General features: G+C 41.8%; 1 protein-coding gene across 5 annotated transcripts; it reads left to right on the top strand.

Moving 5' to 3' along the window:
- The first annotated feature begins 2,003 nt into the window (after positions 1–2,003).
- Positions 2,004–111,911, top strand: ZNF704 (zinc finger protein 704). 5 transcript variants are annotated; one of them, XM_076329500.1, is made up of 9 exons: positions 2,004–2,285; positions 21,245–21,492; positions 72,029–72,132; positions 76,254–76,486; positions 79,975–80,075; positions 82,132–82,393; positions 87,454–87,558; positions 106,838–106,976; positions 110,568–111,911. In XM_076329500.1, exons 1-8 carry the CDS (start codon positions 2,004–2,006, stop codon positions 106,943–106,945), a joined length of 1,443 nt encoding a protein of 480 aa, XP_076185615.1. In that variant the 3' UTR covers positions 106,946–106,976; positions 110,568–111,911. The 5 variants fall into 5 exon arrangements, with proteins under 5 accessions (XP_076185615.1, XP_076185616.1, XP_076185614.1 ...); XM_076329501.1 differs by having other exon boundaries at positions 110,588–111,911; XM_076329498.1 differs by lacking the exons at positions 106,838–106,976; positions 110,568–111,911 and adding exons at positions 93,008–93,102; positions 94,574–95,192 and having other exon boundaries at positions 2,026–2,285.
- The last annotated feature ends 32,268 nt before the right edge of the window (positions 111,912–144,179 follow it).

The raw sequence follows: 144,179 nt of genomic DNA on the forward strand, positions 1-144,179 counted from the left end.
ACCTTCAGTAAAGTGATTATAATTCAGGTTACAATGAACGCAGACCACTACAGAGGGTCACAGTTAGATTTAGGTGGTATTCAAATGATAGGAAATATTTCCAATAATTTTAATACTGGGAGGTATTTGATTCCATTTCTATGCCCTTGAGGTATAAGTATGAAGGAACTGAAAATACCATTTAAATTCATGGTGGAATTCATTTTTAAGGTAAAACTGAAGCATAACTTTTTGTCAAATCTAAACCTTAATTCTAAACATTCAGTTTAGAAATAAAACTAAAAAGCTTTTTTTTTTTTCTTCCACAAATCTATCCTTTATGCAACATCAGCTTCAAAAAACCATGACTGATCTACTCAACCAAGTGTCAAGAAGCTAAATACCCATGCAGTGGCAGGAAAAAAGACGGGACATCTCGTGGCGGTGTGTACCAGGGGCTTCAGCTGCTGCTCTGCTGTGAGATGGGCTGACCCGTCATTGCAGTGCAGCTGATCAAAACTGCGGTAAAATGTCTGGGAACATCACTTTTAGATGCGGGGGGAGATCCTGCTGGAAGACCTGATACGCCAGAATTTGCCAGCAATTCTGTTGCGGATCTTGTCCAGAGATGCGGAGTCTCTGGAAACCTTGAAAGAATGAATGAAAACAACGGGTTTGTGGGGTTGGGGTAAGAAAATTGAAACAACTTCCGTAGTTAGTCATGAAAAGTAACTTCATTATTTTTGTAAGAATGGGTACTGTATTATCTATAATTTCTTGCATAGAAAGCGCTGCATGCTATATTGAAAAATTAGTAAATTGCATTACTTTTTGACAGGGACAAATTAACCTAGGGTTAGAGGTGAAGCTTTGCCTGGTGCTGACATATTATGTATACATTTGGCCTGTTGGCATGTCTCTAAAACAGAATGTGTGGGGAGAAAGGTACTGAACACTGGAAAGGGAATTACTGTAATTCACTTGTAAATGGAAAAGAATATACATATATGGCTCAAAAATAATGTAAATGCAGACAAAACTTATTGATAGAGGAAGAGGTTAGGAAAAGCATGTGGCAACTTTAAGTATAACTCAATCTCGGAGGCTGTAATAAATGGTATAGAAGCCTATAATAAATTTAAATGGTGACTGCAATAACTTAAAACTCTGTTTGGAAACTATTTTAATTTAAAAAACTTTTCAGAAAGGTATTTTAAAGCTTAAAGCGCAGAAGTACTACAATTTAAACTGGAAATTATTTCCCTAACCATCCTGCATAGTTTTCTCAACGGGCTGTAGAGAGCTCTGCTTCAATTTTTCATCTCAAAACCCCCGTCTCGTCTCAGCTTTTTTTTCCAAAAGTGCCATTTTTTCCGTTTATGTTTTTTGGGGAGAGGTGAAGTAATTTTATTTCACCCAGGCCCGAGACACCGGGCAGCCTGTCCCGCATGCCGAGGCTGCCGGGCACCCCCGTCCCTCCTGCCATTTAAACAGACTAAACGCCGGCGGGGGTGCGCCGGCAGGGACGGACCGGCACCCCGCTCCCCTCGGCGTACCCGGGGCGAAGCAGGTGGGCGGCGGGGGCCGGCGCCGCTCCGCAGGGAAACTCGCCCGCGCCTGCGGGCGGAGGCAGCGCGGCCCCGCGCAGCGCCTGGCGGAGCCGCGGTCGGCGGGAATCCAGTCCGGGTTTTGGTGCCGGGGACCAGCGGCGGCGAGGAAGGGCGAGCGGGAGCGGACCCCGCGCCGCGCCCGACAGCCGGGCCGGGCCGGGCGGGCAGGCCGGCGGAGGAGCAGGAGGGCGGCGGGAGCAGGTGGGCGAGCGGCGGGGCGGCCGCGCCCGCGGGCCCCCATGGCCGCGGCGCGCCCGCCGCACACACCCACCGCCGTCCCCCGGTGAGCGCCGCCGCCGCCCCTTGGGCTCGGCGCTGCCGCTGCGCGCCCGCGGCGGAGCCGCTGCCCGCAGCCGGGGCTGAGCGCGGCGGGAGGCGGGTCGGGCCGGGCCGGGCCGGGCGGGCGGAGGCACCATGCAGGCGCGGCGCTTGGCCAAGCGCTCCAGCATGGGCAGCCGGCGGCTGAGCGCGGGGCCGGCGGCCGCGCAGGCGGACGGGGTCCGGCCCCCCAAGACCGAGAGCGCCTGGAGGCCGCCTCGGCGGGAGGGCTCCGCCGCGGCGCTGGAGGAGGAGGACGAAGACGAGGACGTGGTGGTGGAGGTGGAGGAGGAAGAGGAGGAGGAGGAGGGCGGCCTGGGTAGCCCCCCCCCGGCGCTGACCGGCCACGGCAAGGGCCCCCTCCGGGGGAGCCTGAAGGTGCGTCCCGGGAGGGCGAGGGCGGGAGCGGGGCGGTGGCGGCAGCGCGCCCGACCCGGCTCGGTGCCGGCGGAGGGGCCCGAGGCGGGGGTGCCGGGCTGGCGGAGCGGAGCAGGCCGGGCCGGCCGGTGCACCGGGCCGGGCCGTGGGGGCGGCCACTGTGCTGCGCCCCGGCCGGGCGGCCCCCGGGGGCGGCTGGGGTGCTGCGGGGGGGCCGGGTGCGGACGGGCGCGGACGGGCCCGCGCTCAACAAGTCCCAGAGGAAGCGGGTACCCGCTGCGGCCCGCCGGGAAGGCGGCGGCGGGCTGGCTCCGGAGCTCTGGGGGCGGCCGGTGCGGGCAGCTGCGCGGCTAAAAGGGGGCGGGCGTGCGTGGGGAGTCGCCGGTGTCTGAAGTAGTTTGAGTATTGAGAATAAAGACTTTCCTGGGTAAAGTGCGGGGCAGCAGGGCTGCTAGGGGGGTGGTGAAGGATGTTCAACCTGGCCGTTTGCACAGAGGTTTTTTCAAGACTCGAGTCGTGCCTGCGGGTGTGTGGGTTACACGGTGCTGGGCAGGGCGCTGGGAGGGAAGGTGGCAGTGGTAAGGAGACCTGGATGGACGATTTGTGCAAAGTTTCTGAATACAGCAATACTGAGCAGAGGCCCGATTCAAATCCCATCGAAGTGTGGTCGGACAGTCCTCTGAATTCGGTGCATTTTGGAGCAACCTGCTGAATGCTCGCAGGCTGAGATCCCGCAGACTTAGGCTTACTTATTTTATCATGAGGGGTTTTCTGAATTATTTTTCTCTTGGGATAACCCAGATAGTAGGGTTAAGTCTGTGTGTAGGTCTATGGAGGATTCGTGTGATAGGAGTGCACTGGTTATGGAAAATAAGTGTGTATGAAAGTTTAAAGGGTATCCATTTGGATTGATTTTTTTTTTTTTTTTAAATCAAGATAATGATTCTTACTTAACAAGAGCTCAGGGTTGGGCTAGTAGTGGTGCTGTATTACCATTGGGGTCTTCCCTGTATCCATAGAAGAAAAAAAAAAAAACAAAACAACAAAAAAATCCCTCAAGGAAAGCAGCAGTAGAAATACAAGTTATCCCTATATTGTTTCAGAGCAAGTTTGATATAGCAGTGACAGGATAAATCTGACCCAGTTGGGTCACTGAACCCTGTCCTTGTAGCTGTTCAGATTAAATGTGAGAAAAGTGGGCATGAAATAAATGTAGAGGACCGACTGTAAAACTGCAGGAGGATAATAGGGCTGGCACAATCCGGCTATGGTTCGTCAAACAGGATTCCTGCCAAAGGGAGAACTGGCATGGGGTCAGCAGCATTTGACTCCCGGAGCTGGCCTTCCGAGTTGGGGTCCGGGAGCAAAGGGATTTGAAGGGGTGTCCACTGCTGAGACAGGGCATAAATTGTTGCAGTGTCCAATACCCTTCAGAACAAGAGATGTCCTGAAGAACTTCAAAATTTAATCAGACTTGAAAGCAAGATGGTCTGGGTGCTGGTTTTGCAGTATACGCTATCCAGATAATGCAATTAAAAAGCAGCACGCAATGTTTTCGTGTGTGGTACAGATACAGATGACACATACACTTGATGTCTGTGCCCTTGGGTGGAATGGCATTTTAAAGCTAGAGGTTTCACAGGCTCTTCACAGAGTCACTTCCATGGAATGGCTGTGATAAATGGATGAATGCATCATAGGGTCTGTGGTGGACTTAATATTTTTAAAAAGTGCCTGAGAATTTGGTCCACTAGTCAAGATGAAAAAAGTACCTGCACCATCAGGTCTCATAGCCATGTTGTCTCCACCAGAAAGTCCACTGTGTGGTTGCACCACTGGTGGTCCGTTTTTGACCCTCACTTTTAAGCGTGGGGGTAGGGAGACAGGAAGAAGTACTTTATAAAGACAAATCTTATTTCTCCAATTTCTAAAGTCTTGGAAGGAGATAACAGGTATGACAAAAAAGAGAGTGAGAGAGACTGTTGGTCATGGGGAAGATACAAAAATTGCTTCTTTATATTGCTGTAGACACATAGATGTCCGAGTGGAGGACACTGGAGAACAATTTTGTTGCTCTCTCCTCCCCCTGCTATTCTAACACAATGCTGGAAGAGGCATGGGCATGCTGTGTGTTGCTGGTGGGTAATGGCAGGATAGCCAGAAAGACTTTGAGACCCTGTAAAGCCTTGTTGAGAAGTACTGGGATTTCTTATTTTGTCAGAACTAGTTCATTCATCTGTATAGGAAAACAAATAACACCAAGGTGCTGATTATACAGACTCATTTTGCACGTGAAACTCTTTCTTTGCAACCCATACTTGCTGCTTTGGCTGCATCTAGATTTCCAGCCATTGGAAATTAGATGAAAAAGAATAAATAGCCAGTCCTGTTTATTTCATCTTTTGTATGGAACTTGGTTCAGATACCACAAGCAGCCACATTAGTACCGTACTGGGGTTAATTCATTCTGTGGAAACTGCTGGTTTTGGTGACAGGGAGAGAAGGTTATGAAGTAGGGTCCATCAGCGGTCTGCGATGCCGAGTTTATCTGGTAGTTGGTGAGCAAGCCTCACTGCAAGTCGCAGAGCTACGCTAATTTGCCTGTAAACCACTAAAGCACTATGATTGAGGATTTGGGCTGGTAATGAACATGGACTTGTGGTAACTTGCCAACATGGTGCAATGTTTTCTCCGCTGTTACAAATAGTAAAGGGTTTAGTGCTTTCTTCTGTTTAGCCCAGTTGAGCTGCCGCTTCATCTCCAGCCTGTTTTCTGTCCCCAGGCTCAGAATATGGACACAGGACATTTCTAACCCAGCTGAGTAGGGGGGCTGCTCCTGTTCCTCAAGCATTATGTTCCTGTGGTCTCTGCCCTTTACCTTACCATAAGCACCTGTGAAATTATCCATTCCAGATATTGTCTTCTGTGTGAGCACTTCTTGGTAGTTCAGAAGGACAAATTTCCCACGAATGGATTAGTTTCTGCAAATATGCAGCTCCCAAAATCATGGGATGAAGAAGGGATGAAGCAGGTGAAGAGTCTGAAAACTAAAGACCCGGAGAGCTGTGCTGTGACGCAGGAGGAATATGAAAGCCCAAGCTGCGTAAGCAAGACTTCAACTTCATGCACATTGGGCTCAGTTTTGCCCACCTTGCGAAGTGGAATTTGCAACAAGTACAAAGTACGGAGCACATGCAAGTCTGTGCTGGAGGTTTCAGAGCGGGGATGGCAGGTATTGGTAGGAGTCTAGGTTAATCCAGGAAAAAGTATGCTTTTGGACGTGATTTTTGTGGTGTGGTTTGCTTTGTTTTGGGTTTTTTTTTGCTTTTTTCTTAAAGATAGACACATCCGTGTGATATATGGGATGTAGAAGAATCTTCAGAGTTTGTCTGGAAGATACCAGTTGCCTGTTACTTAGGTGCGTTGTTTGGCTGGGTTGAATTTGCTCTCTGCTCCTTTTCTCCTTTTCTCTGCATTCTTTCTAAAGCCAGGTGTGAATTCATTGTCATCCTTTAAATCAAACTTTCAGCTTCAGCTTTACTGTTTGAATGGACTATAGGTTCATCTTGGGGAAAAAAAAAAACTTTTTTTTTTTTTTTTGCTTGATTAGTAAAATGCTATTTAATTTAGCTTTCATGTGTGTGCAAATATATTTTAACAGGCAATTAGCAAAATGCACACTTCAAATACCAGATTTTCTTAGTGGTGGAGAGATCTCTAAGACATTAGGAACTTGCATGCTAACCTAAGAGTAAACGGAAATGTTCCTTCCGAGACTAATAATGATAAAGATATTTTTATAAATACTGCTGGTTATTAGAACACCAGAACTCATGTTCTGATCTTGGAGCAGGATCCTGTCAGGCTAGGCTGTTTACAAACTCAGAACAAGCATGATCCTGCTCTACCCTCTTCTGCAAAGTAGAGGAGTAACACAAGAGATAATGAATGGATACTGATGGACTGTGGGGAACAACTAAAGGGTGAGACGAGAGGCAGATAAACACTAGCAGCTTAGCCACAGTTTTGTAAGTAGATAAACTTAATTCATTTTTAAATTTCAAACTTGATTCAACTGAAGTCTTATAGTCCTTGAGTGAAAACCTGGCTAGTGAAGTTGGTGTGGAAACTGCACGACTAGACTTGGATTTTTTTCTTCCTTATTAAAAATAAAAAAAATTTATACATAGTATGGATTACTGGAGGCAGAGCTGGAGGTGGTGAAATTGTAAGATGGTATTTTTTTTTCTCCGCTCTCCCATAGTAAAGGATGAATGGGAGTAATTTGCTGAGGATTTTTTATGTAATTTTTTTGTTGTTGTTGTTTGGACACAGACCAAGCATAACCACTTTGCCCTTAAAAGGAATTGTATTAGAAAACTGTAACTGTGAGAAAAAAGAGGTACAGTGGAGCCACTAACAGTTTTGATCCTTATTTGCTAGACTGTTTTCAGTCTAGAATGAGTTCAGTTGAGAATGATCAGTTGGCTGCCTTCAGGTATGCAGTATGTACTGGTGGATAGAGATGTGCTGCTCAGTCTTTATCACAGAATCACAGAATGGTTCAGGTAGGAAGGGACCTCTGGAGGTCATCTGGGCCACCCGCCCTGCTCAAGCAGGGACACCTAGAGCTGGTTGCCCAGGAGCATGTCCAGACGGTGTTTGAATGTCTCTGAGGATGGAGACTCCACAACCTCCCTGGGCAACTTGTGCCAGCGCTCGGTCACCCTCACTGTGAAAAAGTGTTTCCTGATGTTCAGAGGGAACCTCCTGTGTGCCCATTGCCTCTGGTCCTGTCACTGGGCACCACTGAAAAGAGCCTGGCTCTGTCCTCTTTACCCCTCCCTTTAGGTATTTATAGATATTTGTAAGATCCCCCTGAGCCTTCTCTTCTCCAGGCTGAACGGTCCCAGCTCTCTCAGCCCTTCCTCATAGGAGAGATGCTCCAATCCCTTAATCATCCTGGTGGCCCTTTGCTGGACTCTCCAGTATGTCCATGTCTCTCCTGGACTGGGGATCCCAGAACTGAGCCCAGCACTCCAGGTGTGGCCTCACCAGTGCTGAGCAGAGGGGCAGGATCACCTCCCTCCACCTGCTGGCAATGCTTTGTCTAATGCATCCCAGGACACCATTCACCTTCTTTGCTACAAGAGCAGATTGCTGGCTCATGTTTTACTTGGTGTTGACCAGGCCGCCAGAGCCTTTTCTGCAAAGCTGCTTCCCAGATGGGCAGCCCCCAGCATGTACTGGTGCCTGGGGTTGTTCCTCCCCAGGGGCCAGACTTCACATTTCCCCTTGTTGAACTTCATGAGGTTCCTGTTGGCTCATTTCTCTAGCCTGTGGAGGTCCCTTTGGGTGGCAGCATGACAGTCTGGTGTATCAGCCACTCCTCCCAGTTTTGTGTCATCTGCAAACTTGCTGAGGATGCACTCTGCCCCATCATCCAGATCAGTAATGAAGATCTTGATCAGGACTGGATCCAGTATTGACCTGAGGGGTACACCTCCACTTATTGGCCTCCAACTAGACTTTGTGCCACTCACCCACCCTCTGGGCCCGTCCGTTCAGCCAGTTTCCAACCCACCTCACTGCCTGCTCATTCAGCCCATACATCAACAGCTTGTCTATGAGAACGTTATGGGAGATGGCATCAAAAGCCTTCCTGAAGTCTAGATAGAGAATATCCACTGCTCTCCCCTCATCTACCAGGCCAGTCATTTTGTACTAGAGTTCATCAGGCTGGCCAAGCATGACTTCCCCTTGGTGAAGCCACGCTGACTACTCACAATGATTTTCTTGTCCTTCATATGCCTGGAAATGGTTTCCAGGATTAGCTACTCCATCATGTTCCTGGGCATCAAGGTGAGTTGATTCCAGCCTGTAGTTCCCTGGGTCCTTCTTCTTGAAGATAGAAGAGACATTTTTTTGCATCTGAAAAATAAATGTTGAGAAAGTGCTTTTCATGGTCTGGTAATTAACATTTGTAATGTGTCCTACGACAAGTGTAGATCCACGGACCATCAGTGCCTTTCCTGACCCTGCTCTTCCGACCTTGCTTCTGACCCAAGGTTTCAGAGAAGCCTAACAGTCCTGTAGATCCACTTTGAATCCTCGAGCCCTGCTCTTTGTTTTGCTAGCTGCTAGATTAGAAAGTCCAGTGATAGGAGAGCACCAGAGAGATCTTAGCAGACTGTGGGATAAGTCTGTGCCTCAAACTGTGCCACTTGGCCATCTCAAAGGCGGGAGCTTTGCTGCTTGGGCAGTAGGGATCATGCTGGTCCTGGCTTGTGTCTGCTCTGTAAATACTGCTGTGGATTGAGCAGTGATGCTTTTTTATTTTTTTTATTTTTTTGCTCAGAATGAGAGTGCCCATTGGCTTTGTAATACTTTCAAGGGATTTACTGAATTGCTCATTTCTAAAAATAGTGAGCAGCTTGACCATTCCTGCTGCTTGAGGCCAGCCAAAAGACTACAGAAGGACGGTAGGCTAAGAGAGAAACTTTTATTAGTGTTTTTGTTTATTTGTGAAAATTGAACAGGAAATTTAAAGTGAATAAAAAGAGCGTTCGTTAGCTCCTATGGTGATCAGCTTCAATTTCATGAACTTGTGTTGATGTTTTTCACTGTAGCATGTTGCCGAACAGAGCACGTAGGAATTTAATGTTCAGCAACAGCGGTAACAATCTGTGATGGGATCACTTTCACCACTCTGGCACCTTGCCAAACTTTCCAATCCCAAACGATGATTGCGGTGACATTTGTCTCATTGTATTAAAAAGTACATGTGTGGGTGGTATTTGTTGTTTGACACCAAAACTAATGAAGACAGGAAACTGAACAACTTCTGTTGTTTGAACTTTGGATAAAAATACAGATCTTTTTATTGGTGTTTTTGCAAAACATAAAGAATGAATTTTCCTTACAATCCTGACCCAGCTGAAGTTGATGGAAAACTCCTGCTAGTTTAAGCAGATTTGGGATTTCAGTCCCATTATGTAACCACAAGGGTGAATCCATTAGTCTCCTAAAACCTTTCCACAGCACTCCTAGTAATTTTTAAGTATTACTTCAGACTGTAGAAGACCGTTATGAGCACTGGACACAGAATCAGAGGGAAGGTAAAATGCTTCAATGATTAGATGCTGAAGTGTGAAATTATATAGCTCATTGTTTTACCATCTTTAATGTATTTTTTTTACATAGTGGATAAAGGTTACTTGAACTTTAGATAGGCAGCGCAATTACGACAAGAGTCGTAAGACTGGATGGTTACTTAAATTTTTTTTTCTGCTTCCGCAGATAAACTGGCTAATGCCTGCATCATACTGACATAGAGAACAAATTGTACAATCACCTGCTATAAACTGGACTTTGTAAAGTTGGCGAGCTAAACATTTGAGCCAACCCGATCTTTTATGTATACATGCACATCCCTTTGAAATGGCAGAAAGAACCCTCATTGGATCAAAAATACTTTTGACCTCCTATTTCTCAACAAGTCTCTTTTTTTTTTAATGTAATTGTGACAAATGTAAGTACTGCCAAAGGAAAAAAATCTGATTTTTCTACTTTAAAATACTCCTAAAGAGAACACTGTGATGCAGTTCTTGCTGCTCTTAGGTCTAGGTTAGTGGTGGTTCCTCTGTAGCTTGTGGTTCATAAGGCCATGGAAAGTGGTCCTCATCTGGCTTACAGACCTATATGGAAAAAGCGGAAAAATGAGTAAGGGTGAACTGGTGGTTGCTAAGGATTTACAGTGGTATTTTGCTTCAACATGTGTGGCCACCGCTGTTCTAGACAATTGTCCTTACTTTTTCAGGGAAGGAGAGAAGTGGTTGGTCTTGCAGGTGTTTCTCTTTCCATGCTGGTAGGTCCCTCTGCTGGAGCAGCAGCAGCAGCCTTTGCAGCACAGCATGCTTTGTGTCCGGGCACTGGGTAAAACCGGATGGTGTTTGTGGAGCCATGGTGAGATGATTTAATGTTTCATCAGTTCCAAAAAGGGTAAAACATTCTGCTCTCCGTCCTTCCTCCAGCTCCCAGCCATGCACTAGCTACCTTGGGTTTGCGCCAGAATTCGTTGTGTGCTTTTGTGGGCTACTGAAACAGCGGGAAATGTGCAGTGGAGAGTCTGTAGACTCCATAACTTCCATAAGTTATGGTGACTCAGGGAAGGGCTTATCAAGCATCTTGATAGTGAAGAGGAAAAGATGGGATATCACAGCTAGAGCATGCATAGGGAGGAAAAGGAAGGCAAGAAAGGGAGCAAGCCTTCCTCCTTTAGAGAACAGCAGCCGTTTGACTGTTTGGGCTGTGCTTGACTTTGGCCTTGATTGTTTTTCAGGTTCTTTGTGAAGGCGCTTCTCCCATGAGACATCATTGCATCCCTCTAGTGGTTTGATAGAGGGCTGGTTTCTGGAGTGGCTGAGGAAGAGAGAGTCACGTTTGGCCTCTGCAGGTTTCTACTAGTGTTATTCCATTGCTTCCAGGGGTAATGAGATGAAACTCTGCAATACTACTTCTCTGCGTAGTTACACCCAAAAATAAACTCCTTTTTTGGCACCTCTCCCACTCTGAACAGGAAGACTGCTAAATGTTTTTGTCTGGAGCTGAACATAGATCTGGGAGAATCTCTTAACTGGGGGCAACGCTCCTTGCTTGTTCATCTCTTCTGAAGGACCATGCCTTCTACTTCCAGGCTCGAGATCAGTTAGAGGAGATAAGGATGTGCGCTTAATTCTGATCTTGTAATATCTCCTTCAGGCTCTCAGCTTCAGGGATCAGCACTGGCCCTTGAAGCTTTCATTCACAGCGCCTATTTCATTCAGAAGTTACAACAGTTGGATACAGCTGTGAACTATGTTGGTTTAATTTCACTGAAATCCCATCATTTAAACAAACAAACAAAAAAGAGCAATGTCTTTTTATTCCCAGGATGTTAAGGCAAATAGATTACATTTCTATACCCTTTTAAGGGATCTGGGATCTGCAGCATCTCATCTCGGCTGGCTGCTTCCAAAATCAGACAATCGGTTCTGACCTTAGAAATCTCACACCTCTCTGTACCTTATTTGTAAGAGACCTTGAAAATAAAGCTAATCTGTTTTTTCTTTTCACTAGACATACTCCGCTATATATCTCTATCCAGACAGAGGAGGAAGTATTTCAAATGCAGATGAACTGATCAAGAGTTTCTTACTGAGGAGCAGTGAGGCAGCATTTCCAAAATCTTCTAAGTGTGGGGAGTTCCCCTCTTGCATGGTCTGATTTTTGGAGCTCTGCTTGCTTGAATGAGATGATAGAAGTAGTGACGGTATTTCTGCCTTCTGCTCTGAACTGCTGCCATCCTTACTGATCCCAAACCACCAGCAAATGAAATGAGAAACAAGTGGAGCTTCTCACACATGTTCAGCAACAGTCTTGAAATAGTTGAAATTAAAGATATTTTATTTGCACATGAAATTTGGGAAATACAGGCCAGATAGATATTTCTGTCCATAAGACAGTCCACACACAAGGCTGTGTTAAGCTACTTAAAACTTAAAGTTGTTGTGTACACCTTCTTAATATAGACAGAAACAAAATTAGGGGCAGCAAAGACAGCAGATACTTTCCCACTGGCTTGTAGGACCCTCTTTGCATCTCTTACAAGTAGGAAAAATTGCCATTTCAGAGAAAATAGGTGTATGTAGGCATAAGATAGAAAATACCCTGACATGAGGTTTCAAAGCTTCAGCCAGCGCAGTAAGAACACCTGATCTGATGGCGCTCACTAATTACAGCTTGTAATTACAACCTGTCATGTAATAGAAATAAGAACAAAAAAGTTTGTTTGAACTTCCCTGCTACCTCGCATTAGCATGCTCATTTTTATTTCCAATTCCAGTTTTTTTAAACTTCCCCAGAGGTGGCCAGCAAGACCTAGGTGTATCCTCCTCTTCTGTCCTTCAGCGCTCCATGGCCAGCCCAGGGCACACGTTTCCAGTTGCTCTTGTCCTGTGCATGGCCACAGCTTGCCCTGGTGGCACCAGGCACTGCTTACGCTGCTTTTGCCGCAGGAGAGGCGAGGGGAACCTACTGCCTTGGCAGCACCCTTCCCGCTTGCATGGCCAGGCACGTACGTTGCTGCAAGAAAATGTGATAATTGGTTTAGTTCATTTTAAACTCGCTGTTTGTGAAACCAATAATTGGGAAGGCAATTATGGCTGCCCATTCCTGGCCAGCCAAGTCCTTTTTAGCCTGGTGGAGTACCCATGCACTTGATGGTGAGCGTGTTTAGCAAAGCTTGAAGTGCAGCAACAGGATTGCTAAATGAAAAATGAACCTGTTTTTTGCAACTATGATCCTCCACTTCCCTTCTGTTTAAGGCTTTCCAAGCTAGCTTCTTAATTTTTAGCTGTTTAGAGGCAATGTGTTTCTCAGGGGATTGTTTTATTTAACAAAAGGAAAACAGGGCTGAAAGACCTCTGTTGAGATCCTTCCAGAGATGCCATGCCCGGGGACCATTGTCCAGTCGAACCCAGCTAGCCGGGTTCGCAGAGCGGTGAGTGCAAGGTATCCACTTCAGGTGTAGCATACAGAATACAGAGCACGGAGTTACTTCTTTGAGACTTAAAAATTGCAAGCAAATTTTGAAGATGCACGCATTCAGTAATTAGTATTAATATTTGGTAATTGTTACTAGTTGGTGTCTGATTATCTTAGAAGTCATGACATGCTTTTCTGTAAGGAACTTACTATGGCTGCTTATGGGATGGGAAAGGAAGCTGCCATACTTTCACATCTTCATCCCTTTTTTCATGTGGTAGAGAGAAAAAGGCTCAAATATTTCTGAATCATTTTTGTTTAGATCTGAAAATGGTGTATGGGAAGGGCCATGGATTCCCAGTGTTCCTCTCTGTCTCCCCCTGTAATCTTAGTAACACCTCTCTGTCCAGTTTTAATAACATCTGTGCTTCTTGTACTAGTTAGTGCAGAATTTCAGGTGTCACAAGTTGGTTGTTGTTTTATTTGGGGTACAACAGGTAACTGGATTGGTAGTGAATTTCAAATGTGGGAGTGAAAGTTTCTGTCACTGATCTGGATGGATGCTGTATAATTCAGAAACACCTTAGGCTGTACCGTGGAGTACACGGTTTTTGTAGATGAGTTATATTTAGCCAGATAAGCGCTGACATACACATGATGATGAAAGGGTAGAAACTTCTTGCTGACTCCAGTTCTTGCTGCCTAACACCATATTGTGAATCCAGGCAACATAAATGTTTAGATTTGTATTTTAATATCTAGAAAATACATTCTATGGATGGTTTTGTATTTTCAGTCAAATGGTGAAGATAGGGACTTTGTCCTAGTCTGGTTGAAAGTGAATACTACATTACTCTACATTAATGCATACTATATATTGTAAGAACACTTACAGTGACCTTAAAATGCATTATCTTCCATATTGTTAGAGAGCAGCAGTTTACAAATGCTTAGAGTGATTAGATTGACATGGTTTATGTGTAATGAGCAACCGCTGGTGAAGCAAGTAATTAAATGCAAAGTATACTTGAAAATGTAATAATACATTGAAATTCAGGGCAGATTATTTCCAAGAATCGTTACGAGAATCTGTCTTATCTCTTTGTATTCCAGTATGAATAGAGGTTTCTGGCAAAATGGAAATTCAACGCATTCTTTCCTGCCAGTGAGGACGCTGTTTTGGGATGGGAAAAATTAGAGCCTTTTCACGTAAAAAACTGTTGCGGGAGCTTGAACTGGAAATACTGTACGAAGTAGTACAAATAAACCAAAACCTTTGTCCTTCCGGGGATTTAATTTAAATATTTTTTACTTGTATGATGTTATCTTGGTAATAAGTTCGGTGTTGTCTCATTGCTGCTTGTTGTATTTTGCTGTGAACTTCACTCTTGACTTCTTTCGTGTTCAGAAAAGTGGCTTATCCCTGTCCCTAGAGCATAGCCTTGCTGTTCAGGCTGGCCTGGAAAGAGTTTTGCAGTTATTGAGCTCTTGTTTTGGCTCAACTTTTAAAATGTGTATCATGTTAAATAGATACATTTCATTATTGTTTTCCATTAATACGCTAGGCTGAAATATATTGATTCCTTCTTTCGCTTCCCCCATTGAATGCATATTTGTTCTGTAGTGGATCAATCAAAAATGTTGCTAAAGCCTTGTGTGTAAAAAAAAAAAAAAAAAAAAAAAAAAAAAGAAAAAAATCCTGTGACTTTTGTTTTCTGACCAGATGGAATTTTTATTGGCAGTCCCTAACACTTAGCATGCTTACATCTACTTCAGAAAACAGAAAGAGATGGTCACAAAGTCAGAATGAAAAAATTGTTTATAAAAAACAAGTTATATGGCAGGTTGGCTGGTGCTAAACCGTCTTGTAGCTATTGGTGGTTTTTTAATTGGTGTTTAATCAAGAGTTTTTTGATGGAATTAGACCAACTGATTACATAGTAAATCAGATGGAAATCAAAAATCCTCATCCTGAACTGTGTTTTCTTTAACAGCTGTATAGTGTTAATATTGTACATAGGCCTAAGACTCACAATTAATTTAAAATTACTTATCTATTGACAATGCAAATTTATCCTAGAATTGGAGCAGTGTGTTGGGTGACTGTTGTTGGGGTGGGTTTTTCTGTATGTGTTTTTTAATTAGCATGTTTCCCCACCCCACCCCCTGCCTCCCCCCAGTCTGGAAAGCAGCCACTGTGGCCTGTGAATGAAGTGACACTGAGGTTGAGTCCGGTTATGGTGGCCTGAAGTAAAGGAAGTATAGCTTTATGGGTTGAGGGAGAAAAGGAAGTTTGTACAAAAATGGAAACGTGGCAACGGCATCAGGATTATTAAGATAAGGTGTTTTTTTAAGCAGCTAGTTTCCCAAAACATATTCGCGCTAGCGTGGTTTTTTTTATAGGGAGTTTTGGATGCAGTCAACTTTTGTACAGATACTTCCTTCCACCCTTGTAAAATATTTTTAGTGTTTTTTAGAGGTACTTTTATTGCTGCTGTTGTAAAATGAGCTCTTTTATCTATATGAATAAAACATAATGGCACAAAATAGGCCACAGTTGCAAGATTATTTAATTTACCCTGGCCTCTAGGATTCAAACTGTGCACGGAGGGGACTTTCTCAGACATCGAAGTCCTTCCAGAATCCCAGTAGACAGCGTGAGGGGAAATAGGAGTTAGCCGGTGTCCCCCAGAAGATCAGGGGAGCCTGCCGGGCTCCCACTGCTGTCTTGCTGCCTGACAGTGTGACACAAGCCTTGCTCTGCCGAGCCTCTGTTTGCTGGCCTGCTTCTTGGCAGGCAGACGCAATCACACATGTGGCCACATCTTCAGCTGGCGTAAATCGGCATAGCTTCGCTGAAGACGCTTCATCGAGTCACAGGGTTGGAGGCAGTGCCGCTCAGGTGAGCGATGCTCTGCACTGGGCAGCTGTCTTCTGCTTGTGCACTTCCGTCACATCCACTGCCCGCTGCCCAACGCCCCATCGGTAAATCAGCCCCCGAGTTGTTTATAAAACTGTCAGCAAAGTAGGCATGGTATGTGGCATGGCAATTCTTTCAGTAGTTTTTTCTGTTGCCATCTGTCTGTGTAGACCATTACAAAGCCTGTTAAAAGAGAGATCTGTGTTCCTGGTGTGCCCACCTGGATCCACAGGTGCTGCACAAAAAAATAGGAAATTTGAAAGAACATAGGTGGGAGTCAGTTTTTACATTTCAAGACATATTTCTATACATTTGGGTCACATACAGGTAAATGATGCTAATATTCTTGGGAGTTTAATACTTTCCATTGTATAAGAAACACAGAGATCTTACTGCCTGTTAAATGCTAGCAAACTATTTGAAAATAACTAACTTCAGTTTTTAAGCAGCAATGCACCAGAAGCAAGGGAAGATGCTAAAGCCCAGTCAGGTTGTACTCAAGAGATGACTTAGTCTGTCAAATGTAAGTCTCTACATTTGCACATAAATATGATAGGTGTACTTATTCTAGTGTTTGCTGATCCTTTGACTAGGCGGTTCAATACTTGAGCTGTTTGATCAATAATTTTTTTGATGTTCAGGGTAAAATCCAAGATGAAATTTAACTGAAATTGGAGAAGACTGAAGTTTGACTGCAACGTGAGCACCTTATCAGGATGTGCTTTTGGCAAAACAAAAATTGACTGCAGATAAGTTAAGGCCTAAACTCTTGAGAAACTGCAGTCTGCACATTCTCTGTAAAGAATAAAGAAAAACTTCTCTAAATTTCTCAAAATTTGTGTCAATGTTGAGCATGCTTTAATTTGGGCAGGACTTCCATTGCAACGCATAGTCTTGATTGGGACATGTGGAGTTCAGGACTAGCAACTTGATTATGACAAGATACCACCAAATACAAGTTTCTATAGGCAGGTTAAGATGGCTTTTGCAATGAAAAGTTATTCATATACTGCTGAAAATATTAACTGTGGTAATCATTTAGCTGTTGCGTGGAGTATTAAACTTCGTCACTTAAATAATAATAATGAGTCAAGCAAGAACTTTACCTTAAAAGTAAAACCTTCAACCTAAATATATACTATTGTCTTGACAACATCAAAACAGAAGCTAAAACGCTTTCCTTTTTTTGTTCCATAAAGTTTCTGCTTAGAAACCAAAGGAAGAAATTACTTTCAGTTTTTGCAGAAAGATTACCAAACTCCCTGGTTGAAGCGGTGCCTGTCTCGGTCTGCCAGAGTAGGGCTGCCACAGCACTGTGCTGCTGCACTTGGCGAGCAAGAATGTTTCGAAAAGAGCAAGGGAAGACCACTCTGTGACCCAGCTCATGCCTTTCTTTGAAAGAAGTTCATGGTAATGGTCGTGCTATTAGGTGTTGAAAACTCAGAGGAGAGTGAGTGGGAAGGCCAGTACTTGCCGAGAAGCAGTGGAAGGAGTAAAGCCAGATCAGACCCCAAGCATGAGCTCCAGGGAGGAAGGTACAGGTAATACTGAGCTGTTGTTTTCAAGTGGCGGCATATCAAAAGTTTCCCTTGCCCAGCGGTGATGGGAGGGAAGTTGTAAAAGGCAGATGAGGGTAACTGCAGACAGAAGCAAAGCTAGTTTTTAGAATTTGCAGATGGTTTATAAATCCTGTTTCTGTGACTGAATTTCCAAGCGATATCGGTTGCCTGAGGCCAGGTTGCAAAGGACTCAGTTGAAAGTAAGCTGAAGGTTGCTAATGGCTTAAGGGTGAAAATAAGCAATGAATTGCATAAAAACAGTTAGCCTATCATAAAATGGCTTGTATGAATGATAATTAATCAAGTGTATGGAAAAAACTGTATAAGTTTTTATCAGCAGTTGATACTGGAGGCAATAAGGTGGCAAATACAGAGGTGTGATGACAAGAAAAGCCAAACCATTAGGGAACAGCATAATCATGGAGTTTGAGAACAACTAAGGAGAGAGAAGTGTGAAGTATTGGAAGTAAGCTGAAATAAATTGACGTTACGGTGTTAACATCTGGCTGTCTGCAAGACAGGCTGCATCTGCTTGGACTAGACCGTCCACAAAATTTTTGCTGAAACATGTTATGGACTTAGAGGAGCACCACAAGCCTCAAAGTGGTTAAAAGGACATGAAGGATCTATGAAAAAGAAAAAAAAGTTCCTGATAAGATATGACAGAACAGTTAACTTTTGTGGAAAGATATATTGGAAATTGTCGGTGTTATCTCCGAACTGTGAGTGATGGTGAAGCAGAGCTTGAAAGCAGAGGGGTCCTGCTGGTTAATCAAAGCCACAAAGCGAGGAACCTCATCTGTCATGTGACTGTGGCCCTTGGCGCTCCCCACACCAACGGCTGCTTGTGTAGGTGGTTGGATTTCCAGCAAAAGACCTCGTACTCTTCCAGACAGGGCAGGTGTCTCAAGTGGAAATGGCTCTTGTAGACATGGATGAATTAAAATAGAAAAACTGCTTGCAGAGCAGGAGAAAGCTACTAGAGAGGGAAACTCTTGGGTTTCTCTCATGATCACCTGCTTTTAAAGCAGAAAAGATTCTTTATCTCCAGTTGTTCTGAAGGGAAAGTTTAGAAAGAAGTTAATGTTTCCAAACATTTGTTGAAAACTGAGGGAGAGGGTTAGTATAAGCATTTGATTTGGCTATTTCTGGCCAGTTAGACAAAGGACCTGAACTGCTTGGCAGCAGCTCTGCAACCTTCTGAGCACTCGCTTCTGTGGTTTTTGTCATTCCTCACTTCCATTCGCTTGCAGGGGGCTAGCTATTAATTATGGCGCATTGACATATGAAAACCAAACCATTATTTGAAAATATTTGAACTAGGTTTGAATAATTTTGATAGATATTAATAGACTATCTGGTATCACAGTACAAATATTCTGCTCTTTACGGTTTAGGCTTTATTTGTACAACTGTAGTCTGAGTCTGCAACCTTTTGTCGTCACTATTTAGGTCTGTAAAGAAAACTTAATGATGTATGGCACAATATGTTTGCTGAAACTGAGTAAAATATTACAGTTCCATAAATGGAGGAATTTTTTTTTTCCCTTTGGTAAAATCATGGATTTATTAGGTTTAAAAAAAATAATCCCAATGAATACCACGTTCAGTCTGGCATTGGAGAGTAGGGAAGGAGGGGAGGCTGCCCCTCTCCCATGCTCTCGGTGCTTTCTCCACTAAGGGTTGTGCAGAGCAAGGATGAAACTGCTGGGTCCTGCCTCATACGTGTGCGCACCAGCACCCTACCACGCACAGTGAGTGTAGCAGCTTGTGCCCTGCGTAGTACCGTCCTCTGCACTGGGTAAGGTGGGAATCCTGGGGAGGGAGGAAAAGGTATGTGGTCATGCAGTGGAAGACCATATGGCAATGGAGGGGATGGAATTCAAGTCTTATACGAACCTTCGTTTGGCATTATATAATTTCTAGGGGCTGGATATTGGAACTTGGCTGTTTTCAGGCTTTTTTTTTTTTTTGCTTTAGTACATAACTTCTAAGTCAATTTTGATGAAAATTGAAGGCATCTCAGCATCTGTTAAGATCCTCAGACACTCAAAAAAGGGCTTACTGTAAATCAAAGAAGTTTTTTAAAAAATAATCATTAAATCAGAATTAAATTTATGTTATTTATATGTCTTCTCCTAATACTATGTGGTCACATGCTGACTGTTTTGTCTTCCAGGCAGATTTTCTTGGTAATGTGTCATCTGTTTGTGTGCGAAGAAGTGTAAAATGACTAATTCTTTCTACTATTTACATTCATAAAGTAACAATTCTAGTTTTGTTCTTGAAGCAACTACTAAAAGCCCTTCTGTGGAAACACTAGAATGCGACAATTAAATCATTGGTCCCAAGTATTTATGCATTAGCGATGTTATATACTTTACTGAACAAAACAAAATTACCTTGGCAAGATTGTCTTTCCTGTGAACTTAAAATTGCTTGCACCATTTTTATACCTGCCAAGGTTTGAAAGCTATAAACAGGGAGATTTGTGGGGAGAGGAATATATTTTTATATATTTTTATGCCTAAATATATACACGTATACATTGATTAATTTTTTTGGACAATTAAAAGGAGGAGGAGTAAGGGGGAAGAGTTTACAAGGAATTTCAGCTTATTGGTGCTGTTACTATCTGAGGGTGACACATCCTGGATTTTTCCACTGTAAAGATCAGCAATAATTTGCAAGTACCTAAAAATCCAGTTTGCAAGTCCTAGAAGGCATCTGTATTTCTCTGAGGTGGTGCATGTGGTGTGGAAGTACCTCTGCTGAAGGCGGGACAAGCAGCCATTTTGTTGGGCCGTGTTTTGCTTGGTGGTTTGGGTTGAGTGGAGGGGTTGCCTCCTTGGTGCATCTCCGGGACTTACGGCAAGTTAGCAGTTGAAGCTCCTGATCTTAAAAGCACAGCTATCTAGAAATAAGTCCATTAGCAGATGTTTCTGGTAGGCTCTGTGCTCACAGGGAAATGAGGAGGCTAGCAGGCTGAGGGGCTGGAGGAGCTTGGCTGATGTACGGCAGGATGAGAGGCTCGTGACAGCCTGCGAGATAGGTCTGCCCCTGTGAAGCTGAGGAAGCCTACCTGGCCAGGGAACGATATTGCAGAGGAAAATCGAGATCCTGGACTTGGTTTTGCTTGCTGGGAAGGCAGAGTGGCTTGGTTCTGCTGGCTTTCCGTGCTCTTCACTGCAACTCTGCAATAGTTCTCTTTATAAACACCAACATGTTGTATTCCAGTGAGGTGGTGTATTTGATAGCAAGATACCTACTTGCTTGGGAAGTCTTTGCTTATGGGAAGCAGCAGACCTGAAGATCTGGGAAGCGCTGGCAGCCAGAGACAACCTGACACTGCTTCTGTGTGTGTCCGTGCTCCTCAACGCTGGCTGTCGGTGGTGGAGCTGGCCGGGCTCCTCACGGAGATCCTGCTGGCATCACTTGCTCCCCTTTGCCTTCTGGCAGCTGAGTTGGATTGTAGCAAATTATTTTTCTGCTCCTAGAGAAACCCTCATTTACAAATACAGACAGTAAGTGGCTGTCAGAAGCACCTTAATTTCTTGGTTGTCTTTTATCTGGATAAATTCTGCCTTTTTTCCTGGAATTTTAGGAGGAGGGCAGCTAGGATTTCTTTTGCATAGTTATGCAGCACAAGTGTGTGTACGTTGAATATACGTTGTATATACTGTGGTTTCTGATATCCAATTCAAATACCTTTTTGATTTAGCATTAAGAGGTAACTGATTGCTTTATCAAATGGACAAGAATTGCTTATTTTCCTGGATAGTCTTCAACACTGTTGAGAAATTAATGGCAGTTTCAGAATTTATGAAGGACAAAGAAATGGTATGCTCTGATTGAAAGAGCTAATTAGAAGTAAATGCCTGTGGGTATTGGGGGTTTTCCCCCCTACATTTTAGGAGCATTAGACGAAAATTTAATAATTGCTTTTAATTTTACAGGCAGCCAGCATCAAGCGTGAAATGACCTTCCCTGCATTTCAACAGGAGGATGTAAAAAGTGACATCAGTCAAAAACTGCCAGACCAACAGTTTCTCCTGTTCACCACAAAGGAGGAAGATTTAAAAACAGCAGAGACCAAAAAAGCAAACAGAGCTCATGAGTATGAAAAAGAAAACACTCGTTCTGTTTGTCTTCTGGAACAGAAGCGCAAGGTTGTTTCTTCAAATATTGATGTGCCTCCAGCAAGGTAAGGAAAGTTGGAGGGTTTTTTGTTGTGTTTTGTTTTAAGCTTTTTTCCCCCTCTTTTTTTTTTTTTTAAATGGCATATTAGAGGCAAGTTTGGTAAGCAGTACAATGAACTGATAAGACTAGCATTCGTGTCCAAGCAGTACAATGAACTGATAAGACTAGCATTCATGTCCAAGCAGTCTAAAGTCAATCACAACTTCAGTACTTGAGAGATCTGCTAGAAAATTGAAAACACTAGTAGCAGAAACTGAGACCATCTGCAGTGTAGGACTTTGTATTGCTTTTGCAGTGTTTTTGCTTTTATAACGTGCTGCAGCTGAGGTACTCCCAGAAGAGGATGTGTCTTAACAGGAAGAGATTGTTGACCCAGCTTCAGCCCGAGAAGTAATCTTCTAAATTAGACACAGAATCATCTTACCTGCTAGCAATTTTTTAAATTATTATTATTATTTATTTTTTACTGTCATACTTGCAGCCACTTTATACTCATGGGAGCGTGCAGTGACTTACGCTGCATAATAAGGATGTAGTATCTTATGTTCTGTTATATCCCTGTGTAGGTAAACAGCTGGGTCATAATGTGGTCTATGAAATGAATTAATAGAAAAAAGTAGTGAGGAAAGGCCAATGTAGAGAAATCAAATTTGTACAAAATTGGGGATTTTGGGATTTTGGTATTGCTTTTTAATTTGTTATTCCTTGAAGATCTGTTGTGAATGCACATAAATGTGTCTTCAGCATTCACATCTGGGCAGTTACACTTTTAATTATAAACTCTTTATAGGGAATTATTTTGAGAAAAATAATTGTTCTTTAATCTGAGACTTGACATATATCACAGCAAGAAATTCAAGATTTGTCTTTTTTTTTTTCCTCCTCCTTCCTGATATTAAAGTGGAATAATAGGAAGAGAAGGAGAAACTGCGAATTTCATACTGGCTAGTGATTTAAAGAGAAGGGGCTCAAAAATACGGAGTCTAGAACCTTGAACTTTGGGGAAGGACTTCACTGCTTTGAGTGAGAAACGAAATGACTCCTCTAGGAAATGCTGAACGTTAGTATAAAAGAAACATATCCAGTAATGCTAAACAGACTCACTTGTATCAGTGGTGAAAAACTGGCAACAAATTGGGTTTTCTTTGTTGCAAGATGACAAGTGCTTTTTCTTTTTTCTTTTTGTTGTTTGTGATCTCGTGTTGGCATCAGTCTATCTGCAAAGAGTTTTTTCTTAACCTGCCTGATAAATTCACTTGCACGTAATACTCAGTGAAATGCCTTCCGAGTTTATAGTGCCACTTAAAAAATATGTAGTCAAACTGATGTTTTGTTGTTTTTTGGTTTGCTTTCTAAAATCCAACATAAACCAGCAGGTTCTGCCACATCATCCAGAATAGGATGACTGTCATTTTCCTCTGGCTCTCATAGATGACACTTGTGAAAACTGCAAAGTTCACGAGCATTTTGACAAGATTTTTTTTTTCCCACATATATCTAGTAAAAAGGTATGCATTAAAAACTTGAAAATGTTAGGATCCTTATTTGAGATTTTCACCAGTAATCAACCCCATAATGGCTGAGTGACCTTCTCATTCATGCTTATGTGTCTCAAAGCAAGTAGGATCATCAGAAAATTCAGGGTAGCAGGGACCTCAGGAAGTCACCTAGCCCAGCCTCCTGCTCAAACTATATGTTAGCATTTCCATTTTACAATTCAGGCAGCTAAGGTACAGGATTTAAGTGCCTTTTTGCGTGGCTTCATGCAGATAATCAATCTGAAGCTTCAGTTGAGCTCCCCTTTTCTGTAACTGCAAGATCATCGTTCCTTGGAGGGATGGATATTTTTTCCCCAACGAAGTGGAAAAGAGAATGAATAAACATTTTTAATGCCTTCTTAAGACTAATTGTGACATCATGAGATGATCTCATCTATCAGTTGTGAGCACAAGATACTTAAGATGATAGGAAATATGTTCATTTGCAAAGGTGCCTTCTAAAATTGTTCATTGTTCCTGTATTTTGTTGTGAAGAGATACATGATCATATTACATTGTTGCATGTTTTCAGACATGCAGGTTGAGCTGCTGCATTAGCAGCATTAGAGAATGAAGTAGAAAACGAACCTAGAGTCTAAATTTGATAGTATGATAAACAACTCGGTCACTATTGCTGCAGTTCTGAGGACAAGTTTAAGTTTCCCTTTTAATCTGAGGCGGTTTATTGGGCCATTTGTCCATATGGGACAGGAAGAGCGCTAAAACCTTTGCTTGGAGATCTTACTAAATATTTGTTGTTGTAATGAGGGGAATGCCCAGTCTCTCTTCCTCTTCAGCACAGTTTGATCTCTTAAGTCATATTCCCTGAGAAGTGAGAGTCCAGGCGTTTGACGTTCCCCTGCCTCTTTATAAGCCCCTTCCAGTCTTCTGTCTAGGACTGCGCTGATGGAGTTGCTTGTTCCCCAGAGGTGAATTCCTCCTCTGTTCTTCTCCTGGCAGGACTTGTTGGGTCAACTGTCTTCTCTGATGAGAACATCCATCTGCCTTTGCAGCTTGCTGATTGCCTTCACAGATTATTTGTTGTATCCAATTGTGAAAGGTCAACTTGAATTAATCAGATGATGTTTACAAAAGCATGGGAGAAATAAGGAGTTTAATATGATCTTCAGTTTCTTATTGCTACATACACCCTCTTTACAAAAAACTTTCAGCTGTTGTTTTGAAGTAGAAAAATGCTATGGAAATGAAGCTTGCTATTTATTTTGTTTTAAAACCTTAGTGGAGCTGAGAAGGTTACCCACTTTACTTCAGATGCCAAGGTAAAGGGTAACATTAAATTTTGCAGTATCCCACTAAACCCAGGACAACATGTAAGTGATTGTGAGACAGAAGTTTCTTATACTGCAGAATCCTTATTAACAGGGCATATGAGTATCTCCATAAGAGCTCTGAAAAAGTGTCTGCAAAAGAGCTGGTAACATGGATAAGTCTACTTCACTTTGACCACAAAATGAAACAACGCTTAACCCATCTTACCTGTTTTTAAGGATCTCAGTGAATAAGAATGAAAATCTTTGTGAGGCACTGTATCCAAAATAACTAAGATCAGAAAACACCAGCATAATAAATGTTGCTTCTGAGGCATTCAGCCGCAAGGCTTTTGTTATTGCTTATAGGCTCTGAAATTTTAGAAATGTGGAAATATCTTAACCGAGTCCCTGGTGTTTCAGGTGATTGGTACACAGATGTGCTGAAATTACAGTAGATGGAACTGTAAAGCAGGGACAGGCTGGTGGCCATCGCACGTGCAGGAAAATGGGAAAATGATGGAAATCATCAGGACTTTAGAGTTTTGTTTGTTAATGAAATCTGGAAAGAAGAGGTAGAGCTAATTAATTAATACAACAATCTAATAATAATACAATGCAATTAATAGCCCAACAGTTACACACTTGCCTGGAGCCTGGAAGGTGTGGGTTCAGGTTCTTTTGTTGTTGTATTTGGAACAAAGACCTGAACTGGGGTCTCCGGTGTACAAGGGAGGTGTCTTAACCATCAAAGTCCTGGCATATTCAAGGTGCTTCATAGGGCAGCTCTTTAAAGTAATAGTGACAGGCTAAATGTAGCAGACCTGAAATAAATATTTTATTACATGCAGGAGAATTTTAATACTGAAATTAAAATAAATTTTAAAGTTGATTGTTTACATTTCCTATTTCATCTTGCATAAATACTGCAGACCTTTCTCTGTATGTTATGTACTGTACTGGAAGTGTCTTTTGGATTAAAATAGGAGGAGACCGTGACTTTTTCTTACTGATTTTTATGTTTTGGAATGCAAAAATGAAATGAGAGGTTAACAGCGTTAAGTCTTTCTCTTTTCAGATTTCTTCATTTGGTCATTTTGAACAAAACTTACACGAGTTAAATAGCTTTCCTACTTCTGAAGCTCAGATGAGCATAAATGTTCAGCTTGAGTAGATGAATTATTTAAAATAATAAGGAAATTTTAATTCCTTACTTTCCCTTTAAATTTATTGGTAGCTTTGGTGCATGAAGGACCGGTGTCTTGGAGAATGAGGTCTGACCACTAGACTATAAACTGCAATTATCTCTGAGAATTGAGATGTTATCTGTACAACAGAGGAGAATATGCTTTACATTGACCTCCAGTTCAAACATGAGCGATCAAACACAGCCCAGATCCCTAGGATCTGAGTAGTGAAAGATCATTTTCTAAAAAGAGTGGTGTCACTGAGGGACTAATCGCCTTGTCTTGTGGGCAGAAGCAAGCACAGGTCTACCAGTGTTTCAGACAGCTACATCTGTAGATGTCAGATGTAATCAAGGATGATGTCCCTGGTAGGCAGCGGCATGGAAGTTAACAGAGCCTTTTTTCTCATTTGTATTTTCATCAGTTACTTACCGTAATGCACATTTACTCCCTAAGTAAGTCAACAAGAAAGATGAGAAAAGGCCTGGGCTGCTGATGCTGTGGGTGTGAGGGTGTGAGTCGTGATGTAGGGACCCAGTGCAGGTCAGGCACGTGGGGAATGGCTTCTGCCTCTCGGAGGATGAGGATGGAAGGGTGGGCGATGCAGAGCAAGGGATGAAGTTTCCTTTTTTTGAGTGAAGTGTGAGAATAAAGGTCTGGAGATGGTGATGGTGTTAAAGGTCCTTTTAGATGGAAGTGTTTTGACTAGCTGGAAACCCTTCAAAACTTACATGCATTAGTGTCGGAAGTGGTATCCTTTCTGGTGTCCGAGAAAGGAGTAACTGGAAACATCCGAAAGGTTAAGAGAATTAAAGAAGGAACTAGGCAGGCATCACTCCTACCCCTCTGATGGGTGGGAGTGTTTGAATAGTTTTGCTTTTGTTAACCTTTTGCTAGGTGACCTCAAAATATTGTGAAATTTGCATTATCCCCTTGCCACATCATTCTCCTTTTTCCCAGTCCTCCTGTACCCTGTCTTCTCTGAAAAAAAGAAAGGAATATAAACTTTCTAGCTGCCTAATTTTTTCTACGTTAATTTTGTGCTCTTAAAGGACAAGCCAAAGCTAAACCTCAGCTGCTTAAGCACTTCCTGTGGTGTGAAAATAGCTATTGTGCAATAAAACCTTCTAGTTCCTGTGCCCTTCTGGTTCACTGCTATTAAGCAGTGACATTTGCCATGACAATAATATATTGGATTTTGCTATCTTCTGTTTCTTTTATATAAAAAGTTGCTCAATTACTGCAAAATTAATTTTTATTCATGTACCTATACTTTAATTAGTTTATGATTTAATGGAAGAATATGTGAAATAATTGAAATAAAGTAAATTAAATGTCTCAAGGAATACTCTTCCCCGTTGCCTCTTTAGGTCCTTCTAAAATAGCTACAGAAAACTGGAGCAAAATGAATTGCAGCTGTATTTTCTGACCATCATTATAAAGAAACCGTATAGGCAGTGCTGCATTTTCATCCCTAACTGATTTTCTTGCTTGGTCTCTCTGGGCAGCCTTCTGATTAGAGAGCGTGTTGCTGATCTGTAAGGCCTGCTGGGCATGATTGATTATGCACCGTGCATTTCAATGGAAACATTTGCATATTTTTGTAGCCAAAACTCTCCAGGAGCCTGACTCCATGATCAAAAGCAGTATCTGCTTAACTGTGATTTCCCCACTAGGCGGACTTCCCAATCTACTTGCAGAGGGAAGAACCTGTCGATCAAGTTGTGCTTTTCTGTTTATCCAGAGATGTTGTTTATTCAGAGATTGTCTTCTGTGATGCTTCCCCATCTGTTTTAGAAGGCTCCTTAGTTCTCCATGGGGGAGCTCCTTTCCTGTATCCCTCACAATTTTGGCAGAGTGGATTGATGGGGCAACTTCAGAGGGCATCAACTATTTGTTGGCTGCTGAGGCTTTTCAGTCAAATGGGTGAAAACAAAAGGCCAAGAAATCAGGCTGTGCTTCAGGTTTACTGACTGCAGCTCTGCGAGCTTCTGAGCTCTCTAGCTTTCCTTCTAGCCCAAAAGCGCTTCATTGAGGTCTGAGTTTTTCTCCAAGTTTTTTCACCAGCCTATAGGTTGAGTGCTGCTGTTTCTTGAGTTTTATTTTCTGTGTATCCATGATAGTTAGAAACTTTGAAAATGGTTGTTTTTCATGTAATGAGAATTACTCTCAGAGTCATTCCCATGTTTCAGGGCTTCTGTAAAAATGTTGGTAGTTGGCAGTACCATGCGTTTAAAAGCAGCTTCTCCAAATATCCACACCAGCTAGTTATTGAAGTAGTAAATTGTTGCTTTGTTTTGCTAGACTTCTTTAGTTAAATATGTGTGCAGCTTGGTTGGATTTCACCCAAGCAGTCATTAGAGCTTGATTATGTTTAGTATTGATGGTAAACTGCTCGTCATGGTCTGCTGCAAAAAGGTGTGGTGCCTTCTCGGATCTGACTGTTAATGGGAAGAGGAGGCTTATCCAAAGAGCAATCAGAGAATCGTTCTGTTAGCACATTTTTGAAGTAAAAAACTATATATTTCTTGATGCTGTTTTCTAATACTAAATTTTCTTTGCGTTCTAGAAGGACTGTATATGTGCTTTAAGCTCTAGATGCCTTTGATCTGCCTGCAGCATGCAAAAGTGGTGTAGCAGAAGCTTCTTTGAAAAGTGTAGATTAAATTGCAAATAAAAACTCTGCGGGTAGCTACTGCAGAGCCAAACCAGAACTTCAAAAGTCACCTTGCTCATTTAACTGGAATGTCATTTTCCAGATTACCTGCCTGGGTGTGCGTAGTGTTTGTTGCCGTGATAGCTGAACCAGCTTCTCACAATACTGAGACAGATGACAGTGTTTGTGACAGCTTGCAAACTGTTGGAAACTCACCTTTCAAGTGGTGAAATGGATCAAGTCTCAAGAGTGCTGGGGAACAGAGGACACACTCAGTAGGACTGTCCCATTCAAAGAGTGGCTGAACGTAGGGATGGTTGAGCTTGTTATAAATAAGATTGGATTTCATAGCCGGCTGGTACAGACTTGGGCATTAGCATTCAGAAATCCCCACTGCCAAGAGAGCCACAGCGATCTGTTGGATAGGATCGTTTGTTGAAAAAGGTGTAACATCCCCTGCTGTAGAAAAATGTACTCTAAAAGTGTGCATAATGTATCTTTATTTTTCAGTGGCTTTTGTCAGTTACCCCATTTCTCTCCTTTGTGTTGTACTGTGCGCATATCTGAGTGTTTCAAGGTATCTCGTACTTAACTGTATTACTGACATTCCTACAAGCATCGTGTTCAATCAGTTGCAGCTTATAGAGGAACCAGTTATGTGACTAGCACAATTTATTCTTTCATCACCAGTCTTAGATACGCTGGCTGGCCTCTCCAGCAGGATTTTGCCAACATAATATTCTTGCTAAAGCGTGAATTTTGGATGAGTTAACATTACTCTTGAGGTATTTTTTCCCCAGTAATGTTCAAAGCAGAGGGAGTATTAATCTCATGAATAAAGCAAAGTGCTTTTTCTGTTCTGTACTCATAATGTTTTGCATTTGATAGTGATTTTCGCACAATTTGGTATAATGGCAACTACGTGTGGTTGTGGTCTTCGAGCCTAGTTTACTATACTTGATCCTGTGAGAGCAGGATATGATTTAAGACTGATGGACCTAGCAAGAATACAGATGAAGCTTACTTCTCATGAATAAGTGGCTTTCTGTTTGGTGGGGCTTTTTGTAGCAACTGGTCATCACACAGACCTCTTAGTTCATTGTTCCTGGGTTTCCATAATTTGCAACTTTGACCCTGTCTTCTGATGTGTGCAGTAGTATCAATATTAGGAGAGGGAACTTCTAACACCGGTTGGTGACTTTAGCCATCTGGATTTTTGGCCAATGTTATTGTCCATTTTTTTAAACTGTGGACTTGCAATGGTGTTCCCAGGGAATGAAATTCCAGTGAAAAATAAAAGCATGAGAATTTGATTGTGCAGTTAAATGTGGTAATGCTAAGTTATCCTACTGCCTGACATTGGAGTCTGTATTATTTTCGGTAATTATTATTTTCAAAAGAAGATTTTGCTTATGCATGTATACATATATACACACATACATATGTATATATGCACACATAAATGTTTCCCATTTCTCTAGAAAATCCCGTATTCAAAGCACTGCTGAGAAAGATTTGTCTTCATCTATAGAAGTATAACTACTTCTCTTTAAAATCTTCTCCCACTGGTAGCCAAGACAAAAGGCTAAATAATTTTATCTGTGTGATGGAAGTTGCCAATGGACAATGATCTCATTACCAAGCAAATTTCAATAAATTTCTCTAATGTGGCACAGAGGAAAAATGTGTCCTTAATCTGCAGTGACCATTGGGTGCTGATTCTTGAAGAGCTGCATTCAGTCAGCATTGCTGTTCTGTTAGTCATTGCTGTGAATGCACGGCTTGTTCTCAGCTCTTCAGTTCCCTTAAAAAATGGAGTGTAATTTCAAAATAGTCTTCAACAGCAGGCAATATTCAATAAGAGTAATTTCTTTGTGGTTTGTGTTAGCTGTGGCACAAAAAAAATTCCTCTTGAAATGCCATCTGTGCTGAGAAAAAGAAAAAAGTCAATGGGTACATGGTTTATAACTTGTGTATCTGTGAAATGTGCAAGAATGGGTTACCATGTATGTGGTTACATAGATTACATACATCATAGCTATGTTCATAGCTATAATTTTATTTAAATGTTATAAAAATAAAATATTCTAGTTTATGCAGTGGTATTCGACATTGTATCATTGAGGTCAGGAAAGACATGAAGCTTGCCTTTCTGAGAGAAGTTGTGTCACTGATTGTTATTTGTAAAATATTTTTAGAAATTTCTGTCTTAACTCCTTTAGCATCATCTCCGTGAAAACATTCATTTTACACATTTTAAAAAAGGAGGTAGAAAGTGTGACTTTTCTCCATTTATAGTAATATGCTTGCATTATGTGTACAAGGGTTTTTCAGTGTTTTGTTTGTATCCCTAAGACAAGTACACTACAATGAAACTCTTCTAACTCTATTGATTTTATGAGGTATGTAAAATGTAGAATTGGTTTGTATAGATGAAAGGTTATTTTTAAGGTGCCTTTTATTAATTTCTATAAGAAAGTTTTTCTAATCTCTATTATATTGGTTTATATGCATCAGATACCTGTTTTGTCTATTACTACTTCAGTTTTTGTGACAACAGGAGTGTTGTCAAAGGATGGAGGACTTAATCACTTTGAAATATCAATATCTAGATTAGGATATGTATGTAAATTAGATTTTTCTAACAGGTTATTTTTATTTGAAGCAGAACCACATCTTCTTGTGGTTTTAGTCATCTGCATGGTTTAGTATAAGCTCCAACTCTTCCCTTTTTGCTCCCTGATCGTTTTGGGAAAATGGTGGAACAGAATTGTTGCTAGATACACAAGGTCTGCATGAAGCAGCTACAATTTTTGGTAAGTTGTTGGTCTTTCCAAATAAAATATCCTTTGACTTTGTTACCGAAGCAGCACTCGATGGCGTTGTATTACACCAGACGTGTATTGCACTTGACCTGCAGCGTGGCTTTTGTTCCCTATAGAGAGCATAGTTCCATACCCGGCTGAATGGCTGTTTTTTGGAAGTCTGCAAGAGTTGTCACACACACAACACCTGTTGTGTTCAATGTATTTTTAATACATACTGAGTCACTAGTTCACAGTTTTCTTAAGCCAACAATAAAAAATAGTTTTTGTTCTTCAAGTAAACTAGTCAAGCTTGCTATGTAAGGAGTTTTGCGATTTTGCACGGGTCTGTATTTTAAATTCTGCCACAGGAATTCCCACAAGTGATCTGATACCGCATCTGCCAAGTAACCTTGGGCCATCTGTGCTTGGTACCCAGTGAACAGAACAGAGGTAGTAGCATCTTCAGTGGACCAGGAGGAAGTTGTGCGTGAAACGTGAACTTCTGCTATTAGTGGTCCTAGCAGAGAAAGTACGTCCCGAAGTACCTTGCTCTTCCATCCATAGAGTAAAAGATGAAATGAGATAAGACATTTTGCTAAAAATATTTAACATTCCCAAGCAAATGTATGTTTACACTTTGTATAGAACCAACGTTTAGAAACATAACTTCATTCTCATTTTGGGATAAAACATTCACTGTTAGTGCCTGTGTATGTGAAATGGTTTGTTTGATAACCACATCTTCAAAATAGCCTCCCTGGGGAACTGAGGGAAAAAGTATAGAATAACATTGCCAGAATACAGTAGCAGAGTGTTTCTTTTCTTTAATTATACATTATACTAAATTATAGGTATCTGAAAGTTGTCCTTGCTTCTCTCCAGGAGCATACCAGCAGCCCACATGTGGCTGGACACCTGAGCTGTGTCGTCCTATGGAAATAGTTGTCCTCTGCAGTGTCAACATTGGCATACTGCATTGAGGCTGCTACTGTGTTGACACATGGATGTTTTTAGTAACAGCAATATTCCAGATGGTAAATGGAGTCGATAGCCATTTGATGCTTTTAATAAGTTGTTCTTGTAATACTGTTGCTCCTCATTTGATTTGGTTTGTTACCCAAAACTTAATGTCTTTGAGGAGGGTCAGAGGGTGATACTTCCACCAGCAGCAGATGTACCGTCTTTATGGTCAGCTTTATAATGAGGTAAAGCCTGTGTTTAGGTAATGTTTTCCCCAGGAAAACCTCCATTAAAATACTTTGTAGTCTTTTACTTAATTTTGTATATGAAGGACATTCTTCATCCCATACTATGCTTCCAAACTTAAGCTCCCTGCTGTGTCTGTCTGCTTTTCCCCCTTTATCTTAATTTGTATCATCACTTTTGTTTTCACTGTGAATGTCCGATTCGTTCCTTCCTCGAAGCTGAGATAGGTAGTGAAGTAAGATTTTAAAAAAAGGATTTAGGGCTTTCCCATATGCACACACACAGTGCCACGTATTGTGTGGAGCGGGAAGCGCTGTGCGCCTGATGGCTTGGTGCGAGGTGATTCCTTACTGGGCAAGGAGGGAGAAGATGCCGAAGAGGATGTGCTGGGCCTATTTTGATATTTCTTTCTAATGAAAAGTGTCAGTGAAAAAAGGTTTGATGCCACTTCCTGATAAGTCTGTGCCGATGATATAGGAAGAATATTTTGGCTGCTTTTTCCTAGCTTGTTAACTCCTGAGAACCACATCCTGAAGTCATGGATCTTTGTTTTGTTAATGTCCTCTTTGATTAAATAATTTGGCCTTCTCTCTTCCCTCTTCTCTCCTCTCTAAATTGGCAATAGCGGGGCTATTAGTATGGGGCATGTTCATGCTATCTCTTGCTTCTTGATGTTGCTTAGTTTATTTTACATTGTGGTGGTTGCTTTTATAGGGTTCACTAGGCCCTTGGCTCCAAGATTACAGATGTGTAATTCTCATAGTAAGTGCAGAGTAGCTATTAAATACTATTTTTTATGTGTGTGTGTATATATATACATACATATATATATATATATATATAAAAAATCAGAGTGTAAGCATGTGTTTGTGTGACATACCTGTACACTCATCTCTGATATCCTGAGAAATATCTTGCTGATATTTAACCTTTCTAAACTAGTATTTCTACTTCTGGTACCTAGCTAGACTACTTTTAGATCACAGGAATAATAATAACAGCAATAGTAAAAATCTAATCAATGTTGAAAGCCCTTTAAAACATGTCACATAAAAAGGCTTGTGGTTACACTTATTTATATTTTGTGGTATATATTTTATGATGATGTTGACAAGTTCAAAGTATTACAAAGGAAGATACATTACTATCTTTTGCTAATCTGTGAAGCAAATATATGCGGGGGAATGCAGCAATTTTGTCATTTTTTTATGTTTTGATCTGAGTAAGCAGCTTGGGGAGAAATTCTACATTGAATGTATAATACGGGTCTTACCAAAATAAACTGGATATGTACTACACCTATAATAAATCATTAACGTTAAAGCAGTACAAAACCAAGCTTTCACATCTTAATTTAGGATATGATGTGTAACATTAATAAATACGGCTTGTATTGGTCCTACAGATAGAAGCTTTGAATTACATTATGCAGCAAATGTTCTTAGTTATCTTTGGGGTTTTTTTTCTTTTTTCTTGGGTTTTTTTTCTTTTTTTTTGGCAACCTGTTGTGCAGACGTCCAAACTGTTCACAGTATTAATTGAGTTGTCTGTCATTATTATGGCAGAGGAATTGGAGAGGCAGCATATCTGTCGTGGGGAGCTGGGAAAAATGTAGTCGCTGTGAAAGGAACCATGAGGGGTTAGTAGATGTCCCACAAGCCAGGGAAAAATGTAGTTGCTGTGAAAGGAACCATGAGGAGTCAGTAGATGTCCCACGTACCAGCACTGCCCAGCACAGCTGAGGTTTCCTTCTGCAAGACAAGGATTGAGGTCTCAGCAGCTGCCGCCCCTCAGCATCGTGGTTGCAGCTGAGCCTCCACAGCAGTAGATGCTGTCCTCATTTCATCTGTGAAATCCCCCCTGAGATGGAGGGGACTGCTTGGGTACAGCTGAGGAGACCCTGGCTCCCAGGTAGTTTTTATTGTATGTGTCTGGTAAAATACAACCCTCGTAAAGGAGCTCCAATTCATCACGGTCCTTCAGTGCCGTCTGTGCCTTTTAAAGTACTGTTGGCTCTATTGTTATTTGCCTCTCTGTGGTCCTAGAAGTATGGCTTATTTACCTGCTATCAAATATGTCAGAAACAGGAAATACAGAAGATAAAATCTTTAGTCAGACTTCAAAACTGAAAACAACCTGTCCTGTCCATCCCTACATCAAGAGGCAAATATTAAGCCATTCTATGTGTTTCTGCTTTTCTTACCTACTTTTTTAAATTAAAGCTTGTCCGAGCTAAATGTGTCCCTTGATGTCATGGGAACTTACAAAGCATCTGGCCTAGATTGCCCTCCTGCTTTGTAAAATCTCCTGTTGACTCACTGTGCTATACAGCCTCCCACCTACCCATTTATTGCTGTATATTCTCTTCCTCCCACTTGTTCTCCCCATGCTGTTCCTTCTGTGGGTATGCCTCTGCTCCAGCTATCCCTTAAAATCACCAGCGACTCTCCAAACCTCACCTTCTTTCAAATACTTTACATTTTTCACAGTTGGACTTCTAAAACCTTCCCTTCAGTTCCAATGAGGAATAAATTTTTCTTCCTCTCCAAAAGATATACTTCCAAATACTCTGAAATGACTCTCTCCTCATGCTTCTATGGTGTATTCTATAAACAATGTTTGGGATAAATTGTATTGTACTGAATTAAGGAATTACATGGTTAAAAGCTCCTGTTCTCATATTATGCACTGAGTGTATTTGTGTGCCTGGAAAATATCCAGGTAACCTTTGCCTGCCCTACTGCATTGGGAGGGAAGACTCCTGAGAGCAGTGCAAGCTTGTGGAGGGAAGGAAGTAGCTGGGAGAAAGCAAATCTGGCTAACTAAATATGTGAACCCAATCGTCATTTTTTCACTACTATTTTTGTGAAGTTATCAGCATTTGTTATATAAGCTGATTATATCCAGTTTTTGCTGGGGGGACACACACAGTGAACAATAGACTGAAGTTCAAAATCTGCTTTGCTTGGTGGTAAGTATCTTCATTTCTGTGATCTAGCCAAAAGTAACAAACTTTCATAAGCAAGGGCAGATGTGTATACATGCTAGGATATGTTTCTATACAACACTAAATCACCAACAGGATAATTACAATTTGCTGAGTAACGCCTGTGGTGAGGCCACAAACAACATGCACGTTATTTTCTTTATATAAGCAGTGACAGACAAATTGTTACAGATTTCTGTAAACAGCACAACCTAAAGAAAACACTAGACTTTTGAAGAAGCTTATCTTTCTAGTTTAAAAAAACAACAAACAGAACAAGAAAACCTAAAAAAACCCAAACAAAACCAACCAAACAAAAAACCCCAAACCAAAAACCCACAAGCCAAGTGAAGGGTAGACAACAAAAGGCCCGGAGAACAACCATTATGAATAGATGGCTAATTTCCTCTGTTCCTAAACCAGTTTTGTCAGTATATATTGCTAAGTCTAATGAGTTGTTTTCTGTTTACACTATACTTGAGCCCAAAACATGCGTAGTTATCTTTAGACCATTACAGGAGCCCATTCATGGGAGTATGGGGACCCCATTCTGCTGGTTCTGCACAAACATGAATGGGTACCTGTTACGGAAATTATGTTTTACGGGGTTGAGGGCACCTTGGTTTCTCCCTGCATACAAAACCAGGCCCTTCTTAGGCTATCAGAAAGCTGTGTTCATTACCCAGTAGAGCACCTACCTCTAGAGGACAAGAACTGGAGGTGGAGTGAGCAATGCCAAGCTGCACATGCAATGGGCTGCTCTTGCAACTAGTGTAGTTCCACTGAAGCAAATTGGCTCTGCTACCATACATCTTCCCTAATTGATTTCAATGAAAACAAGGTCTGACCATCATCTGCAGTACCCGACATGCATAGAAAAAAGTTGTGGGATTTATGAAAGACGTTACAGAAAGCTACACTGTGATTGGTAAAGACTTACTTATTTCCTTGAAACATCTGTGTATGTATGTACATAGAGTAAATTCTTATTTTATGTTAGAGTTTATCTTGATGGGAAAACTGGATATGCTGTCATTACCTCAGAGCCTTGTCTTGTTGATAGAGAGAATTGCTGTTGTTTTAATGGAAAATATTTGAACAGATTTTAACAACCTTAAACTCGTACCATGTTCTGTTTAAAAAAATATGCTGAATACTTTCCCAAACTCTAGGGAAATTTTAGGAGATGCGTGACTGCATGTTTTATTTCTGGTGTATTGCCAGATTTCCAGTATCATCATCTATGCCAAATAATTGCTCACTTATTATACTGGTAGCTTAAATACTGTTGCCTCAGAGATGTGTTTAGAAGATATGATAGATATTGGCATATTTTGATTTATAGCATTGGAACAGCAAAAATACAGGTGGAAGGTCCTCCATGGGTCATATAGGTCTTCACTTGCCCCTTAGCAAGACCAGTTGTATGTATCCCTTTTGATAACTGTCTAATCTGTTCTTAAAAGTTGGTACCTATTGACAGGTCGTCAATCAGGACAGTCAGTTCCAGGGTTTAAATATTTTTACTGCTAGAATTTTTTTCCAATTACAGCTAAAACATCCCTCATTGCTTTTTACATCCATTGCTTCTTCCCCATACCCCAATGGGCATGGAGAACAATATAGCCCCTTCCTTTTTTTTTTTATTTTCCCCTCCATCATTTTACATAGTGGAAGACAGTCTCTTTTTGGTGAATGGAAGGGACACCTTTTATCCAATCGCTATTTAATGTGGGTTGCATGAATAAAGTTGAAAATGAACATCCCATGGGTGAATATCCCATTTCATGGTGGCACAGATGTTCGGGCCCTGGCCTTTTGCCGAGGGCAAGGGATTGAGGCACCCTCCAGGGAACTGGGGGGTCAGGTTGGGGATGGGATGGGAAAGGAAGGGGACTGACGCCAGTCAGCAGAAACGCACAGTGGCAGAAACCCTCGAGCACATCACAAGCAGGAACCGAAGATGCCTGTGGCTTCTGTGTTGCTCATGAGGAATTTGTGGATCGTGCCCTTTAAGCATCAGCATTTTCTGAGGCTTTATTGTTATTTTTCCCCCTCTGCCTCTATTCTCCAGTTTTAATATAGAAGGTGGAATAGTGGTGAAGAAGATTAGAGGAGCTCCACAGCTGATCAAGTTGGGTACCTCTGTCAGAGTAGAATAACCAGGTGAGACTGCTGGCATTTTCATGTGGTAATAGAAGTAACAGGTTCTGAAAACTGAATCCAGCATTTGTTTTCTGGGAAAGGGAGCGTAATATTTTCTACGTTAATGCATTGTATGGGCTCAGTGTTGTGCCCGACCCAATCTGCTGTAGTTCATGCATGGCTGGAAGCTGAGAAATGCCACTTTTGTCCACTGAAGGATGGCAGTAAAACTAGTTTAGAGAAGGCGTTTCTGTTGTTCATTTGTAAAAGCAATAGTCTTATCGCCGCTGCTAGCTCTGCAATTTAAACTGAGTCGTCTCTTTTTTATAATGCTTAATATACTCCAGCTGCTCTTTCTGCCCGTATCTCCTTCTCTCTGTGCTCCCCAAAATGTACATAGGCTCCCGACAGCAGAGTGCCGCTGGAGGTAGGGAGGCTTGGTTTGAGGATTCAGTGCTTTGGATGTGGTTTGTTTACAGCAGGTATAAAGCAGACGCATTGTTTTATGCTCAAAAGGAAGGGGGGGGTTGGCAATCGTCCATCCATGCAGCTTTGAAACTTGATTACTGTTTGTTTGAATAGTGATGCACTAGATAGGTTTTGACAAACTCCAGATTGCAAAACAGTGGTGATTCATTTTGTATAAGTGTATATATATGTATAGTATATATAATATGTATGTGTATCTGTAGAGCCTTGTGAACATGAACTCAAAAAGTCTGTGTGTAGATGAGTCTCAGAGGTCATTTCTATTTTCCCTTCCTCTCCCAAGGATACTTTAATTGTTTTCTGTGGGAATTGGGTTGAAGTTAGACCTGGGGATGGTTGAACAGGCGACCGTCTGTTAAAAGTGAAGGAGTGTTTCCTACTAAGTATTTTCAGGTGCATCATCCAGTTGAAACACATGGCATCCAAAAATTAATCACTCTCAGAATGGCTGCTTTGCTAACTACATTTGGTACAAATGGTTTCTTATGTACTTTCCCTTGGCCGTGTGTGTGCGCACTGTTACGTACTTATGTACTGCAATGCATCTTATTAGTGTGCTGTATAATTTAGAAGAGAAGATGCCTTCTGCTTTATAACTGAACTTCATGCATGCACAGGGAGATGACAATTTATTTTGGGGAATAAAAAGAATTACTCAGATGGTGATACCTTCACACCTACCAAGTCTGCTTCAATGTGTGCAGGGTAGCAACTGTGCTGACAATAAAAATAATAATGCTTAGTACAGCATTTTTGTGATTCAGTGCTGTACAGACACTAACATGTTCTAAAATAACAGAGAACAGTAAGCAAAACCACTTTAAAGATGTTCAAGAAGTGATACAGCAGGAGGAAGTGGCTGCGCAGCAAGGCAGGGGCTGTACCAGGACTAGAAGTGGAGACTTCCTGACCGCCAGCCCTGCCCTCCTTCTTCTTCTGGCTCCCAACAGCCAGCTTCTGTTTCTAACTTTTATGGCCCATTTGTATTTCCCATCTGAGGTCCCTCGTTCGGAATCCTGCCTCAAGGTCGAGTTGAAAAATAGGGAAAAACCTCTGATCCAAACCCAAAGCAAAATACCTTCTACTCCATATAAAAGCTTACGCCCCCTCTTATAAAAAAGTCTGTCGTTCCTGCCTTGTATGCCTAATGGCCTAAAAAAAACCCCACAAACCACGGTTTCTCCTAGCTGTTAAAACGCTTTTTCTGTTCTCATATTTGGATTCAAAGGATGGTCAAAAGCATGCATTCTTAAAATGTCATTTATTTAAAACCTTTTATCTTTGGGTGGTTAACTCAAGTCCTGTAAAGCATAGCTTTTAAAGGTGCTGACCACCCAAACTTGCAGTTGTCCGGGACGTTTTGTGGTGAGACCTGTTCATGAATTTGTCAAACTGGGCATCATCCACTTTCTGAAAACGTTGGGGTAAGTGAATTGTCTAGATGGACACAATGGAGTTGTTAGCCTTGGTAGTGGATTCCGACTATCCGTCCTGCTGCATGTAGCAGTTTTAGGTTATTGCTGGTCTCTGATCAGTGCAGGTGAGGTGTTAAACAGCGAATTTTAATAGCGGTCTGGGGATGAAAAATTGAGATTTTTATTTTTTCATCTGGTTTAAAGCCGATTTTGCAGTCAGGGTGGTCTTCGAACAGAAGAGTGTTTCACAGCAGTAGAGATTTAAAAGAAGAATAAAAGCATCAGTCATTATTTTTTTGTAGTTTACCTTATGAAGAGCTTAGCGTCTGTGGTACCAACCCTTATACCTCACTTACCCCAAATGTAAAAGTGAACAGCAGAAGAAGGATATATTTTTTGGGGTAAGAAAACACATGTTCATGAGTTTGATGTTCTCTACAGCTCAGGCCACAGAATGAGCTGGGTGACTCCTCTGCTGCTAGGAGGCGGGGGGGGGTTCAAAGCACCTGTACTGTGTTTTCAGCAGTTACATGCTTATCAACCTAAGCCTTGTGAAGAATTACTAAAAATGGGACTTAGGCTCTCAAGTCAGTCTGGCTCCTGAGGAAAACCTCAAGGGAAGTGGACTCCACATAATCTCTTAGCTCCAGTGATTAACTACATCTAGTTTGTTTGCTTTCAATTAAATAAAAAATAACAAAGGAAACACCTGTGGACATTGATAATCTTTGGAGTCTGGCGGTGCTTGCAGCAGAGGTTACAGCTGCCAGAGACTATTTCAGCTAAGTTAGCACTGTATATTGTAACTGAAATGCTGTAATCAGAAATGAGGTGCAAGCAGCCTTGCTGGGGGAACGTGCATCTGGTCACCTCCGAGGAGCACGAGGGGTTGGGCACTTTCTACAGCTGACACTCCGTAGCCTTTGAAAATCCTTCTTGCGTGTTCATAGGAGGAAGGTGGGATCTCAGACTTCACTAGTTTCTTTCAAACATGTTTATTCTTAATGAGATCTTGAAGACAGAGTAAGTCACATTTAGTCATTGCAGATTTTATATGCACATAAAATTTTTTAGTATAACATACGGCAAAAAATGGTTTGTTTTTATAGATGTAGAGCTCAAACTGCTGAACAGATTTAGCTAAAACGCTCCAGATAAACAACCTGCCAGTCCGTCTGGGTCAAACCCAGACCCACAAATGTTTGGGCTGAAGTGAATTTGTTTGAGACGGTTTTTAGAGGAGCTTAAAAAGGCGGGGTTCCATTTAAACTTTGAGATGAGTTTGTGGTTCACAAATAATTGTTACCACTCACCTATTAAGTAAATTGTGGTTCTAGGAGTGTTGTCACTGAGGGATAGGTGATACCTGGGAAGGAGGAGGCAGTGCCCACAGTGAGCAGTCTGGCTTAGCCATTAGCCATGCAGCCATTGCGCCCAGTTGGATAAAAGCCTGAAAGGTGTGGAGGTACTAACCCCCCACTCATTGATCTTCTTTAAAAATCAGCGTAACTGATTTGGAAGCAGGAATTGATTTGGAAGTGTTTTTGGAAGGTGGTTGCAAGGCCTTGTTGTGCGGCTCCACGCAGGTCGCTCTGCCCTGCCAGCCACAGCGCGAGGTGCACGAGTGTGCTGGAGGTCCGAGGTGGTTGGGTAGTTGAAGCTAAACGAAGGGCTAGATAATTGAGATCCACTGCATCACATCATGTATATTTTTTCTCTTACTGTGCACCCTTATCTTAAGGCTAGAGATGTAAGAGAGAAGGTGAAGAAGAATTTCTTCTCAAAGCTGTATGGGCAATATAATTTTTTGTTCATCAGGCCATTTCTCAACTATATAATAATTTCAAAACTCTTGTTCTAATTTTCCCATTTTACTTTGGGCTTATTCAGATCTTCCTTTGTTTGCTGCATCTCCAGTTGTGATACAGCTGCAAATTTGGTCATGCTTTAAATGTTCACCAAAAAAGCATCTAAGAGAATGCTTTGTAGAGAATGTTTTTTAGGTTAATTTCCTGAAAAATAGCTTCTGTGAGACTTAAAATAGGCTATACAGCGTGTGTGCATATTTTAAATGTATATCTAAATAAATGAAACAGCACTACAGAAAATACATGTCAATCACAGTCACAGTGGTAAAAGTGGCTCTGTACAGCATCAGTGGTTCCTACGCCTTATGTTGCCAGTCTCTCACAGTGCTTCGCTTTTGTTCAGCAAGACTCTCCAAACAAAGCATCCCATCGCAAGGATCGAATAGTGTGGAAATGCTTAAAAGACTCTAATCTCAGTCTGATAAACTCCTCTTTCTTGTTCCACATAGTGGAAACCTCTGAGTCCAAAGAAGACAAAATTGTATTTGAAATGTGACTGTCTGCTGTTAGTCGAAGGAAGCAGAGCTAAATAAGTGATTATTTAAGTGCATGGTTCAGCAGAAGAAAACGTCCTATTTAATGACTGATGTGATGATCTGAAATAGCGCATTGGTGTCCTGCAGTTCTTGTCTGTTGTTTATCTAGGAGCAAATATTAGATGAAGTTCAGAGTAACGGAGCTCCCCAAAATACAGGATTGCCTTATCTTACTGAAACTGGAAAAGCTGTGTTTAACCAAAGTAAACCTCTCTTTTTACAGCAGATGTTAGGGACAGGAGGAGCTTAGAAGAGCAGAGTCAGCATTCTGATTATGCCAGTGCTATTTATCTTTAACTGGAGAGTAAGCATTTTTAGAACAGACAGTAACTTGGCTCTATTTTAAAACCCTTTTTTTAAAATATTGACTAGAGCTGTGCTTTGTTGAATTGGTGATTTTCCCTGTTTAACCAGGCCAGCACAAGACCTGGGCTGATTTTCTTTCTCCTCTTTTATTAGTAATATTTTATAATGCTTCACTGGCACATCGAAGAGAAACTGTACAAGTAGAGAAATGAGGTAGCCGGTGAGGAAACACGATTTCGTCTTCTCTGATGGTTTCTGAAATCCTGCACTAGCCAGGGAGTGCTTCCACTCTGCCCACTGGCATTTCAGCACCTCTGCTGGTGCCTTTGCATCTCTCCGAGCTTTGTCCTACAGATGGCCCGTTTTGTTCCCTGGCTATCTGTTCCCTCCTGTTTTCACCTCTGGATGTGTTTTCTGGTCCACTGGGACCTAGATCAGCAGTGAAGGCTCTGTTCTCTGCCGTGATTTTACTTCCAACTCTCACCTGGCACGTAGTCCTCTCTTTGCTGGTTATCTCTCTGTGTTGTCCAACTCTGATTACCTCTGACCATCTTAGCTCCTGAAGCGTTTCTGGTTATTTCATCCAGAAGTCCCGTTGTTGCTTATTCTCCATATACTTTCCTTGTGCCGGGCTGCATGTTTCCTGTGGCTTGCACAACCTGATTTGTTCCACAGGTCTTTAGATATTCCTTAAAGTGCCACTTATGCCCGATGTTACACAGCAGATTGAGTACTACCTCCGTCCCTTTTCGGGCATGCACCTTCTTTTGCAGCTGGTGATGGTGCACCTGCCCATCTTGCATCTCACGGTTTACATTCCTGCCTGCGAGAAACTGGCAGCAGTCCTTGGCTCTGATCTTGTGTTATGCTGATCAAAGAAATGTAAATTAATACATACCATTATGAAAAAGCCACATAAGCAAGTCTTGCATGCAATTATGGTACTTCTATGAGGTTTTTTAAACCACCCTTTAAAAAGTTGTAAATAAGTTACACATGTTGTCTATAGATATATATATTGTAGCAGTACGATTGAAACAGTCCCCAGAAAGGATGTTTTATAGTCCATAGATTTTCAGAATAACTTTTACAGAATTAGATTATTTTAAAAAAACATTAATAATAATCAAAGTGTGCCTATCACTTTGACTATCCAAGTGGGAATCGTTCTGTTCATCTTTTGAAAGCAGCAGAAATACAGGTCTTCTATGTCAATAGTTTTTCCATGTTGTAACTCTTTAATTTACATATTTTCTGCTTGGAGAGGCTTATCGAGCACTAAAGACTAAAATTCTGTGCCATTAGTCACTAAATTGCATTAAATCTTTCTGCTGCTGTGTGCAGATGGAAAGAAGGTGGGGAAGAGCTTGGGTAAAAAGTTTTTTTTTTTTTTTCTAAATTACAAATCTAAAATTACTTTTTTTAAGTGGAAGCATTACTGACGCATTTTGTTAGCATCTTCTGGAGCAAAGTAATAGCGTAGAGAGATGAAATGACCTGTTGTTTCATCTAAACTTTCTCTTTCTGCTTAGCCTTTGTCCACATTAATTTGAAGCATCCCATTTTGTGGGGGGAGGAGAGGTTCAAGCTGTTTGACATTATAAGAAGAGTCAATATTGAAGGGTACGTATGTATCCTCAAACTGTGGTAGAATGAAGCCACAGAATTGGATCAGAGGGCTAATTGCCAAAGACTTTGATGCTAAGATGGGAAATTTCCAAACAATTCTTCATAATACAGTGTCTGTTTACAAGATTCAAAATCTGCACTTGGATCAGAAAGGATGTTTTGGCTTGTCTTCCTCTTATTTTCTGAAATCTTGAGCATATCACCGTGCAAATGTTTATGTGAGAAGGCTAGGCAGGATTCCTTGGAGTGGAAGGAGATTCACGGACGAGCCGAAGCATTTGTGTAGGCGTTGCTTTACTGCATCCTCTAGTAAAGACAATCCCTCGTCTGTGTTTGAGTTCTTCTCACTTTCTGTTTTTCCTGTGCATCTAAAAAGCTATAATAATTTTCTTCAGACACCTGTTTTAATTCTCCTGTATGTTGCTGTCTGCAAAGCTCTTCATACGTTACCAAGAATCCACTGTGTGCCTTTTTTTTTTTCCTCCACACTGTGGATTTTTGGATAGCATAGTTCAACAGGCAACATGAAGCCTAGAAAATCCAGCAGTTTGGAATTATGACTGGCAAGCCTGTAAACCTCCTGCAGCCATATTCTGTCACTCTCACATGGAGCAGAAACCTACCTGGTCTCTCGGTTTTGAGCAGGACTACAACGCAAGAGGGGATACTGTACATTAAAACTATATTACTTAGCTTTGGGTATGCTAACTTAGGTTGTTTTTTATAAAGGCTTTTACAAGTGGACAGAAAAAAGTATCTAAAATTTCAAAATTGCAGAAAGCATATTTTTTTTGTGTCTTATGAGGAATATATAGTGATAAGGTTTAAAACTTTTCTTAGATTATATTTCTTCCCCGTTACATTCACATATGGGGGTTTGTATAGTAGGCCCTTACTCAATACGAAGAAAGAAACCTGATCTTTGCGTGGGCTGTTTACCAGACCAGTAGATGCTATGAGACTGAGAGTTGTTTCCAATTTTGTTTCATTGAGTGGTATGCTGACTGCATCGGACAACTGAGCTGTGCTTTCTACTGCAATCAGTAATTTTATGAACTTCTCCAGTAAAATAATAACTTTAATTATTGAAGAGCATGAAATAGACTTAAATGAGCTTGTTAATATTAAGGCTTACTGTACTTGCTGAAGTTACTAAGCTTGTAATGGACCTGGGCTAGCATATTCATAAGAGTAAACAAATGCAGCTGCCCTTTCTGTTCATGGACAATTAGGAAAACACCTTGGATTTCTGCAGGTTAGTATCAAAATTGTTCTCTGAGCATTTCTTTCCCATACGTTATTTCTGTCTATGGGCTTTTTATTAACTGTTTAGTTTGTCTGTTAAGTTACTCATTATTAACAGGTTCTGACCATTCACCTATGTTGCCTATTTTTGTATCTGTGCCTTAAGTGTCTGATGGCTAACTAAAACAGGATTAGAGAAATGAGAGATTTCAACAGCATAGCCATATGAATGCTTTATTTTTCAAACATATCTGTTTGAGACCTGATTTTGAGGGCATTTTTGTGAGCAAAAGGTCACGAAGTTGCATGCTCGCTGAAAATCAGCTAAAAGCATTGAGCAGTCCTTTGAAAAGTACTTGTGGATCTTACTCAAAGGCATGTGTCTCAATACTTTTTTTTTCTTTAAGTATTTTTTGAGCTGAACTGATAAATATGCAGTTCATTCTTTTCCAGATAGAAAGATGTATTCTTTTGTGTCTGTGCTGAAGCTGTGGCAGACCTAATGAGACAAAACCCATGGATGTAGCGGCAGGTCCTCCAGCTTCTGTTCCTTCTACCTAGGCATAGCAGTACATAATGATCTTTTTTGGAAAAAGCTATGTGAAAAGCAGCAGAAATCCTGTGTGGGGAGGAGGAGACAGGGAGGGAGGGAGGGAGTGTGAGCGTGCGCATGGCTTTGCAAGCATGATGTCATTCTAATTTGCACTGCTAGGGGATGAGCTCATCGGGGAGGGGTCTTGCAGATTTACAGCTGTGCCAATTCATCTCTGGTTTGATTAACATTCTCCAAGCTCCCTCCTTGAACTAAACAACAGGCGCTGCATTATGAATTATTTAAAGACCTATGAGAGCTTCTGCTAAATAAAATCAAGCATCAGTGCAAAACAAAAAAGAGTGAACTCTATTTTGCTTCCACAATGTTGTTAGAAAATGGCATGTCTACCATTCCCAAAAGGATAAACAGATATTTTTTTCTCTGCCCATTCCTGCTCCTTAACATTTTTGTGCTACTAGTTTTCAACAACAATCTGAGTTGCCTTTTTGTGGAAGGTGGGAATGTAGACCTAATATGTATATGTATATATGTTTCTTGTTTAGATACAGTGTAGCATTGACAAGGCTGTATTACTCCGCTCTGTAACTGGGTTTTAATTTCTAATAGGAATTTAAATATAAAACTTGGACTGTTAGAAAAACCCAAGCATATTCTTATATTTCTAGAGGCCATGTTTAGACTCATTATTTATTAATTTTTTAAAAATAATCCATGAGAAAATATCTGAGAACTAAAGAGGTTTGCCCATCACTGTTTTCAGGAATCTGACTGCATTAAATATAAGATAGTTAGGATTTTCCTTACACAAATTTATGAATTTAAAAATTCTGCTTCCACTGTGAAGGAAGTCAGTCTCCTAAAACGGCTGAAGATCCGGTCTGGTTTTTTTTAAAGAAATTATGCCATTTTGCAAACAGGTCAGAGCAGCCATCTGAAAATCAGATAAAGTACCTGGGAACTGCTGCTGCTGTACTCTGCCTCTTGCATAGCCACGGGCTAGAGGTGTTAGCAGATTTGTATACTTATATTCAGTGAAATTCTCCTCAGAAACACGTTTAACAGATTTTTCCAAAGACTAAGTTACCAGGTTGGGATGTCGGGTGCAAATGGTGAGAGCAGAAATGTGCCTAGCATCTGGAAAACACTTTGGGACCGCTCCAAAAAGCAGAATGCAGGATAAATGTTCAACAGTATTTTGGTTTCTCATCGATACTTGGTAACTTCTCCTTCAGTACAACACCTACATCTGAGATGCGGACAGGGTGAACTTCTCTGTTTCTAAAGCCTTAATTATCACTACTATCTGTAACAGCTTTATAGCTTTATTCATTCCTGATATAAGGTACTTTAGCCGCTTTCTTTAGATGCGTGTGTCTTAGTAACTGTAGTACAGCAAGCAATACAAATACAGGGAAATCTGAAGTTAAGTAGAGGAAGAGGTTGAGTTATGATGCCTGGTTATTCTAATACCACTGTGTCCCCCTTTCAGCTTTGGATTTGGGGTCTAGGGGGAGAGTCTGGCTGAATACCCCAAAAGTGAACAAACAGCTGAATATTTTGCTGGGGACTAATACTAAAAGAGCGTGTTGTTGGGGGAAGTAATTCAATTCAAAGACCAAGCTGGTTTTATCAGTAAGTTCACCAAAAAGTTGCCAAATTAGAAAATCATCATTTTCTAAAAACCACAGGGGCCAATTAGAGTATGGAAATGCTGCACTATCCATTCTCTTCCCTGAAGGGAAAGGAAGAATATTCTGTGTACTGTAGTACAGGTAGGTTTTTAATAGAAAAACCCTGCTACTGAAGATGTAGAAGGACTTAGTGTAATTCTTGTAGTATCTATAACTCAAACAGATGAAGAAATAGGGTTTTTTTAATCTTCATTAAAATATTCTAGAAGCATGGGCAGGACGTAGCAGCTCTTCAGAGCCAATGAAATGCTTCAGCTGGGAGCCTGCTAGTGCTCCCTGTCCTCCTCCCACTCCTGGAGCATTAGGAAGATCTGGAGTAAAGCAAACAGACTTGCAGTTTAAGCACCTGCTTCCTTATAAGCAGCTTTATCTGCAACAGACAAATTGTGTACCGTGCTAGCTTGTATACTTTCAAAATAGTAATCTTTTAATTTCACACTGTGGATGGGAGCGGTGCCAAAATACGCTTATTCAGAGGTGAACTCAAAATGCCTTCAGCATTACCAACCCAGCATGTCCCTCTGAACGAAACCTGTAATGTTGAATAAACACCGTTTAGTTTCCAGTATTTTACAGCACTTTATGTACAGATGTGCTCAAGGATGAACTTAATCTTCAAGACAGCAAGTGGTTTTCATTCAGAGACAAAAGCAAAGATAAGTCTGCTACCCAAATTTAGAAGTGTTGAGACAAACCCACACCTTGGTTTTGCTGAGGTAAAGCTTAATTGTTTTGGAAAGTTGCCTTGAAATGCTGTTGGGGATGCTGCTGGTTCCAGGATTAACGATGGAGAGGGATCTGCTCTGGGTTTCACTGCTGAATCGGTAGCACCAACTGATAGTGATGGTGTAGCTGATGCTGGGCAAACTCCTTCCCTCTTTTGCCGCTGTCTTTCCCTATGTAAAATTAGGACTATTATACTTTTACTGTACTTTCGGGGGGTCTTCCGGAAAGAACTAAATATTAAAGGATAGTAGGGTATATTTTAATTTTAGGAATGTAGTTATGATTAAGCTTGTCAGTCAACAGCAAGTACTTTGATAATAGGTGTGAATTAAATGCAGGACATTTCTTATTCTGAAAAACTTAAGAATGGGGTTTTCCTTTCAGATGGTGGAACTTAAGCATCTTATGTATGGTGTCGTTGTGGTCAGGAGATTTCCTCAATACAGAGGCCAGTTGACCTAGAGGTCAGTTCATCTTACCCCAAAGGAAGCACCAAGTGGGAGATGCAGTTGGCTAGACATAAGCATCCAGTGCTGTGTTACATGCCGTCAGGTATTTGAGGTGCCTGTGCGGAGCTCTGGATGTGACCCAGGAACTGCCTGAGACCTTGCTCTGGGAGCAGCAGCTAATGGCTAGGGGGATATGCTAGGGCATCTCAAAGATGCTGGATACCTAAATTTAGGCAAACCCAATCTTAGTCCTCCCATAATGGTTGGTCAGCTGAGTCACTGTCTGTGCTCCGCTAATTATTGTGACCAGGTTTCTGTTGACGGTGGTAGGAGTGCAGGCACATAGTTCACTTGTGTACCTAAGTATAGATGTCCTAAACTGGAGCTGAATCCCATCCTGCGTCAGCCAGCTTTGCATGTATTTCTAACCAGTCCTTTAACTGAAGCTAATGTAGTGTATCCAAGTTTCTGGTTTCAAATCCTCAGAAGGAGCTCTCTGTATTTTAACAATGCATTTTATTGCTTATGGCAGTGATTTGTAGAACTTATATATGCTTTAAACACCGTTTGTTTTAAAACACAGAAAGACTTCTCTCACGTGCTTCTTGATTGGAAACTGGTCCTTCTCTTTGCAGATCCTGCAGAAGGAGCAGCACTGGGTGTTGCACTAACAAGTACACAGTTCTAGGCATTGAGGTTAAAATTCAGGTTTTTGAGCACAGGGACTTGGAGGCAGATGTACTGCTGCTTTCCTGCTGGTCCTGATAAGGATACAAAATTGGTTTCAGAGCTGTGAGCAAAAAGCATCTCAATTATGGTCGTTAAGGAAGTGTATGGAAACTACAAATCGAGTATGATTGCAAGTGGCTTGCGGTAGAGTGAGAATAATCAGTGCTCTCAACTATACCCTTTCTGTTCCTGGGAAACTGAATTAATCTAGCTGGAGGCAATATTTTACTACATTTAAAAACTTAAATACAGGCTTGGGTGTCCTAGATTTGTTACCAAAGCCTTCTGAATATTTTTTATTTTCTATTGCTTGCTGTATTTTTTAAGATACTGCTGACTATAGGTGTGGTGGAAGAAGATGGGTCTGAAGGTGGAGGAAGGGAAATCACCACTTGGTTTCATATATTAACAAACTCAACAGAATGCGGTTTTTCAATTAGGAGCCGGGATTTGATTTCCTGAAGTGCAGCTGAGATTTCCAGGTTCCTGCAGATGTAAGAGCTTTGCCTGGGAGATGGGGGATGCAGATTTTAACTTCCTCAGCCGGCATCACGCCTGGTGGGTCCATTGCCTGGGCCTAATGCTGAGCCATCGCACAGTGAGCAGCAGCACCGTTCTGCTGCCTTCTCCCTAGCATGCAACGTCTTACCTGTTGGGACCTGTGCTAGCTAATTTGGAGCTGACTTGTGTGTCTGTGTATATGTTTGTGTGTATATATATGTGTGTGTGTGTATACATAATATACATACATATATATTATATGTAATATATATTGCAAACTATTATAAACTCTGTTGTGTTGTGCCATACACATGTATTTTAACTCGTGTTCCTGTTTAGTTATTGAGTATTTCAGGAGCTCTCATTTTGAAAACGATTATTTAGAAGTGACCCGACATGTACATTTTTATGTGGCCATTTCCAGTACCTACTTTCCAGAACAGAGTTTTAAATCAATGGGGACATATTTGCCTGGTTTGAAAATGTACGGCAATTTATCCACTTAGCTATTGCTTAATCCTGCATTTCATTTTCCAAACTAAGCAAATAAATAAATAAATAAAATTAAAGCAATTTATCATACTCCCTTTTATAGGGCTGAAGTCATAATACAGATGCATTTTAATCCTATAATAAATGCCAAACAGCCATTTTCTCGGTGGATTGAGGTTTTCTTCTAGAGAAAAAAACATGATGAGTTTTGGTAAGATTCTTGGCACAAACTGAATTTTACATGATTAGACCCTTGATATTTATGGCAAGTCTAATTAAAAGTAAAATACTTGAAAAAAATACATAGTGTCATATTAGTTGACCATTTGATTTTTCTAATCTGAGGACTTCTCAAAGCATTTCATGCAGTGCACTGGTGGTACCCTGCTTTTTGGTTGTTTCCACAAGGCTTGGAATAGCCAGTCGTGCACAAAACCATTGATTTTAGCACATTTGGCTTAAAAACAGCACAGGGAAAAGGATCATTTGGCTAAAGGAGCCAAGTATTTGCAGAAACTTCTTGTTGAGTCTTTTGTGTTCCCTGCTGGGAGTTTCTCCAGTGGAAAATTAATGGAAATTAAATCAAGTAGCAACTCACCAGGCCTGTCAGCTGATTTCTGAGTAGAGCAGGTATTTATTTTCTCTTTCCACCAATAACTATATTCTTGTCACCGCTATAAATGAATTTTAAAAAGTGTTACATAATCAATTGCTATTGCACATTAACAAGCTATGGTTCAACTTGTTAAACTTCCCTTGTCAAATTATATCTTAACTAAGAGAAGAAAAAGGCAGCATATAGCTTCATGAAATATTTCTGGAGTGCAAATATAGGGGGGGAAGAGGGTACCCCTTTTATCATGTCTGCTTTTTGTTTAGTACAGAGGACTGTGGGCTACTGAAACAAAATTTCAGCTAATGAATTCTCCCAGCAGTCGTAACATGGGAAAATGCAGTCTGTAAATGTGCTGAAATCCTCCGGTCTATACATACAGCTTTGCTATGTCATGTCCTAAGGCACAGCTTGAAGATGCACAATTTTCATGTGATAAAGTAGTAAAAATCACAACTTCGTGAGAAAAAAAGTGGAAAATGGATACTCAGTCTAAAGCTTGATTTAAGAGTACAGTTAAAATTCTGGCTGCAAAAAAGCTTCTCAAAATACTCATTTTTTACAAACTTCTGTTCATAGAAGTTGAAGCTGAAGTGAGGCTTGAGTTAACAACAACAAATATTGACCCCACAGATTTTGTCCCTGTGATTTAGTTTTGGGAACAGACCTTATTCAGATTACTGCCAGAAATCATTAGAGAAAGTCTCTCGCTCTCATAGCTGTCTTTCTTCTCCCAGTTTTTGAAGCAAATACTCCTTTTCAGAACTGACATTGTAAAAACCCCCAACCCACTCATAACGACTCAGAAATATTGGATATTACTATTGCAAACATTTTGCAGTGTTAGAGAACATACTACATATACTGTAGAAATATTGTTCCATGTTGTATTTGGTGAGATCACAGCCCTTGCTTGCTACATTATACTCTAAACTGTAAGTTACTTGTGAAAATTTTTGTGAAGGCAACTTTTAAAACATCACATGCTTCTCTGACTCTAGTGAGTCTTCTGAGATTTTTTCAATAATGGTAGTTAAAAAAAAAAATCAACTGAGAAATCAACTGCCTATTCTTGAGGAATAAAAAATGAGAAGATGAATCAAAAAAATGAAGGCTGCGCTTACTTTTTTGATTACTGCATTTGGATTATCCAAAATCTTGACTGTTCACCATGGCAATAATACCTCAGCAAAGTTGCGCTAGACATTTGGGCTTCCTTGTATAACTCAGATGCCCCCTAGGCTAAAATGTGAAATCAGTTTTACTTCTGCGCATCCCTGATGATGCGTGAGGCTGTGTTGATCACATCATCTGATTGCAACAACTTTTTTATTTTACTATTTTTTTGAAAATTGCCACTGTAACATTTTCTGAAAAACTGGTCCTTCCAAGTTGCTAGGTTGTGTGCTTCGAATTACTGGTTATTCCAGAAAAAGCATGACTGTGAACACACATGCAACAACATAGTTTTATTTTGCTTTAGATTTTAATGAAATATTTTGGAAAGGTGATATTTTTGACAGGTCTTCCACCATCAAGTGATTAAGGTGGTTCAGATATGCTCCTCTGAGTCTGGATACCAAAATAACATCTGTCTGCTGGAGTTGACAGCGCGTGAATATGTTTAAACAGCCCTAACACATAGCTTTATGCTACAATTGTCTGTTCTCACATCAATAGGTAAATGTTTAAATTTGTCTCAAATATGTTGCTTGGAAGTGAGGTATGCTGAAGGAAGGTGTGAATTACAGAAGTTGGCCAAAGCCTTTTTCTTTCTTTTTTTTTAATGTATTTGACTGTGTGTTTGCACCCAGCACTATCCAGTTGAAAAACTGTGTTTTCTAATTATTCATCTTTGGCTAAGGTGTAGGTGTTACTTAGGCGTGTGTTTATCTAAGCACTGTTAAAGTGGGGACAAGCCTCTGTGGTTACCAACAGTTCCATTATCCAGGCAGAAGCACAGAAACCAGACCAGTTCAAAGCAGTGGGAGTCTTGTACCTCCCAGTGCCAGGGCGCTCGGGTGCTGACGGACCAGTGGGAGCTGGAGGGAGCAGCTTTCTCTTCTACTCCTGGGCTGGAGTCTCTGCTGTACAGCTCAACCACAAACATGCTTGGTCATCAGATGTCAGCCTGGATGGAGAGTCAGGCAAAATAAAATGGTTGAGGACGAAGCCTTTGCTTTTTCACCTCCCATTCTGTTGGGGTTTTTTTGCTGGGTTTCTGCTTTGGAAAGGTGGGATTTTGCCAGTTCCTGGTACTGCAGTCCTAGAGGCAACGCAATCGGTGTTGTACTGCCAGGACTCCATGCGCTGCTCTTCATGAGCCAGGTACAGCAGTGAGGAGTCACACAAATGTCATTCTTAGAGTTATTTAAAGAACAAGAAGAGCCTTTTAAATACAAAGCGAGGATGCCGACATGCTTGGCTTTCCTAAGGCGAGCAGTCAAATCCAGCAGAGGAACCACAGATGGACGCATTGTGTAACAGCCTTGCTGGTCGGCCGGTTGATGTATCCCTTGTGACAGAGCATCCCCTCAGCATGGCAGTGAGCAGGGAGGGCAAGGAGGAGAGCAGGTGGACGGAAACCATCACAGTCTGAGTCTGCCCTTGAGTTCATTTTCAATTCTTCAAAACATGGCCCTGGTTGCAAACCGAGACCAAAAAAAATCAGTCCTAAAGCACGTGTTATTGTTTTAATAATATTTTTTGCTTATGAAATGTTTTTTAGAGGCTGTGACATTGTAGATGCCTGCTTCAAAGTGATTTATCATGCTCTGCATATTGCTGTTTATAGCTGAATACCTTTTCTTAGCAAATCCCGTTTGTGGATCATGTACAGACACAAACGTGTGACTGTGATATTTTCTGGCATTATAAGTTAATGATTCTCTTTTTAAATAGTCCTTTAAAGTGAAGGACAAATACGCATCTGGTGCATGGTTCTTTATCTTACTTTATATGAAATTAATGAATCAAAAATTCAACTCAGAGATCCTATGCAGGAGGATGGAAGATGAGATGTAGAACAAAAAAAAATAATTTTGAATGGCAAAATGATGCTTTTCTAATTTTCTGTGCACATGCACACTTGCTCTTTTTCTCTCTTCCTAATTTACCCCAATTTAATTGTATCCATTATCAAAACATTAGTAAAACTTCCAGCCATTGCAGGCTGCAACAGGCTCTGCCCTGTATTTCTTCACTATTAGCAGTCATCCCTGAAGCACTTTCCTCTCCAAACTGTTTGTCATGAATATTGTTTTAATCTGGTTTTAGTTGGCCAAGTTATGAGTTCCACGGTTCTCAAGGTCCCGAGTCAAGCAGTTCAGGGTCCTTTCTTTCCTTTCTTCCCTATGGAGTAGTGCCTGAAGCACAATGACACTTTTTGGGGTGGTCTCTGTGTGCTGTCAGTGATCAACACCTTTCTGATAATGCAAACCAAGGAGTGAGTTGAACCTACTACTGAAGCTGCAGCCGCAATGATCAGGGCTGTAAGAGTAGCATCTTCTTTCTCTGAAAAAAGGGAGAGTTTTGGATAATTTACAAAACTTTTGACATCATCACCAACAGGACGGTAGGTTGCAGTGGTCTGGGGTCATGCTTTTCATCAGCAAGCCATTGTTACACTAGTGCTGTAATGGGCTTCAGCTCACATGGTTCGCTACCAGAGCTTGTTCCTGCCAGGATGAGAACCCGACTCGACTGTTTGAGCCAAGTGCTCTGGCATTAGCGAAAGGAAGAACTTCACAAACTGAAGATGGCACAGCCTGCTAAGATAAACTTGTGATTCCTTACTCACAGCATGCTGTAAAGAAAGATGCTGGCCTAGATTTGCTCATCTGCTAAGATTTGCTGTGCAAACAGCAAAAACCTGTCACGTAGAGGATAGAGAGCAATTCCTGCTGCCCAGGGGAGCTCTTTGCTGGGCAAGTTGTCAGATGCGCCTCCATAGTCACTCGTGTCAGCTAGACCACGCTGGTGGGGTTTGGGAGGCTGAAGGGGAGCTTTTAAAGGTAGGAGGAGGTGGGATGGGTCGTGCATCCAGGAAAACTTCCCTACCTACATCTTTTCCTTAATGTCAAATTATATAAGGACTTTGCCCTGGAGGTGAAATAAGGCAAAGATTACCCTAAGCAACCCGGGGGAATCGGTGACCTGCTGAGTTGTGCTGAGAAGGGGAAGAGAATCAAGGTTCTGTGTGTGTAAGAAGAGATTGTTGAAGGGAAGTAAGAGAGAAATAACATGATTCATCTATTTTGAAAAGCCAAAAGGTGATGGTAGAGAAGAGGCTGTAGTTAGGCTGTGCTGTCAGCTCCACTGGGGACTTGCAGCTGCATTGCAGTTTTTATGTCCGTATTGAGATGTGTAAAGGAGAAAGAATAAATTCAGTTGTCTTAATTTTTCTGGGGGAAAAATAACTCAGAAATTATGAATATTCTAAAGACAGCTTATTCCTTAAATAAAAATGGTAAATTTTCAAAACACAGTAAAGTTCTGCAAAGATAGTGTTCAGCTGCAGTGCTCCAGGTTGCACAAAACATAGTGTATCTGCAGGATAGCAATGTAATCTGCCTCTGGAAGTGGTCATGTTTGTATCATATTAAAAACTGCTGTCAGGTGAATGCTGCTTTCAGACAGTGACTCATGGAGAAGTAACTCATTCTCTATGAAGGCCACATCTCTTTTGTCCAAAGTAGCTAACATCCTAACTGGGGGCTCCCAGGAGAGCAGCGAGGAGGAGGCTGTGGTTGCCCAGTACTGCAGAGAGGACTGGATGAAAGTGGATGTTAAGCAGGCACCAAACCTTGACTGCCAGCTTCTCAGAGGCTGAAGCCACTCCTTTTCACCACTTTTAATAAAAGATGTATTTATTTGTTAATGGCTATATTTATCTTCACCTTGGAATTTTCATTAAATCATAGCAGGATTTTTTTTCTCCCAGAAATTCTCTGATGGCTGTAGAAAAAGGCAGGCATGCTAGGGGAAGTCCAGCGTCAAGAAAAAAGGGGAGTATAGGAAAACCGGAGCAGAGTATCACAAGACAGAGGGACTAAGATGATAGGGGAAAAGTTGAGGAGGAGAGGATGTTTGAATTTATGGAAATTATGGACCGTCTGCCTGGCAGTATGCAAAGCGGGATGTTTTGCATTTGCAGTTCCCTTCGGTTCTCCAAGACTATGTTTCTAGTGGGTATGATTTTAAGACTAAACTAGTAACAGTGCTCCTCTGAGACTTCCGTCCATTCTGAAGAAGGAGGTGCCATTCTCTGTGTTGTGTGTGAAAATAATTATTTAAATAATTTTAGCAAAAATTTTAAATGTCAATGCCTCTGTGACTGTAAATACTCTCATTTCTTATCATGGAGCATTGCACATGCTCAGCCGCTTCTAGGTTTGTTAAATGAAGACAAAGAAACTAAACCGTTAGGCCAGTGTTAATAGTATGGAAACAGAAAAAAGATGGAAAATGTTGTGCATTGTTGACTAACAGTGGAAAAAAAAATCTACTTCTCTATATGGGAATAGGAAGAGAATTGAATTCTGTAATGGAAAATGATGCCATCTGGTCTGTGTTACCTTTGGTAGACCAAAGTAGAAATAAGGTTAGCTGTAACATGGACATTTGTCCTGATTTCTGCAGGGATAGAGTTAATTTCCTTCCTAGTAGCTGGTACAGTGCTGTGTTTTGGATTTAGGAGGAGAATAATGTTGATAACACACCGATGTTTTAGTTGTTGCTAAGCAGTGCTTACACTAGGCAAGGACTTTTCAGCTTCCCATGCTCTACCGACTGAGAAGGCTGGAGGTGCACAAGAAGCTGGGAGGGGGCACAGCCAGGACAGCTGACCCAAACTGGCCAAAGGGACATTCCATACCATATGACATCATGCTCAGTACATAAACTGGGGAAAGCTGGCCAGGGGGGCCGCTGCTCGGGGACTGGCTGGGCATCGGTCGGCGGGTGGTGAGCAATTGCATTGTGCATCACTTGTTTTGGATATTATTATTATTATTATTATTAGTAGTAGTAGTAGTAGTAGTAGTATTTTATTTCAAGTATTAAACTGTTTTTATCTCAACCCACGAGTTTTCTCACTTCTACTCTTCCAATTCTCTCCCCCATCCCACCGGGGAGGGGGGGAGTGAGCGAGCGGCTGTGTGGTGCTCAGTTGCCGACTGAGGTTAAACCACGACAGCATTTTATAACTATTCAGTAAGACCTTGGTAAACATTTACAATGAGCATCTGTGCTTTAATACAGAATACAGCTTCCAGGGAACCGTATGGAAGGTGGTGAAGATGGTATCTTCAAGATGAAGAAGGTATCTTCATCACAGTTAAATTTTTGCTGTGATTTCTTCAGGTGATTGTTACTGTTGTTCATGTACCTCTCAGTATCAGGAGTAACTTTATGGACGTGTAAGATTGGGTAACATGAGCATAATACCAGACCCACGATAAGTGACTGGGTGTTTTATGTCATGGTAATTATTGCTTGTAATATTTGTTACAGCAGCATTTTCCCAGACAAAAAAAAAAAGCAAAAGCATGCTCTGCTATGTTATTTAAAAATCTACAAGAACAAATTTCAAGTAACTGAGTCTGTACAACAGTGTTATGGCTTCATAAACAGTTACTAACACAAATACATGTATTACCAAAGAGAGTGTTTCCATCTAACAGAAGAAACTGGAGAACAAGCTGAACCTAGTACTAGCCAGAGGTTGGGCAGTGTATTCTCAATTTCCCTTTGATACCTGCAGGCAACAGTTCAGTTAGTTTCTTGTAATGAAAAAAAAAGGTTGAATTTTGGACAAGAACGCTAAAGATTAGTTAAGCCAGATGCATTCTTCTGCTACCATGTATTATGTCAGTGGTTTCATTCTTTTAAATGCAAAACATTTGAGTAATTAAAAATAAACAAAAAACAACAAAAAACCCACCCCTGGACTCATAGAGCAAACATATTATAGCACAATGAATGTTTAATGTTAAAAGCATCTTGGAAAAACATTTATATCGGGAGTACTTATAAATATTCCTGATACCTCCCTTCAGTTTTAATCCATCTAAACTGACCATCTTGTATGCTGACAGTGGTTTATCAAAAAACAAGTTTCATAAGACTTCCTAATCCATTTTTATTTTCATAATATCCCCACACATTTATAAAGTTTTGTCTTTATTTCATTCAAAATATAAGTATCTAGTTTGGTTACCTTTTCCTATAATGATGTTACAGATCATAGGTAAACTACTTGGAAACAAATGACAAAGTAAAAATTTGCAGATTGGGTTTACCCAAATTTCCCACCGTCCCGACAGGACCATAGGTGGTAATTGCTGCCCCCAGCTTTTTCTGGGTCCTCTACCACTTGGAAGGTGTTTTATGTATTGCCACTTGCAGATTATTAAATATAAGTTTTCCCCACTCTCAAATGGTGTGTTATCCCCCCACTTGCTTGACTGTGCAACCTGTATTTTTTTATGACTTGATACTACCGTGTTGCAGTCATCTCAGTTACAGGGTCAGATTCCAGCTTCAGGTCCAATTGCATGAGTTCCAAAGCTTGCATGACTTCCCAGTGGCTTTAGAGAGAAACCGTTGTGTATCCGTAGTTGTCACGAATCACTGCTTGTTTGCTGCTGGTTTTTAAATGCTAGGACTGTTTATAAATGATTAAGTCTACAGTAATTGGTGGTGAAGGGGTCCAAAGTAAAATGCTTATTTACTTTAAGGTAGATCTGAAGATCTAATATAGATACAATAATGTTGCCTAGTATAAGTGAACTGTGGCAACTTGCTTCATGATCTTTAATGTAGTGTAATGCAAAGTAGTGGTGCATAGCATTCCCTACCATGGCCAAGCTTTTCACTTTATGCCATTTCAGCAAGCATGATCATTCTCAACAGCAACATTGCCAGATTTGTGCATGAAATGTCAAGTTCACTTTGACATGTGCCTGTGGTATGTTTTGAAAGCACAGCTCTGGATCCGGTTTTGTGATTTTTAACTCATAATTTGGGATGCAGGACTTTGAACATGCTAACATGAATGAAACAAAATAATGACTCATCTGCCATCACTGCTCATTGCAAATATTTATCAGTTAGAAAATTGTAACCTAAGAGAACGTCCTGAGATGGGAGATATAAGGAAACAATTTTAATTGCTTATGGACTAAAGAGGGGCCTTCCACAGGAGATTATTTTAAAATCATCATCATCATCAGTGGGATTGTTGAGGAGGAGCATCTACAATAGAGTAGTTAGTGTTGAATAATGAAATACGTATAATAAGGGGGCCTAGCATCTGACATCAGTGAACGCTGGCTGCCATCTAGCATAGACAGTCTGGATGGTCTAGACTTTCTCATTTTCTTGTTGAAATCATTCTACTTTACGTAGACACCTAAATATTCTTGTGGAGAATTGCGGAGAGTGCAGTTATTCCTGCCTGGGATCTCCAGGGCAGTCACATGCACACGCTGTACAGCGTATGTGCAGGGGTTGATGCTTTTAGGAAGCCCTGACCTTTCCACATGCTGACTGCCGCAGGAAGCGGCAGCCCCGGGGAGACTTTGGCGTGGCTGTGCGGTGTCAGTCATCCTTGGCTTGTGCCCAGTAGGTCCTACTCTGCCCAGAGGCTTCAGACACATTTCCTTACTGCACATGCATCTTCTTGAATGGTCTGGCAGATTTTAGTTGTTTTGTAGTGTCTGTTTTCATATTCACAATTTTTAAGATCTCTTCAGTTCATACCAGTGCAGCAAATGTTTAAATCATGGGATGAGAAGTATGATCTCTTGTCAGCTCTAGTGAGAAGGTGGCCATCCATGAGGTTGTATTTGGTTCCTGTGGAAGAAAATAAGTTGTTAGGGAGATCTAACTTCAGACAGAGAAGATTCAGCTTCATCGGGGGCCCAACTTAAATGCCTCTATGCAAACGCACGTAGCATGGGGAATAAACAAGAGGAGTTAGAGACGTGCACACACCTACAGGGCTACGACCTTATTGGCATCACAGAGACGTGGTGGGATGGCTCCTATGATTGGAGTGTTGGGATGGAGGGATACAAGCTCTTTAGGAAGGACAGGCAGGGGAGACGAGGAGAGGGCATTGCCCTCTATGTCAATGACCAGCTGGAGTGCATGGAGCTCTGCCTGGGGATGGATGAGGAGCCGACCGAGAGCTTATGGGTCAGAATTAAAGGACAAGCAGGGACAGGTGACATTACAGTGGGGGTCTGCTACAGGCCACCTGACCAGGAAGACCGAGTGGATGAGGCCTTCTATAGACAGATAGGAGCAGCCTCATGCTCACAAGCCCTGGTCCTCATGGGGGACTTCAACCACCCCGTCATCTGTTGGAGGGACAACACGGCAGGGCATAAGTGATCTGGGAGGTTCCTGGGATGCGTCGATGATAACTTCCTTCTCCAAGTGGTAGAGGAGCCAACGAGGAGAGGTGCTATGCTGGACCTTGTTCTCACCAACAAGGAGGGGCTGGTGGGGAATGGGAAGCTCAAGGGCAGCCTGGGCTGCAGTGACCCCGAAATGGTAGAGTTCAAGATCCTGAGGGCACTGAGGAGGGCACACAGCAAGCTCACTACCCTGGAGTTCAGGAGAGCAGACTTTGGCCTCTTCAGGGATCTGCTTGGTAGAGGGCCATGGGACAAAGCCCTGGAGGGAAGAGGGGCCCAAGACAGCTGGGTAATAGTCAAGGATCACCTCCTTCAAGCTCAGGAGCGATGCATCCCAACAAAGAGGAAGTCAGGCAAAAACGCCAGGAGGCCTGCATGGGTGAACAAGGAGCTCCTGGACAAACTCAAACACAGAAAGGAAGCCTACAGAGGGTGGAAGCAAGGACAGGTAGCCTGGGAGGAATTCAGAGACATTGTCCCAGCAGCCAGGGATCAGGCTAGGAAAGCTAAAGCCCTGATAGAATTAAATCTGGCCAGGGACATCAAGGGCAACAAGAAAAGATTTTATAGGTACGTCGGGGATAAAAGGAAGACTAGGCAAAATGTGGGCCCTCTCCGGAAGAAAACAGGAGACCTGGTTACCCGGGATACAGAGAAGATGGAGGTACTCAATGACTTTTTTGCCTTGGTCTTCGCTGGCAAGTGCTCGAGCCTTACCGCCCAAGCTGCAGAAGGCAAAGGCGGGGACTGGGAGAATGAAGAACTGCCCACTGTGGGAGAAGATCAGGTTCGAGACCATCTAAGGCACCTGAAGGTGCACAAGTCCATGGGACCCGATGAGATCCATCCGCGGGTCCTGAAGGAACTGATGGATGAAGTTGCTAAGCCACTATCCATTGTATTTGAGAAGTCGTGGCAGTCCGGTGAAGATCCCACTGACTGGGAAAGGGGAAACATAACGCCTGTTTTTAAAAAGGGAAAAAAGGAAGACCTGGGGAACTACAGGCCAGTCAGTCTCACGTCTGTGCCTGGGAAGATCATGGAACAGATCCTCCTGGAAGCTATGCTAAGGCCCATGGAGGACAGGGAGGTGATTCGAGACAGCCAGCATGGCTTCACCAAGGGCAAGTCCTGCCTCACTAACCTGGTGGCCTTCTATGATGGAGCAACTACATCAGTGGGCATGGGAAGGGCTACAGCTGTCATCTGTCTGGACCTCTGTAAGGCCTTTGACACGGTCCCCCACAACATCCTTCTCTCTCAACTGGACAGGTATGGATTTGATGGGTGGACTGTCCGGTGGGTGAGGAATTGGTTAGATGGTCACATCCAGAGGGTAGTGGTCAACGGCTCAACGTCCAGATGGAGATTGGTGACGAGTGGCATCCCTCAGGGGTCCGTATTGGGACTGATACTGTTTAATATCTTCATCAATGACATAGTGGGATCGAGTGCACCCTCAGCAAGTTTGCAGATGACACCAAGCTGAGTGGTGCAGTCGACACGCCACAGGGATGGGATGCCATCCAGAGGGACCTGGACAAGCTGGAGAAGTGGGCCTGTGTGAACCTCATGAGGTTTAACAAGGCCAAGTGCAAGGTCCTGCACCTGGGTCGGGGCAACCCCCGGTATCAATACAGGCTGGGGGATGAAGGGATTGAGAGCAGCCCTGCCGAGAAGGGCTTGGGGGTGCTGGTGGATGAAAAGCCGGACATGAGCCAGCAATGTGCGCTCGCAGCCCAGAAGGCCAATCGTATCCTGGGCTGCATCAAAAGAAGTGTGGCCAGCAGGTCGAGGGAGGTGATTCTGCCCCTCTACTCCTTTCTGGTGAGACCCCACCTGGCGTACTGTGTCCAGCTCTGGAGCCCTCAGCATAAGAAAGACACGGACCTGTTGGAGCAGGTCCAGAGGAAGGTCACGAAAATGATCAGGGGGATGGCACACCTCTCCTATGAAGAAAGGCTGAGAGAGTTGGGGTTGTTCAGCCTGGAGAAGAGAAGGCTTCGGGGAGACCTTTTTGCAGCCTATCAGTACTTTGAGGGGGCTTATAAAAAAGATGGTGGCAAACTTTTTAGCAGGGCCTGTTGCGACAGGACAAGGGGGAATGGCTTTAACCTAAAGGGGAGCAGATATAGACTAGATGTAAGGAAGACATTTTTTACACTGAGGGTGGTGAAGCACTGGCACAGGTTGCCCAGAGAGGTGGTGGATGCCCCATCCCTGGAAACATTCCAGGTCAGGTTGGACGGGGCTTTGAGCAACCTGACCTAGTTGAAGATGTCCCTGCCCACGGCAGGGGGGTTGGACTAGGTGACCTTTAGAGGTCCCTTCCAACCCAAACTATTCTATGATTCTATGATCTTTGAAAGGGTTGAACAATTGTTTTAAAGGTAAGAAGAAAAGATTGGTGTTTGGGTTAAATATATTTCATCTTTATAAGAGATGGTTCAGAGAACAGACGGCTTTGTGCCCTATTTGTTTCTTGAAAGACCAAAGACAAGGTGCCCTTACTGAGACACTTTGTGTTGGTTAGGCCTGGAGATCTTCTGGTGGTGGTACTTCTACATTTCATAATGTCAAGTTTGAATTTCAGGTGCATTTTGACCAAACAACGGAAACCTCTTATCTATAAATGTGAGATTAAAAAAAACCCAGAAAACCTGCCTGAAAAATCAGAAAGACCTGATAGCAAACTACAAACTACACGTGACCTGAAATGAGATTATACAGTGGAAGGGGATTATACGGTGCAGAGTATGTGCAATATGGTTTTACTTACTGCAGAATGTATTTTTAATGTAGCGGTATCTATTTCAGTCTGGAATCTAGCACGCTTTTTCCTAAAACAGAAGGACCCAATCCTTCTTTAGCTCTTCAGCACATCACCTGTCAGTCAGAACATCAGCTTGTCTCCTGAATCAACGTGGCATAGAATCAGTGAAGTCAGTTTCTTGCCACTGGAATAGCCTCTGGGGCTTTGGTTTATATTATTCACATTTAATTTGGAGGAACCGGGGGTTGCTATAAATTATATCAAACAGTGACCAGGTCTTTGGCTCACTGTGACATTTTCTTTCAGAAATTCCCATTACCTTTTCTTCCTTGGCAATGGGGCGTATCCTGAACTGTGGCTTGATAAACATAGAAAGAGCATGGTGTAAAGGAATACTGAAGTCACTGTGTATGTTCACGTCAAAAAGGAAATTTTTAGGAGGGATTGTCACATCAAATAAAGCAATGATGAGCAAAAGTTGTGCTTAGAGCTTCTGTTCTCCATGTCTGGTAGTGTGAAAACAACAGAACAATCAGAAAAGTAACTAAATCAAACCTGATAAAAGGTAATATTCATCTCCTGAATAACATAACTAGGTTGCAGTGCTCCTTGCCATCAAACATGACTGAAGCCCAGACATGAGGACAGTGTACAGAGGAGGGAGATACTGTGGAAGAGTATCCAGAGCCATAGCTGACAGAAGATGTGTGGGAAGATCTAGAGCATTTTGTTTTTGGTTTTTTAATCTGGTCACAGAGTGTAAGGAAATCCGTAATTCCTGGGAATGGGATGGTATATTGGTCATGGGAATGTCCCTATTGCATCTTCCTTTGAAACAGTCAGTGCTGGCCACAGAGTACTGGACCAAATGGTCTGCAAAGCCCCACATGAAAAGTGTGAGAGTTTATGCTTTACCGATATTTGCGTTATATCCCCTACTGCCCTACCTGAAAAGTATCTAGAAGTGTTGTGCTGTTATTTCAGTAATGATCTTTCTTGAGAAAATGAAAACCGAGAAAGGAAAATAATGAAAATCTGGCCTGTAATCAGGTTGGATGTAAAGATAAATGTCAGTCGTGTTTGTTCCTTTTATTTTAAAGGAAACATTTTTGTCACCCTTCCAAAAAAAAAAAAAATGTTCATTAGCAGCAATTAATTCCAACTTCATTAGCTGTAAACAAGTGATGAAGAGAACGGCAGTGGGGTTGTATTGTTCATTACAGGTGACTGAGCTATCCTTGTACGTCAAATCATAGAGATTTCAGCAGAGACAGGAAAGTACTACAGTCCTTGTAGAAGACATGGGCAAGACCATATCGAGAACACTTGGAGCAGCTCTGTTCATGATGGATGTGCTCACATCAACAAGAGACGAAGACAGACTTGTAGGATGATCAGGGAAATGGAAAGAGAACCCATCTGAAGAGCCGTACCTGGATGCTCTCCAATGGAGTGTGTGTGCATAGACAAAATAGCTGTGACCTAGCTATCACAGGTACTGTTGTCAATGTAACCCTGCAAAATTGGTCCAAGGACATGGTGATGAAGGGAAGGTGGGAGTGGAGAGGACAAGATGAGCTAGCTCTGTGCCTTCCCTGTTTTGAAACAGGTTTCTAATGGATTGAGAAGGATGAAAACCAGTTATGAGGTGAACCATGATGTTTATCTCCTGGATCGATGCGATAGCAAGGAGGACCCTGGAAGATGTTTTACATTGCTGTGACCTGTTGGGTCATGTATGCCATAGAAACTGTGGTTTAATGTTTGGAAATTCCACTCTTTGGGATATAATATCTCACCTTGGCAGGAAGCAGAGGGTCATCGCAGAGGTGGTTCTGCCTCTAGTCTCCAGATCTCTTTCAACAGTACTGGTGGCTGTGGACAGCCTTGTCCAGAATCGGTGGCTTTTTTCTTCCCAATTTCTAGCTTCTAGCTTGAAAAAGTGAGGAATCAGAAAGCTCAAAAAGACTGACATGTAAATATTAACAATAAACAGAAACAGACCCTGTGGGTCATTTTTGAGACTGATTTGATTTCAGCAAAGTGCTCACCATCTTGTTTGTTTTAGTAGTTATAGGTAGCAGCAGGACAGCAAGCCTGTGGCTCTTTGGTGAGAAGAAAAGGGGATAAATGTAGCGTAGACTTGCAGGCTTTTTAAAGTGTTTCATCAATGTATATTTTATTAGAAAAAAATGCATATTTTAATGTGCGGAGGGGAAAAAAGCAGTTAAATATTATTTGAAAATTGACTTACAGCACCTTTTATAGATAAATTGTGCTAAACGTTACCCATATAGATGTGTTAGGACTGTATAGAAGCATTGATACTATAAAATGTATTTTGAGAATGTTAGAATTAAATTCATTCAACGTGGGAATCATACTGTTTGCAATGGATAAGGGGGGAAGAAGGAGGAAGAGCAAAACATTTCTGGCCTTGCATTTTGTATTTTACTTTGGGAAGGACAAAATTCCTGTAGCATCTGCCATAAGGACATCTTCAGCTAATCACTGGTAAAATAATTATTCTCAAAGGTTAAGGAAGATTTACCAAAAAACCTGTTTTGCAAAAGGCTCTGTGAGAAAGCATTGTGAAAAAGCGACGTCAGCCATAGTAGTATTTGGGTGGCTCTGAGTGCGGGGCCGGGTGAGGGTCACAAACAGCGCTGCTCTTCAGCAGCAAGCTTTGTAGAGGGAACGCCAGCTACCTGGAGAGGCAAGGTATCTTACCCTCCCTCTGTGTTATCAGGTGGCATCAGCTGTCCCCTTAGCACATCACAGCACTTCTTGGCACAGTTCTACATTTGATGAGCTGGGACCTTCAGGGGTTTTTTTAGTTTCCATCTTTTTCAGTTTTCAGCATGATAATTTGCATTGCGTTGAGCAGCATCGCTTAGGCATTGTAGCAAGCGGTCCAGCCCCTTTCCACAAAGAACGCATCAGTGTTCAGAAGTGTGAAATTTTCTTTCTGTAAACAGTACCCCATTGAAGCAATCCCATTTATGAAAGGAGATGTGCCTGTGAACAAGCTAGAACAGTAGTGTAAGTTAAAGGCAAGAAAGGGATGAACATTAATATATTGGATAATATTTGGAATTATTGGTCTGTTGCTTCAGGGTGCTATTGGGACTTGGTTTGTAGAGACTGATTTGTTTATTGCATCAGCAAGTGGCCTTTAAAGTAGAGATGATGGAACAGAAAATCTTCCCAGAAAATCCTCAAGGTTTGTGAGTGACTGTAAGGGATAACCATTCTCTGCAGGGTTCTGTTATTCCTTTCTGAATTTAATTTTTGCTTTGCACTCATAATCTATCAAGTGATTAGCATTTATTTGATTGCTCTGTTTTGAAGCAGTTTATTTCTATGTCATATTCCTACTTCAGCTTTTGTCATTGCCCCGAGGGCTCTGCGCCAGATAAGTTCTCCTGATATGTCGCAGCTGTTTGAAAAGTAAAAATTATTCATTGGATCAACTTTTTCAATACATAGAATAAATTGTTCCTGTAAACTGCAGCTTATCTCCCAGTGTTGAATTTGGCTTGCTTAACTGTTCCCATTTATGCAGAGCATTTAAAAACTGTTGATCTTATCACTGGCCTATAATGAGAGCGGTGTTTTACTACCCATCCTCTCCCTCCCCACCACCAGCACACCATATCCTGTGTTTTGTAAATCAGAGAGCAAGACCTAGAGTTCAGTCCTGTTACCATTTGGAGAGGTTTGAAATTTCAGTTGCCTTTAAGGAAGGCAGACAAGTTGCTTAAGAAGCGGTGATAAAAAGGCTTCGTTGAAAAAGGCATTTTCCATCTGTTTTGCAGGCTTTGCCTTCAGCAGACTTTTCTGGGGAGTCTTAGAGGGCAAAGCAGCTATTCCTGCCACTGGGCTGCAGAGGGGACGGCAGCAGCAGAGCCTGTCTGTGGGATGTGTTTGCACCAGACAACAGAAATCGCAGTAATTCGGCATCCTTTTTGTTGCTGGTGCAGCTCAGCCAGCGCTCCCCGAAGAGGTCTGGTGCGGTGGTAGCCTACAGAGCAGAGCAGCCAGGGTAGCATCACTGGGTTGTACCACCGTAGGGAGGACAGGAGCACTGGGAAAGGGTGCTCCAGGTGCTCCCTGGGGATGCGCCTGGCTCGGGAAGCCATCTGCCATCTGGGGGCTTGAGGAGGAGGCAGGGGCGGCAGAGGGAGAGACAGGTGAGATCGCTGTGTACAGGAGAGTACGTCAGCTAGCCTTTACAACGTGGATATTGCATTTTCTTGGCTATCTAAATCTATAAAATGGTTGTAAAAATGAATGGATTATTTTCTGTCAAGTTTTAGTGCTTTTAATGATAATGGCTAGAGAAATACCTGTTTTTAGAGTCCTGTTTTTGTGGAGCAGTGGAAGGTGATGCATGATCTGATGTGAGGAAAAATAAAAGACTGAGAAACACGCCGGCATTACACACTGCTTTCTCTTCAGTTCTTCTGTTAAACATATTTTCTTCTCCAGGATGCTGAGAACCACTCTGTGAATGTCTCCCATCTGATATGACTAATTTGCAGAGACTTTTTATTGTCTTTAAACCATTACAGTCCAAATAGAAAGTCTGTATCTGCATTACTGATGACTCTGTCAACTCTCCTCGGCCTCGAACAGACCAGCCAGACTTCCAAAGGTCCTTTGAATAATTGAATCACAAAACCTTTCAGCTTGGCTGAGGGTGGTGGAGAGCTTTGTGGTTGCCTTTGAAACACTTTTGTTTTTTCCTTGAGAAGTTTAGGTATATATGTTTTTTAGAAGGAAAGTTTCTATATTAGTATAACAAAGATTTTGACCATAATTAATTTCTAGTCGCTGTTGGTATCCTGTTGCTGGTGTATAACCAGAACAGCAGAGTTCCCCCCCCCAGAAAGGGCAATTATTCTGTATATGAACTAGTCTGCAAATACCACAAATTTAAGAGTGGAAAAGGTTAATTCTATGTGTGGCCATGATAAGCAAAGGCAGAAATCCCTAGCTTCTAATTAGTGCATTGTGCTTCGGATATCAAACACCAGTTCTCTTTTTAGATGTGTAAATAGTAATGCTTCCTTAAGTTTTAAGATGTATCATTATAGTAGTGTAATGATTTAATATAATCTTTGAAAATATTTCCCTTTGCTTTTTGCTTTATTGTGAAAAGTTACAGCTTTTACCAAAGAGTGCTCAGGACCTTGGACTGGTTATATGGATCATTCTCTCTGTAATTTTTCCTTTTGTCTGTGGCAAGCAGGTTAATTTTTAACCTTCATAATCAACAACCAAACCTAACAGCAACTAGCAAGATCATTTATTTATCTGTACTGTCAGTATTTTGAGTTATTAGATAGTAACCAAATATTATTGTAAATGTAAGGTATTTTATGGATTAAATGTCAGGAAGACATCCCCTTGCCAGAAGGTTGCTAGTAGGGAGGAATCGCACCAAGACCTTAAACGGTGGATTCAGTCCCATAAGAAAACATGGGTCCTAGGGGCAGTCAGCTACTGGGTAAGGAAATGGGACAGTAGGAGATCGGCTGTTGTGTTGGTTTGGGACACTTGCGTATACTTGGACTTGTCTTGGACCCTCTTTTGCTGATCTTTTGGAGCTTAAACCCAGCCTTTCCGTGCAGAGAGCTCTGACTGAGGGAGATGTGATAGTTTCTTAACACCGTTAAATGATTATCAAAAAAGCAGTAAATTCATCAGCAAAACCAAGGAAAGGATTGAGCAAGACTGAGGGTAGTAGCTAAGTTTAATTTGAGCTTGGCTATTAAAGACAAGGACAATTTTAAATACCAGGCTGGCTAGGTTAGGGTATTGGAAGGATCAAGTGAAACCATTCTCCCTGCTGAGGAAGCAGGGAGACATGAAGCTGAGAGACATGGGGCAGTGGTAAAAGATCTGTCCTCAAGGTCCTCTAACTTCTGCTGCTTATGTCTCAGCTGGTTCATTATAATTCAGCTATTGGCATGGGTTTGGATTTACAAAGACTTGGAAATAAAGGATCCAAAATTGCTTGGTCTCAAATACAGACTGGGCTGACACAAATATATCCGTCCAGAAGTTGGGAGATGGCATCTGGAGACTGGGAGTGGGATTAGAGGAAAGAAGAAATCTTCATAGCTAATGTAGTAGATGATCTTACAACTGATTTAGATTTTGTTACACCTAATAACAGTATAAGCAACATCAGGGATTATAACTTCAGTCTGCAGAAAATCACCTTAGCAATGGTGGAATAAATGGTTTGTGAACAATCAATGTGTAACAAACAAGTTATTCTCCCTCTGAGTGCAAATACTGTTGAACAGCTGTGTGCAGGTTCAACTTTCCAGCAGAGAAAGCTGGAAAAGACTGGGGCAGTCTTAAGGTATCGATTCAAATGTGATGCTGACTAAATGCAGATGGCTTAAGTGGTTCCTGTCTGCAGTTTTATGCTTTGCCTCTCTCTCAAAGGCTGCTGTTGCTGCAGCGGTGCTGGCTGAGTGATATATGAAATATGTATGTTTACATTTATGAGCCAAACTGTAAAAATGTGTTTGGGAGCAGAGTCACATAAGCCAACACTTGTAGCTGCTAAAATTCTTGTGGCTGGGAAGTACAAGCGGAGCATTCCTTGTTTGCTGGATGCAGCTGAGGAGCAGTAAGTAGTAAAAATGACTGTGATTCAAAATGGGCAGAGAAGTTGTTCAAAGTTTTGTTTATTTGGGCTTTCCATGTTGAAAACCTGTTAAATTGGATCAGGTAGAAAAAAGCATTCCAGTAATTGCAAAAGTGTGGTTTAGCATGGCTAGAAATGGCAGGGGGGTCTCATGACCATTCCTGTCCTTTGCCTACCTATGAAAACTTTCATCTTAGGCACAGATGCCAATGCTGACAATTTCGGAGCATTATTGACAAAATTATTTGGAGCAAAGGTTAGTTTTTCAGAGCAGTAGTCTGAGTCATTGTAGAAGGGAAAAAAAAATCAATACAGAAGAGCTAGAAGAAGTTAAAATTACAGACTATTTGGAGGAACTTTGGGATTAGCTCTGGGTCTAGACTCTGACATCTTGACACCAACTTGGCAAACGCTTGCAACAACTGCTGTAGTGTGATTTTGCAGTTCTGCAGAGGCCTGGACGGGAGCGCGTTAGTCCTGTTGCCATACACACAGAAGAACCTTGCTGGAAGGCTGTTGGCGAACACTAGGGATCAGCTTCTCCAGTGTATCAGGAACCTGTGGTCATTTTGTCCTCCGGTGCTGCAGAAGTGCAAATATTAGTGGTTCATCTGCAGCTGGATAAAGGAGTAGGGACAGTCGGTGTAGTTGTGCAGGAGTGGACTACAGAGCAGCTGAATGCTTCTCAGAGAGTGGATTTTCATACTGGGATATTAGGTAATTGGAAAATCATCTGGCAGGGTTGGTGTCCAGAAAATGTAGCATCTCCATGTCATCCCTGAGGAAAGGTCTTCTGGACCCAGAGGAATTTGGCATTCTGAGTGAAATATTCCTCTGACAGCGAGAGGACCTGATGCGTGATGGGTTTAGGTATTAGCTGATTATAGCAAATATCCAAGACCTTTCCAGTACTCAGTGATGACTATATGGCTGCTGTGCTCTTTGCAAAAACCTTGGCTTAAGGAAAGGAGGATTTCTATGGATATAATCAGAGCACAGTAGGAACCATCATCAGCATTTCGGTTCCAGGCACTGATGTGTTGCAAAAGACAGTCATGAGAGCTAAGCTGTTGTGTGGCATGGGAGAGTCTTCATCGGCATCTGCATGGGTCCTTGCATCAGCCAGAAAGCAGCTGTGAACTGTTTCATGGACAAGTTTGAGGTTTGCTCACTAAAATATCAAGAGGCTTTGACTGTAGCGTAGTTTTCAGTTAATGAGCGTCTAACCTGATGGGTCAAATGGGATTCTAGGAAGGGGACCGCAAGCAGCATGGTGATTTGGATCAACAGTTGACAGAAAACATCAGGTGGCTGAACACTTCTTATATTGGGCTTTAAATAAAGACTCAACCTGATGGTTAAGTAGAGCTCCTGGCAAGGCACAGAGGAAATTCTAGAAACCCCACAATGTAGAATAGAGGGGGAAATGTGTCCCTTTGTAAGAACAAATTTAACCTGATCTCTAGTAAATGAGAAGATGGTCTTGGATGATCAATTGTATCGTTGGAAGCAGACGATTACAAGAAGCTGTCTGCTTTGGTTCCACTGTCCCACAAGGATGGAAAGCTAAAGTCTGCTAAACCTAGTGAGTTTAGTAGTTTTGTTTTGGTACGTTCACTCTTCAGAAATTGTACATTGTACTGCTGACCTGTCAGGAAAAGTTACTTTTGGGGAAAAAAAGTGATAGTGTGTACATTTTTACAGCCAATGAAAATTCTGCATTGTCTAAAAAAAAATCTCTCCTTGAGCAGTGGGTCACTGAAGCCTGGTTTCTGGAGGCATCCGTTGCCTCCAGATCCTCTCCTCCCTCCCCTAGAAAGCTGGCTGCCCTGCTCTCCCTTATTACCCCTTCCCTATGCCCTCTCCTCTGCTTCTCTCCTGATTTTATAGGGTTTTTTTCCCCAGAACTCATTGGTCTTGACTGCATGAATCGAAGCAGCAACTTGGGGCCGGTTCGCAGCGAGGCTGAACTAAGGCAGTGAAAGGTCCCTCTCTTTCCGCTGTGCTGTCCTGCTGGCTCGGGCACCCATCACACCTGCAGAAAACTCCCCCCTGCCCCCCCCACTGGTTTTCTGCCAATTTACTAATTAGTTTAAATAATTAGTTGATAATCTGACTAGGAAAAATTTAGGATCAGTCTTTCGGAGAGAGTACAGGAAGGTTAATAGTGTTAAGCGGAAGCAACAAAGAAGAAAATCCAGTTCATAGTTCTTCCTCATCCTACAGAGACTAGTGTATGTTATTAATGTTACTGGTAATCTTACCTGCTTTTGCATCTCTATGTCTTCACCCAAGAAAAAAAGCTTAGACACTTAACTTTAAGGATATGAATACCTGAAATTCTGAAAAAAGGAAATAGGGTCAAACTAATGGAGGGTCACAATAATCCTGACAGTTTTATACAAAGATGTATTCTCTTTTCGCACTGCTTTTCCTATTTATCCTGAGCTGTTTTGCTTAAAGTAGCCACTTGGTATGCTCAGGTTGCCAGAAGACAAAAGCTTTGAGAACTCTGCTTGATGGTGTGCTTCGGTTACTGGCTTAGTGTTTGGTCTGTTATTTTTTTTTAAAAAAAAGCACTAAAAAAAGGCAAGTATTTGCTGATGTGTTTCCTGCCTCCCATTCACTGTGTTTCAGAAAATCTTCAGAAGAACTGGACATGGATAAAGTAACGGCAGCCATGGTACTCACCAGTTTATCCACCAGCCCTTTGGTCCGCAGCCCTCCTGTCCGACCCAACGGTAAGCCTTCAGAGCAGCGCCTGGATGGGGGCTGCAGGGAGGGGTGCCAGGGCCGTGTATGTGGGGGTTGTTTCCAGGAGTTGTGGCCGTGGTGGAGGACAAAGGATGAGTGGCTGTCTTCTGACAGTGGCCCATGCGTGCTGGGGATCATACTGAGTGAGCTTTGCTCCAACATAGTCGAGGTTTTTGGTGCAGCGTTGGCAAAAATGAGAAGAAACCTCTTCGTAACCATAGAGTGGCTTCAGTTTATGAAACAGGAGATGCCCCATTTCATAAATGGGAGATGAGCACTGCGGAAGGTCTCTTGACCTCACTGAAATGCTAATTTTCCAAACAGCTTATTTGCATTTGCACATATGTGGTAAACATGACAGCAGTTGTTCTTGTCCCCAACCTATGGAAATCAGATCGGATTTTACTCAGCACTACGATGAGGCAAAGCACTTCCAGATCACAGCCCTCGGCTGAGAGGCCGTCCACTAGTGGTCTGCATGGCGACAGGTCTATTTCTGCCGATGCAGGATTAGAACCTCAATTCCTGTGCCTTTTGTAACTCTCTGATGGTCTACCATCAAATCCATAATCCCTTAAAAGACTACTCCGTTCATGGTATAGCAGAAGACACACAAATAAAAGTAAATCTAAAAAGTTAGTGGTAACAATGAGATTGCTAATGAAATACAATTAATCTATGCAAGCTTGACTGGAGTTACAAGAAATTTTAAAAAGTGTTACATTTTAAAGAATAATTTAAAGTAGGACACCGTTGTTAGGATGTCTCGGCATTGTTTGTATGACTGGCTTTTCTTACTCATAACTGTTAAATCGACACTAAATGCCCTTCCACTGTAAACAATTGGAGTACTTTGAGGAATACTGATTGCAAATTAATAGGGAAATAGTCTTTGCAGTTCTTCATGGAAGCAGGGGCAGTCCACTGAATGATGTACTTAAAAGGAACCTGTACCATGAGGAATATCCCAGCTTTCAAGATTTTTGAACAGATAGTGTGGGGTTTTTTCATTTCTTTCCAGAAAACTTAAATTTTATCCATGTAGGTGGAAGTCTAGCCATGAACACCCATGGCTCCTGCCTGTGTGCTTTCCACATGCTTACCAAATGTTAAAACCAGAAGTATTTATGGAGTATCACTGCTCTGAGGAACCCTGGGAAACCTCCAGTGGTGACATCCCCAGTGACTGTCCCACCTCAGGGCTGGAGGTTGCCAGCCCCCAGGGAAGGCCAATGGAAGGGAGAAAACATACCTGCTCTCCAGCTGGTCCAGCTCACAGCCAAAACAACAGGTGAAGGTGGATCTGTGCTGATGTGCCAAGCAGGCATTTGGAGTGGCTGAGGCACGCCCGTGTCCCACGTTGCATCCCTGGTCACAGGGAGCTGCTCTCGTGTGGGGCAAGGCAGTATCTGCCACCTTAAACAGTTTGAGCAGATGACAGTTGTCAGGACCGGCAGTGCACACTAGCTAGCAGCTGTCGATTGGAAAGATCTTCCAAACAAGCCTTTTTGAATTGCTAATAGGTAAATGGTAGCTGTTAACTGCCTTTGATATTTCTTCATGCAGCCTGAGTGCTCTTTGATATTTCTTCACATAGCTTGTCTGTTTGTTTCCTGAAATCTGGGAAGACAAGCCTGAAAAAGTAATTCACGTGTTTTCACTAGTCACAGACAAGATTTTGAAGCTGTTGTTGGGCACCTTCTCCCTGAATATCTTAGTTTTGCCTGAGTGAAGACTTACTAAAGACTTCGATAAAAGTGTAAAGATTTGATAATTTAAAGCTCAATTGGTGTTGCAAGGCTAGGCTCTGATCTTAGTAATACGAGCTGCAAATGTACTAATGATGAATTCTTTCTACATCCTTTTCCAAAAAAGGGCAGTAAGTACCAGTGTAATTAAAGGAACATTTATTTAAACAAATGGAATTTTGCCTAGAAGTAAAAAAAATAACATTAGCATTAATATTAAAGTCTGATCTGTGCTGGAATTACTGGGGATGATCACCCACATAAACTGGATCAGAGTTTGGCCTTTGTTTCTCTGCAGCTGAGTAATATTTGGTCTGGTTCTCTTTCGTGCAACTCCAACAATGTGAAAAGAGCCCCAAAATAAGAGTAAGTTGCATGTATTTATATTTTAGACTTCTTTACATTGACAGATTTGTTAGTATTAATGAGAACCAGTGTTTGTTTTTTCCCTGTTGTCAGCCTCGTTCAGTCTTTTCCATACTACTTTAAAAGTGTTCTTGATTTACATCTCTTTCTCAGCAAGGCGAGGAGAAGCTGTAAACCCCAAAAATACAAAGTACCACCATAAATGTGTCAGAAAGTAGTAGTTGAAAGAGTGCTGTTTCCTTTGTTTTTCTGAAGAAATGGAAATTTTAAGCTATGCTAAGGTCAGAAGTTGATACCAGATGTATTTCTTGGCTTTGGCACGAGACTCAAGTACAAATACTTAAAAGAAACAAACCCCACCTCCACTACAGTCACATGAAGTCACAGTAATCATGAACCAAAACATGACATTTTCATATGTTAACTTACTAGCTACCGGAAATGTATATGTCCTTTTCCAAAGAGGAATTTCGGGGGAGGAAGGGAGGGTTGATCCCATTTATGATCTGTGGCCCTGACCAGTAAGTGCAGGGAGTTGGCTGCTGCCTACGGAAGGGGGTATTTTTATGCATGTGCTTACATGATGGAGCACTGTATTCTGTTTTGTGAGCAGCTGATGTTAATGATTAAGGGTTTTGTCCAAACCCAAATGAATTAGGAGAAAAAAAATAAAAATTCATTGGTTTTGGGTTAAGCTTTTGGTAGCAGGTGGTAGACATTATTTTCTTGCTGATGTCATTAGTTAAATTTGTCTGTAAGAAATTGAGAAGGAATGAAGGAGTGACTTCCGCAGAACTCTTAAAGGCAGGTACTGGCTTGAAAAGACTCCTGTCTCACACTTAAATAGCGTTTCACGAACAGGTAAGATGTTATTTGCTTGCCAGCTCCAAAGTTGGGTATTGCACAATACTCAGGCACATACAGTGTCATTGGGAAAAGCTTCCAATGCAGAGTTAGGGAGAAACTGCACCTAAACCATCCCTGCACATGTGCCCAAGCAAGCCCTATGAGAACCTGAAGCTTCAGGCAGAGCCGCCCGTGAACATGCTCGGGACATACCTTTGCTGAGCTGATGGCCTACATACTCCTCTCCTGCCAAAAGCCCTTTAGGGATTGGGAGGAGTGACATGCCAATGTCTAACACCTGAGGACCTCAGCATGTGAAGCATGGCTCAAGCCATGCCTCAGACTGCGAAAGCAGTGCTGTTACTCCCACCCACCGTGTTGTAGAGTAACGTGTTAGTCTGAGCATCTGCTTACCACCTAATGTCAGGGGAACTGCTGCAGTGAGGAGGGGGTTCCTCCAGCGAGTAGGTGTGGAGGTGATCCAGCATCTATGTGTCCCACTTCTGAAACCAGATGTCTAACGATACACATGTATGAAGAAAAAGGGATATCCTTCCAAGGGTATGTACCACCTCAATTAGAGATTCAAATTAGGCAGAGGTGTGTACACTGGGAGATTATGAGAAGACAGTTAGAGTGTAATTATGGTTTTCTTTGGTGTTTTAGTACTGGGATGACGATCATGTTTTTGCAGATCTAGTTAGTGTCCTGGGGCTCAGAGTGTATGTCCCCTTCCCAGGGGATCTCCTGTTGGCCGTGTGGTAGCTTGGAGCTTGCTCTGACGCCCCACCACAGTCGTGTGTTCCTGTTGAAAGTTGCAGATGTGTTGGAATGTTTTCCCTTAATCATGCATGTAATATCTGACTGCTTATTGTGGTTTATGCTCCAGAACAGGTTATTTTTCCAAACCCAGCATTTCTTTTTAGAAAAATACTTGTTTTTTAAAAACACCTGAAAAATCACGTGTGGAATATGAAATTTATATGCAGTGGGATAGATGTGGTTGTCCTCTGTACATCCAATACTTCCGCTTTCCTTTATCGAACGTACAGTTAATTACTAACATGGCATCTAAGCCTTAGATAAAAGAGCTGCTTAGCCCTAACACATGATACTGTTGTAACGATGGCTGTTATTGTTCTTGACAGAATCCCTAAATGGATCTTGGAAAGAAGGAGGATTTGTGCCTTCTAGTACCAGCAGCAGTGGATACTGGAGCTGGAATGCTCCCAGTGACCAGTCCAACCCATCCACCCCATCTCCACCTCTGTCAGCTGATAGCTTCAAAGCTTTTCGGACACCTTCCCAGCCAGACGATGGTATTGACGAAGCTGAAACAAGCAACCTTCTCTTTGATGAACCCATTCCTAGGAAGAGAAAGGTTAGCCTTATGTTGAATTCCATACCCATGGGCAGATAGGATGTTGGTAGACTTACTTTGCTGTGAGAAAGGAACAGGTCACCCAAACAGCTCTGTATGTGTATCCCTCCTTGGCATCCAATTAAAGTAGGTACTTACCCTAGTCACTGTGTCTCGTTCAACCTAGTCACCTACTGCACACACGTGCTGCCATCAGCACCACATATTTGCTGGCAGATGGTGAGATTCTACAGAGCCTCCTGCTCAGAAAACACTAGAGTGATTTCCAGAAGGTGTTGCCTCTGGCCATTCAAGGGATTTCTATCCTACTTCGGCAAATTCTTTGTATGCAGGATGCAACAGGCAGCCTTTACATGTCATCACAAAAACTGGATATGGCCTTAATACTTCTTGTTCCCTGAAAGTGCTGTTTGTCTGACAGCATGTCAGATACCTTAATACTGTGAAGCTTTCTCTGCACAAACATATGGTGTGAAAAGAGGAGAGAGAGATCAAACCTGATGGCTTTTGATACAGTATTAGCAGTGGCCAAATTTATCCTCAGTAGGAGTGCAAAAGCAGACTAAATAAAACACAGTGTAAAAAAAAAAGTCCAAAACTGACCCCAAAAAATCACCATTATGCTAGCAAGCAAGGTCCTCTTGAAGAAAAAGAAAACAAAGAGATGGCACTAGTCCAAGTTTCCTTCTCTCCCAACACAACAGGACAGATTTTACATAGCAAGATGAAAAAGGGCTTTTTGTAAGAAGGAGGAAAAACAGAGAATTTATTCTCCTTAGTGACTTTGTTTCTGGCTCAGTCTGAGACAGTTAATTGCTTCATCACCAGCAGGAAGAAGTTTTAATGATCATTTAAACCTGTTCAGATTTATCCTTTTGCTCCAGAAGTTGCTTATTTGCCGACCCACACTGTTCTGCCCTTGTTTGTGGGAGAAGGGTGTAAAATGTTTGTGATTCTTGCTAAAAAGGAAAAAAAATATTTTGGAGGACACCTTTGTTATAATAAATTAGAAGTTAGAACTGACTGTTAAAGACAGAGATGATTGTGGAGGGTGTGGGACAGGAGGAGTAGGAATGCAGAAGTGTGCTGGTTTGCCTTTTACTTCTCAGTTAAAGTTCAGCTTATTAGCATCACTCTTACTGCTCAGCTGTGATGAGACAGATGGATTTGCAGCTGCTATCTTTATTGTTATCTAAAGTTGTCTTAGAATGTTTCTATTTATGTACCCACCACAGATCTATTACACTATCTGTTCTGGTTCACAGGGATTTTGCTTTGTATGGCAAATGTTTAATGTAGATAAATAATAACATTACCTGCCAAACTTTGTTTTATAAATTAACTGCGTTTCCTGCAGTTTTTTTGATACTGGTCCCAGCATGGTACTTTATCTGAGTACAGCTTCGCACCTTTAGAAGCCAAAATAAAAATGTTCAGGTTATATCATCTTCAGGGCTGCAAAAATCAGAAGGAATAAACCTGGAAATAGAGTGATCGGTAACCTTACTTTTACTCATTAAAGTTTCTTCCATTTCATGTTTGGAAAATGTCACGTTAGCGACCACTTCTACTATTAAGAAAGTTGCTTGCTTAAAAGTTTCCACTAATGTAGTTATTCTTCACCAAACCATTTATGTTCCATTATTTTCTTAAATAAAACATTAAGCCTGATTAGGCAATTTTTTGACTAGTCAGAAATGGAAGCGTGGTTTATGTTCTGTATTTCTACTGAGTGAGATTTTATTTGGTTACATTAAAATGCATGGGTTTTTGCAGAGTCCTAGCACTGACAATAAAGCTAAAAATGCAGCGGAGCTAGGAGATTGGTTTTACCATCAAACTGGAGATTGATGTTAAACCATTTTGTGTTCATAAAGATGCATATGGTGTTCATGATGTCATATCAGAATTCCTAAGACGTAAATGATAAGCATGGTCTTCATCTTGCCACCATGGTTGGTTGTGGGTTTTTGAGCTGATGATAGTATTTACTATTATATTATAAAAGTAAGAAATGTATCTATCAGAATTGCTAGATAGATTACATTTAATTTTAGGAAAAAAGAGTTCTCTATCTATTTGAATGGTAGTTGTATTATCAGATCAAAAAATTATAGAGGGAATTTATGTGCAATTTATTCCAAACTAGAAGGTTTTCATGCAAACAGTATGATCAGGTACCTCAAATCTTAAAGCCCTTAGCATCCATACTTTCAAACAGGAGATGTTAGACTACCAAGTAACTATGAGAACATGCTACTACAATCAACTTGGATTTTAAAAAGCCCATCAGCTGACATTTTTAAAAATCATATTCTAATCGTCTTTCTAGCAAATGCTGAAACTTACCATCTACTGGCATGCAGTCCCAAAGGGTCCAAATTGAAGAAAGCACCAAGTCAGCTTTTGTTCAAGACACAGTGAAGCATGTACTTAACTCTAAGGATGTGCTTGTTCCCTTTTTTTTTTAATCGAGCTTTATATGAATATATTCATTTAATCTTACATGTAACTAAAATGATAGGGTAATAATACAGTATTTTGAAGCTCTTCCTCATGTTTTCTTTAATTATGTGTTCTGTAATAATAGAGAAAATGATTTTTGAGAAGTACAAATTACTTAGATTTTTTTTTAATTTAAAATCTATAAAGTAGGTTTCATTTTGGGGTAAAATTAGCTTTTAAAAAAATCTGTACAGTTCTGCAACATCTGTGTTGTTTGTTACCACATACTGTGCTTTAAATTAAGACTAGTTTTCTCCAGAGTCTTCAAAGTATTGAAGATTGGGCTGGTTATAGCCTTGTTGGCTGTCCTCTAAATCAATGATAACTTAGTTTAGGCCAATGAAGTTATATTAAAGAATATAACAAGAATATTAAAATGCAATTGTACACACATTCTTTTAAAAATGTTGAACACAGCCGGATGGCTTCTCATTCCCTTGTCCAAATAAGGGTCACAGCAGCTTCTGAATGAAATAAAAGCAGGTTTTGCCAGCTCATGGTGAGTATTGTCATTGCAGAAGCTACAGTTTTCTGGCACAGTATTTTTTCTGTGTTTCAAAATTCATGAGCAGAAGTATTCGTAAGAGCTTGCTTTAGGAAGATCTTAATTTAGGAAGATGCCTTGCATTAAGTGAGAAGGCCTCATCAGTTATTCTTTGAAAGGCTCCAAAGAAGTGTAGGAAGTTTTTATATTGTCTACCTCCTTTAGTGGGGAGACAGAAACTGGAACTTGCAAATGAAAAAGCCATGCCAAAAAGCAGAGAGAGGTAAAGTTTTGGCACAAGCTGCTCCTGTGGCTTTTCACGGGGATTCTCTTGAGTTCAGTAGGATGACACTGTTGACAGAGACTTTTACATCATTACAAATTCAGAGTTGGAGGCTCTGAACCTTCACAGTGTTTTGTAGCTATATATCTGTTTTGGGTGGTTTGATTTTCTTTCTGTCTTCCACGCACCTAATGTTGCTTTACTCATAATTTCCAGAACTCCATGAAGGTGATGTTCAAATGCCTGTGGAAAAACTGTGGGAAGGTACTGAGCACAGCTGCAGGGATTCAGAAACACATACGGACCATTCACCTTGGGTAAGAGAGCAGTCTCTTCAGAAGTCTAAAGGATTTGGTATGGAAGGGGAGCAGTCGCACCTGGCTGGGGAGGTGAACTGGCTTGTCCTTGGCTTTTCTGTCTCAGATCCCTAGGTTTCTGAGGAAATCGCGGAGTGGTGCATCAAGGTGAACGGGAACTTATTCAAACAGCGAGGCACTTTCTTTCCTGAACTTTTGTGAACTTTACTAGAAGGTCAAATACAGCTCTAGGTCATACTGCACTTCCCTAAATGGCAGCGCAACTCAGTGGTATTTACTTTGTATGTGCTATCTGCGTGTCACATCCATGCTGACACTGTGCAAAAGACAGCAGGTTTCAGGGTCTTGCATGAATACTTTCCAGCTTTGTTTCACATCAGATCAGGTGCTTGTGCTAGTTCTGAAAACCCCTGAAAACCTAAGAAACCTAAGAGAAAGAAAATGAGCTGCAATTCCATGTGTATGTTACTTGGACTAGAAGCAAAAGTGAATGAATCTTGTATGACACAAGCTTGTTTCAGAGCTTTAGTTTGCAACTGAAATCTCCTGTGCAATTTGCTGAGTGACCTAGCTGTCTCATATATAGTTACAGTGGGGACTCCTGGCCTTCACCTGTTAGGTATGTGGAAATACATCTCTGTTGTGTAAGTCTGTGTTACCCAGTGCTTAAAAATTAAAGTGACCATGAGGAAGTAGTCTGGTGTGGAGCTAAGGAGAGTCTTGCAAAGGTCATAGTAATTGCTGTTGGGCTTAGGCTCTGAAGAGTGAGGCTGTCAGAAACAGAGAAAATCTCCCTCAAATTGAATTACGAATGTTGTTTTGTCCTGTATATTACGGGGACATCCTTTTCGTGGCACGGGAGAGGGAGAAATAAACAGCCGAACTTCCCTGGAATTTGGAGTTTGTAACTTTGCCGGAGAGAGGAGTTTTGGTGAGTGACTGGCTGTGGTCTGACGGATGGTACTTCTGGTAGAGCCTTTCAAACCTGCTGAACCCATGCTCTCTCAACGAGTTCTATTGAGTAGGGTGGTGAGAGGACCACAGGTAGAAGTATACGGGCAAGCAGGCTGAAGAACTGGCTAGGGGCTGGTTTTGGGGTGCATGCCTGGAAAAGAAGAGGCCCAGTGTTCAGCCCTGATATGGACATGCAGGCAGGAGGACACTTAGGGCTCTCAGATTTCCTATATGGAAGATTCAGGAGAAAATACGCATGTATGAGCTGTGAGTTACATCTGTATAGCATGTGGACTATGAACGTGCTAAAATAGTGGTTTGTTTTGGACTTCAAGATAACATGTACCCTACTGGGAACTACTGCTTTGATTGGGCTGCTTCGCTCCTAGCATTTGCACTCAAACATGCAGCGGATAGTGCCAGGGATGCAGGGGCAATTAAAACTTTTACACCTCCTCCTTCAGTAAGTCTGCTTCTGGAGAATAGGACCAGAAAGTCCTGCGCTGGCAAACCAGCCCATATGTCCTTTTTCTACCGTGTTTGAGTGAGTTGCATGGTGAGACTGTTTTCTAGCAGCTTTTTCTGTTATGCCAAGGAAAGTTGCGGTGAACCGCAGCCATGACTATATTTGGTTTAATTAAGTAACCTATGATAAGATTACATATTGTTTGCCGTAACATTAGTGAAGTATATCTTGCCCGTGTTTGTTATATTTACCCGTCCTTCTGTGGCTGCTCTGTCATTTCTGAAGTCAAAGTGCGTTGAGATTCTTGTTAACTTTAATAGTTAGGAATGAGAAGCTGATATTTAAGCTGAAGCATAGAAGTTAAACATCTACTCCAAGGTCAAAGAATTAGGCAAGAATAACACACAGAGAAAAAAAAAAATCTAATTCCTGCTTCTTTTCCCTTCAGGCTAGATGATTTTCTTTTCCTCTCCCCTTCCCTGCAGCCAGAATGCTGATAAAGTAGGTAGGGTTGAAACTGGGAATATTAATTTATTGACAGTGTGAATGTGTTTGCTCATGCATCTACAACTTAAAGTTCACCTTGGGGTTCTTGCTTTCATTTAATCAGTCCTTCATTCTTTTGTCTTCATACAGACGTGTAGGAGAGTCTGACTACAGTGATGGAGAGGAGGATTTTTACTATACAGAAATCAGGCTCAACACGGACTCAGTAGCTGATGGCTTAAGCAGTCTTTCCCCAGTCTCTCCATCTTTAGCATCTCCTCCTTCCTTTCCCACCCAAGACGCAATCCATCTTGAAACTTCCTGTGCCAAAACTGAGACTAAATTGATGACACCTCTGAGCCGCTCAGCTCCTACCAACCTCTACCTCGTACACACGGACCATGCTTACCAGGTAACGCTAGTGAGAGTGAACATTGATTACACTGATGTCATTAATGTGTAAAGAAATGTCAGATCACAATGTTTGGGTTTTAAAAAGCCAAGTCTGGTTTTAATGGGTGAAAAGTTTTCAGGGCAGCCCAAGGGGTTCCTCTCATTTAAATTTAGATGTCTGCTTCTGAAGTAGTTGTTTGTTTGTTTGTGCTCCCACCATAGCTCGTGGATTTTGGGGTGCTATTTATCCAGCCACACATAGGTGCATACTTCAGGTTGAGAAGAGTTGCTCTGTGTATCCCGCTGCCTACATCAGTTAATTCTCCACGAACCATAAGGAGGGCCCAAGGTGATATGCTCAGATGCGGTCTCCTGCATTGTAAAAATTCTCATTCAGTCAGCTGAATCCCTCCCAGAGTCTTCATTTCAGCTCTGCTTGTACTGGATGTGTTTGTAGGCAAGTACCCAAGGGATGCCAGGAACAATTCATTTCCTTTATTTGTACAGCGTGAGATGTCAGTTTGCATATGTGAAGTAGAGCAGGAAGAATGAAAAGGCATATATGGTATCCTCCTACTCTTAGAGGTAATGCTTTGCAAATGGCAAAAATCCAATTAGATCCAAAACCTGTTGTTCCAAAAACTTCCAACTAAGTTCAGACAGAAAGCATTAATTGTAAAAGTGCACTAAAATGTGACATGTTCTGGTCTGGATACCATATGAGAAAAGAAGAATAGATGCTTTGAAGTAGTGTGGTCCATGACCTGCGTATGCACCAGAGAATAGAACTCTGTTAAATTTATGAGCTGCAATAACTTTCGTATACAGCATTGTGCAGATGAAACCTTTTTGTTGTGTGTCTGGAGCAGACCCACTAAAAGGGCAGAGGGAACCGCACAGAATTCACAGGCTTGTTTTAGACTGTCGTGCACGGTGGAAAGGATGGGTGGAAGTTTGGCATCTCAGGTGCGAGCTGCATCGGGTAGCACACCAACCTGGGGACTGATTAAGCCAGCTAGGAGAAAGACTTTCTTCTCAGTCTAGCTTAAGCCCTGCCTCTCACAGAGTGAGGCACCAAGTCTAGGCTGCTGAGAAGAGTCTCACTTCATTTGGGATTTGCAGTCGTGACAGTCTTCCCTGCAATTTGGAGAATCACTTGATCCTTTTTTATAAGCAGCCTTTGAGTAAAGCACTTGTCTAAGGAAATCCTAGTTCAAATGTTTAAGCCATTTGAATTGGATTTGAACTGAGGTATTCCACAACACGAGACTGTAAGTGTCTGAGCCCTGCCTCCTTTTCAAGTTGCTCTGGTTTCAATACTTCTTTTCATCAGCGAGAAGTGACACAGTCCACAGTGTTCAAGGCATTCCTGTTGGAAGCAGGGGTCCCTGCTCAAGCATTCAGGTTGTCCTTGCAAAGGAGGCAGCTTCTGCAGAGCAGGTCAGTGGCATCCTGTGTCTAGGATATCTAGTCCCTCTAGCCCAGCAAGAGCAGCACTCTCCAGGAGGCGAGGTGGAGATTCAACTCTCACCAGCAAGAGGAGGAATTGAGCCCAGCTTTCACTCATAGCATTTAAGCATTCTTGTGACTAATCTGTTGTGTAAAAGGGAATAGAAGGGAAGGTGACGACAGCATCTTTAATACCACCATATTTCCTGCAGTTTGCTTGCTGGAGTGAGCCATATACAGAGTTTCAAAACTTTTTTTACTTCTGATAAAAATATTATCTGTATCAAAACTGAAACGAAGTATTGAACGGGAATGTAGTGATGAAAACAATCTCTCATATGAATGAGAGCATGGAAGTGGAAATTACTTCATTGGGAGTGAAGAGGCAAAATTCATAGCTCAAGGAACTCAGATAAGGGAGGCTGAATAATGTTCATCCCAGGATTCCTGTTAAAAAAAGGAAAAAAATATGGAACCCAAAGCTGGGGTACAAGAATCTTAAACAGATCTGTTAACTGCCATTTCCCATATGACTGGAAAATGGCAAATATAATAGTAGTAAAAAAGGAGTAAAGGGGAAGCGATCAGGCAAGTCCTGACTCTCTTCTCTGACCCAGTCCTATGGATGAGGAAAGAGTTAGAAAAATAATTGAAGAAATTGTGGAAAGTACAGCAAATGAGGTGAACTGCAATGGAGGAACCCCAAAGAAAGACTATCGTAGAACAGTCTAACATCTTTCTTGGAGAAGGTAGCTTTGTAAACAACAAAGAAGCAGTACAGAAGAACAAATCCCTCTGGATTCAAGGAAAGCATTTGATCTTAAAACATATAGGCAGTATTTGTTAGGCTAGAGATTAAACTTAGTGTAGGAAAGAGAGCTGGGGAGTCGGGGAGAACAGCAGTGAGTTATTCTGAAAGGGCTATTGAATGTTATTAGTGGAGTTGAATGAAAAGCTGTATTTGGGTCTGATCTTATTTTCATTAAATCATTTTGGTACTAGACAAATATAATAAACTTTGCTGGTAATGAACTCAGGAGATGTCAGCAGTACAGGAATTTGTATGTCATGCTTACATGACTGGGTGATCTTAAGAATAATAGATTTTGGATGCAATTTAATGGCGGAACATGCGAAGTCCTACACCTTAGGAACTAATGAGATTTTTCTGCTATAAACTGGAGTAGTTAGAAAATTACGTGAGGAGGAAACCTATGTTCATTATCAAGCACTGAATGACCGTGAGCCAACAACAACAGGTCTGTGAAGGGAAAAAAAGTTGTCAGCTTTCTTGGGTAAGAAATACCTAGGAGAGACAGGGATTTTTAACGCTGTTGTACAAGACCGCTGGATAACTTCAACTGAGATCCTGAGTAGAGTTCTGGTCAACCAATTTCAAGGATGATGGGCTCCGATTAGAAGAGGTAGAAGGAAGGTGATCTGAAGGAAGAGGGAAGGCAGGGAGGACACGGAGGGCCTCTCCAGCCCAGGGACTGACAGCTCAGGCAAAGCAGGGGTGTGGAGAGGGTGGGATTGCTGCCTGGAAGGAAGGTGAGAGGACAAACATGAGAGGGGAAGAGGACAAGCACATGCTGTTTCAGATATAAGGGCAATGTTGGCACAAATAAATAATTATAAATTAACCGTGAATATATTTTGATTGGAAATTAGATGGACGTCTCTAAGCAAAGTGAGATCAGGGTATAGAAACTCTTCAGTTCATTGTAATGTTATGGTTGCTTACCTTATGGAAGAGAGCGTCTAAAATGTTAGCCTGAAAAAGGTGACTGTGCTTGATGAGCAAAGATGCACATCTGGGAAACAAATGAACAAGGTGATTGACTGTCTAAATCTGATCATGTCTGAGGTAGATATTTAGGCACTGAGAAAAAAGAATTGAGCACCACGGTATTTTAGGCAACTGCAAATTACAGCAATTTTAAACTTCTCATACTTCACGTTTCATTATGAAACTAGTGCTTGTACCTGTTAAATTTAGCTACAGAGGAACTACAGGTGGGCTCTTTCAGCATCTAGGATTTCCCTTGCGGGTCTTACTCAAATATCTGAGGAAGTTGCTGTGCTGACCCGGCTTTGAGCTGATATCCCGGTGGGATGCTGAGTGGAGGCAGTGCCGCCTTGCTGCCCACCCAGATGCCTCCAGTTCTTTCTGGCAGGAGTGTGGTGGTCATTCACCCCTTCCCATTTGAACAGGGTTGTGATGAAGCACTACTGGTACCATCTGGAGTTGCCAAATTTTTCTTGATGCCTTTCAGCGAGGTTTTTATATTTTATGGAGCTCAGTGGACGTTTGCTCCACGTGTCTGTGTGGATTCTCTTGGAGCTGTCAGCGGGCTCAGCAGCCCGCAGAGCATTGCTGCCGTAGACGGACGTATCCAGTGGTCTCGGTTTCTTTTCCTTGGAGAGACTCTAGGGGATTGCTTCAGCACTTGTTTACTCTGAAGATTATCTTTAATGGGGACTATCAGGTTGTAGTTTGTCATCACTCCTCTCTGCCTGGCGGCTCAGGGAAGTGCTCTCTTCCCCGAAGCGGTGAGACAACTTTAGCAGCCTCAAACACAAACACTGCTTAAATACGTGTATTGTGTTATTGTCAGGCTCAGGCAACTGGAAGGCAGAAGTAAAAACTCATTTTTAATAGCAAGTTCTTTATAAGTTTAAACCAAGGAGCCTATTTTGTGGTGAAAGCTTGGAATTCAAGAGTCAAAGGGAGCCTGTGTTCATGGTGGCTGCTTGTGCTCCTGCTAGGCATGGTAACTGCAAACATATGAATTTCCTGACTCTGTAAATTAAATGGGCTTCAAAAAGGGGCAGGGAAGAATTCCTGAGGGCTCATAGCCCAGTGAGAAAACCAGAGGGAAGGCACAAGATGCTCGATGGTCTGAGCTCAGATTATCGGGTATTGCACCCCAGGGCAGCGCTGGGTATTACAGCCCACATGGGAAGAACATAAGAGTTCAAGGGGCCCAGGGGTCCTTCAAATATTTGCTTTAGCTTAGTCTTTTAAAAGCTGTTTTTTGAATCCCAAGGATGATTTTCTGCTCCTTGTTTTTAATAGGAAAGACTGTTTTAATTGGGATGATTCTTAACAACATTTATCTGATAAACAAGAAATGGCCAACCCTTACTGTTGAGCATTAACCCTGTTGTCCAAGAAGTCTCGCCAACCGGTCTTCAGTTGTTTAAACCAGCTGCCGTCAGTTTAAATACTGCTTTGTTTATCACTGTGGAACAGGTTATCATTTGTAATACATTTTGCTGCTTGCTGGCATTATTTTAGAAGTTATTTTTATATGATGTTTGATTTCGTGTGGTTTTTTATCAGATCTAGCTTTTAAGGGTTTTGTGTGAATTCTCTTGTGAGAGCTACCATCTTTCTCTAAACAAGGTTTTAAGAACAGTGATATAAATATGTCCCTTCCTTGCTGGCTTATCCATGATTATCCCTCTCATAAGGGTAAAATGCTTGTTACCGTCAGCACTATGAAGTTTTTTTCCACCTTGGAAAGTCTCTTGTAGATTTACAGTTTCAAGGAGTGAAAGATCCCTTGAAATGGTTTGGAAGAGGAATGGTTCTTCTTACTGGAATAATATTTTCTTTTCACACAGGCCACTCCTCCGGTGAACATTCCAGGGTCAGCAAAATTCACTCCCAATGGCAGTAGCTTTAGCATCTCTTGGCAGTCGCCTCCAGTTACCTTCACCGGCATTCCAGTAAGTGAACGACAGAAAAAGAAAGAAAGGGAAAAAAAAAAAGTTTTTAGAACTTTTTGTTTTGTTTCACAGTGTCTCATGATAGAAGTAACTTTGACATAACAGATACCGAAAAGAAACAAATTAAATATATGCCTCAGTTTGCCAGCACGGCTGATTTTAACACTTTTGCCAGTCTCTTTAATTCAGTACAGTTACTTTTTTTTGCATCAGTGTCTACAGGCAGAGGATTGGATCTATAGTATGTATTTTTTAAACTATACGCTTACAAAAGAACATTCTGGTAGGTGCAGAGCCTGGCAGTATCTGCTCCTTTTTGTGCCACTAAGAGATTTCTTACAAAACTAGATGGAAAATCAGCGAGGTGATGGTTATGCTAACAGACTAATTGGATTCAAGCAGCAGGGCTGTTACCTAAATGAACTCTGAAGATGAAGTATATTTGAAAGGCGACTGAAAGAAACAATAAGATGAAATGCAAAGTCTGGTTCTAGTAGGCTACATATATGTAGTCCCTATTGATACCAGAAAATTCTGTACATTTATACAGAAAATATGTTCAATACATATTGCATTTTGATATTAATACATGTTGCAGTTTGGCACATTTTTAATGAAGATGTATTAGATGTATGTATTAGATGTAAAGTCAACTCTGACCCTTTCTTCAAAAAGCTGGTGTATGAGGCCTAATTTCATGAACAGGGCTGCAGAAATGGGATGTTTGCTTAAACATAGAATTCCAGTAGTCCTGAATGTAACGCAATATAGGTGTGGATACTGTAGGGGGAGTTAAAAACCTTTATGAAGCGTTCAAAGGGATTAGGCTTCTAGTGCCTAGCATGGTGAATACTAAAAGTAAATGTAAATCCCTATTTATGAGTAGTGGAAAGTCTTCTGTGTAATAAATAGAAATAAATATTAATGTAATGTATCCTAATTTTTATTGGAAAGCATTTTTCAGTATAAATTGATATTCTCTAATCATAAAACTTTTTTGTATCATAACATTTCATTTAATATTACACTTTATGAATTTATGAATTCTTAAAGTGTATTATGTAAGGCACATTGCTCATCCAAAGAACCATATAGCTTTTCTTCTCCTGACAGTGAATATTAGACATGGCGATAAGAGATACTATTTCCCTCCCTTCTCTTCACCAAGTGAATTTCCAAAGCTTCTTACTGTCAACCTTTGGCAAATCTTGGGAGATTTTCTGCAGAGGCTGTGGCATCCTGCAGGGATGATAAAAAATGAAAGTGGCTGAATCAATTACACTGCACTCTGCCAATGAATATTTATTAAATTCCATCAAGGAACAAGTAACAGTGAAAGACATCATGCTGGCAGCAATTTCAACAAGAGTGCCTTGACAGAGTGTGCTATCCATAAAGTTCCTCGCGAATTTGATTTCCCAACAATGGGGTTGATACAGAGTAATTATGAAACTGGCTCCTTTTGTGGAGTAGCAGAAATTGGTGCCAGGAGTGTTGGGACTCTAAAAATGCAATTAGCCACATTGTAAATCAGACACTTAAGAGAACAGGATTAGACACATATGCATTGAGTTTACTTGTTCAAGCAGCAACGTTGATCTGTGGCTGTAGAGTTTAGAGTTCTCAAAAGAATTTAAGAAATGCCAAATCACTTTCTGAGAATTGTATGGAGATGTCAGTGCTTTAAGTACAATCTAAAAATAATCCCAATACAAAAACCTGGGGAAGCAGTGATGATAGCAGAATTATAAACCACTCAGGGAACCATATGAACTGCCTTTGTATCTCTGTTTCACAACATTTATAAGGTTGTTTAGCAAGAAAAAAAAACCTTCTAGGTTTGCACACATTTGACTATTCTATCATCAGTGAGATCATTTATGAATTACAAAGGCTTGCCTGCAGTGGAAAATTATGTGCAGCAAGTGAGGGTGCAAATGCAAAGTGATGTTAAATAACTGTATATTAAATGAAAGTTTCATTTCTCCTGTTTCAAAGTAAATTAGATATTGCCTTATAAAAACAGGGCTCTGTCAATTCTCAGCATTACACAGAGTGTAACTACTTTAGGAAACCTATAGTATAGGGGACTTTCTCCTTCTCTTATGAGGTTTATTTAAGCCCAGACTATGTGACAGAGCCAGCATACTATCAACTCATGCAATTGTATATGTACATGGTCCCTGAGATTAGATGCATGTCTGTAGCACCCAAGGGAACTTCACAGAGTAAGTCCAAACCATTACTTTTTGCCTGACCTTAATATTTATTCAAGCAGTTTTCTAAAATGGCTTTGGGATACTTTTTTGGCCCGGACAAACCACTGAGCAGTAAATGGTTAGGTACAGATTTGCAAAAGTGTGTAGGTCTACACATTTCTTCACGTTACTAGTGATGTTGGAATGGGGCCATTCTGTCCTTGACCCATTAGAGGGCTGTTGAATCCTGGTTTTGAACAGGCTTCTTTCTAGACCTGTATGTCAGCAGTTGAGTCCACGAGAGAGACGAAATTTCAAAATAGTCATCTTTTGTGGGTTTTTTTGACACCTACCTTAGGTGTTTCCCCATTCATTCCTGTGGACAATGAATTTCGGTGACACTGAGCACTCTCTGCTTGCTGTCCCAGGAACTGGGGTGTTCAGACAGACATCATGACTTACATTAAGTCCTCGCTTTCAGACAGTCTTTAGCAGAGCAGCACCAAAAGGCCTTTGTGAACGTGAGGGTGCTTATCGGCAAGTTCTTAAGTGCCTCAAAACAAGCCATACGTACAGCTGGATCAGTCGGGGTTCTGTATGCGGCTGCTTTAGGCTCAGGGGTATTCACAGCATCTAACCATAGGCATTTATCTAGAAGTCTTGTAGTCATAAAGGAGGAGAATTAGGGGAACCTCCAAAGTCCTTATACTTTGTGCTCTGAATCATGCATAAGTTACATTCCCAAGGCAGATGGGAAATACACTTTTTCTTATCATTTTCCCAAGATAACTTTGCAGGTGCAAGAGCAGGTTGAGTGTTGGCACAGCCGTCAGTCATTGCTAGGTGCAATTCCCTGCATGAAGCAGAAAGGACAAGTTCATGTTTGCTCTACCACTTGAGACTGAACTAGGAGAAAAAATAAGGCACAGCATGGGGACGTATGAGGAGGATGAATTAAATGATGCAAGTGGGATGAGCAACGGTGGAGTCTGTATCTCTTGGTACTGGAGGACTTAACATAATGACCATATAGTTCCACTTTTGTGTAATGTAGGATAAAAGTCTTGAATGCCAGCGTGATTTCCTTTATGTGATACTGATTTTTACCTGCCTGCTCATAAGACCCAAAAAAGTTGAACAGGAGAGAAGATCTTTAAGTTTGATAATCTGATGTTTACAGATTCTTCTCTGTAACCACAGTTTCCCCCAGGAGATGTAACTGGAAACTCCAGGTCCTTGCTTCAAACACACACTATCATTTCACATTAATTCTCTGCATTAGACACCACTTCAAATGTGAAAAGCCTCTGAGGGCAAGGATTGCCTTCTCACGCCTTCCTCTTAATCTGCTCTTAGTGTCGCCTACTAAGGAATACAGCTAACTGGTATTGTTTAGACCTGCTGCAAAGCGTATCAAAATACACTAAAGCTCAACTTCAAGTGCAGTTTAGCTGCCTTGGTATGCCAATCCGTGGAAACTATCGTGCAGAGACCCCCTCTGGAGAATGTGAGGGGAGACGCAGTCTGCACGCTGCAATTACTGCTCAAGCCTGTACTGTGTTTGGAAGCAATCAGGATAATTGCTTATAACATAGGAGGCCATCAAAGTACTTTTTTGTTCAATGATAACCAAGGAATATGTTGAGTATCAGTTAGTAGTGGTAGATACAAAAATTTTCTGGTTTTTAAAATGTTTAAGAACCCTAGCAGCATTGACTGGAGATCTCTGGTTGCTGGTAATGACTGGAAAACCATGCAGTGTGTGGTAAATGCCAAAGACTAGAAAAGTGTTGCTGCTTTGCATTTTATCTTCAGTGTTTCAATCATTCTTAGGTAAAACAAGAGAAGTGGTTGATAAAAGATAGGAAAAAAAGTAGTAGACAACAAGCTGCCCTCAATATTGTGGAGTGATAGGACAGAAGGAGCTAGTGTGGTCTCTGGATATATAAAACATGACTTACGGTAAGCAGGCAGAGAGAGAGGAAATTTCTTTCAACTTTTGGAGTTATATTTCATACATCAGTAATGGTCTAAACTTGTTCAGAGTGTGAGCTGCAGATGCAGTTAAATCAGAAATTTTTGTAGTTACCAGTCAAGAGTAAAAGTTGAAAGACTGTCTGCACTCCATTACAAGTATTAGTTATTTTTTTGCTACTGTCGAGTAGCTATAAAATAGATTTTATATCAAAAATTAAAGCACACTCAGTAACTCTCCTGAAGTCAGGTCAGTTCCCATATCTTCCAGATATTATGAGACTTCAGAAGGGCAGCAGTGAAAAGTCATAGCAATGCAAGGAACTATGACAATATCTGCAGTTCCTGGCTGCAGGAGGTAGTGACTCCCTGCACCAGATGCCCAAAGCTTGCTACGTTCTGTACATAACAAAAAATGAGTGTTTGTAAGTTTTTTTCTAGTTTTTTTAGATGTAAAGTGGTTGTGGCCTTCACCCAGTAGCAAAATAATACCCTAGCAGTAAATAATTTAGGAATTATTTAAGGCCAAGCTTTATGCCATGGGATTACTCGAATAATGTTGCCAACCCACACACTCCTGTAGGCAGTTTATTTGGAAAGTCTCAGAAGACCAAACTACGCCCTTCACTCGGGAACATTGACAAAGGAGGACACCTGCTGAGAAGGTTTACAGTGCAGAATAAAGGAAATAATCCAGTACATCTTGTTAGCAGCCTTGATCAGAAGGGCTGCCTTGCACTCCCATTAAAACCTTGAGGGCTGCATTGTAACTGCTGTGCGGCAAACCCCCTTCTCCAAGGCTGTCTCTCCACAAAGAGTGCCAAGTCACAGACAAGAGCAACTCGTGAAATCCCTTTATTTCATAGGGGTTTATCGGTATTGATCTCAGCACAGGCTGGAGTTTATTTTTCCAGTTACTTTCTTTGCTTAAATTGGAGAACGTTTTCATAAGAGCTATTTAGAGTTCTTAAATAAGAATGAATGCATTTTCTGTTGTTTCCCAGAACCTGAAACGATGCTCATCTGTATTCTGGTTTGCTCTGTTGGGATGACTGGAAGTACAGGGAAACAAAATGGAGCTAATATAGTGTACCTCACGCTCAGTGGACATCTTTCTAAATAGACCTGCAACTTCCCTATGTGTGTATGTTTTATAATAACCTTTCCTGGGTATCCTTGCCACCATGCATCATGAATTGCATTTTCTGGGAGAAGTGTTTATACTGCATTCATATGTGTATGTTCTTCATAAGCAGTTTTTTTGTCTGTATTGACAGGTCTCACCAACTCATAATCGTCCTGCAGGGAGTGGAGAGCAGAAACAGTCCCACACAGTTCTTTCATCACCGCCTAGAGTAGCATTTGGCTTGAGGTATGGGACCATTAGCTCCTGCTGACAGACCAGCAGCCTCAGAACCTGGAGGGCATTTAGTAAATAAGATGTCAGTGGCCAAAGAAACAGAAAAACCACACCACCAACCGTGATTGCAGTTGTCAGGCAGTTTCTTACTAGAATGCTTCAGAGTAAGTGTTCTGGACCTATTTTGCTTTTCATTACTATCAAAGGTAAAGTTTGGGGGAAAAGTGAGTTGTTGTGAAATGAACAAGGCAGACTGTGAAGGAAAACTGCAGGCCTTATGCCAGGCATGTCTGGAGTTCAGATGCAGATCTAAATTGCCCTGTAAAGCAACGCTGCCCAGATTCACTGCTCTACCTGAAGCATCCTGAACTTCATTACGTGGCTTTGCTTTTTTCTCTGAAAGGCTGGGCTGTCTTGTGTGTTCATCACCATTCAGTCAGTACGGTATTTGGCTTTAATTGAATTATAAGAAACCGTATCTTACAATAAATTAGAGCAAAGTAAAGCTTTTTATGCCTTGTCTTCCTAGACGTAAGCTACATTCACTGCCATTAAAGCTAACTGATGGTTGACCAGAGTCTGCTTTAACAGTGTTCAAAAAGTTATGTTAAAAAAAAATCAAACTGCGACACTGAATTTCTTACAGTAAAGAAACTCTTTAATTTCTCACAACCCTAAAGGTGACTGTACCCTAAAACGAGACAAAAGGAAGATTTCATGCTTTTAATTTTCTTCATGACTCAGATCATTGCATATGCTACAAACCAAACTTAGGATCTTCCCAATTCATGGATTGTGCCCATTAATGAATGTTCAGTAATCAAAAAATGCATAGGTGTGCAAGAGAGGAATCACCAGGCAATTCCCATGTGTGCCATGCAGCACGTAATACAGGTATTAAACAATTCTGTCCGTACAGTTACTTGATTTAAAGACGCCAGGACAGATGGCACTGCTATAGCAAGCGTTGGGTTACTTCTTGTAGCATTGCTCCTCAGGTTTGCTGGCTTTCCATGTGTTGAATAAAAAAAAGTTCCATTTTAACAGTTACTTTGATCATTTTCTAAACTTGTGAACTTTCGAGTGTGGTTATAAGATGAAAAACATGACAATCGTTATAGCTTTAAAAGCAGATACTGCCTGCCTTGCTGACTTTGGGGACGACAGAGAAGGAGCACATGTGAACATGCTGCAGCTGAGGGCAAGGGTTAAAACTTGTTTTCAATCACTTTGTTGTTTTTCAGTCAATGAGCTCGGAGCAAGCCATGCAGGAAGGACTGGCAAGTTTAGGAGCTGGTAGCTTTTCCCCTCTTTTGCATAGCTGCTACCTGCTGGTATTTGACTCGAAAACAACCCAAATCCCTTTGAAACGCTGGGTGTTCTCTGCCGGCTGCACTCCATGGAGACTGTTGTCCTGATCTTAGGGTGATAGAGCAAAGCTACGAAAGCATCTCGTTAACAAGCTTCCCTTTCTCTCTGACAGGAAGCCTAGAGGGGAGGGGAAAAAGTGTCGGAAGGTCTATGGGATGGAGAACAGAGATATGTGGTGTACTGCCTGCCGATGGAAGAAGGCCTGCCAAAGGTTCATCGACTAAAGATTGAAATTATGCAGAGGATTTGGGGATGGGGGAGGACAACAGCAGAACCAGATTGCTGCAGCTGCACTGTATCACTTCCCATTTTCCCTCCAGTGATGTGTTGTTGAGGGTTTTTTTGTTGGTTTTTTGGGTGTTTGTTTTTTTAAAGAGCTTTGTATTTCAAAGTGAAGCACTTGTAACCAAGGAAAAGCACTAATCAAAACCTGTGTGGAGCAATAGAGCAAAAAAAAAAAAAAAAAAAGCAAAACCAAGAACATACAACAAAATTCTGTCTTACTAAGTGTGGAAACCAGAGCAGCTATTAGTGTTTTTCTGTAAAAGAAAGGAAAAAGTTAATTTTTTTGCTAACTCTGTGAGCTACTTGCTCCTTAAGATAATTTTTAACCATTTCAGTCTCTGTGCTGTGAACGTCTGTATTTGCTAAACTGAACAACTTTTCTTTTCCTGAAACGAAGATCTCTTTTTGAAAGCTTTCTAATAAACACTTCAGAGTCGTATAAGCTACAGTTTACTCAACAAAAGCTGTACTAAGACTGGAGACTGCTAAATAATTCTCCTGATGCGAATGATCGTGATTATTATATATTTTTGGAAAGGGGATGTGGGGAGGAGTTGGGATTTTTGTTTGTTTGTTTATAGGAGAAAAGCAAAGTCTGAATTTGCAAGAAGGACAAGCAGTGCTCCTGGAACTTTTTTAAACCAGGCACAGACCAGTGGAGTGGAACAAAGTAATTTAAGCACCAAATTGGATTTTGATCCTCGAGAGGAAGAAAAGCAGCAATGGAAAGTCACCAGCAGATATTGTCACAACAAGAAGTTGAGGGAAGAAATCCAGTGATGCTTGATGGAAACCCCTAAGAATACAATGGGGGTCCAGTAGCTTTTCTTACCGCTCTCCTGTTTCTGAGGGAGGATGAACAGTTGGACCAGCACGTCTGTTGCTGCAGGAGGCCTATAAAGAACTGGCAAATGCAGCCACTAGGATTATATGTTAATACCTATTCAGGGACACGATCTAGCCCAGCAGTTCTGCTCTTGCTTCCTTTTCTCTTATTTGAGAGATTGTCGTTAAGATAATGGTTTGCTTAGCTTTCCCCCCCGCCATTAAAGTTGCTAAGATTTATTTGATGCAAAAAATTGGTAGAGACAAGAAAATAACCCCTTTCCACAACATCATCTCAGAAAAAGAAGTACAACAACAAAGGAGCAACGTATTTATGGTAACAGTTCATTTCTTAACTGATTTTGATATACGAATTAACAAGTTCCTCTTCTTGCAGTACTTGCATAGATTTGGGTACTTTAGTTTCTCTGTCCGTTAGAAAATACACCGGAACGCGGAAAGCTGGTGTTCTGTCTCAACGTGTATCGAACTACCATTAATTAACGATTATTTCAGTGCAAAAATAAAATAAGGATTTACTAGGATATGAATGTATACAGTTAAACTATACAAGACACCTTAAAAAAATCAAATCAAAACACAGAAGCAAAACCTTGCCTATTAATAGAGGCATGGAGGCCCACAAATTCCTGGTTTGGGTTTTTTTTCATACCGTTTGAAATTAGACCAGATCTTTTGGGTTTTTTTATTTTTTATTGTCTAAGCTGGTTCATCCTCACTGAAAAAAGGGGACTCCAAGCATCTAAACAGCTTTCTAAAATCTGGTCCGAAGTTCACTTGATAGCTTTATTAAGCGTGCACCGCTGCTTATGCCTATATAAAAGCACAAAATAACAATGCAGTTGTTAAGAATATACACTATGAATTCAGTAAAGTAGTAACGAGAAGTAAAACTTATAAAAGGAGCTACCAAAGGTTATAATCTGATTTTCTTTGAACAAGTTAATTGGGCAATCAGATGCCTAATTTGAGCATGCTATTTCTGCAGTTGTTTACAAATTGTGTAATTTACATGCACAAGTGGCAAGATATGCTTGCATGCACGCAATTACTTGATTTTTTGCCCAGTTGTGTTAAGTCATTTAAAAAAGGAAAATAGACTCTGAAATCTAGTAAGACCCTGAAATACATACACATATGTATGTGTATGAGTATTTATATATATATATAAAAAAATATATAACTATATATTATATAGGTTTTTATATATATATATATATATAATCTGGGATCAACAGAGAGGAGGATTGTTTTCTTTATAAATATAAAACAAGACGCTAAAGGTCAGTGGAAACACATAGCCACTCTTTTATCGTCTTTCCTCTTAGTAAAATGTGGGTCATGGGTTTTCTTTAGATGTTGTATTTTTTTTTATTTCCTTAGTAAAATACCTCATAGTAATTGGTAGTCATTTCATCTTAAAACACTGAGCTTGCTGTTGGTGTATTTACTTTGGTAGAACTTAGAAAATCTGGGTCTTTTCCAAGATACTCCTGCCAGAGTGCCCCCCCGTTTTTACAAGCACTCTGAGACTAATTATAAAGCGTTTCATAATTAATTCAACTATTGCTAGACTGACAGTATTTGCCTATATTTGTTGTTCCCCTCCTTTTATATTTTCCCTTTTTGCTTTGGAGGATTTTTTTGACAACAATGTATCAGATTGTGTATTTTTTCTATGATGTCATGGCATTGTGAGCACCTTTCCTGAGGGCACTTTACGAATTGCTGTAATAAGATTATTCTTTATAAATTTCTGCACGGAAGAACAGTTTTGTCGCCAGATCAGATTGCCCTCTGGTACAAATTTGATATGTATTACATATAGGCACAAAAGCCACAAATGTTCAAAATGGGAGAGTAAGTTGGTGTTAACAAAACAGAGGACAGAAGATACTCGATAAATCCTGCCAGGACAAAGCTAAATTACCAGTATTTTTACACAACTTTTAATCAGCAGTTTATATTAAATCAGTTTTGCATCTTCTGGCTGTGGCATTTTGATTCAAAAGTAGGCACTCCTCGAGTTACCGTGTCTAAACCATGGCCTGCGATAGCGAGACGGCACGGCCGTCTGGGCCTGCATGAAGCGTTTATCAGTTGCTTTGTGCTTTGAACTCAGATCACTCCATGTCACACGAGCACTTCGGCGTCCGCCAAGATCCCCTTCGCTCTCCTGACACACCCAGCAAGAACAGAAATGTCAGCAAAGCCTTTCCAGTGCTGGCAGTACCGAGCGTAATCTGGAATAACCTCTGCCATTTTTCTGCCTTGCTTCGGTGTTGCTTTAAGCTGCATCGCTGTCCTCCTAGCGTCCGATTCATCTCCAACTTCTGCACTAGCCTTCCCCTAAAGAGTGAGATTTGTTTCCCAAGGAAGAGCTAGCCTGAATGCTTTGGTCACTTACCGTCATCGGTACACGCCATTTCCCCTATTTTCGGTGTCTTTGTGGGAGATAGGTCGTTGTCTCTGACCTCCCGGAGAAGTCGGAAAGAACGGCCTGAACGCATCACACAGTCTCTTGTGTGCTGCAGCGATTTGGACGTGGGTTCATATATGTCAAGAGCCAGAAATTCCCCCTGAGATATAAAAATGGAAGGCTCTATTTTATTGGGTTTAACCACTTATTAGTATTGATGCTGGTAACAGAAATTGCCAACATCAGTATCGGAGTGGAGATCAACTGTATAGATCCCAAATATTTTTCTTCAGGAGTTTTCTTGCTATAACAAAGCTATTTCCCACTTCCCCATTTACCCCACCCCCAAAAAAAGTCTGGAAAAGGAGATAATTTCAGAAGTGGGAAATCTTAATGGCAATTTTAAAAATGTGACTGCTCCAACTGCTCCTACGTGAAATAGCAGCTATTGGACATTGCAGACTCGGATCATCTTAGTCATAAAATGGTTTCCACCCAAAACAATGTGCCTGATTCTCTAGTGCCTTGCACAAATGTAACAGGATACGCAAGATGCAAAGTGAGCAAAAACTCTTCCATTCCAGTTTGCGGGTTTGTACTTTTAACCAATACCAGTCCGTCACCTAGCAGGTATCCGTTGTCATGTAAGCCAGACCTGTAAGCCCTGCTTGTGTGAATAAGCTGAGTAGAATGCCTACCCGTTGAATTACTTTATCCAAATCATTAGCCTGGTATGAACGTTAGCTGTCTAATGATCTACAGATTCCTTGCACCCGTTCACCATCGCCGACATCACTTTCTTCATTCCTTCTCCCCTTCATTTTTTAAGATAATGAATAGGTAGGCAACACAACAGGTGGCAAAGCTTTAGCCAAAAGTTCTTGTAGAACCCGCATGTAAGAATGGATTCCAGCTCCATGTCATATCCCAGATGTCCTTGTCGCTGACTTTTTATTTTTTTGTTCATCCTGATCCAGTGAGTCGGGATGGTTTTCTATTTCTTGCTACAGTCTGGGGCCAGCTAGAGTGGCCCTGCCGAGAATTCAGGACAGTCGCTGTAAGTGTGGCAATATAAAGCGATTTCTTTCTTCCCCTGCCTGTAAATATGTTGAAACACCGTCTCAGAAACAGGACGTGAAATTAGAAGCTTGCTGGCCATGTGTAGAGGCATAACAGGTTACCCGTGAGGCTCGTTTCTGTTGGTTCAAACTTCAGTCATCTGTTGGAGAAAGCTGCGCTGCGCCTTTTCTAAGAAATCTTTTGATAAGGAAACATTTGTAAAGTCTCACCTTGGTCTTATATTTACACTTTACTCAATCTTCCTGTAAGGTGGTAGCACTGGAACTGAGACCTGTATGGAGTATGTAATTTAATTTGCATTTGTCAGGATTTTTCCGGTAGCTAACTGTGGGCTGTTGCAAAGGATCATAGCGGAGATTTTGTTCAGGAGAGTTTTATGGCACCTTTAGCAAAATAGCTAGAAAGTAAGTCATGAGCAAAAATTAATCAAGCTGAGGGTTTAAATACATTCTGTATCTGCTAGACGGAAGCAGCCCTTGTCTGCATCTGTGTGGAGCTTGAAAAGCTTCAAGATTGCAAAAGAGCCAATGTACGCCTATAGTTGATAGTGCCCACTTGAACTGTTTTTTCCATCTTAGACTGCAGTGCTTTCGCATGGACCACGCTCTCCCTTCTGTCCAAATGCGAGATTAAAGATGTGTATCTTCCACTGGCAACTTTTTGAGTTTATTCCTCAATACGAAAAACACTAATCATGTTCTTCGTGCTTCACGCAGACCATTTTTAATAGCAATCCAGAAAGACCCTGAAAACAGAAATCAGTCTGTTTCCGATGGCACCAAGCGAAATAAAACACGGTTTGCTCCTCTGCTTGCTCGTACTCACAGCAAGAATTCATTTGGCCAGTCAGCTGAGGAAATGTAAGGGAATGGATAAATTCAGTAACAAGATGGTGTTCTGCTTTTTTTTTTTAACGCATCGTAACACCAAGACTTCTTTTCCTTCCATGTTTGAATCTGAATGATTCCCTGGTGATGAATCCCTCTAACATACCCTTGAGGGAAATTAATTTAGCAATAGAAATGCTGTTTCAGCTTTCCTATTACTCGGGCATATACACAGTATTATACTAAGGAGGTAGGGTTTCAAGATTAAATCCAAATTCTTGATGTAATTCAATGCTAAAGATGGACTCGAACATTTGAAAATGTTTGAATGTTAGTGTTCACCGTTTGCCAATCCTCTTAAAAAATTCAGGTTTGACTTTGGAGTCCTTCTCTTAGTATGTTATACCCTGCAGCAATTAGTATAGGATGTGTAATGGTCAGATAAACAAAAGTTACTAAAATGTTTGTAAAAAACTGCCTTGGGAGGACAGGGGGAAAAAAAAAAAGATAATACAAATTTCCTCAGGGAACATAAGAGGGCTGTAAAGGCAGGATGTAGGTTTATTTGAATGGAAGATGGCTAAGAAATCCATTTTTTTTTTCTGTTGTAGGCAAAATTTAGATAGCGATATGTCACTTTGAATTATTAAAATTAGAAGGAAGCACTAATTAGTGAACGTGGTCTTACTTAATGCTGTAGCTTATGAAGTTCGAAATAGGAAAAAACCCACCATGTTAGATGTTATAGAAATATAGAAAATGCGTTTGAACCATAACCTAATTATAATATGAATCTATACGTTTGTATAAAACTTTTCAGGATCTACTGTAAATAGAAATGCTTCTTGTTTATATAGTTGCTTGGTCAAAGCATGCTTTGTCTATAATTGGATTAATTCTTACCAGCTTACTTCAGCAAGCAAAAAAATAATGTGTTAGCGTGATATCCTGGAGGTGTCGAGTACTCCACTTTGCAAAGTGCTAATTCTACACGAAATTAAAAGAAAACATGCCACCACGGGTTTTTTTTCCACATCTGCAAAGGTATCTGCTTCAGTAAACCCAAGGTTTTATTGAACCATGTTAACTAGTATTTTGAAGGAATACATATGCAAATTCTCAAATTTTTCTTTATTTGTACGCAAAGAAATTATTTTTCGTCCGTAATAATTTTTCCTATCAACTCTTCTTCCTGTGTCCAGCGACTCCATTCTGCAAATTCCCAAATATTTATACTGAAGTGAATAAAAATCAGAATTTTCAATATTAGGACCCAAAAATGTAAATAGCACCTGGCATCAGAATTTTTAATATCAGTATTTAGCTGGAGTAATTAATTCTTACAGTGATGCCAACAGATCTTTCAGGGAAGGGGTGCACGTAATCTATAAATTAGCAGGTATGGCTGTGCAGAGGTACAATTACTGGTACTCCAACAATAAAATGTAGGCTCAGATTCATCAGAGCGCTCAAGTATGTGTTTAACTTCACCTGCGGAGTTTGTTGATGAGACCATCCCTGTTTCTGAAGTTAGGCACACATTTTTATGCTCTTCTGAAAGCAGGCCTTGGCAAGAGAGAGACTCTTAGAGCTTTGTTTGAAATATGCACTTTGTAAGACAATCTATCTTTTTCTGATTTTATGCAATTTTTCTTGTATTTAGAAGACCAGACAAATTTAGAGAATTCTTTTTTTTTATTATTTTTTGCATTGCAAAGGGAGAGTGAGAAAGAAGACAAGTTTAACTGTACACTTCAGGATGTGAAGGCATTGCTTCGGTTTGTAAAAGGTGTCTATGTGCCATCAAGCTCAAAGGAACTTACTTGAGCACATCAGAAAAAAACATGCATGACAAGCAGGTCACGTTACATAAATTTACATAGCTCCATCTGTATTCCCTGTACGCTCAACACTCCTCCGGGCGACTGGAGGCACAGGAGCTCTGAGTATGCAAGGAAATAAAGAAGTTTACCTAAAAACTTTAAGAATACTGTGCTTTTAAGCCGCAAATGATGTTGTCTATGTGTAATTTTTAGTGTTAAAAGAAAATAGACAGTAGCCTTATTAACAAGGTGCAATACTTACAAAGGGCTAAATTATGGAAACAAGCGGTGTGTGTTTGTACATCACTGCGAAATGTGCACTCTCTTAAAACTGACTTTTATAGCACTGGGATCTTATTACCTCTCTGAAATTATAATGTCGGTATAATTTATAACCATTTATTGTACGTTATGAAACAGGATTTGGGGTTTCCTAAGAACCAAAAGGAGGAGAGGGGGGAATTGTAAATCACATAGAGTAGTGGTATGTTGTTTTACGTGGCAGAAGTAACCTAAAACACCTTTACAAAGCTATACAAATTCTGGATTACTGAAAGAAAAAAATATATTGCCCTTGGTTACAGAGATAGTTTAGTCTGAAATTTCCCTTGATGTCATGAAAATACCTACTTTGGTGTTCAGTGTTTGCTTTGTCTCCTGCATTTTATTACTGGGTTTCGTTTGTTTGTATTCTGATTGTGAGGGCATTCCTAAATTACCGACACTTGGCTTGAAATTGTATTCTTTCGAAAATAACTTTTAAAATGGAGAGATTTCTTCACGTACTGTACAGTCTGAATGACATCATACCACATGATCTGCTCCAGCTTACGTGGAGAGTTCATGCAAGCAGAAGGTCATACAGGAAAAGATTACGTTGAGGGTTCGTTGTTCAGTTCTGAAAACGGTTTGAACAATCAAACTAAAAGCTCCGCTCACATATTTCTTCTCTCCATCTGCACTGTGGGATCAACAGGATACAGGTTGCCAAGTATGGTGTATCTTGCTATCTTACACCTTTTTTTTTTTTGCTGTTAAATAATGATATACACATCATTTTCCCATCTCCCTTACTGTTTTTGTCTTATGCTCAAGAGTCCAGAATTAACTGAAAGACAGAAATAATCGGATTGGTTGAACAGGTTGTTTCCCTGTTTGACTGACTTCTAGCAAAGGGCCAAATGACAAACTCAAATTTAGAGACATTAGTTGAAAGAGGCTTGAGCCAGTCAGGTAAGACCTGAAACAAAATTGCTCAGAATTGGATCCCAGTAGGAGGAAGCTAGTCTTAAGCAGTCAGTTATGGAAGTTTTTTGGTTTTGGTTTTTTTTTTTAAATTACAAGCCTGATAAAAAGTCTTGTTACACAATTAAGAGCAAAATGCAGATAGCATTGTAACTAGCTGAGCCCTCGAAGCGTTACAGTTTTTCTCAGGAGAGTTGCAATTATTCCCATGAATAAGCGCATTGACTAGGACGGCTCACACGGGTAACAGTTGTAGAACGAAGGCACTTGGGTTTTCCTCCGTGTGACTATTTCCACTGTAATTGGGAGTGTGAAATTGTGAATCTCCCTTTCTGAGTGCTTGAGAAGAGAATTTCACTGTTAGGCTTTGTGAGAGGGATGGATATGTACCTAGGCACATTTGCATGGCTGTTGGAAGATGTTGGCTCAGTTTCTAGTAATACCAAAGTGGCAGTACTTTGGGTGTGTCACTTCGTCACAGATTTAAGAGCTGTTAAGCACATGGTATTCAGCCTGTAATCCATCCTACTGATACCAGGCCCCGGGAGAAGGAGGTTTCTCAGAATGGGATCCAGGATAGCCAGCCTGTTGTGAGGGCAGTCACCACTGTAGTCCGTGTGCTGTCAGCTGGAGCAAGTGCTCCATTTGTTGTGTCCAGCTTGGGGGCGGTGGTTACCTGCATTCATTCGTGACCCACAGTACGGAACGCTCTTTTGAAGAATATTCTTTCTCTCAGAGATTGAAATAAAAATGTTGGAGAACTTTTATGTTACAAAAGGTCACTGAATAAATTACAGTATTGTCAGAGCTGAAGTCAGAAGTGGTGGTTTCCCTCCTTCCAGAGCTGTGCTGCAGCTCCCCGACTAGCCGGTGGGAGCATGCTCCCGTCTGGGCTCTTGTGGAACACCGCAACCTTAATAAGTCCTTTTCCCAAGACTTGCTGGAACCCAGCAAAGAGCCGTAAAACCAGGCCAATGTGAGTTTGACCCCCCAGGTAGAGGGGGCTCTTCCCAACTCTTCCACTTCCTAAGCAAGTGTTTTATTAGTAGACTTTTATAAAGGGGGCATTGCCCCATCACTTTCCAGTGGCATTTCTAACACAGCACCAGCCACCGCTGCATTTGCAAGGAATCGGGCATTATCATTGTCAGCCACGGGGTTTTGGGAATATTGTTTTAGATTTAGATCTCTACATTTCACCTAACACTGTAGTTCCACAGCAGGTTAAGTTGGCATAAGCTTGTGCTACTGCTGAAAGAGCTGTTCCTACCCCCTGGCAGAGACATGTCCAGAGAGAAACATCCCGGGTTACGCTGGCTTGAACCACTCCTAAAAGCGTAGGTCTATATACAATGCCTAAAGGCTAGATCAGTATATGGCTTGCTGGGTTTGTACCTCTGCTCTTCATGTGGTAGGCGTGATAATACTGCCTTTATCCCTCCCTGTCTTGGCTGGAGTCTCATTAAGGGCCTGGACTCGCACGTAACTCCTACAGCAGCTAGCTCAAGAGAGCTCCACTAACGGCTGGTTGCTTAGCACTACTGGAATACCATTAAAAAAGCATTGATTTTGATATGGAGTATATAGGGGAAAAAAGAGGAGTTAGATCAATAATCCTACATGCAATGAGTCTTAAGACTACATCTCAACTGTGCCATGGTTTTGCTAAGCAGATATTGGAGGAGTTAAGGGACATGAAACGCAACCTTACCGGACCTTGATCCTCCCCTGACCCCAGGGGCGTCCTGGAGCCAGTCTGATGTTACTCAGCGTAATCTCAGGCCAGGCAAGGTTTATTGGGGGGGTGGGGAGATGTGATCTCTGTATGAGATCTCTGGGCTGCAGAAAACCAGGGTATACTTCTTGCCCAGACACGGTAGCAAATAGGAAAGACCCTCAGCTGCTTTGCTGGTGCAGTTTTCAGCCTCTTTTTATTATAGCATCAGTGTAATAACGATGAGAATGCCGTGGAGAAGGTAAAGGTTCGTAAGGTAACTGAAGGAAGATAACCGTCAGCATCAATTGCATTACATTTTTTTAAACTTTGAAAAAAGCAATTATGTTTTCTTGTCATCTGCTACTCATACACTGTTTCATATAAGAAAACTATTTCCATCGTAGAAGGGGGTGACTTTAGCACAAGTTAAGCAGCTGTAGGAAAATGAAAGCCCAATTGCCCAGTTTTTATGAATATGGGATTTCTAATACACTCTGCTTGCATAAGACTGCAGTATTTAGAGCCATGCATCCTTTTGTCTCGCTTCAGTCACAAAAGGGAAATACCTGCCCACGTATATTGTTCTTCCTTTGTTTCCTATCAAATACTGTTTTGGTGACTATAAAGTAAATTTAAGTTCTTTTTTAAAAACATTTTTTCTGAATTATTATTTTTAGAACCAGAGCATTTCCTCTTCCACTCAGTGTAAATTTACTGAGCTTTAATTTGCTCTGCATTGCACTTTATATATTTTTTCACTTGTTGGGCCATGTATTTTTGATATACAAAACAATAAAGGTTTTGTTAATCTAGTTTTAACTAGAAATTAAGCATGAAACCAAGATGTTTTTATAAAAATGCAAGTTCCATAAAATACAGCAAATGAAGTATTTAGATGAGAGATGCTTTTAATGATACGCTGAGAAACATTATAGCTTCTGAAATTATTTACCACTTGGTAAATTCAATGCATCAATGGATAGCATGGTTTAAAATGGAATATGAATAAGCAGGAGAGACAAAGTTGTAGACATTGGATTTGCTTATATGCAAAACCTGCGTTAGTTTAATTGGTATGGGTCTTAAACAAATTAGCCTAATCTAGTTTAAAGAAGTATAAAACTATTTAATAAGCTGGGTTAAAATGAAAAGAGCTCACAGAAAAGTTGAAATCACTTTAACTTCACTACCAGAGAGAGAGGTTTTTCACTACGCTAATGCAATGCTGTGTAGTGGGCAGTCTGAGAAGCCCCTTGTCTCTGGAGGGGCTGAACTCACGCAAGTACAAGGCATCCACCAGAAGCCGTAGGCGGGTGTGTATTTTCCCGCTTTAAACAGTAGCTCTCCAAACTCTTACTCTTACAGGCCCACTTCCAGGTTGACAGTGGTATTTCCATTTGTTTTTTCCTGCCTTCATCCCCTCTAATTTTGGGAACTAGTGTCCTAAAGACAATCTTCTTGTTCCTAAATGAGCTGATGAAGAACTCGTCTTCCCTCTGTTTTTGGTGTTAAACTTGCAGCCCTAATACTATTGCATATAGTTTAGCTTAAGAATCTTTAGATGCCAGTTTCAATGCTTTAAACAAAGAACAGCTACTCTGCCCCAGCACAGAATCCCTTCAAATCTTGTGGAGTATATTGAAAAATAAAGACCTTTTTTACTTTGTCCAAACTCTTTATTCCAAAGCACACCTAGAAAAGTGGAAGTCTGCAGTGACTGGAAAACAAAGCACATGGCAGTAAAGAGGGGAGAGAAAGGGACAGCAATGCTCTCATTTTCTTCCCAGGGCGATTCCTTCCTGGGCTCCCCTCTCCCAGGCTGATAAGCGTGTGTGTGCACAGACCACGCACAGCTCTGAAGTCCTTGACACCATGGTGTGAAATCCCTGCAAAAGCGCTTTCTCAACCACCTCCCAGAGTCCCCAGTTCCTTTTAGAGACTTTCAGACATTCTGCTTTTTCATTTCTGTGTCCATAGGTAAAAGCTAACCACTGCTCCAATAGCATGAGTACAGTCTCACCTTGAGTTGCAAATGTATCATCTTGCCACTTTTAATCAAGCTTCAGTTTCACCTACAAAAGATGGGCAGGATCCAGGTATTTCTGCATGCTGTAAAGCTGTTGTGTCTTTTCAGGGACTGACGGGAGTCCCTGGAGCGTGGCAAGCGCACCACCAGTGGCATGCAAGCTACGTGCTTAACATTGGTGAGCCCCATGAGACCTGTGCTGAAGAGAAAGCATAGATTAATGTTACTTATACATCCTACCACAGAGGTGAGTGCTGCACAGCGCTGCTCAGGTCTTGCAATTGTGGAAAAATGCTTAAAACCTTTGCACTAAGCACAGGGCCGTCTCTGAAAACTCAGTTTGTGTTTGGCTGAGGAGCAAGAGCAGTGACAGTCCTACTCCAAGGTGGCAGTCCATCAGGCAGCACAAATAACAGTTCTGTTGCCCAACTAGTTTCTGTATTTTCATGTATGTTTGAAGGAGAGCTTAGAAGAGAAGACTTTTGCACGTAGATGATACTCCTTAGCAGTCTGATTTGATTCTGCCCTCTGGGGGCAGTCTGTGTGCCAGCACAGCAGATTTAGATAAGGTACTTCCACTGCCAGTGTCTTGCACATAGCAAAAAACTGTTTCTTATTAGAAGCAGGTGCTTTTTCTTTTCTTTTTCTTAAGATAAAAAACCACAGAACAACAAAATGCCACCATGTAGACCTTTGTTAAACTCTCATTGTCTCCCTGTAGCGCCGGCAGCTGGGGAGAACTCCAGAATTCAGAGGACCTTGGCCATAACTCATAAAAAGCCTCTGCAATCTATTGCCACTGGAAATGTTTTAGTGCTAGGTCAAAAACATACAGACTTGGGCTCTCCAAAATTCCTCTAAGAATTTTGCGGTTACTTTATATGAAAAAAAGTGTTGAAATCTTTGTGTCTGCATCTGAGTCGATTCTGCTTGCTGAACCAAGAGCACTTCCAATAGACTTCAGATATGTAGGGAGTCATTCTCAGTACAAGTCGTGATGCTCCAAACATTTAAAATCTTTTTCTTAAATTAAAAACATTTGCAGTTAGCAATGTGTATATTAATGACTAAAACGCTATGAAAATAATCGAGTTAAAATACTAAGAAGTACGTGCTTGCATTTGGAACTTTAAAGAAAGACTGCTGAATTACTAATTTGCTAAGCACTAGCTCCTGAGTTTTATTAATGTACTAAACCAGCTTTGGACAGAGTAACTTCTTCTAAAAATTGAGAAGGAATATTTTTTTTTCTCAAGTTATTGAAGTAATTCAGGTAATGAATAGTTTGTTTCCAGTCACTGGGTTTCAGAATGAGCAGATCTCATCCTCTTGCACTTCTAACATTCGTTGTTTGTATGGAAAAAAATCTTTTCTGCTTTTTCATTTCCCAGGGAATGATCAATCAGTTCACTAGCTACAGGCAATGTTTCTTCACTTAGATGCCAAATTTGCTTTGATAAATTTACTCTCCTCCTTGTGAATCCTGATCATCTGATTATTATTTTTTTCCCTAGCTTCAAAAATGCTTTTGTGCAATTTTCATAGATATGGTTGAATAAAAATTGCAAGAGTTCATGTCATCTAATAAGTGCATTAACCACTTTTTTCCCTAAGTAAAAATGAAGAACATGAAGTATCATGAAAAAAGTCAATTCATTGCTGAATTAGATTTTTATAGAACATCTTGATTAGTAAAAAGCAGCAATCCTTGTTAAAGTCACATTTAGTAGCAAACCACTGTGTTTTAGTAAGTATCACAAGTGAGAAAGCAATTTTTCTTCAGAAAAAGCACAAATGGAAAACAAGATTAAAATAGATCATTTAAGCCAAGGTTTTCTCCTTGTCTTTAAGCCCATCCTGCCTGGTACATTACTTTTTGTACGTTCAGGGATGCTCAGGACGATAGACATTCCTCATGGGAAGCAGCTAGGTTCCAAAGTGTTAGCTGAAATAAAAGCAAAAGTGAGCAAACTCATAGAATTTTCTAAATACTAGCTCAGCTGTTGCCAAAAAAGCACTACTTGCTGCTGAAGTAGAATTTCAGCATTTTAAAAGAATCGCGTTTTAATCTAGCTCACACACCATATTTAAAAGCAGATTTCTGTTGGTTTGCTTGTTTGTCTTGCAGGACTTACACTTGTTAATAAACCTCAGAGCAGGGTGCACCAATACTCAGATGACCACGGCTGAATTGGAATCTCTCAAAATCCCAAAATCTATTATACGTTATTACAGAAACAACAGTCTTCAAATGAAAAACTACTTTAAATTATCTCAAAAAAGCAAGAAGAAAAAGAAAAAGAAGCTAATTCTTTACTTGGGAAATGCCATTCAGCTACCATTAACTCACAGGCTGTGTGCTTAACTGGTCTCCCGTAGCTTTGTCAGGTCACATTTTTGTTGAAAGCAGATGGTGATTAAACTACATAGCAAAAAACCTTCCTTTGATCTTTGTAAATGAATGTATACGTACAAACTATGCATTTTCACACAGTTGCATACTGTATCTTGAATCAATTCACCTCCAACCTTTTCCCCTAAGTTAGCAACCCCCAAACTTCAGGAGCTGAAGGTGCTCCCATCTCCTTTAGCATGTATTTGTCTTCTGTCTTTTTTTCTGCTCTCCAAAAACCCGAGATGCAGGATGGAGGAGTGCTGAGCTGCAGGGCCCCAGGAGCAGAGAGGCCAGGGCGCTGTGGCCAAGGCAGGGACCCGGCACGCTCTGGGGGACCAGTTTGGGCTCCCGGGCCCAGTGTGGCCAAGCAGAGGGATGTGGTACCTGTGCTCGCTCAGCCAGACCTGCTGCTGCTCCGGCCCTGGCACCTCTTGCACCTTTGCTCAGCATCTTGCACGCTCGGGCAGCAGAGCGGGACCAGCAGCTGCTCTCTCACACAGGGTCGGTAGGACCTTACAGCAACAGTAGAACAAGCTATGCTAAGGAGGAGGCCACTGCAAATTGGGCTGGCAGCCATGATCCCCCCCCTCATGAGAGCCTTTTCAGCCACCCTACCAGCCCAGTTCCATTCTTACTACCACTTCTCTACGGTGCTCTGCAGTGCACCACTTAGGAGGTGTGGATGGCTCCTTCGGGGTTGTGGTCTCACAGCTGAGACCTGCTGCCCCAGATGATGGGATTGCTCAAATCACTCAATCCGTCCCCCTAAGCATTGACTGGACTTCAGGGCTGGGGTGTGTAAGAGATGAAGGATCAGACCTTTTTTTTAGTGTACCCTCTGTTGGAAGGAGTAGGACAGATGAAAAATGGATGTCTTGATCTTGTAGCTGGTGTAATTAAATAAAGGAAAAAGGTACTGCATGCAACATTCTTACTTACAGTTTGGGTTCTTGCTGTAATGTACATCAGCCCAGTCTGGTCAATGAATGAAGTGTGTTTCTTACAGTTTATCCTACAGGAAGAAAGAAAAAAAAAAACCAGATGTATTAAGAATATCCTTGCTTTAGAGTAAAGCAAGCCTGGACTCAACAACAAAGAAAGATTTTGTTTATATGCAGACTATTCAAATATTTGATACCAGTATGAAGGCAGTGGTATTCTTATCTATCCAGAGATGTGCACTCATCTAGGTTATGTTTAATTGAAAAATATTTTTACAGTATTTATTTGTATTTGATGTGCTAAGGCCTTTAATTTTATATTCTTTACAAGAATTATCGTAGAAATTATGTTTTCCCATTTGTTGAGCTACCTGCCCGTGCTAGTTGTCCATTTGCATAAAGAATATTTCCACTACTTCAGAGGTTTTGGGGTGGTTTGTTTTTTTTTTTTAAACACTGTCCTTTGAAAACAATGCAGTGTTTTTTGTATGTTGCTCAACAGAGAAACATATTCCTTGCCAGGGCCCCTACAACGTGATCCACAGAACCCAATGACTTGGAAAAAAAATGCTTGAGGGCAGGTCTTCAGCGGTTATCAGCTGCCGTATCTCCCATGGCTGTGACCATTTATATCAGCGGAGGACCTGCCCCCGGGAGGGTTGCGCAGAGGTGGCTGTAGGGACACTCAGCGTGGTAGAGGAGGCCCTCTGGAGCCGGCAGATCTCCGTTACCAGGACGTGGCCTGTATCAGCAACAGAAAGACGCTACTGCATTTCTCTGCGATCTGCAGCTGACCTGTGGGCCTGGTGCAGCTCCAGCTGCAGTCCCTCAAATCAAAGCTCTGACTGCAACCGTCAGTCCTTTGCTGTCACTTACGATCACAAAGTTAACTTTTTAAAATGAGAAAGAGCTTCCAACTCTGGCACTAATGGAAATACTGAATACTTTTAATATATATATATATTTGGAAAGTATTTGAAAAAAGTGTTTTGTCTTTTTTTATACAACTTTTAGCCAAATAGAAGTATTCTGATTATTACTTCTGTGGATACCTGTCCACCTGTAAATAAGCTCATGTGTTCAGGTACATGAACCTGAAGAAAAAAAAAAAAAAGACTGTTCACTGGCTATGCGCTTTGCTAGCTTTCGGTTCCTTTGTACATAAGAGGTAACTGTTTAAATGTCAGGTGGGGGGTTTTTTATTTAATTGTTGTTCCTCTAAAGAAAGAAGAAGAAAAAAACTTTTGACTTTGTTTTCTCTTTTCTGAGTTAATACAAAGATTTTCTAACTTTTTACTGCAGAAATGGATAAATACCTGGTGCTATGTGAATTTGAGTCAAACTGGCCATAGCAGACACACCAGTTAGAATGCACTTTTCCTGTGGCACACAATGTATTTTCTCAGAAGGGACTTTCAAAGGACCATCAGATGTTTACATTTCTTCTTGTTGCCCCAAGTAGTTTTGAATATTGAAATAACTCCCAAAAATAAAGTCATGATCCATTACTGATGCGACGAATCCTTACATTTAGGTATCTACGACAGGTTTGTACAAATACCATTTTAGAGATAGTTGAAATATTGGGCTTTCATACTTTGTAATGCTTTGATGTGACAATAACTATGCTGTTGCTATCTAGTCTAACCTCATTGTAGACCTGTATCTTCCTGTTTATGGTTATGTCATGAATTGCACTGGCTTGAATTCAGCCAAATACTGACTGTTCAGCTGAAATATTCCGACTGTTATGATGTCCACAAAACATTAATTAAATGCACTCGTATCTAACTACCGCGGAGTATGTAAAATTATTCATGTAATAAAACCCTTGTGTATAACTTTTGCCACATGTTTATGTGAACTTTAGTTCTTTCACAGCCCTGAATGGTAGCACATCAACCAAGGACCGACACGAGTCAATGACAGCCTTTGCATTGACTTCATTACAAATGGGACTGAATTTCTTCCCTTCGAGCAGAAGGCAGATATTTAGACACCATAACATGAGCTAAGACACACAGGACAGGAACATGGCCCTTGAATTTTAAGGTTTGGCCCTGTGAATTTTAAGCGCAGCCTTTAGCTAGTGACTGTGGTTTCCCACCTCCAGGGGGATACATGCCATAAAACTGCTCTTCCCGACGCGTTAAGCTAGCGACGCTTTTCCTGTCCTGCTCTTGCCTGGCAGTAGAGGAGTAGCCTCTGTGCACAACAAGGAGCACTCATGATAGGCAAAGCTTCGTTTGAACAGGGTATGCCTTTCTTATGGTAAAGCTAATGAAGCTACTGCTTTAAACTTGCAAGTTGGAGAGATGTTCCTGAAACTGGGAGTAGTTTGTTAAAAAAAAAAAAAAAAAAGAAAAAGTATCAACTAGTACCTTTCTGTCCAAGTTCTCAACTCCCCTTCTAGCTTTGTTAGGTCATATTTAGACTTTCCTTTGGCTAATGCATTCCTGCCCACTGCTGCAAAGCCAACTCCAATAAAAATAGCAAGGCTATTAAATTTAACGAGCGGTTTAATCACGCTTCTTCTGTTGGCATTTTCCTCCCTTCAAGCAACACCTCCTCACCACACACATGCATACAGAGTCGTCCATCTCTAGTAAAGAAGATCTCTAAACCAATCTGTTCTCTAAGCCAGAGGGCAAAACAGCTTGGGCAGAGACCCTGCCCTGCTGCCCAACAACATGTATCGTCACTGACAGTCAGGCTTGTCCAAACAGTCCCTTCCTGAACGTGCATGTAATCCCGCGGATACCAGGCACGGCTGGAGTGAAGAGCGCTCCTTGCCGCTTCTGTTGGAGGAGTCTGTTGTCTTCATAGCCCCACTCCTGCCAGGCGGGTACCCAAAGCTGTCTGACTTATATCGTTAGAGTAGGTAATCCTACAGCTGATTCCTCTAGATATAAAAAGGAAGGGATCTGAAGTCATATAATTAGCAAGGAAGCGTTTTAGTGGTATTTCAGATTAAATTCCACTAATTAAATGCCATTTTAAGAGATAATAATCTCTGTTGTAATCGATGTTTCTGAAGACGGGCAGACCACCCGTTACAGTTCTCTTTATGCAAACAACGTGTTTTCTACTTTTGTACGTTAAAGAAAAGGGATTTCATTTAACCCAATATTCCATACCTACGCTCCCTCCTCTCCACTCCCGCACAGGCTTTGTCTCTTTTTGAGCCAGTTCTGAACAGTTCTAAGAAGTGACAACCTTAGGTGCATTTGGTGTAGAAATATTTCACACCCTCATGTACTTCCTGTGGAAAATTTTGAGACAGAATGACTCCTTCTCTGCCTGCATCAATAACTTCCTCTAACCTCATTTCTTTTAGCTAAAATAATTCACTAAATTCAAATTTGGGCTTCAAATACCCTTGGCTGCAAGAAAACAATTTCTGTTGAAATATCCTGTGCATTTTGCACTTCAAATGTTGCCATCGTCTTTTTGCTATGGCAGTACCTTTGAGACCTGTTTTCCAAATGTGGTGTTACAGAATCATTACGTCATAATCTTACTTCTGTGAGGTCCTAGTGAAAACCTGCTGCACCAAAAGCAACTTTTTAGCAATGAAAATACCACTTAGAGAACAATAACATTATTTTGGTGTGCCTTAATTCAACGCATTATTTTCTAGTTTATTTGCTTAAACTGCCAACTTTTTTCTCCCTCTCCCACCCACTCTTTTTTATGATGCCAAGAAAAATATTTAGGTTATAAAAATTGCCATATTGGTTTGAAGACTAAGCTACATTTCTCTTTTTGGCTAACAAAATAAAAAGGAAACATTATGCTAAGATTTATGTTCTAAATTTAACTTTGGAGAGGAGAAAGAGAGAGAAAGAATTTGCACCTTCCTGAATTATATTTTCCTGCTTTATCCCCAGATGATACCACCAGGAACAGATGCAGCTTTTTTTTTTTTTTCTTTTGCAATTCTGGGGGAAGGAGAAGAGTTTTCAAACACATTTGTTTCAATGCAAACGACAAGCAAATTTCTCATTACTCTCTGTCTCAGCTTTGCCTTGTAGTTACTCTAGTACAGCGTCTTGCTCTGAAACAAGACTTCATCAATTTTTTGTCAGGTTCTAAAAACAAAACAAAACAAGACTTATGGACGGGGAGAAAGGGAGGAACCACTACCAAGGACTGGGTTAAATGACCAAGCTTGTTTTTAACCAACCTTATGGCATAGCTCCAAGTGTCTCAATCTGACTGCGGATCACTGGCCCACCGAACTTTAACTTCAGTATTTTTCAGTAATATGTGAACATTCCCTTTTGGCTAGAAGTAGACTTACTTACCCTTCCTTCGCAGACTTTTTAACTGTTAGCTTTGCAGGCTTTTTAGCTTTCCTTCATAATACTATAAGCAGCATCTTTAATATATATTATAATATATTTAATATATGTATAATAATATGGGGGGGGAGAGGGGAAAGTGTGTGTGTGTGTGTGTGTGGTTCAGAGACCCTTTTCAAAAAATTAGTTTTCAAAATGAGAACATGCAGAAAAAGGGAGAATAACTAGAAAGCAATCCCTTTTAGGAGAGATGAGATTAAAAATATGTGCAAGCTAAAACTGTATTACATAAAACTGTTACTGAAAGGAACTCAGTGCTCACCGGTTTTATTGAAACAGGTGGGAACTGCACATTCTCGAGATCTGAAAATTTTTTTTAAGACCATTCACTGGAGGTGCAAACTTATCCAGTGCTGACCTCTTCTGGTAGGCAATGAATCTGCAGTCGCCAAAAATAGTTGGCAAAAGTCAACTCAACCTCACCACGGCAAGGTTGGAGAAATACAGGTAGGCTGGCCCTCCAGACCCAGGCCGGGAACTCAGAGAACACAAAGCGCACCTCCCAGAGGGCGCACACCCTCCTCCCATCTCCCCTTACATTTTCATTTTTACAAAATCCTACATCTTACACAACACTGAAGCATGGCAAATCTATCAATCAGGTAAAAACAGTTCTTAAATTTGAGAAGGACTTCTCTAAATTCTTCGCAAAGCTTTAGGAACTGCTTTAGCTGGGAAGTGCTAGAGTAACAGAAATCTCATCACTGATCCTTGCCGATCAGAGCTGTATTTGTATCATCTTTATCACCAATACTGAACTATCTCGTTGTACACAAGGCATGGAGCATCCCTCTCTCGTTATTTGTGGTTGAGTGCATTTGACTAATTAATCTGTGGAAGTCCGAGTCTCCTGTCTCACTTCTGATATCTTTCTTGTTGCCCCATTTCCCACCAGCATGGTATAAGACAACTGGCACAGTGAGGCACATATGCTCTACATCTCCTTTACTCGCTCCTCTAAGCACTTGTCTGTATTGCTCAAATCAATTCACCCATTTAGGCTCCGGAGGATCAGAAAATGAGTCAGTAAGTAGAAAACCAAATATTTTTAATAACGTCCCTCAATGGTGAGCCTGTTTAAGGTCACAGGAAGCTCTGCCGGGAGAGAACTGTCAAAGCCTGACGGCTGTGACAAGGAGGGCAGGATTAATCACATTCTCATCCCACTCCGAAGTCCAGCTGCACTAGGCACCCTTTCATGTTGTTACACCTATGCCTGCCCCACTAGACCTGCTTCCTACTCCCTGGGATACACCTCACCCACTCTCCAGCCGATGCAGGGCATCCCCTACCCTCAAAGCAGCAAGGCTCTCACTAATAGTGCCCATACAAGCATTCAATAAAAAGGGTGCTCTGAGTCCTACCTCAGAAGAGGGAACAACTTCATTCCTGCAACCCTGCTCTTTTAGTGTCATCAGAAAAAGCACTATGTACAAAGCAGGCCTCCCCAGTGCACCCTCAGAAATGGGAGCGCACTGAGGATGCCTTCATCTTCCCGCGCAGCTGGAACTGCTACTCAAACACAAACACGAGAGTCCTTCTAGCTGAAGCTCCTGTGCTTTAAAGTCTCACCCCCTCACAGCTAGCAGAGAGCAAGCCACCCCCAGAAATCACTGCCAGACATGCTTTTTACCCATTTTTAGGCCATCAACACACCTTCTAGCCATCTTAGAGCAGAAACTGGCTCTTTATTTTCGCTCCTCTTTATTTTTCCCCTCTTTTCCTTGCAGGTTCCTTGCACTGGTGCGTATTAGTATCACTGCCGTTACTTCCCGTCATGCCTGAGGCATGACGTTTGTAAAGTGGTGACTCAGGTAATCAAGTTTAGCCTGAGCTTTTAGCTAGGACTGACCAGGCTTTCTGAAGTGCTGTAGTGCGAAGGTTTCCGTTAGAAGACTCAAATGATGTCCTCTTTAGAGAGGGCTGGTTCCTTCCTTCTGGTCACAGACCTCTTGACCTGCGAAACCAAACAGGATACAGAATAAGGGATGGAAGGAGGAAGGAAAATGTTTTTTACTTCCACGGCTTTGGCAAACATCTGAAATTTCCAAAAATATCCAGAAAATCCCACTCCCAGGCTGCTTCTTTCTTGGGTTCTCTTTTCTTTAAATGTTTACATTTTCTCCCAGAATGGGGGTCAGGAGTTTTGGCATTTCGGGCTGAACTCACGCCATGCAGCTTGCTATGTGGGGGGTGATTTTCAGAGCTCATCCCTCTGCCAGGTCTGTTGCTTCCCAAAGTCAGCAGCAAAATCAGAAGTAGTGTCTCTCACTGAAGATGTTTCATATTTAGAACTGGCACTTGATAAAGCTGTATCCTGCATGGCACTGCTACAAGACGTGGAGGGAGGCAGACCTGGTGTAGTGTCAGGGCAGGAGAGCTAGAAAGCTATCAGAGGAAAGCAAGATGAAAGTGGAAGGGAAATGAAGTAAGTAAGTGGGTGATAAAATAATTCTGTTATATAGGGAGAAAGCCAGAAGGATCAAAGGATCTCTTTTATTTGCATTTTATCCTCATTTCTGTTCCTTGCAGTTTCCTTCCTCTGCTGTATATTATTATCACCTCTATTATAAAACTTTCTGGTTGCTTGCAATTATCCCCCCTTTAATCTCATGCTAGGCTCTTCCCCTTTGATCCAGTGCATTACACGCCTTCTTGCCATATGACTGATTGTGTGCCTGCTCCATATATATGTAAAAACATAATTTTTTTTTTTTCAACCTAATTTCCCTATTGTGTCTCCAGTTTAAGTCTATAAAGTCTAGGCAAAGTTGTGTGTTCTTCACAAAATCCTTTCTGCTTACCTCAGTTAGGGTGGATTCAGCTCCCAATAAAAATGGTACAAATGGAAAGCTCCTTCTAGCATCTTTGTTTTATTTTTGCACGTAATTTACAGTTATAATTTCATCCGATAAAAGAACTTGAGCTGCAGAGAGGGACACCTAATTATGCCCTTCATTGCAAGGCTAAGCTGAGTTCAATGAGAAGAGACAAACCTGTTACTGGCAGACCCTTGATTCTTTCTCTTCTTTTCAACTTACTAAAAAAAAACCCAACACCCTCTCCTGCTGCTCCCTCCCTCCTACCAGCCTCTCCCAGGACCACAGCTTGCCCTGTCCCTGCGAACTGGGCTTGACGCCAGGGCTGGCAGGGCTGAGATATACTGAAGAACGCTGGGACCTAAGGGCCAGGAGAAGAGCCCTGAGATGACAGGGAACAAGGCAGAGTCAGTCGGAAAGTCAATAGGGAAGATGCTCCTTCTCCAAAGGACAAGCTGCTGCTTCCTTCGCTGGTGGCAAACAGGAGGCAAAGCAGAGCTGCCCAGCCCAGCCTGGCCCCATCCCTCTGCGGAGGGCAGCTCCCCACTCGTGGGCAGCGGCTCTCTCACAGGGCTAACACTAGGCAAGACCAGGAAAAGCCCTATTCTCTGTTTTCTCACTGGTTTTAGGTCCGTGTCCCCCCCCAAGCTGTGCTCTAGCCTTTTGAGTGTATGAAACACGCTGACCCTGGTTGGCAAGGAAGCCTCATCTTCATTCTTCTTCAAAGGGAACACTGAAGGAACAGTGTATGGATGGTCTGAAGTAGTCAACTGTATTTCTTAGAATCATAGAATCATAGAATAGTTTGGGTTGGAAGGGACCTCTGAAGGTCATCTAGTCCAACCCCCCTGCCGTGGGCAGGGACATCTTCAACTAGATCAGGTTGCTCAGAGCCCCATCCAACCTGACCTGGAATGTTTCCAGGGATGGGGCATCCACCACCCTCTGGGCAACCTGTGCCAGTGTTTCACCACACTCAGCATAAAAAACTTCTTCCTTCTATCTAGTCTATATCTACTCCCCTTTAGTTTAAAGCCATTCCCCCTTGTCCTGTCGCAACAGGCCCTGCTAAAAAGTTTGCCGCCATCTTTCTTATAAGCCCCCTTGAAGTACTGATAGGCTGCAATAAGGTCTCCCTGAAGCATTCTCTTCTCCAGGCTGAACAACCCCAACTCTCTCAGCCTTTCTTCATAGGAGAGGTGTTCCATCCCCCTGATCATTTTCATGGCCCTCCTCTGGACCAGCTCCAACAGGTCCATGTCCTTCTTGTGCTGAGGGCTCCAGAGCTGGACACAGTACTCCAGGTGGGGTCTCACCAGAGCAGAGCAGAGGGGCAGAATCCCCTCCCTCGACCTGCTGGCCACGCTGCTTTTGATGCAGCCCAGGATACAATTGGCCTTCTGGGCCAATTTCTTAATGCTATAAGAAGTGTCAAAAACTACCGAAGCCCACATAATATTTAAGCAGTTTGTAGCATGAATATTGTTAACTAAACCTTTTGATTTGAAAAGGAACATGATGGAAATTTTCTTCTTTACCTTGTTCACGCAGGCTGAATTCCTGTCAAACAGCTACAATATGTACTCTGATAGCTCAGGAAAGAGCGAGCCACTGAAAGGAGCCATAGAAAGAAGCTAGGAGAGCACCCAAACTGTAACTCTCATCCTGGCCTACACAAATCTTCCACAAAGCAACACATCTTCCAGAAAAAGCAAGCTTTTACTCTCCTTGGCTATAAAGAGCATCTGCTCTTCATGTCCTCCAGAGTATCAGTTCCCCCTCCGGATTCATTCCCCATCATTCCTTGACTTCCACATCCACAGTTACAAACTTCTATCCTTCACCAACACCATCCTGTCTTCACTATCACCTTCCTTGTGAAGATGAGAGCTATTTGAGATTTAAAAAGAGCAACAAGTGATTTCATTTTGTTTTCCTTCACGTGAGTTTTGTACTAATAACCACTGAACAAAGGATCTGCAGAGATGGGAATGACAAAATGTATTTAGATCTTTTGCTTTAAGCTCTTGCACATGCAGCATTGTCTCTCTGGAATTAAATGGGACCATGCTTGTTTCTTATGTTGCTCTGCATTCAAATAAACCCACTAGTAATAATGCAAGATGCAGCACCTCATTTTCTAGTATTCTTAGATCACAACATGACCTTGAACATCTTTCCACTGCCACCTCCACAGACTACACTGCAGAAACACAAAGGATTTGCATATGTTATTGAGTTAAAAGAGAGACCTCAAGATCTCGCTACCTCACATCCTTCACATGCCCTACTCTCCTCGACACACTGGCATGTCTCTGATGATGCAGCACCGCTTTCTTCTTCCCTTTTTAAAATCTCATACAATGGTGAGTTTGTTGATGCCCCCCCCTGTGCTCTGCCCTGGTGATTAATTACATTCCCCTCTCAGAAATATACTTCACTTGTTATATTGTTGGAGGTTCTAACATCAAGAGCAAGAAACTGGATCTTGCTATGCAGAACTGAAAAGCCCTGTGCTAAAACACCTTTTGCAGCTGTGAGTATCAACACCCACTCATCACGTTGCCTTTTTCAACCTTCTCTTTAGTAAGGTGCATTAGTCAGGCTCCTGAAATAAGCACCTTCAGGGCTTATTTTCTGTTCTCGTGGTCCTCCTTTGAACTCAAGCCAGCCTGTGCCTTCCCAAAACATTAACAACCGTGGTAATAAATATATCTGATAAGAGTTCACAGAACATTAACATCAGCAAGCCAACAAATGGCTAAAAGTGTTGGAGAGCACTACTACATGCAGGGCATATGTAACAGACTGTGGAGGCCCTTTAAGACCTCCAAAGGGCAGCTGCCCTCCTGGGGAGCACGGATGGGCACAGCTGACATGAATTGACTGGATGCCCAGCTCAGAGACTTCAAAGGCTTCCAGTCTGGGAGGGTACTAGGTTGTTTGCCTCAGTGATTCAAGCCTTTTATGATCAACTTAAAGAAAGAAAGAAAGTAATGGACTCTGTTGGTTTATTTTTGCTGGGTAGTGGTGTTCTGATTTCCTAGGCTTTAGGAGAGAAATAAAGTTTTGTATGCACTGCTACTGAATTAATAGCGGTAGCAGTTTTCTTAGTAGGCTGGTAAGAGGTATGATGCGTGGTCAGTCTGCTAGTTTGCAACATGAACAAGAAGTTGTAGATGGGTTGCAGGGCTGGAGCTAGAATATGTAGAGCACTCATGAAATACATGGGGTAACTTTTGGTGTTGTTCCTATGAGATCTGGGCTCTGGGGTTCTCTGTTCAGCCTCTCCTGTGTTAGCAGTACAAAGCAGAAGGGGTCTCACAGGCTATTCTGGTAGCTCAGATTTCCTGGGATGTCAGAACTTCATAGGCGGCCTCCTGCTGCCAGGAGCCCAGAGTTGCAGTGTGCAGGGAAATCCCTTAGTGGCCTGCTCTTCTAGGGTAAGCTGGACTCCAGTTCCCTGAATGTGGTGTCCCCCATCGTAAGGGGAGAGAAGTGAACCATGAGATACTGAGGTCTGTCTCAGGTTTTGATGTTTTCTCTTCTGATCTTAAGGTGTGATCTTGAGTCTGTGCAGCGCATGTTTCATCAGGAATCAGGTTTCAGTAGCGTATGTAAGGGCTTTTCTTTTTTTCATAGCCTAAAGACTCAGGGCTGTGCTGAGTCTGTTAAGATGCTGTTTTCTCTCAGATGCCCACAGCCTATATTTCATCTAGAAGGACTTCAGAACGTTTCAGATACAGTTCACTGAGAAGATGGTGGATAGCCTTTGTGTATCTTAACCACCCAGCAAACGACATGGCAAGCTCTGGTGGGAAGTGAATCCCACACTGTGTCTAGTTAAATCTGCAAAGGGGATACAGACAAGCAGGGTGTAATTATCCAAAGTGGAAGCTGGCCAGAGCATAGTGCCGTGACTCCTCCCTGTTACTCCAGGTTACTTCTGGGGGAAGGGAGGAGTGTGCTGGCAACTGCAATCCCAAAATTCAGAAAGGAGACTCTGCAGTGTGTATTGTTCACCTGCTGACTTCAAACACTGTGTCAGAGCACAGATATGAAGGCTATGGGGGAGAAGGATGCGCATGGACTTCAGAGGAAACACTTGGTTACCACAGCTCTTCATCCAGACAGACGGGAAGAATTATTGAATTCTCATTGTAGGGGTCATAACTGCAGGTGTTGCCGGGAAATTCAGAGCAGCTGTCTTAAGGCATAGACAGAGACGGTAAAATTAGAAAAGCAGTACCTCCGACTGAGGTACAGTCAGCAGCGAGGTTATCTGAACAGGAACTGATATTCCTAATGACTTGTGACAGAAAATGAAAATGCAGTTTTTATATTGTGAAAGCTGCAGTATTGAGGACTTCTCCTTCAATTTCACAGTAACGCCTCCCTGCTGTTCAGTCTATTTCAAACTAAACTGGCTTCTTGGAATTTCTGAATGGCATCCTTCCACCTCAGGCCTTCTTCTGAGACTTCAGTTTTATTCTGAGCTGACGCAGAACTTGCAGCTGTGCTGATTTCCTTCTTTCACAACAGAACTGTTCTTCTGCTTGTGCTGCAGATAACAAGAACTCGGTTACTGGAGGGGAAGGTCAACATCAGAAGAGAATCAAGTTGGAAGTGACACTTCTGTCTAGGAAAACTATGGTAGAGATTAATCCAGTTTATAGTAGTCCTGTTCAGTAAGCATTTGAACACTTTACTTCCTGACCAAAACTTTGAAGAGTTGAGTCTGGGTGTCCTTAGTCTGTATTAAGGTCTGTAAATAAGAGGGTGATTGCCAAAATATATGAAGTTTTACAGTTCCTTTAAAACTTGCACCAAAACACTTTTTATAGGAAAATGCAACTGTGAAGAAGTTGTAATTTTTTTCCTAGAAAAATGAAGTGTTTGATCAGTGAATCAATCATCTTAGTTCAAACACGGCTTACTGGAACACACAGGAAACAAACTGGATCAGTTTGGTAGTACTGTCCAAAGTTTGTGCCTAAGCCCCACAAGACATTTCTGGGAGATGTAATTGGAGATACTTAATCCTTTTTCCTCTGTGGGATGGTTTTTCTTGTCAAGATGTTTTTTCCCTTAATGCATTCTATTCTCTGGCTGGAATGCAACATTGCACTAGGAGAACTATGACTGTGTTGAATGGGATATAGATCCTGAGGCCTATAAAGCAGAGGCACTAAAACTACCTGTGAGTATACATCTCCATGTGAAACAAAGCCAAAATGAACTGTTTCGAATTGGAAAATGTCAAAATGAAACTTTCCACATGAGAACATTTCTAAATATTTCATTGGGTGTGTGTGTGTGTGTGTGTGTGTGTGTGTGTGATATTTTTCAGTCTTTATCCTGAGCTTGAGACAAAAACATAGTGTTGAAACATTAGAACTTAATTGTTCTGATTTCTTAGTTGTTCAGCAAAACACCTGCAACCTTCACTGAGGTAAGCTCAAGCCGAAGTTTCTATCAAGAATGATAACTATAACAGCAACAAAGCTCTACCCCAATGCTGGATTGCGCAGCCAAGTGGTAGGGTGGAAGATGTCTTCTCTCCTGTAACGTGCCCTGCTAGGAAGCATCCTTCCCTCTTACAGACCTAGGATTGCGCATATGCTTTCTTTGAACACTGACAGAGTACATAAAGGGGCAACCTACTGCAGTGTATTCGTGCTGGCCTCATCTTACAGTGCATTCAGAGGTGAGCCAGCCAGGTGTGGTCCCCACTTACGCAACCTACTGTGCAGACTGAGGGCTTGTTGCCTGGGAGTTGGAACACGCGTGGGGGTAAAGGTGTTCTCCACCGAGAAAACAGGGTGCTGCGGCTAGCCCACAGGGCTGGCAGGTTGTGTTCATCACTGTAGGGCCACTTCAAACCGGCACTGCTCAGACTGCAAGTGCAGATCAAAACTCTCCCTTTGTAAGAAACCTCCCAGGTGTGGAAAGGCTGGCTGGAACCAGCCAGGAAATGTGGCTTGCTTAAACCAACTTGGTTCCAGCATGTGCATGTAAACCATTTCTGAGGATATTATAATCTTTCCCTGGCAGGTTATAGCTGGCAGAGAATTATGCCTTGTAAACAGAGCAAATTACTATTTCTGAGGGCAGGCCACCAGATGTTTTATGTCACCTAGTTTCTGATTTAAAAACAGACTTTTTAAAATCTGACAAAGATGTCTGGTGGCAGCTTCTCTGATCTGTACCTGTTAAAACACAATTCAATTTGATGAATTAAATCTACATGGAAGGCAAAGGATGCTGTTAGAGGGCAAGTGACGGTCCAGATTAACAGGACTTGGGTTAGATTGTTGAGGTAGTCGCAATTATTACTCTGAGAACGCTTCTGTTCTGTTATTTGTGCCATCCATATGAGTATAATTCACATCTTTGTGCAACTCTCTGTTCTAGGGAGGTAAAACAGGAAGCACCCTTTTGTTAATCCTACTTTTTGAAAGGCTGGTGCTTGTTGGCCTGCTGTACAGATAAACTTCTGAGCCCTTCTAGCACACTTCATTACACCTCAATAGCTGGGTCCTACTTTTGGCACAAGCTGAGGTAGGAAAATGAAGAATGGGCTTGTAGGGACAGCAGCCAAAAGAAAAGAACAGACAAAAGATAAGATAGTCTGTGCTCATCATAGAGCTGTGCTTAGATGCAGTGGAGATGTTTTCTCTTAAGCTGGCAATGATTTCTGCTGCTTTGATCTACCAATGTACAGTTGGGGGATCTGTAACAAGAGAGGCTTCAAAATTGGAGGAATTTTAGCGTAGTATTTTCTAAAGTACCTTAAAGTTATCTGAGAGACATGATCAGACAGTCCTTGGCATGGGAGAGAAGAGGACTATAAAGTTGTGGACAGCTAATGAGCATCTTGTGTGGAGAAAAAGGGAGGGAGAGGAGGAACTTCCCAATGGATTAAAAAAAAAAAAATAAGGAGGGGAAGCCAGTGAAATGTTTGGCTTAGATGGCAACATAAATGAGTGGGGTGGAGGCCAAGACTTTTTAAAGGTCTTCCTGATAAACTCTGTAAAGTACTGCCACAAAACACAGCACCATAAAATAGACACACAAGTGCTTTGCTGAAAGCATCTTAAAATGTTCTTTTGTCTTTTCTTTCTTCAACCTTTCTGTACTTGTCGCGGTTTAACCCCAGCCGGCAACTAAGCCCCACACAGCTGCTCGCTCCCCCCCCTCGGTGGGAAGGGGGAGAGAATCAGAAGGGTAAAAGTGAGAAAACTCGTGGGTTGAGATAAAGACAGTTTAACAGGTAAAGCAAAAGCTGCGCACACAAGCAAAGCAAAACAAGGAATTCATTCACTGCTTCCCACTGGCAGGCAGGTGTTCAGCCATCTCCAGGAAAGCAGGGCTCCATCACACGTAATGGTTACTTGGGAAAACAAACGCCATCACTCCAAACATCCCCCCCTTCCTCCTTCTTCCCCCAGCTTTATATTGCTGAGCATGATGTCCTATGGTATGGAATATCCCTTTGGTCAGTTGGGGTCAGCTGTCCCGGCTGTGTCCCCTCCCAGCTTCTTGTGTACCCCCAGCCTACTCGCTGGTGGGGTGGGGTGAGAAGCAGAAAAGGCCTTGGCTCTGTGTCAGCACTGCTCAGCAACAACGAAAACATCCCTGTGTTATCAACACTGTTTCCAGCACAAATCCAAAACGTAGCCCCATACTAGCTACTATGAAGAAAATTAACTCTATCCCAGCCAAAACCGGCACAGTACTCCTTTAGCCATCTTCTGTACCTGTCAGCTACACTGCTGTGCACTGTAGTTCATCCCTCTACCAGGTTCATGTCTTCTCTTCCTGCCACTCTCCTTACATGTCGTAAGAATCCACAGAAACAGTTTGACAAGTTCAGTCCACCAGCCTTTTAAAAGAGGGACAGGAGAGGTTAGTAGCATCTAACATGTGGGCTGTTCCAAAGGGCTAGTGGCTTGGGCATGAAATGTAAAGGAGTGTTATTTCTGTAAAGGACAGAAGGTATCAACTCAGGCCTGAAAGGCAAGAAGCAAGGAAATAAAAAAAAGATAAATGAAGGACAAGTTCTATCACTTTGTTTCTTTTAATTCGGTGCCTAATACACCAATTTCACCACACAAAACACAAGCTGTGGCAAGTACCCCGGGAACTGAGAAAAAGGAGAAACGGGGATGTTTTCTTTTAGAAGTGGTTTTCATGTGAAATTCCAAAGATGAAATGCATTTTTAGCTCCTTATTTGCTTTAAAAATAGGCTATACAAAAATCCACTTGAATTTTCTGTAAGATTTCATTTAAGTTCACATACAGATTTTTCTACTATTCTCATATTCGATTACTGGAATTGTTTGGCAAAATGTAACCATTTTTCTCTATTCCACAGTTCTGAGAAAAGACTGAAATAAAAAGGGAAATACACATTTATGTGGCTGTAGACTTCTGTAGGTCAGAGGCTTCTGACACTTACAACGCCAAGCACAGAAAGTGTTCCACTTAAAAGCGATGCAAAAGCAGTGACAGCTCATTTCAGAAGCACTGCAGATTTCTTTGGGTCAAGCCAGGATGCCCCTCCTGTAAGATAAAGAGTGGGATCAACAACTGTTTCAAAAGAGGCTCGTCTTCCTCCATACTGATAAGGGAAACCTAGAACCTTTGAAAGCCAATTTACAAAAGCACAATGGCTGGAGTTGTTCAAGGACGCCACTCTCACTGAAATGGTGCACAGCTATGGCCGCTTCAAGGGAGCCAGGAGCACACGCTGGCATCGCTTTTGGTGAAAAAATGATTTCTCAAAGTTACTTAGCTCTTCTCTTTGTGCCCTCACAGTAAGTCTGTACTTCTAATTACTGTATTTAAGCACCCTGGTACCACTGAAAATTGAATACCTAAATCCCAGAGACACCTTTGGAAACTTCAAACTCATAAAACAAAGGAGTATATGAATTCAGCGCGTTGTCTGTGCAAGTCTGGATTAGCACATCCTGATTCCACACACAACCAACTCTGTGCTGGAAATAGCTCTCCTTCTTTATTGTATGCATGCATATAACCTTTTCCTTAACATCTGTGTCTTTCCCAAGTTAAAAAAGACCTGTCTCAAGTATGTAGCAGGTGAGCTTGTTACTCGATTTTAAAGGCTTAGCAACTGCATAGCCCACCTGCTTGTCTACAGGCAGCTGTTTTGGTGTGTAAGACTACTGTTCTGATGAAGCTTCAAGTCAGCAAGACTCTTACGCCAGTGAAAGTCTCTGTGACTTAAACTCCCCAGGTATTTATACAGCCTAACAGGAGGAGAGAGGAGCAAAACCTCAGGGATTTTAAAGCAGAGCTGCTTTAGAAGTGAGGACTTGCATTCACTGTCTTGTTTTTAAAGGAAGGCAGTTTTAAGGTGCACATGGGTCCCCTTGTTCTGTTTCCAAGCTTAACTGGACTTCACCGTTTTCAGATGTGGCAACCTGTGAATCAGGCAAATTGAAAGTGTTTGCAGTTAACTGCATAGACAGCCTTCTTGCCTGAACAAACCTCACCCAACCCTAAACGCGGTCTTAACTCTGTGAAACTGTCAGTAATTGCTTTCAGTCTTAACTGACATGATAGCTCAGGGTGAAGTACTGCCTAGCTTTTCCCTGATTCTCTACTCAGGCTGCTTGGTAAAAGGGTGGTACTAGGTGAGGCCTCTACTTTCCTCTGGTCTTTTTCCCGTTCCCTATTTCTGCTCTTATTATCACAAAGCCGTGTTCTCTAGCACTGAAGGAACACACTCATTCCTACGAAATGGCTGTGGTAAGTGGAAACTTTGCAAATAACCTAAATAGGTGACCAGAGACATTATTTAGGGAGAACCCAGGGTGTTTGGGGTTTGGGGAGGGGAAGGAAATCTGGAATTTATTTTGTTGTTTTACAGCTGCTGTATCCCTCAGTTTAGTGGTTGAATAGCTGAAGCAGCATGCTGAAGGAAACAGGCTCCTGACATTTCCCTTCTCCTTCAAATTGATGTTGGTCTCTCACAGACAAACGCTGGCAGGCTTAGCAGTAATGTCTGAGGCGTGAACACACCCAGCTGACACAACACTTGCTGCCAGAGGTTACAGACTTCTAGTAGGCAAAGAGAATACAAATTTTACCCAGCTTCTTTCTCCCTTTACCCTGTAGCTCATATTTCACATCCTAGAGGAAACGCACATTTTTCTGACAAAGACTACTCAGATATATCTGGTGCAGCTGAACTGTGATACAAATCTGCATTTTGTTACTTAAAATCACTGTCCATTCAATAAAGAAACCAGGCAAGCAGATCCACGCACCCTACATGTCCCACCGGCTTGAGATCCTCCTAACAGATTCTGCATAGGACCAGGACTATTACACAGGAAAGGTGTAGGACAGCTAAGTGCTTAATAAAGCTGAGATTTGTGTCAGTGCTTCGTACCAGTTACCTGATTATCAAAACCTGAAACATCAACATTGTGGATTTATGGCCCTGAAATTTAATAAAAAGAAGATTTGTATTGTATCCTGAGATCCCCTATTGCTTGCCCTGGCTGCTTCACCTCACCGTTTGCTCCTCAGCCTTCCACTTGAAAGTGAATATATAAAGGCTCCTCAGCCTTTATATATCATTTCAGTTACATCTGTACTAGCAACCCGAACAGGTTCAGTGCCTGTCCTCTGACTCTGAGGGCCAGTGGCACTGCCCAGCTTGTGCCCATGTTGCAGCATTCTCCTCTCCTAAAACAAGTCCCCACATTGCCTGCTGGGAATGGTTTCTGGCTTGTGCCTGGGCATTGGCTGCATGGACCAAAGCCATCCCAAGTTCATGCTATCAGCATGAACAGTCACTTCTCAGTCACCACTTGTGCCCTGTTTAGCTCATTATTTTTGTATCATAGTTATTTCAAAAAAAAAAAGGGAAGTGCTCTTCATATTTTCTTATTAAAGGGAATGAAGTTATGAAATACGATTTCTTTGAATACAGACTTAGAGGCAAATATGCAACAGTAAAGCAGAGTATGGAGTGCTGTGGGGTCGCAATGAACAAGTCCTTCCCAAAACATGCAACAGCACAATCTGCATTTTAGGAGTTTTTAGAGCATGACTTTAGGAACAACTAAAAAAACCCCAAAGTAACCACGCCTGGCAGCCTAACTCTTATTTACTGGGAACTGTAAAATAAACTCTGGAGGCAATGTTATGTTCTTAAAGAGTCACTGTCAAATTACAAACAATAGAAAACACATTTGCATTTCAAACCTATTTGTCTCCTGGTGTTGTATGTCACACAAACTGCAAAACAGATGCTATTAGCAATATTTTTTTTTCTTTTGCCTCGTGTGCTAGCAATCTTCAGGGCTATTTTGGTGGATCTTCCGCACAGCAACAGGAAAGAGAAAACATTTTTGAAAGTGTGATTGTAAAACCACAAAATACTGGCTTGGGAACTTGGCCACTCGTCCCTGAAGCTGCCCTTATTTCAAACCAAAAGCAACCCAGCAAACATGCACTAAACTCTCTAGATTCCCCACCCTTACCAGTCACCATTTCCTCAGCTATAGACAACCTTAAAACAGTCTTTAAAAAAACTGTCACTGCTGGATGGGGCTACGCTACTCTGTAAATAAAGAGGTTATTCCCTTCTCTATATCCAGAATCCTTAAACCTATTTCCTCATCTCTTTTTCCCATATACAAACAGAACAAAGGGAACTTCTGCCCTTCTAGCTTCTGGCTTCGCCAGCGCCTGCTCCCCGGTCTGCTGCAGCGTATTCATCTCTGATGGGGCAAGCCATCCTCTCGCAGGGCCCAGCTGCCCTGTTCTCTCCCTGCCCTCCGGCAAAAGTCTCCCCCAGGAAATCAATAATGTATCCCAGAGCCTGCCTTTCCCTGGGGAACGCAGGCTGCCTCCCTCCACCTGCGCAGCTGGCTGAGGCTGCCCAGCTATCAGCTCACAGGCTGCTTTCAGCATGAGGGAAAGAATACGGCAGCCCCTGTCCGGCTCGGAGCAGGAGAAGGGCTACACTGGGTTGGGCTGCCCCAGCAGCAGGCAGGACTGGGGAGGCCTCTACCAGCTCATCGCCGCTCCTTGGGCACCGGGATACTGCTCACAGTCTGCAGCACCCTCCCAGGTGTCACAGGCAGGTTGAAACGGAGAAACAGCTGTCCTGACCAGATCTAAATGGGAAGAGAGGTATTTTTGGATAAACAGAGTATCTCAAAGGAAATTAGTATTTTAGTCAAATGCTGGGTTAAGACCTGTGCCCTTTGCTTAGCCTCTTGCAAAATTGTGTGATGATGCAGTCTTTAATTACATGTGATGTTCTAGGGTGGGTTTTTTTCCTGTGGGATTCTGGCATCATTTGGTGAGCAGAACAGCCAGTGACCACTTGGCGAACACCTGGTCAATAATTTGATCTCTCCTCTGTTCTGCCTGTGCTTGTGTGTCCTTATACGCCAAATGTTGCCCCAACTCTGCTCTGCACAGAGAATTATTCATTGATGTTGCTCAGGGGCTCAGATGGCGGAGTAACTCACCAACATTAATGTACATTGTCCTGGTTTCGGCAGGGATAGAGTTAATTTCTTTTCTAGTAGCTGATACAGTGTTTTGGATTTAGGATGAGAACAAAGTTGATAACGCACGATGTTTTAGTTGTTGCTAGGTAATGCTTACACTAGCCAAGGACTTTTCAGCTTCCCATGTTCTACCGACTGAGAAGGCTGAAGGTGCACAAGAAGCTGGGAGGGGGCACAGCCAAACTGGCCAAAGGGACATTCCATACCATGTGACGTCATACTCAGTACATAAACTGGGGAAAGCTGGCCGGGGGGGCCGCTGCTCGGGGACTGGCTGGGCATCGGTCGGCGGGTGGTGAGCAATTGTACTGTGCATCACTTGCTTTGTGTATTATTATTATTATTATCATATTATTATTATTATCATTTTATTTCAATTATTAAACTGTTTTTATCTCAACCCACGAGTTTTTCTAACTTGTGCTCCTCCAATTCTCTCCCCCATCCCACCGGGTGGGGGGGAGTGAGCGAGCGGCTGCGTGGTGCTTAGTTGCCGACTGAAGTTAAACCACGACATACATGTTGTTACATGCCTTTTGGAGGTGAGGGGCAAGTTTCCACACCATCATTACTACTTGAGTGATGAGGGACTGAGGGTGTAGTTATAGGAAACTTCCCTCCCACGGCAAAAGCAGTAAAGGAAGTTCTCCCTCTCTTGGCCGCCATCTCCAGCTGCCCAGTCCCACTCCCACAGCACAGATCACTGCCTCCATAGTAGTGCTGATGCAATCATTTATGAGATTGGCCTGTAAATCATCTGCACCGCAGGCCCACAAATGGTTGCATTAGTGTGTTTGGGGAGCCGGTAGCCGCCACACAGAGGCAGGGAACAGCATACAGGCAGATGTGACGTGGGGTAACAGAATCTAGCTTTGATATCACAGGAAATGCTCATTTAACTAAACCTTAAGGCTGGTAAAGAATATGAACAAGGGACACTACTTTGGATTCTCAGTCTGAGACACCTACAACTTTCGTTTCGCTTACTTTTTCAGAGTATTTAGCATTTTTTTGCACTCTTTTTATTGGGACTAGAAGTCTGGTGATCTCAGCTGTAGCTGTGACAGGGCAGGTTGGAAATCTGAGCAATGGAACACATACCTGCAGTGGCCAGCGTGCTGGAGTTTAAGTTGCTGCCCAGTGTTGCGTAGCAGCTCTCTTCCGCAGGCAAAGACAGACTGTAGTTCTGCTAAGTGGCATTTAACTACCTTGCTCCTGAGACCATCCCATCTCCCTCGGACCTCCCTCATGTCGCTCACCCTATGTGTTCCAGTTTCTGCAAAACTGAAACAGGAGCCAGCCAGGTAACATCCCCCTTCAGTGCCCAGCTACAACTCATCCCCAGAGCACCATCCACCTTATGCACTGAGGAAGAGAGGCATCCCATGGGAAAAAACACACGATCATTACATTGAAACCTGCCATGTGATGAATATATGCAGAAGGAGAATAAATTAAGAACGAGCCCTGCAGCATAATTTTGCAGGTTGTATTAAAAGCAAAGAGAGGACACTCATCGCATCACCTGAATTCATGTATGTTACCGCATGATCATTAGCAGGCTTGATGAACGCTGTTACTCCACAACATGCCCTTCTGCCATTTGAGCTGGAGGATTAACCTCTATCAGTGGCAAATTGGCATCTTTTATTCAGATGAGCGGTGCAGGGACTTGATGGTTTCTTGCTGTTACTTGTTGACAACAGAGGAATAGTCGTGGGTGCAACTCCATGTTTCCAGCCCAGCTGGTCTATCAGCAGGGGACATCCCATACCCCTCAACTCTGCAGCAGTGACCAGCCTCTCTACCATTCTGCTTCCTTGCCCTGGTTTTTGGCAGGATTAGCAGAAGGCAGCACAAGGGATGAGGAGAGACTGAACGAGGTGGAGGTGGAGGCCCACACAGCAGCACTCCGGCAGCAGCCGGCCCTGGGACCACCTTGGCTGTGTGGTCGGTCGACACCCTGAGGGGCAATGGGCCCTCCTCCACGTTTGGGAGGGAATGGTGGCTGATGAAGAGTAGCCTTGCTGCTTTTGCTCTTCCCAGGCAAACCTTAGATTCCTCCCCTTCAACCCACCGTGTTTCTTTCTCTTTGCCTTGCTCAGGAACCCTGTTTCACCCTCTGGCTTCCCTGTCTGCCTCCCCATCCACGCCAGCTCCCTCCCCACAGGCTGCACACCCCATACTCCGGTCCTTCCAGCCGCTGAAGGAGGAGACTTGCAGAACCATCTGCCTACACCAGATCCCTCCCGACCTCTCTTTCCCAACCACCACAGCCGCCCCTTCCAGCCCCCGCTATTCCACCGCCTCCTCCAGCCCTGTCAGCTCCCGCCCGCCTTCCCGCCCCGTCAGCCTTCCCTCAGTGCTGCCTCCCCTCAGCGCCTCGCCTCCTCTCTCAAGTGCAATTCCTCCCCTTTCAGCCAGTAAAAACTCCCCACCAGCTCGGCCCGCTGCCGCTTTCCGAGGTTGTTAAAAATAAATAAATATAACAAGTCGTGCGCTGACTAAATTTGGACGATGATTTTTATGTATTTATTTATTTATTTTCCCAAAAAACAGCACTGGGTGGCGCGAAGGAAACCCCATGACCCTGCGTTTTGGGCTGACTTCTCTCGGGTTTCTCAGCCCCTCAGCAGGACGGGACGGGGGGCCCCGCCGCGCCGCCGCCCCCCCGACCCGCTGAGGGGGATCGCGTTTCTATGGCGGCAGCGGCCGTTAAGTTGGAGCGGCGCCCTCCCTCCCGCTGCTGGGCGGGAGAGGGCGGGAACGGCGGCGGGACGGTCCGGCCCTGTCATCCCCCGCGAGGCCTCTCCGAGGAGCCAGGAGGGAAAACGTGAGGGAAACGGAGAGGTGATACGGACAAATCTTTGTTTTTCACCCTAGAGGATCCTCTGTTACCCCACACACAAGCTCTGGGGATGGCCTGTGAGAGGGGCGCAGCCCTGAGGGTTACCTCAGTGCCTCAGTTTCCAAGCCAGCAGTTTTCCCCATCCCTGGGTAGGCTAGCAATGACAGCTTGCTTTTTCCAAGGGGAGGCTGGTTTTCCCCAGGAGATTTCCATGTCCCTGTGGAAAACACGCCAGTGGTTTCCCGGGACCCGCTGCAGAGTTGGGCGCCAGAACCGGAAAGTATCGGCCAACACACAAGCGTGTGCTGTGTCAGGGAGAGGGCCCGTGGCCTGTGTCTTAGCCGCTTTGGGGAATGCAAGTTTCCAGGACAACTGTTTTCCAAGTGCAGACCAATACTCCACTCTAAACTATTCAAGTTTTTACTAAAATAAGTGTATTTCATGGAAAACTCGGTGATTAGTATCTCTTTAAAGGTCCGACTGCTGAGCAGTGGGGAGATGATGTTGTAGTCAAATTGTTCTGAAGCAAAAACCATTATTCAAGGATATCTCTGTTTTTTATACATAAGCAACATTTCAGTCACAAGTAAGACCAGAAACTCCAGCGGCACTGTTAACTCTGTTCGTTTTGCTCGCAATTTTGGTGCTAAAATCTTCCATGAAAACGGGAAACAAAATGTTCTTACAAACAGGCTTGTTGAAACTATATATGACATCATTTAACTTTAAAAAATCAAGACTATTAAATACAGGCATCAACAGTGTATTGCTAGTGTGTGCGTAACTGCATACATTATGTTGTTTCTTATCTCAGGAAACTTAAAGAAATCCACTGCTTCCAAAATGATTCACTCCTCCAACCTGGCACCCAGTTTCAAGCAAGTAGTGCAGAAGAGTAACACATCCTACACGTTCCCTGCAAACTCTGTTTAAAAATCAACTTCAGGAATCCAGGGATGGGGAATGCTCTGCCACAGCCGAACTATATACACATATTGCCTTGTGCTGGAGCCTACTTGGCGATGTAATTGTACAAACTTGTTTGATATTTTGCTTATTATGTTGCTGCTAAGAGCTCTCACCCAAATTAAATAGTTTTGGAAAGTTGCTTTCCAAGCACATGTGAAGATTAGAAGCCCCTTAAGGTTCCATTTATGGGCCATCAACGATATTATTATTATTATTTATGTAATACCCTTCCGTGCTAAGTACTTGTGACTCCATGTGCTTAAGGAGCTTACTGGATGGATTCCAAAGCAAGGATGTTGCAAAGCAGGAGAGGAAAGAAAAAGCCTGCTGCTTCTTAGAGGAAGGCAGCATGTTATGTAGGGCTCGTGGAAAAAGTTGTTGTATTTAAGCATATAGAAGGTGGAAAGCATAAGAAGGAGGGACAATAGGTGGGTTTCAGGTGTGTGCAAAGTCAAGTCAGTGGGAATGAGAAGCTTAAGTTCATGATGGGAATTTAAAAGATGCCAGCAGTTCCTTTGAAGCACCTCAGCTTTTAACTGCTCTGATACCTAATAGCATCCACAGGTTTGAATTAAGAGACCTGTTCCCTCCTGAAATGCCTGGCATCAGCAAACTGAACAGGGATCTTTCTGAAATAGCTGTAGGAAGTGCTAAGGAAAGAGCCACAAGTTAACCCCAAGGGACTTAGGCTCAGATTCTTAAAGGTAATTAGGTACCTTTAAATACAAGTTAGACATCTAAATCTTTGAGGCTCAGGCTCTTACTTAACTAACTCTGGACTGGAGGAAGTCTCCTTAACTGATTCACAGCCATGAACCCTTTCCTGGATTTGGATCCTGTTTTGTCTTTCAGAAACTGAACAGGGCATAGTTTTAGTATCATGACAATTAGGCTGGCGTGGTGGGGACTCTAATAGTCTCCAGGAAACAAGGGTCAGAAATGTGGGTTGGATAGGAAATGTTATAATCATTGGTCTCTTGTGGGGAAAAAAACCCACAACTTGCTTTTGGTCAGCACTGAGGTTTTCCTATATATAAATATAAGAAAGCCAGTATATATGGTGTGTATATATGTATAATATATATATATTTCCTATATATATAAGAAAGCCAGTAAAAGTAAGGAGAGAAAGGCCTAATTTATCATGCGGTCAAGCAGAATCTCAAAGTTCTCACATGCCCTTTATTTTGATGGACATCACTCATTTCACAGCTATATTCCTATATTCTGGGAATATAGGAAACTTGCTTTTAATAATCTCAGGCATAAAGAGCCTTGAAATTGCAGTCAGAATAATTTACACTACATGCAGAAATCCTATAGTATTTTAAATTAATTCCTTGAAATATTTGTATGCGTTCTTTTTTTTTGGGCCTCCGGCACACAATTGCTTTCCACACGTGAGTCTTGAGGGGTTCAAAAGGATTCATAGCATACATTTTCTGAGAGTTACATTATTAGAAATAGTCATATATTTGCTTCTATATTATGTTCAGCTTTTAATATATGACCTTCTCTCTTTGTCTCTGTCTCTCTCTCTTCTGTCCCTGCTGCCTACTGTCATAAAACTACAGTTTTTCTCTTTAGGAATCTTGACATTCATTGTTTTGACATTATTTGGGGTATAATACTCAATATTTATGAACCCTTTCCTGCTATAATGTTATGAGGTAAATAAAGAAGAGCTGAATTTAAAAGCATCAAAGCTCATTTTTGTACAGTGTGAGAAATTAATAATAATAGAATTTTTTTCTGTGATTTATAGATCCAGTGGAAATAGTTTTCTTTCAAGTTCCCTGAAGCATTTACAGCCCAAACATTACAGTTTTGCAACATTAAATGACATACCAGCTAGAAATAAAATGTAAAAATGTTTGTTTCTTTTCAGTCGCTGATGGAGTGAGATTCTGGAAAATTGATTTCATTTTTGGTATTTCCATTTTTAATAACTTGTAATGGAGCAAACAGAACAAGCCACCTCCTAAATAATGATGCATTGAACTAATTCGCTCCCTTTTCCACCAAAAAGTTGTCAAGAGGGAGTCTGAAGCGCACTCTTCTTTCTTGCTGAGCTTCCTGTGGAACGTCTCCTCCCAAAGGACTGAGGAGGCCCTTTGCAGCTCCTGTCCCAGCCTCCACAGAGCTATACAGCCCTCATCGTTCTGCCCCTTCTCCCAACTTCTCTGTCTTAAAAGCCTTTGCACCCTTCCACACCTGGCTAGACTAGAGCTGCGTATTTGTACTCGTATTATGCACAGGAGGATGGCATAAAGGCCCTAACAATGCCAAGGATCACATCAAGGCCAGGTTATTGCAGCTGAAGAATCATGAAGGATCACAAGCGCAGTAGGAGAATTGTCGTATCTCGAGAGCTGTGTAGGACAGTCATAAATACTCCCACACAGTAGTTGCTGTACAGGGAGTGTTCACCGTGGTGACTCTCATGTGCTATAGGGGCTGCTGGAATGAATTAAAGGAATTCAAGGGCTGCTAAAACAGACTCAGTTCTTGATGTGTGCGGATCCCCTAGAATCCAAGCAGAAAAAGAGCTGCCAAGGTATGTTAAGTCACTTCTGCATCCCTTCCCCCCATCTGTGGCTTTGAGAGGTGATACAGCTCAGCATTTGGTGTCTCGTTATCCAAGTTAGCAGATGTGGTATAAATCTAAAGGGTTTTCATAGCAGGAAGTGGTAGGTGGAGACATCCTAAGGGCTGGAGCAAGGCTAAGACACAGCTGCCAGGGAAACTCTGGTGGGTGGGTGGGAGGAAGAGGCAAGAACATGCCTGGCAGGAGAGAGCCTTCCCAGGGATGAACACAGCTGAGAGAGAGAGTGAGAGTGTAACTGAGCAGCAGTGGCTGGGGTGGGGTTTGTCCAGTGCTCAATTTAAGGCCAGATGTGGAACGCAACTCCCTCTATTGTGTCGTAGAGAAGTGAAACGGGAGATGCGTGAATATCCTCTCTTACTCCTCCCTACCTTTCCCCTCTCTCCAAGTAGAAGAGGAAACTTTTGTGGAAGGAAGGCATTATTTCCTTAAAGCCAAAACAACCTCTTCACTCCTCCCAGTATTCCTTTCACAGTGTTTATTGATTGTGCTGTTGTTACCAGCAAAAAAGTCTGAGGAACTCCAGTCTCTGCTGGAGCAGAAAAACGTCGTTCTGAACTGAGACCTAGCCCTCAGCTTAGAGATAGAAAGTGAACGTCAGATGATATGCGTGGTAATTCCAGCTGTGTTGCCCTCTTTATAGGGTCTAACGCTGTACTTGTTCTTGAAGCCAGCTCTGGGGGAGCATCACCAGGAGGCCTGCCAGCACCTTCCAGGGACCGAGTTGGCTGGAGCAGCTAGCAGCCACTGCTGTCCACAAGGGTATAGGGAAGGTATTTAGGGTGTAGGCTGGTCAGAGGCCATGCCAATCTAAATCTGATTGCTTACCAACTTCTCAGAAGGAAAAAAAATCTCTAATAATTAGGTCCTGATTTTATTGGGAGATCTTGCAACAGTAATTGAGAGGTCTGCCTGTGGGCTAAAACAGCTCTTAGAAAGTTGCAAGTAAGAACTTGATACAAAGCACTAGTATAGGAGAAAAATCAGAATTCCAGACAGGAACTGTAGACTTGCACATAAATGACATTGTCAGTTCTGTCCAGGAGCTCACAAGCTGGTGTTGCAAGTAACACAGAGGTAGAGGTAGCTTTGCTGGAACTGGAAGGGCATGTCAGCTACTGGCTCAAAGGTGGTTTTTTTAAATCCATGCGAGTGTAGCAGTCTTTGACCTTGATTGTAAGAGGTTCCTAAAGCCTGTTACTCAGCAAAAGGCCGATGGAGCAAAAGCAGATTAGACAGTTGTTAAGGCTTTTTTTTTTTTTTCTTCCCCCAAACGAGTTATACACATCTGGGTTTGGTCCCTTTGTTCTGGGAGCAGTAACAAATATTTGTCATATGAACATATTCTCTACAGACTATAGAAAGATAGTTTGTGTTTAAAAAAAATCCAAACGCTTTTCATTTAGTCTCTGCAGACAGACAGGCTCTCCCAAATCAATTGGAGCAGAGAATATAAAGAAGCTAGAGAAACAAGTCTGCCTACTGGAACTTGAGACATCATTTCTATATCCTTTTGCAAAATCAAAACTGAAAGCATAGGAACTTCAAAATGTTGAAGTGAATGTGTTCATCTGGGAAAGTATACTTAAGTCTCTTCTAGGGGGAAAAAATATTCATTTGACTTACAGTAGGAAAAGAGGATGATTTCTTTGTTTAAGACTCCTTGGAGAATTCCTTATTTGGAAACTGTGTGCAGTTCCCCGTATTCGGGAGAATCTGTTTGCTGTTTCCTAAGGGTGTGTTCCTAACTGTGAGAACAGCCTAGATTTTAAAGGCAGAGGACTTTCTTCCTACTAGGAATGCAGTCTACCAAGCTGCTTCGGCTGCTTCTCTGTCCAACTGAACATTTGTCTTTCATTTGAATAGTGAATTTAGTTATCTGTTTGGAGAATACAGATTGAATGACCATCTTGTAATTGCGTCCTCTTTGGATCCTAAACTTAAAACAGGCAGATAGTAGTTTTAGCTGTTTATCTGAAACAACAGGTGGTTTGATTAGGAAAATACAGGACATAGCTAGATGAGAAATTATGCAGCTGGAATAAATTAAGTGTCTCCATGTAAAAGTCTCTATTTACCATGGCTCCAAGAGTGTTTTGCATTCATTCACTAAAGCGACAGCATAGGATTTTGTAGAATGAGGTTTTTATGCATGGCAGCAAACTAGAAAATGTCAAAGTGACTGGGAAAATTCTTTAGGATTTATGTTTTGAGTTAATGCTTAATCAGACTTTGCAAAAGGCAACCAATCTGATAGAGTGTTGAGATAGGAGTCAGGTCAGACACAAAATCCCTATTATAACATCGGTAATAACATTATAGCACCATAACTAGTAGCTTTGTTTTCAAAGTAGGCTGTAAAATGTGCTCTGGGTTGAAATACAGTGTATGTAATTAGATTTTCCTGCAAAAGTTGTTTCTGGAGGGCTAATATTCCCAGCTGCTCTGGATCAAAAAGAAAAAGAAATTCAGAGAAAAGCTATAGAAAACATATCAGAACTCCATGCAGAAGGAAAAAACCCTAAGTTTGCATTTTTCGTGGTCTCATTAGCCTGTAGATACTTCTGACTTCTCCATATCTGCAGTATCAGAGTGCAGCTGCATCTCACTGCTCACCAAAAAGTTGTTGGGGTCAAATATGAAACAACTGTTTGACTTTGCCTGAATTGCATTGAATATTTGCGTGTTACTGTTTTGAGCATTGTATTTTCTCCTTGTGTCTGTGGCGTTCCTTGGAGGGGATCTACATGCCCAAAGGCCAGGTGGTGGAACCTGGACACATGCTATCATTTGGAAGAGCAGAGGGAAGTCATGCAGGTAAATGGACTAGTGCAGGATTTCTCTTGCTACTACAACAGTCATGGTCAGATGTCCTCTCCAGACCTAAAGAGCTTATGGGACAGAAGAAGAGAAGTTACAGGTCTTCATCCTGTGCTGGTACCATTTTACCTGCAAAAAGGGAGCTGTAGGCCTTATTTCCACATTCTAGATGTGGTCAGTAGCTGCATCTAAGAAAGACACAGTATGGAGGCTGCGTGTGGACTGCACGTTCTGCATCCAGGCAAGTTTCTCCCAGCAAAGTGAAGAGCCGTTCCTGAAACAGCTGGGGGCCGTGCTGTACTGTCAGTCCCCCCGAGGACTGAAGGGGAAATTAGTCATCTACAGTGGAGGAGTAGGAAGGAAAAGATGATAAACAAAAGAAAAAAAGTCATATGCATTTTTTTTTATCTTTACTTCTAAACCTGAATTTTCTGCTGATGGAAGCAATGCAGCAGCCAAGGATTTCGAAGGGAGGAGAGACATAAAATCATTATTGTAGGTGACCTTAGCTCTTGCTTCCCTCCTTTTCAGTGGAGTATTGCAACTTCTTTTTTTTTCCTGTCTGCACATCAGATCAAGTAAACCAAAGAGTGTCTGTACTGCTGCAGAGAAACGTGAGAAATAAGCTACAGCCTCATTACCTGGAGCCCTGTGCTACAGGCCCACCCCATCATTTGGCAGCCAGGCAGAATAGGGCTGTACCCACCCATGCTAGGGGCACAGTTTTGCCATTATAACTCTGTAGTTAAAATATAAATGTTTCCTAGATTCCTCCTTACGATAGCATGAAAATCTCTGAAACTTTGCAGTATCTAACTGATACTTAAGCAGTTTGCTGCTTACACTCAGCGAGTCTCTTCATTACTAGTTCTTCCAATATTTCACGCTTTCTCCCAGATTTGGCTCTTTAGATCACTTTTGTGGTATTGTTAGTTTTTAATGACAGCTATTATTTTCCTTCTGAAGAAATTGCATACATGACTTCAGTGCAAAAACCTCACAATGTAGATCAGTCTCATGGTTTTTATGGGTTTGTAGATTTGGCAGTATTGGTGATTTTTGAAGGGATCAGAGACTCTCAAGTCTTTAATATACAACTGCTAATTAGCTTCTGCTGCAATTAAATCTGAATAAAGATTTGCTGTCTAAGCTATTTAGCTCTGTTAAGACTGTTCAGCCATCAAATAAACCTGCTTTGTTGTTATACCCAAACAGCCCACATCGCAAAGATTCAAGAAAGCCTTTAGGACCATTGCTTCAGCTTTACACCTAAAAAAGAAAGCTAAACTTGCTCTATTCATCCAGTTCTGATCAAATCAGTGTGAGCCTGAGCAGACAGTACTTCTCAGAAACAAGGGCTGAATATTCATTTTCCAAATCTAACAGCACTTCAGACAGAAGTAATTTTTTAAACAGTTGTTGTAATCTGAAGTGAGAAACGCGAGATGACGATTAACCGTAAGAACAAACATACTGTCATACTGCTCCTCAAGCACTCCAGAAATAGCCCCCATCCAGTTATTTTCAGAGCACATATTTGTGTGTGTGCTCTATTAGGTCTACTCATTTGGTCAAAGTTAGGAGTGTTAATTATTTGTCAACTTGGGCTGGTAATTCTGACATCTGCTTAACAGTTTCCTCAGTGTTCGTATGATCATCGTCTTTACCCTAACGTACCATCCTGAGATCGAAATGTTACAAGCCAGCGCTAACCCAAGGGACAAATAAAAAGAAATAATATGACATTTCCTGACAAGTTTTGGCAAAGTTGGCTTTAGCAGTTGCTGTGAGTATGAAAGCATTTAGAAGATGAGCACATTTACTTGTTACCAGCTGTCATTGTTTTATCCTTAGTCTTGCACCATGGGTGTTTTTTTTCCCCATAAAACCATAAACTCCGTTGTTGGAGTTAAGATTATGCAGGAATTCCACCTTTTATTTTCTTTGCCGTTGATAATTCTAATGGTTGCAAAGAAAAAGAAGAAATTGTATTCCATAAACCACTGGCATTTAAAAAGAAAAAGCAATGCTTAAAGTTTTCATAGCTTCAGATTCAGAGAGGCCTGACTTACTGTTACTGCTCAGTACTGCACATGGCTACACAGGCACTATGATGGCAGAGGAGCCACGGAAGGAAGTTTACTAGTAAATTTTACAACACTTTGCAGTGTTTATATTTCTCTATATGCATTTTTCATAGTAGCTGTCACTAATTCTTAGATTAAAATAAAGTGGTTGGATAAACACATTCCCAGGATTTCAGTAGAAGGTTTGTTTGGCATTTCAAGTCACTTCTCTGAGAAGCACTCACCTGTGACAGATTACTATGACTACTAATTTATGTCTCAGCCTGTTTTATATTAGCTTGCCCCTTCCTGACTCCAATAACGATTTGTTTATTTAGTTTCTGGCAGATGTGGCAAACTTGAGGATTAAAAAAGATGAAGAACTTCTTCTCTGTGCCCCCCCCCCCCAGTCAGGTGCCCCCACACTGTGGTTATTTATTTTGGGCAACATTGTTAGGTTCTTTTATTTGCTTTCTGGTTTCTGAGCTTGAGGGTGGACCTGACTCACATTTTCCAAGTGCTACGCAAGCTGTAGGACTTATTTTATTTTTTCTTCAGAAAAGTTCTGTTCTATTGCAAGCCCTTAATTCCTGCAACTCAAATACTGAGAAGGAAAATCTATTATAAAATGAGCTGCAACAAAACCCACGGAAGCTGGCACCTCCCTGTTGTCCATTACTTAAACAAGACGGAGAGTTCAGAAGTGGTATGTGGTGGTCTGTTTGTTGCAGGATGAGAACAGTAGGTATCCATATTAATTGTTGTATCAAAATATTATGTTCTAGCCAGAAGTAAGGAAATTGCAGTTAGTATGTGATTCCAGTTATTACATGGTCTTTGGAAAAAGTAAGCTCTATGACCAAGCCAACAATTCCTGAACAGTAATTCATAATGAGAGCAGGCCGAAAAGGCTACCAGCATTCAACCAAAACCCACCACTCATGCAGAACAAGTCTTGCAGAAGATGAAGGTAGTTTTCTAATTCTAAATACTTACAGCTCCCACTTGTACTAAATCTCTGAAGTGTGACTCCACCGCTCACTGATATGTAGCCTTTTTCCCTGAGATGTACATTCTCTGGTGGCTGCCCTCTGCTACACTGCACCCTCCTCCCCAACCAGTTTGACAAGGCAGTACGATTAGCTTCAGTCCCTCCAGCCTGACTGGCCTCATTTATTCAGGAGCCGTTACAGTTACTGCTCTTACAGCGCTGGCTACAAAGCTATTATTCTGTAAAGAATTTGAGAGTAAAAACTTTCATCCAAGTATACACAGTGAATTTCCACTCCCTCAGATGAAATAGCCTAGTAGAATTCATTCCCTCCCTTTTCTTGAGGTGCAAATGGGAAAAATATATTGCAATCTATTGCATTCAGGAAAGTTGCTGGAGGAGATAGAGATTTTCCTTCAGCCTGATCCCAATTATGTTTCTTTTCTATTTTAAATATGATCTCGTGTGCTCATAGCAGTTTCAATGCTTAGAGTGCTCTGCCGTGGTCCCAAATAGAGCTTTGTAGCTCCCAACCCCATTTTGTGATACTGACAGTGCCATATATTGGCTCAATTTTTATTTGATATCAGACACTGAGAGCCTAAAAAAGAAGGCGGAGCTCAAAACCAAGTAAAAGGAGTGAAGCCTATATTGTATTTGCCACCTGCACAACTGAGGCAGAAAAAAATTACAGAAAGTGCCGTGCCATGCAGCTCTTCTTAGACTACAGACATGTTTTAAGGCACACAATATAGATGAAACTTTTGCAGGCACAGAACCCAAAGCATTAAACCATTACAAATCCATTAGAAGAGAAAGTTTGGTGATGTAACTGTCATTGCTGTATCAGTTATTGTTTTCCATTTGCTACATTGATCTAATTCCATATAATTTCAGGTATCATTTGTCCTCCTCCAGTATAAAGCCACATTAAAAAAAAAACCCTGTATGGACTGCTCTGCACTTAACATGGTTATGCCGTAGAGCCGTGGCATTAGGCATACGAGCCCATATGCTTCTTGGCATTTAAAGCAGGACTGTCATTCCCTGTGCTTGAGGAAGGTAAATTGTGTCTGTGTCAGCATGCAGAAACATAAAAACCAGAAGTAAAATACTGAGCATTGACTACAGAAATACTTATAACTAGCCTGGATTTGGCCAACGTTCTTGAGCCTCCCAGCCAATACTAAAATCTTCATGCAAATCAATAGCCACAAGCAATGTACCGTATTTAACTCTGCAATCAGGACAGAGAATGTGCTAGAAATGGCTCACAGGGAGGAAGTGATGGTGCTCAGGAGTCCCATAGATTCATTGCAGGAGGAGCCAGGCTGGTGGTGTAGTTGGGTCTCAGTGCGATTCTGCAGCGTTAGCTAAAACCAGCGCGGCTGATTCACTCCTTGCAGGGTGTCAAGCAGCCTTGATGCTGCATAGGCCTGAGCTACAGCACGTGCTGGCCCGTACGCAGGAAATGTTTCAGCTACCTCTGGGTTGAGTGGATTAAAGCCGATAAAACGTGTTACCAAAGACATTTTCCTCTGTTAGTTTTTTTTCTTTTTCAGGGTAAAGCTTCGGCTTCTTATTTGTCTGTATCTTTCCTAAAGAACAGGAACTAGGGCACATTAACCCCAAGTAGTCAGGTAGAGCATTTCATTAAAGAGGAGCTGCCAGTTTTAACATCATATGTCATATCTGTGAGCATTTTGAGACAGAGTATTTAGAAAATCTGTGGAGATTCAGATATCCTCCTGGAAAATATCAATCAGTTAAATTGTTTCAAGGTTAAAAAACCCCAACTTTTAGCACATTGCGATGCGAAGTACTGAAAATATTTAACACGTCTGAATAAATAGTGAAAGTAGAGGATTTTGCAGATGAGTGAAAAATGAGATATTAATATTCTAAAATACAGCAACACAGCACATTAAGTAACTTAAATGTCTGTAAATGTAATAAGGACTAGATGCAAAAATAATAGGGTTTTTATTTCTTTAGAAACAGAAGCAATAAATCTAGATCTCTGATAATACAAGGGGGAAATCAGAAGAAGCTGCTGCGTGCAAAACTG

The sequence above is a fragment of the Aptenodytes patagonicus genome, chromosome 2 (genome assembly GCF_965638725.1).
Source record: "Aptenodytes patagonicus chromosome 2, bAptPat1.pri.cur, whole genome shotgun sequence".
Taxonomy (NCBI): Eukaryota; Metazoa; Chordata; class Aves; order Sphenisciformes; family Spheniscidae; genus Aptenodytes; species Aptenodytes patagonicus.

Excerpts from the sequence above, each read along its gene's own strand:
- ZNF704 (XM_076329498.1), top strand. The coding sequence starts at position 2,037 with ATGGGCAGCCGGCGGCTGAGCGCGGGGCCGGCGGCCGCGCAGGCGGAC. Across the intron at positions 21,493-72,028 it reads ATTGATGTGCCTCCAGCAAG|AAAATCTTCAGAAGAACTGG; the intron begins GTAAGGAAAGTT and ends ACTGTGTTTCAG. Across the intron at positions 72,133-76,253 it reads CCCTCCTGTCCGACCCAACG|AATCCCTAAATGGATCTTGG; the intron begins GTAAGCCTTCAG and ends TGTTCTTGACAG.